This window comes from Hyperolius riggenbachi, chromosome 3 (genome assembly GCF_040937935.1).
Source record: "Hyperolius riggenbachi isolate aHypRig1 chromosome 3, aHypRig1.pri, whole genome shotgun sequence".
NCBI lineage: Eukaryota > Metazoa > Chordata > Amphibia > Anura > Hyperoliidae > Hyperolius > Hyperolius riggenbachi.
The window spans coordinates 262,863,317-263,001,764 of NC_090648.1; the positions used below are offsets into that span (position 1 = coordinate 262,863,317).

Here is a 138,448-nt window from a genome sequence, read left to right on the forward strand (position 1 = left end):
ACAATGGGGCCCCGAGCAAAAATAACATGTTGACTGTGATGCTTTGAGTTGGATTAAACTGAACTGCCATTCAGTACGTGCTTTTGAAAATCAAGAAAACCATGAGACTCCCCATGAGTAGTCCAAAACCGGTCAGATGTGTCAGATTTTTACTATCTACTGTAAGTGACAGTGACAAAGAAGAAAAGTAATTTATAGTGCTATGGGACAAATGTACATCTTATATGTATGCATTCACATGTATTTAAAAAGCCTGACGCATCATAGATTTAACTATACCGGCTCCTTATGCGTTCGTGTGTGCCTGTCGCTGATAAACTCAATTGTCTAATGAGCCAATCACAGTAATCAAAGAGGAAACATCTTAGCAAATGCCCTTAAAGGGCCACTATTTTGAAAAATGTTAATCCTTTAAAATACATCTACAGTATACACATACATATACTGTAACAGCTCAGACACCCTATAAGCGCTTTTCAGCCATCAGAGCTTTCTGAGAGCTTTTTTAAAAAACGATCCATTGACTTACATTAAAATCATGGTAAAATTACAAAATTTTACCGCAATTGCGATTTTACAGCGATTTTAATGTAAGTCAATGGGTGTGCTTTTTTTAAAAAGCTCTAAGAAAGCTCTGATAGCTAAAAAGCGCTTATAGTGTGTTGTTTTGCTCCAAAATATAGGGCTTTTAAACCCTGCTACAAAGCGCACACTACTTATAGTAGGTTAAAAAGAAATATAGGCAAAACTGAATCATTCAAACAATAATAGTATTTACAGTGGGATGCGAAAGTTTGGGCAACCTTGTTAATTGTCATGATTTTCCTGTATAAATCATTGTTTGTTACGATAAAAAATGTCAGTTAAATATATCATATAGGAGACACACACAGTGATATTTGAGAAGTGAAATTAAGTTCATTGGATTAACAGAAAGTGTGCAATAATTCTTTAAACATAATTAGGCAGGTGCATAAATTTGAGCACCACAAAAAAAGAAATTAAATCAACATTTAATAGATCCTCCTTTTGCAGAAATTACAGCCTCTAAACGCTTCCTGTACGTTCCAACGAAAGTCTGGATTCTGGTTGAAGATATTTTGGACCATTCCTCTTTACAAAACATCTCTAGTTCATTCAAGTTTGATGGCTTCCAAGCATGGATAGCTCTCTTTAACTCACACCACAGATTTTCAATTATATTCAGTTCTGGGGACTGAGATGGCTATTCCAGAACGTTGTACTTGTTCCTCTGCATGAATGCCTTAGTAAATTTTAAGCAGTGTTTAGGGTCGTTGTCTTGTTGAAAGGTCCAGCCCAGGCGCAGCTTCAGCTTTGTCACCGATTCCTGGACATTGGTCTCCAGAATCTGCTGATACTGAGTGAAATCCATGCGTCCCTCAACTTTGTCAAGATTCACAGTCCCTGCACTTGCCACACAGCCCCACAGCATGATGGAACCACCACCATATTTTACTGTAGGTGGCAGGTGTTTTTTTTTGGAATGCTATGTTCTTTTTCCTCCATGCATAACGCCCCTTGTTATGCCCAAATAACTCAATTTTAGTTTCACCACTCCACAGCTCCTTATTCCTGTTTGCGCTGTGGGTGGAGAAAATGCTTCCTCTGCATCACTCTCGCATACTCCTTGTGTAAAATGGTTGAACGATGCACAGTGACTCCATCTGCAGCAAGATGAAGATGATGTTGTAGGTCTTTGGTGCTGGTCTGTGGGTTGACTCTGACTGTTCTCACCATTCGTCACTTCTGTTCATCCAAGATTTTTCTTGGTCTGCCACTTCGAGCCTTAACTTGAACTGAGCCTGTGGTCTTCCATTTCCTCAATATGTTCCTAACTGTGGAAACAAACAGCTGAAATCTCTCAGACAGCTTCCTGTATCCTTCCCCTAAACCATGATGGTGAACAATCTTTGTCTTCAGGTCACTTGAGAGTTGTTTTGAGACCCCCATGTTGCTACTCTTCAGAGAAAATTAAAAGAGGAGGGAAACTTAAATACTTTTTCTCATAATTGGATTCACCTGTGTATGTAGGTCAGGGGTCACTGAGCTTACCAAGCCAATTTGAGTTCCAATAATTAGTTATAAAGGTTTTAGAATCAATAAAATGACAACAGTGCCCACATTTTTGCACATGCCTAATTTTGTTTAAACAATTATTGTACACTTTCTGTAAATCCAATAAACTTCATTTCACTTCTCAAATATCACTGTGTGTGTCTCCTATATGACATATTTAACTGACATTTTTTATTGTAACAACAAACTATTTATACAGGAAAATCATGATGATTAACAAGGTTGCCCAGAGTTTCGCATCCCACTGTATAGTGCATTTTACTCTACGACAAATTTCCTTTAACCTTATACTCACCTTCCTGCTGCATAGCCTTACACCCACCTTACGTATGCATTGCCTTAGAGTCACTCTTATGGTACATAACCTTACACTCACCTTCCTGATGTACAAGCTTAAAGTGTACCTAAACCGATGGATGAAAAAGAGATTCATTTATCTGGGGCTTCTCCCAGCCCTATACAGCCATCCTGTCCCCCGCTGGTCCTCTACGATCCTCCGTTCTTCCGCTGCTGCTTAGTATCTTTTTACACTGACTGGGGGTTGGTGGGCCACTGCGACTGCGCGACCCTTGCCATGCTTACGAGTGTAGTGAGGGCCCTGCAGGCGCAGTGGCCCACCAATTCCCAGTCAGTGTAAAACTAAACTAAGCCGCAGCGGGAGAACGGAGGATCGTAGAGAATCGCTGAGGGACAGGACGGCTGCAGGGGGCTGGGAGAAGCCTCAGGTAAATGAATCTCTTTTTCATCCATCGATTTAGGTACACTTTAACACACACGCCCAATACATAGGTAGATACCCACCCCAAATGTTTTTATTGTTTTATAAATTAGACATTAAACCTATCATGAACCTTTGAAGAACATGTAGAAACAAGGGCATTCTTGATTGGTATTTCCTTAAAATATCAATAATGCAGTAGAAGAATGTGTGTGTGTGTGTGTGTGTGGGGGGGGGGGGGGATGGGTATTGATTGCAAGCATAACAATGACAGCCGCACAATAGACATTAACAACTTACGGACCGTGCTGATTGAAATCTATGTCGTTTGGCAACTGGTATCTCTGCAAGGGCATAGATTTCAATCCTCCCTGCCGCACGCTCCCGCCGATCGCACTGCTCTCTCACCACTGCAGCCCCCTCGCTCTGCCGTTGGTATGAAGACAGAGCTCCCTGAGTCAGTCAGGAGCTGATTTCATTAGCTCCTGAACCCATGATCAATGTGAGCTATTGTTTTCACTGAGACACTATGGCACCATGCAACAATACCTAATCTTCCATCTTGCCTTCTAGCCCTGCATGCCTATAACATTAGTCATTTGTAGTGCCCTAAAGGCTGTTCCTTTATATTGTGCAAATAGCAGTGCTGTGCAATAGGATGTTGTCTAGATTTCCCATCTTGCATTTTCTGGACACTAAGGGGTTTAGGAATTGCAAATTTTTAAGGTATGAGATTACAAGTGTGATATAGTAACTGTCTGCACATTAACATACAAAGCTCCCAATCCTGGTGGTGAAAGGGTGTGAAAATGTTTTCTTTGAAGTAGCAAGTAACTAATTTATGCAGCCTTTACACTGAATAATGACAAATTAGCATGAATGTGTCAGCTCAGTGAAGATAACACTTCTTGCTCCTTTTGTCTGTTTGTCTTTTATGGGTAAACAGGATTATGATTAACCAAACATTTCATCCACAAACACATCTCCACTGAAAGGCTTAATGTAATGCAAAATAATTAGCATATAAAACAAACCTCTTTATGTTGCAAGCTCAATGACATTACCATAAAAAAGCCAATCATACTGCTGAAACTATTTAGCATTGCACAATCACTAGCTAGATACCTATACATAGATACTGTCAAATTGGGCCTAATTTTCAGCACTGATATAGCAACTGATGAAAATAACTCCAGAGGACAAAGTCTAGTGATTATGCATCAATCAGAAAGCAAACCCTGGAAACTGATTGGATTCATCACTACATCTTATGCTCTCTGACTGCATCAGGTTAAAGGGGCAATACGGTGAAAAACTGCAAAATGTAAAATTCATGTAAACATAAACTTGCATTTATCCCAGTGTAAATGTACCATAAATTACTTCAAGAGACTATACAGTAAAAAATTGGCATTCCCTTGATCTTCTTTTCAGATAAAGTTATAATCACCTCCAAGATCTGTTTCCCATTACTCACTCCGAGAGTCCCTCTATGCATCGGCTTCCAGCGTTTAGCCCCGCCCCCTTTTAGAGAAATGTGGTGCTCCTGTGGAACTCTCTGTCTCGGATAGAGAGTGCCATGGCACTCTTCTCAGAGGGGGCAGGGCTAAACACCGGAGGCTGAAGCATACAGGAACTTGGGGAGAATGTAAGAAGGAACAGACCCTGGAGGTGATTATAACTTTATCTGAAAAGAGATTGGGATAATGTCTACTTTTCACTGTAGTTCTATGTAACTGTCACTGACAGTAGGCATTATAGTCGGACAGCTCTGAACCTCTCACAGACAAGTCTAGTCTACCTCCACATGGGGTATTCTCAGGCTTCCTTTATCTTTCCCACAAGCACCTCCCTAGCAAGGAGGTGGTCAACCTACTTATGTATGTGTCCATATTCTGGCAGTTGGGTTGTGCACATGATCCTTAACAGGGTGGTGCTAAAAAGGGGGAGGGGTTGGGGAGAACCAGTTAAGTTGTGATATATTGTGTGTAATTCCCCCTCCCCAGATAGCAGTATTAAGAGCAATAAGTAACCTGTGTCCCCAGATAGTGGTATTAGGCAGGCAGCCTTCATGTCCCTTCACCCCCCTCAACAGCAGTGATAGGGGGCCTAAGCAGTGATAGGTGGCCTTCCACTCACCCCTAAGGCAGTAGTAATAGATGGCAGATTTCCCCAAGACAGTAATAAGAGGTCTGCACTTCAGTTGCCCAGCGTAAGCTCTGCAGTTTTCAGTCATCACATTAGTTCATCCAACTGCATCACATTTCTAGCTACTGCATGTATCCCGTGCAAATGCTGGGATGCAGTGGTGGCAGTCTGTCCATGTAATCTATACACGTATGTTCAAATGAATGAGGCCTTACAGCTGGAATGGAATCATATAAAGGGTTATCTGTCATGACTCTTATTTCAGATTGTAAGCTCGCTAGGGCAGGGCTCTCTCACCCTTTTGTGTCTTGGATCTTGTTGTTTATTTCGTAGCTTGCACTCTGTTATACATTTTATTCATCATGAGACATCTGTCATTGTAACCAACAGTTCTGTATTTTAGACGAATGTTCATATTTGATGTATAACATTGTGTGTACCATTATGTACCTCATGTTTGTTTTCCTACTTTGTACAACGCCATGGAATATGTTGGCGCTTTATAAATCAATAATAATTATAATAACACATTTCATTTATAGTGTGCTTTAAAGCAGTAGGATCAGCCATACTATGCCAGGTAAAAAAACATATACTGTATATTCCTGCGTATACTTTTTAACCCTTGAAAATCTTCTGAAAAGTTGGGGGTCGTCTTATACGCCGGGTGTCATTGATACGCCCTATCCTGTTACCGCCTCTCGGATCTCCCTGCTGAGGGAGCGCAAACTATTCTTTCATACCACTCTGATAAACAGGTAGACAAGGAGAGCTGACCAGTCTACTTAAGGAGAGTTGACCAATGCAACACGTCAATTGACTATATACTGTTATATACTGGGTAACACATACAGTACAGCACCAGTATCTGTTCATACACAGCACCAGTACATGATTTTTTTTTTTTTATTTTAATTTGGTGTGCGTTGGAAGAGGGGTAGTCTTATACGGCGAGTATATCCCAAACTCTATATTTTAACTGGAAAAGTTGGGGGGTCGTCTTATACGCCGGAATATACGGTATATAAGTAGATAAATACTTGATCCACTTACATAACACATGTATTATACTGTCCACGTTTTGATTTCAGTGAATGTTATATAGTAAATGACGAGAATTCTGTTCCTGGTGGGGGCCATGTCTTTTGCCCACAGTTAAGGCTAACTCGTGATGTAATTTCTGCCCTTTACTTTTTTTCTTGTCTCCTCCAATCACTGAGTCGCCTCAGCCTTGCTTGTAAACACAAGTGATTAGGGGATCAGGTTTCAGATAAGGAGCTGACAGGGAAATAAAGGGAAGAGGAGGAATAGATTATAGATAAAAAGAACCCCCAGCATGCAATTCTTTGGCACGACTACTAAAGGGCCAGTACTCCTTAAGTATGTGATAACTCCAAATCATAACAGCAGAAAAAGTTTTGAAAGTTTTGAATGCAGGCTTAGCATCTTTAACACTTAATACACTCAGATCAGTTGCTGTTGAAATTTGATTTTTATGGTGACGATACCGCTTTAAAGCCCATCTAAAGTATATATACAGTATCTCTTAAAAGTAAGTATACCTCTCACATTTTTGTAAATGTTTTATTATCTATTCCCATGGGACAACACTGAAGATATAACACATCCAATGTAAAGTGCTTACTGCATTAAGCCCTGCCATTCACACCCTCTAGGGCAGCGACACACTCCCGTCTGTAATGATCTGCTCAGCTGGCTGCACAGGCAGACAGCTGTTTGACCATTCCTCTAGTCTGTGGGCTGCAGGTCTCTGGAAGAGAGACCTGTCTTTCCTTTGCAAGTTTCTGACCTGCTCTGCTGCTGAGGAATTTGCATACATTTGTTATGCAAATCGCCTAGCTGCCTCCTTTGAAGGCTGGCAGTATAAAAGCCATGTTTTCCCAGAATCCTTTGCTGGTCATCCTTCATGGTTTGTTTCTGATGAACTCTCCTAGAGTATCAGCCCTGTTGGTTTGTTAAAGTTATCTTAGAGTAATTCTTGGTACTGCACTAGGCAGCTCCTCTAGTGCAGTTAGGTTGCTTATCTGTTTTGTTTGTATTGCCTCTCTGCTGCAATTGTCCTGTCACCAGCGGTGGTCGTCAGGAAATAATTCTGTCTGTCTGGGGGTGCTAACCAGAGCAGCGGTTGCTACTGGTAGCCCCTTCTGTTCATCTGTTTGGATCGGAATATGAGAGATAAGATCCACCGCTCTTCCGCCAGAGCGAGTGCGATCCGGGTTCAGGGATAGGACAGGAAAGATCCACTGCTCTTTCCACCAGAGCGAGTGCGATCCGGGTTCAGGGACAGGACAGGAAAGATCCACTGCTCTTTCCGCCAGAGCGAGTGCGATCCGAGTTCAGGAACAGGATAGGAAAGATCCACTGCTCTTTCCACCAGAGCGAGTGCGATCCGGGTACAAGCAGGAACACAGATCAGAAGGATCCACAGCCACTACCACTAGGGGCTAGTGCAGGGATGGGCGGACCTCCTCAATCTGGCCCCCCGAAGCCCGCCAAAGCCTGCAGCACGTTTTTTTTTTAACTCAATCTGCCCCCGGAGTCTGCAGCGTGTTGCACGCACTCCACCGGCGGGTCTGCCTATCCAGTCAGACAGGGGGACTGAGGCGGCCGGCCTTGGCGTGCCCTGGTGCGTGGCTCCGTCGCGCTGCTTGACTCCGCCCCCGCCTGAAGCCATTGCCACAAGCCCGCTCTGCTCTGCCCGCCTGTTGGAGCGAGCGAGCCGAGCTTCAGCGTTCTGTGTGCTGGAGCCTGGGGGACCTGCCTGGGGCTGTGGCTGCGGCTGCCTGGGCTGCCTCTAGGAGACATCAGGTCGCCACCTGCCTGGCTGCTGCTGTGGAGGAGGAGTAAGAGACAGGTCCTGAGAGGAGGTCGGGTCCACCGGTCCAGGTCACCAGCGGAGATTACAGAAGAAGGTATTACTTTGCCTGCCTGCCATTTGGCAATGTGCTGCCATTAAGATTGCATTTGTGGGGAAATGTGCTGCCATTAAGATTGCATTTCTGGGGAAATGTGCTGCCATTATGATTGCATTTGTGGGGAAATGTGCTGCCATTAAGATTGCATTTGTGGGGAAATGTGCTGCCATTAAGATTGCATTTGTGGGGAAATGTGCTGCCATTAAGATTGCATTTGTGGGGAAATGTGCTGCCATTAAGATTGCATTTGTGGGGAAATGCGCTGCCATTAAGATTGCATTTGTGGGGAAATGTGCTGCCATTTAGATTGCATTCGTGGGGAAATGTGCTGCCAATAAGATTGCATTCGTGGGTAAATGTGCTGCCAATAAGATTGCATTTGTGGGGAAATGTGCTGCCAATAAGATTGCATTTGTGGGGAAATGTGCTGCCAATAAGATTGCATTTGTGGGGAAATGTGCTGCCAATAAGATTGCATTTGTGGGGAAATGTGCTGCCAATAAGATTGCATTTGTAGGGAAATGTGCTGCCAATAAGATTGCATTTGTGGGGAAATGTGCTGCCATTAAGATTGCATTTGTGGGGAAATGTGCTGCCATTAGGATTGCATTTGTGGGGGAATGTGCTGCCATTAAGATTGCATTTGTGGGGAAGTGTGCTGCCAATCTCATTGCATTTGTGGGTAGATCTGCTGCCAATCTCATTGCATTTGTGGGAAAATGTGCTGCCAATAAGATTGCATTTGTGGGGAAGTGTGCTGCCAATCTCATTGCCTGGCCACACCCTTTCCTGCTATGCCACCGCCCACATCCGGGCATGGCCATGTCCATTTTTTTTTTACTGCTTCACGCCCCGCACTTCGGCCCCCGGCCCATTTTCAAATCTCAATGTGGCCCTTGACTTAAAAAGTTTGCCCACCCCTGGGCTAGTGCGATCCAAACAGATGAACAGAAGGGGCTACCAGTAGCAACCGCTGCTCTGGTTAGCACCCCCAGACAGACAGAATGATTTCCTGACGACCACCGCTGGTGACAGGACAATCGCAGCAGAGAGGCAATACAGACAAAACAGATAAGCAACCTAACTGCACTAGAGGAGCTGCCTAGTGCAGTCCCAAGAATTACTCTAAGATAACTTTAACAAACCAACAGGGCTGATACTCTAGGAGAGTTCATCAGAAACAAACCATGAAGGATGACCAGCAAAGGATTCTGGGAAAACATGGCTTTTATACTGCCAGCCTTCAAAGGAGGCAGCTAGGCGATTTGCATAACAAATGTATGCAAATTCCTCAGCAGCAGAGCAGGTCAGAAACTTGCAAAGGAAAGACAGGTCTCTCTTCCAGAGACCTGCAGCCCACAGACTAGAGGAATGGTCAAACAGCTGTCTGCCTGTGCAGCCATCTGAGCGGATCATTACACCGTCCCTGGCGTTCACCCATCTAGTGTAATACCACTTTCGCCATCGTAAATATTTGACCACAGGCTGAAGCGTCTTCACCTCCAACACTGTGCCACAGTACCACCACTCCACCACCGTTTTCCACAGCCTACGATGTAGTCGGTATACAGCTGGCATAACAGTGTATATTTTCTGTCCTATCAAAATAACTCAACACACAGCCATTAATCTCTAAACCACTGGCAAAACATAAGTACAACCCTAAGTAAAGAATGTAAAACTTCTGCCCAATTGGACATTTTTCCTCCCTGAAGTCATAATTCTCATTAGTGTTCCAAAGTGTGTATGGGGAGCAGGTGTGTTAAATTTAGTCTGATCACTCTCATACTAGGCACTGGAAGTTCAACATGACACCTAATGGCGGTGAACTCACTGAGGATCTTAAAAAAAGAATTGTTGCTCTACATAAAGATGGCCTAGGCTATTTGAAGAATTGCCAACACCGTGAAACTGAGCTGCAGCACAGTTGCCAAGGCCATACAGTGGTTTAACAGGGCAGGTTCCACACAAAACAGGCCTAGCCATGGTCAACCAAAGGAGTTGATTGCATGTGCTGAGCATCACATTCAGAGGTTGAATGGGTGGTGGGGAAGGGGGGGGGAGCCTGCCAATGCTGAAATCATAAAGCCAAGTCCCTCAAAGTCTATCTGAATAATAAACCGTGGTTCTTCAACAAACTACAGCAATTGAGAAAAAGCAAGGTAGATGCGCACAAGTACAGCAACCAGACTACGAGTTGGCAAGAAGCAACCTGAGGTGAGAACTGGAGTATGCAGACTAGAGAGGTTGAGTTGCAACCTTTGATCAAATGACCCACGAGTTTTGTGGTAAGGGCTCAAATTTGCCACAAACTATAAGCCCCACCCCCCTTACCTAGCACCAAGCTAGCCGAGGACCTCTGCAGGTTCGATAACCAGTCGGCACCGGTGGAACTAGTGATGACATCCGCCCACCCCCCATCCGCCACTGAGGGGATCCAGCTCTGGTCTGTCTGAAAATCCCCCTGTCGGCACTGTGCAAAAGCGCACTACCAGCTGCAAGGGGCTGGCTGAAGCTACAGGTAAGTGAAACTCGTTGCTTTTTTTGTATTATTACAGTTCCGCTTTAAAGTAGCCCTGCCCCTGAAGTTAAAAAAAACCCTTGCACTGTCGCATCCGTGGGACCCCCCCTCCCCCCCACTGCTGCCACATCTATGGGGATTCCCACCGCATCCAACTTCTACCCTGCAGCATCCCGCCTCCCCCCGCAGAATTACAGATCACAGCGAAGAGGAATAAAGGCAGCGCACACAGACTTACCTACTCACGGTTCCAGGCGCTGGAGTTCCCGTATATACTCTCTGCACTACTGTCGACCTGTACGGCGGTAGTGCAGAGTATAGAAGGGAACTCCAGCACCTGGAACCATGAGTAGGCGAGTCTGTGTGTGCTGCCTTTATTCCTCCCCACTGCGATCTGTAATGCTGCAGGGAGTAAGGGAGGAAATTACATCAGGATTAGCTTCAGCCTGAGGGTCTCAAGATGGCCCCTGCCAGGAATAGAATTCTCATTATTAAGTATTTAACATTCACTGAAATCAAAATGTGGACAGTGCATTACATGTCATGCAAGTAAAACAAGTATTTACTTACATATGTGTTTTTTTTTTCCTGGCATAGTATGGCTAATAGCTCCTCTTTAACCTCCTTAGCGGTAACCCCGTGTGTGGCACGGGGTAAGCCGCCGGATGGTGCCGCTCAGGCCCTGCTGGGCCGATTTACATAATTTTTTCTTTCAAACACGCAGCTAGCACTTTGCTAGCTGCGTGTTTGGTCTGATCGCCGCTGCCGATGCGCCGCTACCCGCCACGGATACAGCCCCCCCCCCCCCCCCCGCATACCCCTTGCGCAGCCTGGCCAATCGCCGCCAGGCTGCGCTATGGGGTGGATCGGGACTCCCTGTGACGTCACGACGTCCATGACGTCGATGAAGTCACTCCGTTCATCGCCATGGCGACGGGGGAAGCCCTCAAGGATATCCCGTTCAGAATGGGATTTCCTTATGGGCAAGCAGCGCCGGCGGCGATCGGAACATACGGGGGATGCCGCAGGGAGGGGGGAAGCATGTAGCTAGCGAGAGGCAGGGCTACATGCTAAAAAAAAAAAGTGAAAAAAACCCTCCCGCGGCCGCGCAGCCGCGGGAATGAAACCACCAGGGGAGTTAAAGAGGAGCTTTCAGACATACTATCTCAGAACCCCCCCCCCCTTCCCCCCCACATATATAAGTAGATAAATACTTGCTCTACTTGCATAACATATGTATTGCTCTGTCCACATTTTGATTTTAGTGATTTTTCTACAGTAAAAAAAGAGAAAATCCTTCATAGCATTTACCATTTTAAGTGTGGCTATTTTGAAGCCAATCCTGATGTCATCTCCTGCCCTAATCTCTCTTCTGCCTGATTTGCCCGCCCTTAACTATAGAAAGTACATTGTCTCAGCATGAGAAATATTGGCCAATCAGAGAGGAACAGAGGTGTGGGAGGGGAAAACAGGAGGGAAAGAGGCTTCAGCCATTCAGGTGGCATTTGTTAAAGGGGTTCTGTGGAGTGCTGAAATAAAAACGGACACTTAGGGCTACTATCAGCCCCCTGTAGCTGTCATGTCCCGCGCCGTTCTCCGATCACTCATTCCCCGCCGCCGGCATTGGTCAATTATTCGTCTAACAAGACGCATAGTGTCTCCGGGGCAGTACGAGGTTTTCTTGTACTGTGCCTGCGCAGTAAGCTCCCGGAGATGCGAGCGGGAGAAGACACATTAGACGTGTAATTAGACCGGGACCGGCAGCAGGGAACGAGTGATCGGAGAAGGATGGCGCGTAGGTGTCAGTTTTTGTTTATTTCAGCACTCCACAGAACCCCTTTAAAGAGACACTGAAGTGAGAATAAATCTCGCTTCAGTGCTTACATTCAGCAGGGGCATGTGTGCCCCTGCTAAAACGCCGCTATCCCGCGGCTAAACGGGGGTCCCTTACCTCCCAAATCCCCTCTGTGCAGCGGGGGATCACTTCCGCATTTAGGCATGGCTAATGGTCGCAGCCCTGCCTCACGCGCGTCTGTCAGCGCGTATCTCCGCCTCTCCCCCGCCCCTCTCAGTCTTCCTTCGCTGAGAGGGGCGGGGGAGAGGCGGGCAGGCGGCGATGCACCGCTGATAGACGGCGCTGAGGGGCAGGGCTGCAGCCGTTAGCCCTGCCTCAACAGCAGCAAAATCTACGACCAAGTTGGTCGTAGATTTTGCAGGGGTGGGTTTGGGGGGTAAGGGACCCCCGTTTAGCCACGGGATAGCGGCGTTTTAGCAGGGGCACACATGCCCCTGCTGAATATAAGCACTGAAGCGAGATTTATTCTCGCTTCAGTGTCTCTTTAAGTTTGAAAGGAAATAGAGAAGCAAAAAAAGGACAACTCAGCATACTCTGCAACTTCCTTTTTGTGTATCAAATTTTGTGTGTACCTAATAAGAGTCTTGTAAACTGGGGAATGATCATTTTTCAACAAGAAAAGTAATAGTAATTTTAATGTAACGATCGGTGTAACACAGAGAGAATCTGATTATTGGTGATCTGCAGTATCACCAAAAATACAGATATATACCCGATTATTGATGATCTGCAGTATCACCGATAATCAGATATATTACTAACCTCTGGACACCTGAGAGATATGAGTGTTTGGTGTAACAGTAATACTTTGAGAACAATACCAGGAGGACAGGTACAAGGCAGTAAGGAATACTGCTAGAGTAAGTACCTTCCCGCAGCCTGAGACTCTCCCGCAGGGAGGAGTCAGACTGGGAGAGGGAAGGACCAGAGCGTGAGTGACACTAATGGGAGAATGTCACTGACTGATCTGTGAACTATCTCTTAACTGAGGAGATAGCTCTCAAGGTCGAACAAGCCAGGTTGGCAACACACGGACATACAAAGTACAAAGACAGGAGGCTGATTTGGTAATCCTAAATCAAGCAGGGTTTCGCAACAGAGTATCAGATATAGCGAAGTACCAAATCAGTGAACAGAAGAGTGGTCAGGAAAGCAGAAAGTCATAACAGATAATAAACAATGCCTAGTCTTGGGTGTGAGCTCTGTGGTCATCAACGCCCTGGAACTAGTCTGAAGTATAACAGAATGGTATTACAGATTCCTAATCTGGGGTGTGAGGTCCTTGATCATCAACACCCTGGAACTAGTCTGAAGTATAACAGAATGATAACATAGATTCCTAATCCTGGGTGTGAGGACCTTGATCATCAACACCCTGGAACTAGTCTGAAGTATAACAGAATGATAACACAGATTCCTAATCTTGGGTGTGAGGTCCTTGATCATCAACACCCTGGGACTAGTCTGAAGTATAACAGAATAATAACACAGATTCTGACAATAAGGAGTGCTTCCACGTAGTGATCGCAACGGCAGACAACTAGCGAATGACCAGCACCCAGTATATATAGCCCAGCGCTCCCCAGGGCCTCCCCTAAGTGCTGGACCAATGGGAACTAGTACAATCGTCAGCTGACCGGCTTGGTCAGCTGACTCCCTTCTGGCTGTCATAAAAGTTCTGCCTCTCAGAGCGCGCGTCCTTCTGAACTTGTGTGGACTATCCGTCCCAGCCACACCAGACATGTCTTGCGTACCACCCGCCGCGCTGGCCGCGGAACCAGCCACAACGCTATCAAGGCATGCGGCGGTTTCTCGGCGTTCAGCCATACTGGCAGATGTAGGCCTACGCATGCAAACCGCCACGTTGGACGCGGAATCTGCCGCCTTGCTCTGAGCGCACGCGGCGGCTTTTCTGCGTTTTCTCACAGTCACCCCCCCCTGAGGAGTGGACTCCGGACAGCTCCTACCCGGTTTCTCGGGATATAAGGCGTGGAACTCCCTCTTCGATTCATCCGCATGCATGCGGCACTCAGGTACCCATGTTCTTTCCTCAATGCCATAACCCTTCCAGTGAACTAAATACTGTATCGAGTTCTGTACCATACGTGAGTCTAAAATCTTTTCCACTTCATACTCAGGTTGGTCGTCCACCATCACAGGGGGAGGAGGAGTAGAATCTACCTGCACTGCTGGTTTAAGCAGGGATACATGGAATGATCTTACCCCCTGCATACTGGCAGGAAGATCAATGGCATAAGTAACATTGTTGATTTTCCTGGTTACAGGGAAAGGACCCACGAATCTGGGTCCTAGCTTGGGTGAAGGCTGTCTTAGGGCCAAATGACGAGTGGACACCCAGACCAAGTCTCCTGGCCGAAACTTCCATTCTATGGAACGTTTCTTGTCAGCTTGTCCTTTCTGACTCTGAAAAGCCTTCTCTAGATTCTTTTTTACCATTCCCCAAATGTTTTTAGACTTTTGCCAAGCCTCCAGAGCTGGAAACGGAGTAGAGGCCACTGGCAATGGGGAGAACCTAGGCAACCTTCCTGTTACCACCTGAAATGGAGAGAATCCAGAAGAAGAGCTTTTCAAATTATTGTGTGCAAATTCTGCAAACGGCAAGAACTTGACCCAATCAGTCTGTGCGTCCGCCACATAACACCTTAAAAACTGTTCCAGAGATTGATTAATTCTCTCGATCTGACCATTGGTCTGTGGGTGGTAGACCGACGAAAATGAAAGTTCCATGCCCAACTGGTGACAGAATGCCCTCCAAAATTTGGAAACAAATTGGACTACCCGATCAGACACTATATTCTCCGGAATACCGTGTAGCCGGAAGATATGCAGGATGAAAAGATCGGCCAACTCCTGGGCCGAGGGGAGCCCTTTCAGGGGCACTAAATGGGCCATTTTACTAAATCTGTCGACTACCACCCAAATGACCGACATGCCCTCAGATTTTGGGAGTGGAGTTCACCCACAAAATCCATGGACAAATGGGTCCAGGGTTCACTCGGGGTGGGTAAAGGCTGCAATGTTCCCACAGGCGCCTGACGGGAGGGTTTACTTCTTGCACATACCGCACATTCTCTCACATACTCCTTGCAGTCAGTTGCCAATGAAGGCCACCATGCACACCTAGCAACAAGATCTTGTGTTCTGGTGGCACCAGGATGTCCAGCATTTTTGTGGGAGTGGAACATCTGCAAAATCTGGAGGCGGAATGGCAACGGTACAAACATGACCCCTTCAGGCTTTCCCTCAGGGACATCCTGTTGGAAAGGACTTAAAGTTTCAATCCAGTTCCTCCCGGTCTCAGTGGCTGCCAACACCACTTTCTGTGGGAGAAAAGTCTCTGGGTCTGAGGGTTGTGCTGTCTCTGGCTCGAAACATCTGGATAAAGCGTCCGCTTTAACGTTTTTACTACCCGGGGTATACGTGATTATAAATCTGAATCTCGAGAAAAATAGTGACCACCAAGCCTGTCGGGGACTCAATCTCTTAGCCCCCTCGATGTATTCCAAATTTTTGTGATCAGTGTAAACTGTAATCGTATGTTCTGCTCCCTCTAGCCAATGACGCCATTCTTCAAAGGCCAATTTAATGGCTAGGAGCTCCCTGTTAACTATATCGTAGTTTTTTTCTGCGGGTGAAAATCTATGAGAGAAATAGGCACATGGGTGTAACCTTCCCTGCAACCCAGAACGCTGAGACAGCACAGCCCCTACCCCAACCTCTGAGGCATCTACCTCCACAATAAAGGGATAGGAGATGTCGACGTGTCTTAAAATGGGTGCAGTACAAAACAATTCCTTCAGGGTAGAGAAAGCAGCAAGAGCTTCGGAGGACCAATGGTTAGTATCTGGCCCTTTCTTTGTGAGACTGGTAAGGGGTGCGATGACTGTGGAGTACCCCTTTATGAACCTTCTATAGTAGTTAGCGAACCCTAAGAATCTCTGGAGAGCCTTTAGACCCACGGGCTGAGGCCACTCCAGAACAGCAGAGACCTTGGCAGGGTCCATAGAAAGGCCCAAGGTAGAAATAATGTACCCCAGATGTAACGATTGTGGAACTTTCTCCGTGATCAGCGCACAACGCGTGCGCTGACACGGCGGAAATCCTCCACAAGCGTGTAATTGCAGGCACCCAGCAAAAGGTGCTACGCACCCGTAGAGGGAAATTCCTGTCGGCAGATGGCGCTGGGGAGTGCAGAGGAACCAATCCTCTGTACCTCCACAAATGCCAGACAGGAATTGTACGAAGCGCAGAACGCAATCGCAAGAGAGGCGATTGCGAATAAGAATGAGCAAAGGGACAGATTGTATGTGTGTGCGCCAATCTAGTCGCCACCCCGCGACCGCGCACACACAACAGCAGATATGAAATAGGAACGCGATCGCGAGAGGTGCGATCGCCAGACGTGACACAAGGCAGATCAGAATAGAATACGAGGGTAGCAAAGGCACAGCAAATAACACAACGAGAAGATGCGGAAAATAACAAACGCTAGCTAACCGCGAACACCGCACTCATTCGCAACAGTGCACGCGGTTATGCGCGGTCTCCACGTGATAAGCACAATAGAGACAAGCACGCCTAACTAACCATCGACAGACAAACATGAAACAGAGGACGCGAACGCTTGCTTAACGGTTACCTCACCGAGCCTCCAGCAAGCGGTCGCAGCAGACAAGACAGACACACGAAAACAGGGACAAGCGAGAGATAGGATCCACAGCACTAGCAAAAAGTGGCTAGCGCGATCCAGGTACAGAGTAGCAGAACAGAAAGATCCACAGCGCTAGCGAAAAGTGGCTAGCGCGATCCCAGGAGACAGAACAGAAGGATCCACAGCGCTAGCGAAAAGTGGCTAGCGCGATCCAGAGAGACAGAACAAAGAGATAGCTGGTAGCAACCGCTGCACCAGCTATGCTCCAAGAACAGAGATCAGAATGACTTCCTATCGACCACCGCTGGGACAGGACAATCGCAACAGACAAACAAAACAGATAAACAATCCTAACTGCACTTAGGGAAATCTGCCTAGCACAGTTTACAGGAATTACTCTAAGCTGATCTTCAAACAGAGAGTAAGGCTGACACCCCACCAGGAGTGTTACATAGGACGAAATCCTTATGAACAGCGAAGCATTGTGGGAAAGACATAGTACTTATAGTACACGCCTCCAATGAATGTGGCCAGGCAATTTGCATGACAACATATGCAAATTCCTCTGCAAGCACAAGCTGCAAAACTGACAGAAGCTCTTCTTTCCAGAGTCCTGCAGCATGCAAACCTACACAATGGTCAAAAGGCTGCCTGCCTGCACAGGCAGCTGAGCAAATCATCACAGTACCCCCCCCCCCCTCCAGGGTCGAATTCCAGACGACCCTCAAAACTGCTATTAGCAACAGACTCAAACTGAAGACTCATGAAGGTCGGGGCAGCCCGACAAGGTCCAATTCCAGAGTCAGTCCACCCGAAACCGACCTCATCGGAAACAGAAGCCACCGAAACATGCCCATCAGTACTACCAGTCTCAGTATAACACCCATCAGGACTGTGAACGCCAGAGAAGAAGCCATCGACACCCTCCAGACAATACCCACCACCTTCCAAGGAGCGTCCGAAAATACCAAACCTGCCACAATACCTGTTCGAAGTGTCCCTTACAACACAAAAGCCACCGTTGATCTTATCCAGGGTAACAAGCAAAATTTCTCCCGGAATCTCCCAGAACCTTTTGAAGCTCCACAGAGATCCCAAGAGGACAGAACAATCACCAGGCTCACATGGAAAATTACCAAGAACCCCCATGGAACCAATGACAATTCCGGATTCAGAATTACGAGGACACCCATCAAGATCAAGACTTTCAGGGACCACTTCTGGGCATGCAAGCAGGCAGGCCATATCAGAGCATGTCTCCACCGAGGAAGCATCTGAGTACGCTGGTAACCGAGGCACACTTGGGCTTTCTGGGTCACAGAGCACACTGGGGTACACCAGCACAGGAGAAACCTCAGGACATGTCGGGGAACTGCCAACCTCAGAGTCCGGCACGACAAGACCAAAACCAGTACCGGACAGAGAATCATCATGAGTGGAGGTACAGGCACTGGACTTTCAAAAGAAGACTCGGATACAAATTCAGAAATTTCTGTGACAATAATATCATCATTGACTACATATGAGTGAAGCTCCATCAGAGCTGAAAAGGTAGCCAGCAAGGCAGCAATGCCTACGGAAGAGGGTAACACCTCAGAAGGACTTGGGGGGCAGGAGACATCTCCTACAAGTTCTGCACCCTTTGGGAGGAACTCAGAGACCTCCAGAACATCAAACAAGACCTCAGGAACATCATTTTTCAAGTTTTCTAGGAAGGATTCTGAACTATCCATGTTACAGGGCAAAACTGGAACTTTATTTTGTGGACAGGGCAGATGTCCCAGGAATGGTTCCACCATAACCTGAGACTGGATCTCATCATCATGAGGGGAATGTACAGGTATATTTACTGGAACACACACTGACTCCCTAACTTCATTCTCACTGTACCCAGAATTCTGTGTGGCAGTCAAACTAGCTTGTAACTCCAAAACTGCAGAAAAACAGGTAAAAATAGCAGCAATACCTAGACGAGCCTCTAGGGGCAGGGCAGGAGATATTGTACAAGGCAATATTGACTCATCCAGAGTACAGGGTGGAGAGTCAGAACTTCCCTCAGAGCAAGAAAGGGGCTCACAAACGTCAGTGTGAAAGGAAAACATGTTTTTATGCATGGTACAGGGCAGGTTCAGAGAAAGCGTCTCTGAATAAGGCAAAGAGGGTTCAGCATTAGATTCGCAAAACCGAAGCGCTGTCTCACTCTTAGATTCGGCTAACAATGTCGAATCCGAGGAATCAGAACGCAAAACCTGCAAATCAAAATTCACTTTAGGTTGTGAAACTGACGCTTCTATAGCGCAAACCTCCGCAATCTGCGGAGCAGACTGCAAGGCATCTAGGACCGAAACGCTGGAGCAACTGTCCCCAGGCAACGGGCCCTTACAGGTGTGAACAGGGTGAGACAGAGACTCATTTGCAGAAGAAATGGCGACATCAACAGGATAAACTTTATTAGGCATAAAAATTTTACTTTTGACGCTGCATAGTCGAGAAATTTTCCCCATAGCAGGGTCACAGACGGAAGATCTCAAAGATCTGTTTCTAAATGACAAAGGATCCCACACATCCTTGAGGAAACCGGCAGACTCATGCCGATCACAATCTGCAGGAACATCCGAGAAACAGGCATCAGATCGCACAGATTCAAACAGCACACTGTCAGGAGCGAATCCTTCAGGATTCGCACAGGAATCAACCACAGCGGCACACTCATTCATTTCAGATTGCACAAAGTCAAGACTCACATGCTTTACCCCAGAAAGGCAGGAACAATCATCCGACAACGATGTCTCTTTATTGGAATCAATTGGTTGGTGTGTGTGCAACTCATCCAAAATCGTTTGCCATACATAGATCACCAGATCCACATCATCCTTGTCACATTCATCGGAATCAATCAGAAGGTACATAGAATCAAGACAAGCATTCAGGACATCCGCGCTTTTTGCGATATAAAAATCGCAAAAGGTTTTCCAATCAAAATCAAATTCTTCCACCAAGGCCCCGATTTCCCATGAGGCGAATGGTGGTTCAAACAACCCGGTATCTAGATAATCTCCATATGGGTGGGGATCAGGAACGAGAACAGATTTTTTAACTGCTTTAATATAGTGTGCGATCCTACCTATAATAGGATCCACATACGCTTTTGTTTCAGGCAATGACATCTGAAGCAAATCAAAGGTTCCCTCTGCCCTGGGAATTTTGGTTGGGCTGGTCATTCTGTAACGATTGTGGAATCGTATTCGCGGTCAGCGCACCAGACGTGCGCTGACACGGCGGATTTCCTGCACAAGCGTATATTTGAGGACACCCAGGCTAGGTGCTATGCACCCGCAGAGGGCAATTCCCTCCGGCAGATGGCGCTGTGGAGTGCAGGCGAACACAGTCGCTGCACAGCCACAGATGCCAGATGGGAATTGTACAGATCCAGGACAAGGTACGATCAGGCAGGGCTGGATAGCCCACAAGAAACAGAGCAAAGGGACAGAACCAATGTGTGTCCACCAAACTAGTCGCCACCCAGCGACGGTGAACACACAACGGCGGAAACAAAGTGTGAATGCAATCGCAAGAATGGCGATTGCCGACAGAGACACAAGACTGAGCAAAACAGGGCACGCGGTTATGCGCGGTCTCCACGTGATAAGCACAATAGAGACAAGCACGCCTAACTAACCATCGACAGACAAACATGAAACAGAGGACGCGAACGCTTGCTTAACGGTTACCTCACCGAGCCTCCAGCAAGCGGTCGTAGCAGACAAGACAGACACACGAAAACAGGGACAAGTGAGAGATAGGATCCACAGCACTAGCGAAAAGTGGCTAGCGCGATCCAGGTACAGAGTAGCAGAACAGAAGGATCCACAGCGCTAGCGAAAAGTGGCTAGCGCGATCGAAGGAGACAGAACAGAAGGATCCACAGCGCTAGCGAAAAGTGGCTAGCGCGATCCAGAGAGACAGAACAAAAGAGATAGCTGGTAGCAACCGCTGCACCAGCTATGCTCCAAGAACAGAGATCAGAACGACTTCCTATCGACCACCGCTGGGACAGGACAATCGCAACAGACAAACAAAACAGATAAACAATCCTAACTGCACTTAGGGAAATCTGCCTAGCACAGTTTACAGGAATTACTCTAAGCTGATCTTCAAACAGAGAGTAAGGCTGACACCCCACCAGGAGTGTTACATAGGACGAGATCCTTATGAACAGCAAAGCATTGTGGGAAAGACATAGTACTTATAGTACACGCCTCCAATGAATGTGGCCAGGCAATTTGCATGACAACGTATGCAAATTCCTCTGCAAGCACAAGCTGCAAAACTGACAGAAGCTCTTCTTTCCAGAGTCCTGCAGCATGCAAACCTACACAATGGTCAAAAGGCTGCCTGTCTGCACAGGCAGCTGAGCAAATCATCACACCAGAAAGGTGACAGATGTCACCTCAAAAATGCATTTCTCCAATTTGGCATATAACATGTTTTGTCTTAGCTTGTGCAACACAAACCTGACATGATCCCTATGCTCCGAGAGGTTGGCTGAGAAGATTTGTATATCATCCAAATATACCAGGACAAATTTGCCTAAAACCTCTCTGAACACCTCATTAATGAGTTCCTGAAAGACGGCCGGGGCGTTACACAACCCGAAGGGCATCACCAGGTACTCGTAGTGCCCATCGGGTGTGTTAAAGGCCGTCTTCCATTCATCGCCCTCTCTGATCCGTACCAGGTTGTATGCACCCCGCAAATCCAATTTTGAGAAAATCTTAGCATTGGTGACCTGAGTAAATAAATCGTCTATCAAAGGCAATGGATAGCGATTTTTTACTGTGATTTTATTCAGGCCCCGATAATCAATGCACGGCCGAAGGCCTCCGTCTTTTTTCTTTACAAAAAAGAAACCTGCGCCAGCAGGCGACCGGGAAGGGCGAATGAACCCTTTAGCTAAATTTTCACGGATGTATTCCTGCATGGCCAACTTTTCGGGCCCAGATAAATTGTAGAGATGACCTCTAGGGGGCATTCAACCAGACCGGAGATCAATAGGACAATCGAAAGGGCGGTGTGGAGAAAGTTTATCAGCCGATTTAGGACAAAACACGTCTGCAAACTCAGAATACTGATCTAGGAATCCTTCCACATGAATCTTGGTCTCACCTAAGGTTACCTTCGCTAAACAATGATGAAAACACTGGGGAGACCAGCTCGTTAGCTGACCAGTGGCCCAGTTAATCTGAGGTGAGTGAAGTTGTAACCAAGGCATGCCAAGAATGATCGTGGAGGTTGTCATACGTAACACACAAAAAACAAATCTTCCCTATGCAACACCCTGATAGCGACCCCCACTTCTGGAGTCTGTGACAGAGGACTGTTACCCTGCAGAGGGGAATCATCTACTGCAGTAACCTGTATCTGTGGTTCTACCGGGGTGACTGGGATACCCAATTTTTTTGCAAATTCAAAATCCATAAAATTAGCCGCTGAGCCTGAGTCAATGAAGGCTTCAGTGACTTCAGACCTATCTTCCCATGAAATAGTACAGGGAAGAAGCAAACGTTTATCATCTAGGGGTAAAAATTGCTTGCCTAGGGTATTACCCCTGACTACACCTAGGCAGTAGCGTTTCCCGACTTCTTAGGGCAATTCTGTACTCCATGACCCCCCTCTGCACAATAAAGACAGAGACGCTCTGAGATTCTGTGTTTCCGCTACACTTGAGACAACTTAGACCGACCAATATGCATTGGCTCTGGTGGAGGTGAAGCGGGTGGAAGTGGAGTCACTGGGGGAGCAGCGTGGGACACCATTCTTACATGGTTTTTACCCCGGGTCTGTCTCTGATATCGCAGCCGGCGATCTATCCTGATGGCCGATGAAATGGCTTCATCGATGGACTTAGGTTCCGGCTGACTTAACATAAGATCGGAGACCTCGTCTGACAACCCTGATAAAAAACAATATAAAAGGGCAAATGTGTCCCACCTGGCCGATACTGACCATCTCCTAAATTCAGCAGCATAATCTTCAACCGGACTCTTGCCTTGACGTAAAAGTTTGAGCTTCCGCTCAGAAGTCAAGGCAATGTCTGGATCGTCATAAATTATAGCCATAGCTTTAAAAAATTCCTCTACAGAGGTTAGGGCCTGGTGACTGGTGGGAAGGCTATACGCAGGGACGGATCTAGACCCGCTTGCCCCCCTCCCTAGATCCGTCCCTGGCTATACGCCCAGGTCTGAGAATCGCCAGATAACAAGGTTTTAATAAAGGTAACCCTTTGGGCCACAGTTCCTGAAGAATTAGGTCTTAACTCAAAGTATGATAACACTTTACTTCTAAAATTTTGGAAGTCAGATCTGTGACCAGAAAAATTTTCAGGTACAGGCATACGTATGTCTGTGCTAAGAGGGGATCGCACATCCTTCACTGCCATCTGGAGGGTTTGTAAAGATCCAGACAAAGCGTCCATTACCGTCTGGTGACTGCCCAGCACTATATTGATGTTTTCCACAGAAGTGGTAAGTGTGCCCAGACGGCTGGTGAGTGCGTCCATTTGCATTTTTTGGTCTGCCGTTCTGTAACGATCGGTGTAACACAGAGAGGATCTGATTATTGGTGATCTGCAGTATCACCAAAAATACAGATATATACCCGATTATTGATGATCTGCAGTATCACCGATAATCAGATATATTACTAACCTCTGGACACCTGAGAGATATGAGTGTTTGGTGTAACAGTAATACTTTGAGAACAATACCAGGAGGACAGGTACAAGGCAGTAAGGAATACTGCTAGAGTAAGTACCTTCCCGCAGCCTAAGACTCTCCCGCATGGAGGAGTCAGACTGGGAGAGGGAAGGACCAGAGCGTGAGTGACACTAATGGGAGAATGTCACTGACTGATCTGTGAACTATCTCTTAACTGGGGAGATAGCTCTCAAGGTCGGACAAGCCAGGTCGGCAACACACGGACATACAAAGTACAAAGACAGGAGCCTGATTTGGTAATCCTAAGGCAAGCAGGGTTTGGCAACAGAGTATCAGATATAGCGAAGTACCAAATCAGTGAACAGAAGAGTGGTCAGGAAAGCAGAAAGTCATAACAGATAATAAACAATGCCTAGTCTTGGGTGTGAGCTCCGTGGTCATCAACACCCTGGAACTAGTCTGAAGTATAACAGAATGGTAATACAGATTCCTAATCTGGGGTGTGAGGTCCTTGATCATCAACACCCTGGAACTAGTCTGAGGTATAACAGAATGATAACACAGATTCCTATCTTGGGTGTGAGGTCCTTGATCATCAACACCCTGGAACTAGTCTGAAGTATAACAGAATGATAACACAGATTCCTAATCCTGGATGTGAGGACCTTGATCATCAACACCCTGGAACTAGTCTGAAGTATAACAGAATGATAACACAGATTCCTAATCTTGGGTGTGAGGTCCTTGATCATCAACACCCTGGGACTAGTCTGAAGTATAACAGAATAGTAACACAGATTCTGACAATAAGGTCTGAGTGCTTCCACGTAGTGATCGCAACGGCAGACAACTAGCGAATGACCAGCACCCAGTATATATAGCCCAGCGCTCCCCAGCGCCTCCCCTAAGTGCTGGACAAATGGGAACTAGTACAATCGTCAGCTGACCGGCTTGGTCAGCTGACTCCCTTCTGGCTGTCATAAAAGTTCTGCCTCTCAGCGTGCGCGCGCGTCCTTCTGAACCTGTGTGGACTATCCGTCCCAGCCACACCAGACATGTCTTGCATACCACCCGCCGCGCTGGCCGCGGAACCAGCCGCAACGCTATCAAGGCATGCGGCGGTTTCTCGGCGTTCAGCCATACTGGCAGATGTAGGCCTACGCGTGCAAACCGCCGCGTTGGACGCGGAATCTGCCGCCTTGCTCTGAGCGCACGCGGCGGCTTTTCCGCGTTTTCTCACATTTAACTTTTGGATTGCCTGGTTAGCATCTTTATTACTTGTTTACCAGATAAAAATAAAGAATTGATTTTGATGTTATGCCCGACAGTTACACTTTTATGCAACTTTTAATTAGACAAAATAATCAGAAAGTGAATTACATTGACTCAAATTCAAATTCCATGCAAGTTATAATTATCTACATCTCATCACCAATATCTAGTCAACATACTTCCAGGGTTACGTGTGGAGACAGGGGAGTGTGCAAAGTGTCAGAGTCTGCTGCTTTGATGTGGGTAGTGCCTGGTCAGAGAAGCACCCTTGATTATGGCCTGAAACACACCAGAGGAGTTTTTCTGAGCGTTTTGAGTTTTTAAATCTGCTGCTAAGGTTATCCTATGTGTCTGTGCACACTGGAGCGATGAGGTTTTGTAAAAAACCCCATAGCATTACATTGGGAAGAGGTTTTGAAACCTCTAAAAGCTCTTCCCAATGTAACGCTATGGGGTTTTTTACAAAACCTCATTGCTCCAGTGTGCACAGACACATAGGATAACATTAGCAGCAGATTTAAAAACTCAAAACGCTCAGAAAAACTCCTCTGGTGTGTTTCAGGCCTCAATCAACTCAGCCTAGACAGGAGGGAGAAGCAGATACTATCAATGAGTAGGGATGATCATAGAGATGGAGATAATGCTGAGCTTATGCAGGATTATTTACATTTTATATGAAAGTTGCTGCTCAGTTTAAAAACAGTAGCGTGGATCGGGGGGTTGGCCTTAGAGCTGCGCAGCCACACTCGCGGCTATGCGGACTGCGCAGCCGCGGCCAGCTCCGCCGGCCATCTTGGTACAGGCTGGGGAGCCCGACCCGGGCCGCGCGGTCGGGGACCGTTCGGGGGGCTGTGCAGCGGCGGGGACCAGGCGGAACGGCACGGAGGGCGCGGACGGCGTCCTCCGTGCCTTACAAACTGAGCAAGGTAGCTAACTTTTTTTTATTTTTTTTGATGGACTTGGCCTCGTAAGTCCTTTAAGGACCAGAGCCTTTTTTACCATTCAGACCACTGCAGCTTTCACGGTTTATTGCTCGCTCATACAACCTACTACCTAAATGAATTTTACCTCCTTTCCTTGTCACTAATACAGCTTTCTTTTGGTGCCATTTGAATGCTGCTGCGAGTTTTACTTTTTATTATATTCATCAAAAAAGACATGAATTTTGTAAAAAAAAAAGACTTTTTTAACTTTCTGTGCTGACATTTTTAAAAAAAAGTTAAATTTCCTATACATTTGAGCGTGAAAGTTATTCTGCTACATGTCTTTGATTAAAAAAAAAACATTCAGTGTATATTTATTGGATTGGGTAAAAGTTATAGCGTTTCCAATCTATGGTGCCAAAAAGGAATTTTCCCATTTGGAAGCATCTCTGCCTTTTCTAACCACCTGTCATGTTTCATGAGGTGCTAAAATTCCAGGATAGTATAAATACCCCCCGAATGACCCCATTTTGGAAAGAAGACATCCCAAAGTATTCAGTGAGAGGCATGGTGAGTTCATAGAAGATTTTATTTTTTGTCACAAGTTAGCGAAAAATGACACTTTGTGACAAAAGAAAAAAAAAAAGTTTCCATTTCTTCTAACTTGCGACAAAAAAAAATGAAATCTGCCACGGACTCACTATGCTCCTCTTTCCACTTTCCAAAATGGGGTCATTTGTGGGGTGTGTTCACTGTCCTGGCATTTTGGGGGGTGCCTAATTGTAAGCACCCCTGTAAAGCCTAAAGATGCTCATTGGACTTTGGGCCCCTTAGCGCAGTTAGGCTGCAAAAAAGTGCCACACATGTGGTATTGCCGTACTCAGGAGAAGTAGTATAATGTGTTTTGGGGTGTATTTTTACACATACCCATGCTGGGTGGGAGAAATATCTCCGTAAATGACATTTTTTTAATTTTTTTTACACACAATTGTCTATTTACAGAGATATTTCTCCCACTCAGCATGGGTATGTGTAAAAATACACCCCAAAACACATTATAATACTTCTCCTGAGTACGGCAATACCACATGTGTGGCACTTTTTTGCACCCTAACTGCGCTAAGGGGCCCAAAGTCCAATGAGTACCTTTAGGATTTCACAGGTCATTTTGCGACATTTGGTTTCAAGACTACTCCTCACGGTTTAGGGCCCCTAAAATGCCAGGGCAGTATAGGAACCCCACAAATGACCCATTTTAGAAAGAAGACACCCCAGGGTATTCCGTTAGGAGTATGGTGAGTTCATAGAAGATTTTTTTTTTGTCACAAGTTAGCGGAAATTGATTTTAATTGTGTTTTTTCACAAAGTGTCACTCATCATACACCTAACAAGTGTCTTCTTTCTAAAATGGGGTCACTTGTGGGGTTCCTATACTGCCCTGGCATTTTAGGGGCCCTAAATCGTGAGGAGTAGTCTGGAAACCAAATGCTGCAAAATGACCCTTGAAATCCTAAAGGTACTCATTGGACTTTGGGCCCCTTAACGCAGTTAGGATGCAAAAAAGTGTCACACATGTGGTATCGCCGTACTCAGGAGAAGTAGTATAATGTGTTTTGTGGTGTATTTTTACATATAACCATGCTGGGTGGGAGAAATATCTCTGTAAATGACACATTTTTGATTTTTTTTTAAACACAATTGTCCATTTACAGAGAGATTTCTCCCACCCAGCATGGGTATGTGTAAAAATACACCCCAAAACACATTGTACTACTTCTCCCGAGTACGGTGATACCACATGTGTGACACTTTTTTGCAGCCTAGGTGCGCTAAGGGGCCCAACGTCCTATTCACAGGTCATTTTGAGGCATTTGTTTTCTAGACTACTCCTCACGGTTTAGGGCCCCTAAAATGCCAGGGCAGTATAGGAACCCCACAAGTGACCCCATTTTAGAAAGAAGACACCCCAAGGTATTCCGTTAGGTGTATGGTGAGTTCATAGAAGATTTTATTTTTTTGTCACAAGTTAGTGAAAAATGACACTTTGTGAAAAAAACAATAAAAATCAATTTCCGCTAACTGTTGACAAAAAATAAAATCTTCTATGAACTCATCATACACCTAACAGAATACCTTGGGGTGTCTTTTTTCTAAAATGGGGTCACTTGTGGGGTTCCTATACTGCCCTGCCCTGGCATTTTACGGGCCCAAAACCGTGAGTAGTCTGGAAACCAAATGTCTCAAAATGACTGTTCAGGGGTATAAGCATCTGCAAATTTTGATGACAGGTGATCTATGAGGGGGCAAATTTTGTGGAACCGGTCATAAGCAGGGTGGCCTCTTAGATGACAGGTTGTATTGGGCCTGATCTGATGGATAGGAGTGCTAGGGGGGGTGACAGGAGGTGATTGATGGGTGTCTCAGGGGGTGGTTAGAGTGGAAAATAGATGCAATCAATGCACTGGGGAGGTGATCGGAAGGGGGTCTGAGGGGGGTCTGAGGGTTTGGCCGAGTGATCAAGAGCCCACACGGGGCAAATTAGGGCCTGATCTGATGGGTAGGTGTGCTAGGGGGTGACAGGTGGTGACAGGAGGTGATTGATGGGTGTCTCAAGGTGTGATTAGAGGGGGGAAATAGATGCAAGCAATGCCCTGGCGAGGTGATCAGGGCTGGGGTCTGAGGGCGTTCTGAGGGTGTGGGTGGGTGATTGGGTGCCCTAGGGGCAGATAGGGGTCTAATCTGATGGGTAGCAGTGACAGGGGCTGATTGATAGGTGATCAGTGGGTGATTAGATGGCAGAACAGATGTAAACAATGCACTTTGGAGGTGATCTGAGGGTAGGTCTGGGGCAATCTGATGGTGTGGGTGATCAGATTGCCCGCAAGGGGCAGGTTAGGGGCTGATTGATGGGTGGCAGTGACAGGGGGTGATTGATGGGTGGCAGTGACAGGGGGTGATTGATGGGTGATTGATAGGTGATTGACAAGTGATTGACAGGTGATCAGTGGGTTATTACAGGGAAGAACAGATGTAAATAATGCACTGGCGAATTGGTAAGGGGGGGGGGTCTGAGGGCAATCTGAGCGTGTGGGTGGGTGATTGGGTGCCCGCAAGGGGAAGATTAGGGTCTAATCTGATGGGTAACAGTGACAGGTGGTGATAGGGGGTGATTGATGGGTAATTAGTGGGTGTTTAGGGTAGAGAGCAGATGTAAACACTGCACTTGGAAGGTGATCTGACGTCGGATCTGCGGGCGATCTATTGGTGTGGGTGGGTGATCAGATTGCCCGCAAGGGGCAGGTTAGGGGCTGATTGATGGGTGGCAGTGACAGGGGGTGATTGATGGGTGGCAGTGACAGGGGGTGATTGACAGGTGATCAGTTGGTTATTACAGGGAAGAACAGTTGTAAATAATGCACTGGCAAATTGATAAGGGGGGGTCTGAGGGCAATCTGAGCGTGTGGGCGGGTGATTGGGTGCCCACAAGGGGCAGATTAGGGTCTAATCTGATGGGTAACAGTGACAGGTGGTGATAGGGGGTGATTGATGGGTAATTAGTGGGTGTTTAGAGTAGAGAACAGATGTAAACACTGCACTTGGGAGGTGATCTGATGTCGGATCTGCGGGCAATCTATTGGTGTGGGTGGGTAATCAGATTGCCCGCAAGGGGCAGGTTAGGGGCTGATTGATGGGTGGCAGTGACAGGGGGTGATTGATGGGTGATTGACAGGTGATTGGCAGGTGATCAGGAGGGATAGATGCATACAGTACACGGGGGGGGGGGGGGTCTGGGGAGAATCTGAGGGGTGGGGGTGATCAGGAGGGAGCAGGGGCAGTTTAGGGTTAAAATAAAATAGCAGTGACAGGGAGTGATTGATGGGTGATTAGGGGGGTGATTGGGTGCTAACAGTGGTCTGGGGGGTGGGCAGGGGGGGGGGGGGTCTGAGGGGTGCTGTGGGCGATCAGGGGGCAGGGGGGGGGAAATCAGTGTGCTTGGTGCTATGGTGGCTGCAGCCGGCCCTGGTGGTCCCTCGGACACTGGGACCACCAGGGCAGGAGGCAGCCAGTATAATAGGCTTTGTATACATTACAAAGCCTATTATACTTCTTCCATGCGGCGATCCGGGTGCTAATAAACCGCCGGCGCTTCCGAACGGCCGGTGGGTTACAGCGCGAGGGGGGCGGAGCCAGACGCCGGTGGCTGATCGCGTCACGAATGACGCGATCGCCGCATAACCACGCCTGCTGCCGCCTCCACCGATGGGCGTATTGCGGTCATTTAGGCCCAGTCTTTGCCGCCGCCCATCGGCTGGGGGCGGTCGGCAAGTGGTTAACATGAGAGGCTGTATAGATTAAACCCTCCTCCCATAATCCAACTGCAGACTGCAAAGGATGAAGGCAAGATTGAACTGGGGGTAGAATGGAACAAGTAATAGAGGGCCAGATTTATCAAAGAATTACCAACAGTTTTTTTTGTCTTAAACAGTTCTAACCAGCAGAGGAACTGTTCTGTATGATACAATTCTTAAATCCTACTTAATAGTGACAGTTTAATGTGAATTTCTAGAACTGCACTACAGGTGAAGGACTACTGTAGGGGGGTAGAGGGAAAAAAAAGAATTGAACTAACCCGTGGCCGCTAATGGTCCCCCGCCTCCGGTTCACTTCTGGAATCTCCAACTTTTAGGTCGGAAAACCACTGCGCCTCCGTGGCCGTGTCCTCGGCTCCTCGCCCCCCTCTGATGTCACCAAGATTGTACTGTGCAGGTGCAGACTTTACTGGGCCTGCGCAATACTCTCCTGGTGACGTCAGTGGGAGCAAAGACACGGCCACACAGGCGCAGTGGTTTTCCAACTTTAAAGTTGGAAATTACAGAAGTGAACTGGAAACGGGGACCAGAGCATCAGTGACTGGCTGCGCGGGCACAGGATGTCTGCGGGGGACCGTTAGAAGCCCAAGGTAAGTTCAACTCTTTTTTTCCCCCTACAGGAGGAGCTTAAAGGGAACCTAAAAGGGAACAGCAGCTTAAAGGGAACCTAAACTAAGAGGGATATGGATTTTTCCTTTTAAACAATACCAGTTGCCTGGCAGCCCTGCTGATCTCTTTAGGTGCAGTAGTGGCTGTATCACACACCTGAAACAAGCATGCAGCTAATCCAGTCTGACTTCAGTCTGAGCACCTGATCTGCATGCTTGTTGAAGGGCTGTGGCTGAAAGTATTAGAGACACAGGATCAGCAGGAGGGTCAGGCAACTGGTATTATTTTAAAAGGAAAAATCCACATCCTTCTCAGTTTAGGTTCCCTTTAAAGAAAACCTGTAATGAGAAAAAGTTCCCCCGGGGGGTACTCACCTCGGTAGGGGGAAACCTCCAGATCCGATCGAGGCTTCCCCCGTCCTCCTGTGTCCCACGGTGGCGAAAAAGCTCCCGCAACGGCGGGGATGTAAATATTTACCTTCCCGGCTCCAGCGCAGTATCGTCTCTCCGCTCGGAGATAGGCAGAAATAGTCGATCGCTGTCGAGCCGCTCTACTGCGTAGGCGCAAGTCTCCTGTGTCTGTGTAGTAGAGCTGACCCGACAGAAATCGGCTATTTCCGCCCATCTCCGTGCTGAGTGCCTCATCAGCACCCCCGCTGGAGCCAGGGAAGGTAAATATAGCAAGCCGTGTCAGGCTTGATTTTCATTGGGACCCTTAGGCTTCCCCCTACTGAAGTGAATACCCCCCATGGGACATTTTTTTTGTTACAGGTTCTCTTTAAGAAGTGCTTAATAGCAGTTCTACAGATAGTGCAGCAGTGCAGTCTAGGCATGATTTGTGAAATGCTCCTCCTCCTGCTGCCAGGTGTCCTGTGAAGCTGTTCTGTGCTTAACCCTTCCAGTTCTGGGCATTGATGCAATATAGCAGATGTATTGGTTACCTCAGCAATGGCAATTCCCCTCACACTCTGCATTGTCTAAGAGACCTTTCTAACTCCTCCTATTTTACAACAGTTTTAGAAGGAAACTGCACTTAGTTATTTAAGATGTTTGAGACAGTTCTGCATGGCTTTCTAAAAGCCTACCAATATTTTGTTTCAGACACTCTTAACCAGCCTGGCGGTATGGACGAGCTCAGCTCGTCCATCACCGCCGGAGGCTGCCGCTCAGGCCCTGCTGGGCCGATTTTCATCAAATAAAGAGCAGCACACGCAGCCGGCACTTTGCCAGCTACGTGTGCTGCCTTATCGCCGCCGCTCTGCGGCGATCCGCCGCGAGCGGCGGCGAAAGAGGGTCCCCCCAGCCGCCTGAGCCCAGCGTAGCCGGAACAAAAAGTTCCGGCCAGCGCTAAGGGCTGGATCGGAGGCGGCTGACGTCAGGACGTCGGCTGACGTCCATGACGTCACTCCGCTCGTCGCTATGGCGACGATCTAAGCAAAACAAGGAAGGCCGCTCATTGCGGCCTTCCTTGTTTATTCTGGGCGCCGGAGGCGATCGGAAGAACGCCTCAGGAGCGCCCTCTAGTGGGCTTTCATTCAGCCAACTTTCAGTTGGCTGCATGAAATAGTTTTTTTTAATTTAAAAAAAACCCTCCCGCAGCTGCCCTGGCGATCTTAATAGAACGCCAGGGTGGTTAATAAATGTCCCCTAGAGACTCTTCCCACATAGGAAATTCATGGCAGCTGATGAAAAGCTAGAATGGATCATGTAAACACTTTTTAGCTTAACACTCACATAGTCAGGCAATTAAAGCTTGGCAAGCTCTACTTAACCGGAGCTTCCTCCAGCCCCTTGCAGCCGATATGTCCCTTGCTGCATCTGTGCTCCCAGCCCGGGGCCGACTTCGCGAGCTCGTCCTATACTGCACCGCAGTCACATGGCTTGTAGTGTTCTGCTCAGGCACAGTAGTTCTGCGCCTGCACAGAACACTCCAGCCCGTGTGCGAGTGACTGAAAGCAGCACACACGCAGATGCAGTAGAGGACGACCTCGCAAGGTCAGGGACCCTGGGCCAGCGTCTGGGAGCAGAGCTACGGTGAGGAACATATTGGCAGCAAGAGGCTGGAGGAAACCCTGGGTAAGTAGAGCTTGCCTAGCGTAAATTGCCTGACATTTTCTTTAAAGGAGTACTGTAACACCCGAAAAGAAAAAAAAAAGGGGGGGGGGGGTAAAATCACTAGCCCCCGATGGATAGCTATTGAAGGTAGGTGTATGTGTGGGGGGAACATTATACTACCAGGTAAGACAGTACAAGAGGAGCCTCTAGACTAACAGGCAAAGCTGCACAAGGTGACCACTATTAATGTTTATTTACAAAGTGCTAATCAGAATCAGAATCGCATTTATTTCGCCAAGCACGACTGGGTCGTGCCCGGAATTGGGCTTGGCACAAGAATACAGGGCATGTACACAGAAACATGAGACAACAGAGCATAAAACATCTTAAAGAACAATACAAACAATACTTTACACCACATCTGGATCTGGTTCCAAACATATACGTAATACCTTTCCAAACACATCAGCCATGTGGTGGTTTATATGCAGAAAGTCATGGGGGGGGGGGGGGGGTGCAGCCTACGGGGGGAGAGAAAGGGCACAGCTTATAGAGTTCAGCGAAATTACAGCTGAGGGGAAGAAGCTGTTTTTGTGTCTCGTGGTCTTTGTGGAGATGGACCGGTACCTCAGATACCTCCGCCCCACGGGGAGCTGATTGAAAAACTGGTGGCCAGGGTGGGAGGGATCCTTGGCAATCTTCAGTGCTCTGGAGAGTAGTCTGGCATTGTAGAGGACGTCCAGGGCAGGGAGTGTGTTCCCGATGATTCTTTCCGCTGACCTGATGACCCCCTGTAGTTTGCGTCTGTCGCCTTCGGAGGAGCCAGCATACCATACAAGAATGGAAGAACAGAGGACAGATTCGATGGTTGCGGTATAGAAGTTCGTCAGGAGTTTTTGTGACATGCCGAACTTCTTCAGTTGGCGGAGGAACATGCAGGGGTGCCAACACTTTTTCGGGTCGCGAGCTACTTTAAAAACTACTGAGCCCAAGAGATCTACCCCCCCCCCCCCCTTCACACACACAGAGTGTCTCGACTCCCACTCCCCCCCCCCCCCCCCCCCCACCTCCCAGATTCAGGCTATATACAGCAGGAAGTTAACCTCCAGTAGACACACACAGAACTGCTGCTACCATAATACCAGCATCTGAGCAGCACCCAAGAACTCTTTATAAATATAAAACAATGCATTTGCACTTCAGAGCAGAGTCCCTGTGCTATTTACAGGATAATTGTTTACAACAAAGCTCAGCTCTTGTTTCAGCCGAAAATCACACTCTCCTTCCCTGCTTCACACCTAATTACTCATCAACTCCCATGCCTTGCCTGGAGAAGGGCTTCCCCCTTCTCCCATCCTGTGACCCCATGCTGTTTTCCTGGAAGGGTGACATCCTGGAGGGGTGACCAGCTTATCACAAAGGCATCCTCAGCTGTGCTGCTGTTGCATGCTGCTCCCTCATTGCTGATCAGTCGACAGTGGCTGGTATATGCACGCTGTGCATTTAGCTGACAGCTGCAAGCAGCAGAGGCAGGACTCAGAGGAAGATGGCACTACGAGCAGCACTACTAACCTAAGGGTTCGTATAGACGTACGATAAAGATCGCTTGTTACGAACGATTTGTGACGTTTACACGATATTCAAATTAAACCGAAAAGATCGTTCGTAATGAACGATTGTGTACACACGTGAACGATATAATTATAAAGGTAATGATAAAAATCCCGCTGCACCAGATGGTAGGGTGAAGTGAAAAAATCTTTATTCTGTTACTCCATGTCAGTGTTACAGATAAAAGCTCACGCGTATCGGAGCAAAAGATGGCTCCTTAATCATAGCTAACATACACATGCATTACATCAGTTATATAGCAAAGAGAGGGCCCCACCCACAGGGGTGTCCATTTTGGCCTTAAAGTTACAGACATCACAAATTTAAAATGGTATAAACCAATACGTTATGCTGAAAGTACATATAAAAACACACATGTAAAAACACATCATGTTGTCGCAAATCTTTTCTTATTAAATATTTATTGATTAATTAATCACAATTTCTATTTATATGTATGAAAACCAATTGCTACATCCCTATTAGTTGGCTGTTGGTGTAATGGTTAAGGGCTCTGCCTCTGACACAGGAGACCAGGGTTCGAATCTCGGCTCTGCCTGTTCAGTAAGCCAGCACTAATTCAGTAGGAGACCTTTGGCAAGTCTCCCTTACACTGCTACTGCCAATAGAGCGCGCCCTAGTGGCTGCTGCTCTGGCGCTTTGAGTCCGCAAGGAGAAAAGCGCAATATAAATGTTATTTGTCTTGTCTTGTCTATTAGAGAGGGAAGAAAGACCTGGGGGGGAGGAGAAGAGAGGAGGGGGGAAGGGGAAGGAAGGAGACAAAAAGTGAATAAGAAGAGCCAGCCGGAAAGCCAGAAAATAGAAGCCAAAGGGCTCAGGGTGTTGGCGCCTGGTGCAAGGGGAGGGAAACAGGGAAGAATCCCTATTCGAGATGATCTATCGTAGAATGTATTGAGGTCCATTCTGGAGTTGAGTCCCATAGGGGAACGTGTTCCCAATTTCCAAATCCAGAACGCCTCTCGTTTCAAAAGTCTGTTGTGTAAACCCCTTTTCTGATTCATTATTTTGGTACGCCAGATACATAGATGATCTGCTGCTGGTGTGGAAGGGTCCTGAATTAGAACTATCTAGATTTATGACATTCTGTAATGATAATGATCTCAACTTATCCTTTACGATGTCCCATAGTGCCACTGAAATTAGTTATTTGGACCTTACATTGACTGGCCAGGTTGCATCTCGGAAGATACAGACCAGAACTTTTAGAACTTTTAGAAAAGAATGTGCAGGCAACTCGCTGCTCCTTGCAACGAGCTGCCATCCCAGACATACACTTAAATCCATTCCATATGGGGAAATGATAAGAGCAGCTAGAAATTGTTCCGACCCCACTAAAATACACCAGGAGTTAGACTTGGTACAATCTAGACTTCTTGATAGGGGGTATCGAGAAAATCATATCAGGACAGTGAGAGATCGGGTATTGCAAAAAATAAGGGCCGACCTACTTGCTATAGGATCGAATCGTAAGTTTAGACAACATAACAGAGGTGTTAACTTTGTAACTTCATACAGTTTAGAATACAATCAGATCATAAATATTATTAAAAAATACTTACCTGTCCTACATTCCGATCCTAAACTTTATGCTGTTTTATCAGATGGTTGTGGTTTTTCCTCACGTTGTGCACCTACTTTGGGCACTAGTCTGTCCCCTAGCCTATTCCAGAGTGTGGACAGGCCTCAGCCCACATGGTTGGCACACAAAGGGTCTTATAAATGTGGATATAATACCTGCAGGTATTGTAGGGTACATAACCAAACACGTCAGGTAATTTCACTTTCCAGACATAATAATTATGACATGAGACAGTATATTAATTGTCAAACCTGCAACGTTGTCTATTTGGTTACGTGTACGAGGTGTGAAAAACAATATGTGGGATGTACCACCCGCCCCCTTCGCCAAAGAATTTCAGAGCACTATAACGGTGCGGGCAGATGCTTGAGGAATGTTGCCTATGTCACCAGTGCTTCTAGTGTTTCTAAACATTTTTATTTGGTTCATATGGGTGATATGTCTGGTTTTCAATTCCAAGGCATAGAAAGGGTGGCGCATTCTGCAAGGGGGGGAAATTTATACAACAGACTTTTGAAACGAGAGGCGTTCTGGATTTGGAAATTGGGAACACGTTCCCCTATGGGACTCAACTCCAGAATGGACCTCAATACATTCTACGATAGATAATCTCGAATAGGGATTCTTCCCTGTTTCCCTCCCCTTGCACCAGGCGCCAACACCCTGAGCCCTTTGGCTTCTATTTTCTGGCTTTCTGGCTGGCTCTTCTTATTCACTTTTTGTCTCCTTCCTTCCCCTTCCCCCTCCTCTCTTCTCCTCCCCCCCAGGTCTTTCTTCCCTCTCTAATAGGGATGTAGCAATTGGTTTTCATACATATAAATAGAAATTGTGATTAATTAATCAATAAATATTTAATAAGAAAAGATTTGCGACAACATGATGTCTTTTTACATGTGTGTTTTTATATGTACTTTCAGCATAACGTATTGGTTTATACCATTTTAAATTTGTGATGTCTGTAACTTTAAGGCCAAAATGGACACCCCTGTGGGTGGGGCCCTCTCTTTGCTATATAACTGATGTAATGCATGTGTATGTTAGCTATGATTAAGGAGCCATCTTTTGCTCCGATACGCGTGAGCTTTTATCTGTAACACTGACATGGAGTAACAGAATAAAGATTTTTTCACTTCACCCTACCATCTGGTGCAGCGGGATTTTTATCATTACCTTTGGATCATTTGGCCTTGAACTTCCCTGCTCCCATTTGGGACTTCACGTGAGTGTAGCAGTCTCTCTTTTCTATGTACTGTTGACGATATAATTATAAAGTACTGAACGACGAACGATAAAAAAAAATGCGTGCGCAAACGGGAGTGACGTTATGACAGGCAATAAGAACATGCGTACTACTCCACAGATAATCATTATCGGACGATCTTTGTACACACTGCAACGATTATTTTTTCGAAAAAATCCGCCGGGTTAGATCGGTCGGATTGAACGATAACGGTCGTTATCGTCCAAAAAAAACAATCGTTGGAAAATTTGGAATGATTATCGGTCCGATTGTCATTATCGTTCATTTTCAAACGATCGTTGTTGTACGTGTGTACTCAGCTTCAGAAGAACTTTCTCCGCTCTCTGCTAACCGGGAACTTGATTGGCAATCCTGGAAGACTCTGTGCAAGTGAGTCACATGCGGCCTGGAGGGGAGGAGACACTGTATCCTCATTTGCTCATTTTTCCTTCAGCCACGGCAGCAAAATCTGACAGCTGCAGAATTTGACAATATGCGGCCAACCGGCCGCGATCTACTCTGCAGGCAGTCACGATCTACCGATAGATCGCGATCGACCTATTGGGCAGCCCTGTGCTAATGTATTAAAGGAGTACTGTAAGGGGGTGGGTGAAGAAAAAAAAAAGTTTAACTTACCTGAGGCTTCGAACACCCCACCGCACGCGTCCTTTGCCCTCACCAGGACAAAACAATCCTCCGGTTCCCTACTCCGGCTCACTTCTGTATTTTGTGGCTTTAATGTTGCAAACCACTGCGCCAGTTGCAGTGGTTTGCAACATCAAAGTCTCAAAATCTGTAAGGATCACTTTGTCCTGGCAAGGGCAAATGGACATCTGCTGGGGGGGGGGGGGCGCATTAGAAGCCCCAGGTAAGGTAAACTTTTGTTTCAGGGGCTACATACAGTACTCCTTTTAAGGAGTACATATCATTTCGACGCTGCTCAGTTCAGCACGGGCAGAACCAAATGATGGCTCTCCATACTGCCACTAAATTCACAGGCGCCATTAAATACTATTCCCCCTCCGAGTTGTCGCAACTCAGAGGGAGATGTAATTCGGGGTCTGGACGCCGCAATAGCCCCTAATTACTGCTACGCGGGCTGCGCATCATAGCATTGCTGCTATGACAGCACCCAGCTTCGGCTCTGAGCCGTGCGCCGAGATGAACCGATTTACTTTTAGGTGTACCTGAACTATTGCACAGGACAGAAGGAAACCAGAGAAATGCACCCTGTAGTTAGAGTTTAACCACTTCCGGATTCTCGGTACGTATATACACGCCCCTGAATCCAGAAGTGTATACCATGGAAACGGCCGCTCGTATGAGCGGCCGTTCCATGTCAGCTCACGGAGGGTGTCTCCGTGAACACCCTGCGAGCCGATCGGCGGCTCGCAGGGTAAATGTAAACACACGGGGAAGATCTTCCCCGGTGTTTACATGTATACGGCGCTGCTGCGCAGCAGCGCCGTAGAGGAGATCGGCGATCCCCGGCCTCTGATTGGCCGGGGATCACCGGCATCTGATAGGTTAAAGCCTATCCCATCAGGCGCAGGACGGATTTCCGTCCTGCGCCGCTCACAGGGGGAGGGAGAGGGAGGGAAGGGGGCCAGGAAGCGCTGCGGAGGGGGGCTTTGAAGAGCCCCCCCCCGCAAGCGCAAGCAGCCGGCGGCGATCAGACCCCCCCAGCAGGACATCCCCCTAGTGGGGAAAAAAGGGGGGGGAAGTCTGATCGCCCTGGCTGCTAGCTGATCTGTGCTGTGGGCTGGAGAGCCCACGCTGCACAGATCAGCATAAAATGTCATGGTGTGGAAGTGGTTAATCTAATTCCCCCTTATCTGTGAATAATCACAAATTGTAATTTGATCTCACCCTTGTCAGCTGACTGCCACAGCATATAATAGCCTGTGCTTTCACATTGGCTTAACAAGATGTCTGCTTCCATGAAAATAGGTAGTAGAAACACTGGAGATTTAGTGTAGGATTCATATCAGCTGTGACAAAGATGTTTTTTTAAAAAAAAAAAAGATTATGCTGTTGTGTATATTTTAGAGCAGAGTAAATTCTGACAACTGAACTGAGAAGAATATGGAGGCTGCCATATTTATTTCCTGCAAACACACTTGTCACTTGGACATGCCCTATAGGTACTAGGTCAAGTCAAATGCACTTGATATATATTAGGATTGAAATTTCAATAAAAGAGGAACACCATAAGCGTCCTGGTGTTTCATACAGTAACACTAGCTATATATCTATAGTAGCATTGTATTGTGGGGGTCCTGGCTGATCCCCCTCCACTGCAACAATGTATCAGTGGGGTGTAGCTATCCCACATCAATACTACTTAGTGTCCTGTAAGGGTGGTCTGGACCTAAGTGTGATCGCAGGTGTGGTACTATAAACCACTTTAGCAAACACCTCACGGTCTAAGTCCTATACACACCCCATTAGGGGGGGCTAAAATACAATAGTGTTTAGAAAACGTGCATAGTGCTGTACATATGAACCTAATGAGATCACATTTCACCTAAAAACGGCTTCTTCAGAGGTGCTATACCACCCTTACAGGACACTAAGTAGTATTGATGTGGGATAGCTACACCCCACTGATACATTGTTGCAGTGGAGGGGGATCAGCCAGGACCCCCACAATACAATGCTACTATAGATATATAGCTAGTGTTACTGTATGAAACACCAGGACGCTTATGGTGTTCCTCTTTTATTGAAATTTCAATCCTAATATATATCAAGTGCATTTGACTTGACCTAGTACCTATAGGGCATGTCCAAGTGACAAGTGTGTTTGTTGTATTATTTCCCTGGTACTTACCTTCGGTTAGTGTATGTACTATATTTATTTCCTGTTAAACAATACCAGTTACCATGCAGCCCTGCTGATCTATTGTTCTGAACAGGATTTCTATTAGGGCTTCCCCCATCACCATGGCAACGGGCGCAATGACATCACCGACATCGTGACGTTAGAGGGAGCCCCGATCCACCCCTCAGCGCTGCCTGGCACTGATTGGCCAGGCAGCGCATGGGGGCTCGGGGGAGGGGCACCCTCTAATGCGGCGGGTAGTGGCAAATCGGCGATCAAAGGTAACATGCAGCTAGCAAAGTGCTAGCTGCGTGTATAAAAAAAAAAATTATGCAAATCAGCCCAGCAGGGCCTGAGCAATCCAACGCAGCGGCTTACCCAGTATCCAGCACAGGGTTACCGCTAAGGTTAAAATGAGTCATCAGGCGAAAATTGATAATATAAGTGGTACTTACCGGGGACTTCCTCCAGCCCCAAGCTCCCAGCACGTCGCAGCTCCGCCCCAGTCCCCGGTTATGACGTCAGAGCGACCTTTAGGACGGCCTGAACTGCGCCTGCGTGAGCAGCACTGTCAATCACCGTGGGCCGGAGCAGACTGCGCAGGCACAGAACTACTGCGCCGTCCGTTCCAGCCCACGTGGCTGTGATTGACAGTGCCGCTCGCGCAGTTCAGGCCAACCTGGAGGTCGCTCTAACGTCATAGCCGGGGACCGGGACGGAGCTGCGGCGAGGGATATGCTAGGAGCTGGAGGAAGCCCCTGGTAAGTACCATTTATTTTATCCATTTTCACCTGATGACTCCTTTAATGGAAATATGTCAGCCTCCATATTACTCTTGTTACAGTGGTCCTTTAAGGTCAGCTTTCAGTAATATGAAAGCGGCTATACAGATTTTATTTTAACACAATACCAGTTACCTGGCTTCATAGATTAACAGTCAGACTGAACCTAATTAATTCTAAAAAGGCAGTGTATACAGGGACACCAGTGGTTTTGTAAATGAAGATGGCAGCCTTGACAACTAATCATTATACATTTACTTTTAAACAATAGCAATTGCCTGGTGTATTTTTGACCTTTCATGCATCAGTAGTGTCTGAATCACACACCTGGAACAAGCATGCAGCTAATCTCAGACGTCAGAGATCTGATCCATATGCTTGTACTGGGTCTATGGCTATAAGTATTACAATCAGATGATCCGCAGGACAGCCAAGTAATCTGCATAGATTAAAAGAGGAAATCTGTCAGCCTCCATATCCCTATCACTTCATGTTCTGCTTAAACATGCCAGTACCCATTCCCCCCACAAAAAATAAAATGGAAGAAAACACACAATACCAGGAAAAATTTTATTAATTCAATAAGTTACTTGGCAGAATGAAGGGGGAAAAAAATGACATGATGCAATTAAAGGCAAAGGAAAAAAAAAAAAAGGCGCTACAATATGAAAAAAAAAGTACATATTTGGCAGTGATGTTAGATCGACAAAAGTACCCAAATATAAACTAGACTGATGTGCATTACAGCATATTGGCGTGAACAAAATAATGACAAAGCAACAGGCCTCTTGGTTCATTTGAAAAAGGCATAGACAGGTAAAGTTTGGCAGCATTTAACAGCAAACATGGAAGAAAAATGGGTACTATTTCGTTAGCCGTGCGCAACCACTAGGTGGCGTTAATTACTATTCCTCTCCAGGCTGCCATGGAGAGTAGTGAAAGATTTAACTCTGCTGTCAGCAATCGCTGGAGTTTTATCACCACCTAGTGGTTGCGCCTGGCTAACAAAAGAACCAAAAAAAAAAAATGTATACTGCAGATCAAGTTCTAGAACGGACTTCCAGGCAGTGAATTCATTAAATAGCACCAATATCTAAGTCAAACATTTGAGCCAAAAACAGTTTAAAGCTGACACATGGGTTTGCAAAAAAAAAAAAGGTCACATGCATCAGTTATAGGTGGAATATATGTGGTGATATCACAGGATCCTAAAGAGCACCAGTCACATAAAGGACAGTTTGAATATCCTCCCTAAGAAGATTTTATACAAAAATGTAACAATTATATATTGATTCAATGCCACTATTGTTACACTTTCCACATAGAACTATAAACGGTTTCATGCCATTCCATTGAAAACATGTATTTTTCCTCTGAAAGTTTGTATAAGATCTAGGGGGGAAAAAAAACCCTAAACTAAATTTGTTCATTAGGCTTGGCACATACAAGCAGTCACACATGAAACAAAATCAAGCCTTAGAAAACTATTCTTGAAATTCCCTTGACACAATAAAAATATATATTTTGCATACACTGGCATCTAGCCTGTCACAGTTCTTTAACCTTCAAGACACTTTCCATATCTTGGAAGATGGCACAAAAGAAGATGTAATCTAGAAAAAGTAAAGTGATGAGATTAACAGTACAAACAAGTCTTTGGATAGGGGTTTGGAGTGGAGCTTCTAGTTATTTGAGGTAGTTGTTTGAAAGGAGACACAGGTCAGTAAGGTTTTGAACAGTCTTTGCATACAAGTAAACCTGTTGCTAACCTAGGCTGCCCTGGCAATGCAAGGGGCGCTCACCTCCTGGCTTACAGGTTGTGTTATAAAGACTTTAGCATCCATGTAAAAATGTTCCCATGGCTGGGATGTGCTTCAGAAGCCAAGTATAGGTGAAGAGTCATCCCCACGCATGCATCAGCCAGCACCCCTCATGGACACCTCCACGGAAGGATGCAAGTTTAGTCCCAATATTGCAACTACTCCAAAGAACGAGCCCTGGGTGCCTGGAGATGGGTGCAGACCCGAGGCTGAGGAGGTGAAGAATCTCCACCCTGGAAGATGCCTTCTCTTCTAGTAGTAGGTCTGTACAGTAATAAAGTGCAGTATCCATGTAAACAGACTGACTGATCCCCGGAGGAGCAGGGAAGGTCCAGCAGTGAAAGTGCTGGAGGAGCAGGGAAGGTCCAGCAGTGAAAGTGCACAGGGCTCCCTCAGGACGAGCAGATAAGGGGGAAGCGGCGGATCCTCACCACGGGCTGCAGATTGACCTGTAGGATCCGCTGAGCCCTCTGCCGGGCGGCCGCCACTTTGGCCTCGCAGGACACATCCCGGACCCGTATGGTGGGGAAGATGCAGAGCTTAGGGGTAGCTGCTCGCCAGATGTCCTCCAGCGACTGGCTCAGGCTGCTGGGCGCCTCGGATGGGGTCGGGCTGCTGCATGTGCTGCTGCTGCCGCTCTCCTCGCTGGCTGCCAGCTTGCCGCGTCGCCGCTTCTTACTGCTCAGCCTCATGCCTTTTCTTTTCCTCTTCCCCGGCGGCGGCGGCTTCTTGGGCTGCGGCTGCTCGGTGGCTCTCCGGCTGCGGGAGAGCTGGCTGGGCTCCGGCACCACGGAGCGGCTGGACGAGTAGCCGTACACGTCCTTGCTGCGCAGGATCACCGGAGAGAAGTCCTGCTTCAGGCTGCACAGGAAGTTCCACAGCTCCGTGTCCGAGTTCATGAAGCGCTTGGATTCTGGAACGAAGATCTCCAGCGCGTCCTCCAGCGGCTTGATGCCCGCGAACAGCAGCTGCGAGCGGGAGTACACAACTTTGTCGTCTTCCATCTCTCCCGGCGCCTTGGTCTCTCCCCGGCTGGGGCAGGCAAAGAGTTAAACCGGTTGGGAAAGGATGAAAAAAGAATTTTAAAAAAAAAGTCCAGCACTGCCGCTGAAGCGAATGTGAAGCGCCCCCCTTCTGGCCGACTAGTTTAACGCAGGGCGCTCTCACACAATGTACAAACAAAATGGCCTCTTCTAACGGCCCCCGCTGTTGGCTATATAGCCGATTCTTTGAAATACGACATACCCTGGCTCCGCCCACCCCTGGCACTCGCCGTTACTATTGGCTCAATTACGCACACCATCTCCGTATTGGATATCGGCAAGATAAAGGGCTGGGCTTGCACGGGCGTGGAGGGGGTGTTGGGGGAGGAGCGATGCATGACGGACCCTAGTAGACTCGCTAATGTCGGCCATATTACTTGAGTTGCTGAAGAAGGAGTTACTTTGTAGTAACTACTTTGTGCCAAATGGTCGATTTTACCAAAACGTGTCTTTCAATTAGATAACAGAGAACATGCTGAAAAAAGTAGTTGCTTGAGAAATGTTGTACTTTGCAGCTTGTACAACATTATCCTTGCAAGATGGAGCTAGCACAGCCACACATAAGCCTAGATATGTCAATATTGTTTTTCTACATTTTGGTAAAAAATGAGCAAATACATACTTTAGCAAGACTTTATTGACAGTCTTACCCAAACACTCCAATGTGCAAAATGAAGTCGCATATACATTGTTGTACAGTAGTTGTAACAGACTTGGGGCTTGATTCAAAGTCATTAAAGTCTTTAGACGTGCTAACCAGGGTGCTAAGTAGGTTAGCACCAGATTTTTCAATCAGATCGCGCATAAAGTTTTACGAGCGAAAAGCTCGTTTAGACGTGCTAAGGGGGTTTTCACAGGCGTGCTAACAGTTAGCACCGCTTTGTGAATCAAGCCCTTGGTGTACAATCACATGGGCACTAAGTATAAGGAGCTGGGATTTCTTCTTGTACTGCAGGGGTCAAGTGGGGCGTGGAAGCGCGTGGACGGCGTCTACTTACTATTTCCCGAGGGTGGACGCCGTCCACGCTGGCGTGTGTGGAGGGAGCAGCGCAGTGGAAGGAGAGCTGTGAGCAGCGGTGGAGAAGGGGGCCATCTCCCCCACTTCTCTCACCTCGGGGCTCTCCTTCCCTCGCTCTCCCCTCCACAAGTAATGTGCGGGCAGCGGGCGGGACTTACCTCTCCTCCTTCCGGCGCCGGATCTGCATGCCGCTGCTCTGGTCTGAACCAGACCAGACTTGCTGCATGCAGATCGGGTGTTCCGACGACGAGGAGAGGTAAGTCCCGCCGGCTGCCCGCACATTACTTGTGGAGGGGAGAGCGAGGGAAGGAGAGCCCCGAGGTGAGAGAAGGGGGAGAGATGGCCCCCCCTTCTCCACCGCTGCTCACAGCTCTCCGTCTTCTCTGCACTGCTCCCCTCCTGCTGGGGGGACACCTGGCTACCTATTCTGGCACATATACCCCCTGACTACATATACTGGGGACATATACCCCCTGACTACATATACTGGGCACATATACCCCCTGGCTAAATATACTGGGGACAAATATCCCCTGACTACATATACTGGGCACATATACCCCCTGGCTACATATACTGGGCACATATATCCCCCTGACTACATATACTGGGGACATATACCCCCTGGCTACATATACTGGACACATATACCCCCTGACTACATATACTGGGGACATATACCCCCTGGCTACATATACTGGGCACATAAACCCCCTGACTACATATACTGGGCACATATACCCCCTGACTACATATACTGGGCACATATACCCCCTGACTACATATACTGGGGACATATACCCCCTGGCTACATATACTGGACACATATACCCCCTGACTACATATACTGGGCACATATACCCCTGACTACATATACTGGGGACATATACCCCCTGCCTACATATACTGGGCACATATACCCCTGGCTACATATACTGGGAACATATACCCCTGCCTACATATACTGGGCACATATACCCCTGGCTACATATACTGGGGACACATACCCCCTGGCTACATATACTGGGGACAAATACCCCTGGCTACATATACTGGGCACATATACCCCTGGCTACATATACTGGGACATATACCCCTGACTACATATACTGGGCACGTATACCCCTGGCTACATATACTGGGCACGTATACCCCTGGTTACATATACTGGAGACATATACCCCTGGCTACATATACTGGGCACATATACCCCTGGCTACATATACTGGGACATATACCCCTGACTACATATACTGGGCACGTATACCCCTGGCTACATATACTGGGCACGTATACCCCTGGCTACATATACTGGGGACATATACCCCTGGCTACATATACTAGGCACATATACCTCTGGCTACATATACTGGGGACTACTATACTCATGGCTACTTATACTGGGGACACCTATAGACCTGGCTACCTATGCTGGGGGTACATATTTTGGGGAACTGCTGCCAGATTATCTGCATTTTTGTGGAACCGCTGTTATGTATTTTGGGGAACTGGCTGCCAGATTATGTGTATGTTAGGGGAACGGCTGCTGCCAGATTACGTGTATTTTAGGGAACAGCTGCCAGATTATGTGTATGTTACGGGAACGGCTGCTGCCGTATTTTGGGGAAATGCTGCCAGATTGTGTATGTTTGGGGGACCACTGCTGCCAGATTATATGTATTTTGGGTGTTCCGCTGCCAGGTTTCGCATATTTTGGGGAACTGCTTCCAAATTGTGTATGTTGGGGGAACTGCTGCTGCAACATTATCTATTTTGGGGGAACCACTGCCATATTATCTGTATTTTGGAGGAACTTCTACCAGATTATGTGTCTTTTTGGTGAAATGCTGTCAGATTACATCAATCTTGGGTGGATACACTACGGCAGAGCTCAAACTTCCCCGGCAGACCTTTTCCTTTTACATCGCTGCTAAGGTCATGTATATTTGGCCTCACCCATGACCACGCCCACAGTATGCTTGACCACGCCCATTTTTTTGCGCATGGGTTTTCTAGGTGAGTCCACTCACTTCTTTTCCCAGGACTAGACCCCTGTTGTACTGGACCAGGTTTTGGGGATCCATACCCCAACCTCCTTACTTAGCCTAAAGGTGCCCACTAACAGTACAATTTTCAGCGAAGAATCAACCAAGCAATCAAATAAGTGCAATTGACTTGACAGAAAATAAACCTCATTGATTTGTTACAACACCACAAAATATGTTGGCACTATAAAGCAATAATAATAATAATTCATGAACCAAATCGACTGTGAACAATTCGAAAGGTGCCCACTGATGATACAATCTTTTTTGTATAATCTTACCATTTCTATGTAGCATGGCGAGTTACATAAAATATACATTCAAACAGGGCTGCCATCAGAAATTTTGCGGCCCCTCACACATCATCAGGCCTGGGACCCCCCCTCCCTGGGCCCACCCACTGGTTGCTGTGCCCGCCCACTAACCACCCTATCCCACCCCCGTGTCCATGCGCGAAGTGCGCTGCGGCGAAAAAATGTGCATCGCTCCGACACTGAAGAAAGCGGCATGCACAGCGTGATGTGGCCAAAAGTGGGCGTGACCATGACATGTTGTGGGTGGAGTCAAATACTAGCAAAATACAGGTAGTCCCTGGTTAACAAATGAGATAGAGACTTGTAGGTCCGTTCTTATCCTTTATCCGTTCTCTTTTGTCCCCCTCTTTTCTTCCTGTGCCTCCTTTGTCCCCCTCTGCCTCACCTCAGTTTGTGCCTCTTTTGTGTCTCTCTGTGTGACCTCATGTTCCCATCTTATCTCTTTTCTCCCTGTGCCTCTTTTGTCCACCTCTGTTCCCCCTGTGCCTCTTTTATACCCCTGTGTTACCTCTTGTCCCCTTCTGTCTCAGCTTGCCCCCCTGCTCTAGCCAGGTATAGGTGCCTCCAGTATAGGTATCCAGGTATAGTTTGTGCCCCAGTATAGGTAGCTAGGCATAGGTAGTTCCAGCCCCCGTATAGGTAGCCAGGAATAGGTGGTGGCCCAGTATAGGTATACTGTAGCCAGATACAGGTGGTGTCCCAGTAAAGAAAGTCCGCTGTAGCGGGCTCACTCATCTGCTCCCCACGTTCAAGCGCTGATATCACTCTTTTCTCAGTGCTTGAACGCGGTGTGCTGGTTAGTGAGTCACCGGCCCGCAGCCAGCATATGCGGCCCTTCCAGCGCTTTGCGGGGGGGGGGGGGGATTGGGGCAGGGCCCCCAGAAGCCATGGACCCCTCACTGCAGTGTCAGTTGTCCCCCCCTGATGGCTGCCCTGCATTCAAAGTATATTCACTCAGCTTACCCTTGTACTCAATAGATTTGGTGAGATTGGATAAAAAAGATTGTATCATTAGTAGGCGTCATTAAGGTGTTGACCAATAAGTTGCCCCTCTGTTATTGTCCTGTATGCAAACGTCAAGCACAGGTTTAAAAGAGTCATCAACGCTGCAGAGAAGATGATTAGGTCACCCCTGCCACCACTGGTTCTCCTCCACACCTCTAGACTGAGAGCCCGAAGTGAAGGAGGGGGGTGGGACCGTCCCCCCTCCCCGCCGAGTGAGGCCATAGCTTTCTCCTCATGCTGCGACCCCTCCAGCCCCCCAAAACGGCCCCGAGTGGGCGCATGGGCTGCAGCCCCCATTGTTACGCCCATGCTTGGGAAAGAAGGTGTTCCTGTGCCTGAAGGTTCTGGTGGGAATGTCTCTGTAGCGCGACCTGATAGGGGAAGGTTGAAGATACAGTTGCCATGGTGAAAGGGGTCGCTATATATTTTGTTAGCCCTGGTCCTCAGCCTAGAGGTGTGGAGGAGAACCAGTGGTGGCAGGGGTGACCTAATCATCCTTTCTGCAGCGTTGATGACTCTTTTGAGCCTGCGCTTGACGTCTGCGTACAGGACAATAACAGAGGGGCACCTTATTGGTCAACACCTTAATGAAGCCTACTAATGATACAATCTTTTTTATCCAATCTTACCAAATCTATTGAGTACAAGGGTAAGCTGAGTGAATATACTTTGAATGTATATTTTATGCAACTCCCCATGCTACATAGAAATGGTAAGATTATACAAAAAAGATTGTATCATCAGTGAGCACCTTTTGAATTGTTCACAGTCAATTTGGCTCATGAATTATTATTATTATTGCTTTATAGTGCCAACATATTTTGTTGTGTTGTAACAAATCAATAAGGGTTTATTTTCTGTCAAGTCAATTGCACTTATTTGATTGCTTGGTTGATTCTTCGCTGAAAATTGTACTGTTAGTGGGCACCTTTAGGCTAGGTAAGGAGGTTGGGGTGTGGATCCCCAAAACCTGGTACAGTACAAGAAGAAATCCCAGCTCCTTGTACTTAGTGCCCATGCCATTGTTCACCAAGTCTGTTACAACTACTGTACAACAATGTATATGCGACTTCATTTTGCACATTGGAGTGTTTTGGTAAGACTGTCAATAAAGTCTTGCTAAAGTATGTATTTGCTCATTTTTACCAAAATGTAGAAAAACAATATTGACATATCTAGGCTTATGTGTGGCTGTGCTAGCTCCATCTTGCAAGGTTAATGTTGTACAAGCTGCAAAGTACAACATTTCTCAGGCAACTACTTTTTTCAGCATGTTCCCCCCTCCCCGCCGAGTGTGGCCATAGCTTTCCCCTCATGCTGCGACCCCTCCAGCCTCCCAAAACGGCCCTGAGCGGGGGCCCGCTCAAAATTTCTGCAGGGGAGCCCGGTGGGTCTTAGTTACGTTCCTGTTCCCAAGCTGTCCTTCTGAACACTTGCCCCCTGCCCAGCAAACTCCACTAGCTTCCCTCACTAAACCTTTGCCTCTTGTTATTTCAGAATCAGAATTGTTTATTTCGCCAAACATGACTGGGTCCTGCCTGGAATTGGTTTGGGCAGAATACATAGCTCAAGTAGACAAAAGAGATCGATAGATAGGCACACAAAATGTGGTTAACTAGACAAGAAACAGCAATATCCATCATACAGAACAGTTCCAAAATGTGACTCGACAGTCCGAACAGTTTAGTCCTGTGCATAGGTTGGCTGGTTGACTGAAGACACAGTCTGGGCCGCAGCTAGGGGGGCAGGAGCACTGATATAGGGGAAGGGGGGAGTATGTAGAGGGAGTTCAAGAGGCTGACAGCCGAGGGCGAGAAAGAGTTCCTGTGTCTGGCAGTCCTGGTAAAGATGGCCTAGAGACTGGAGCCTCCCGCCTAATGGAAACAGACTGAAGAAGCAGTGACCTGGGGGAGAGGGATCATTGGCAATCCTCAGCACTGTAGAGCTCAGTCTGGTGTTCTATAGAAGTTTAAGTGGCGGGAGGGGACTCCCTATGATTCTCTTTTTCGACCTCTGTAGTTTGAGCCTGTCGCTGGCAGAGGTACAAGCATACCAAACCAGATGGAGAAGCAGAGGATCGATTCATTGGTGGCGGAATAAAAGCTTGTCGGAATCTTTTGGGCCATGCCGAACTTTCTCAGTTGTCGGCAGGAGAAAAGTCTATGCTGGGCTTTTCGCTGGGTGAAGGCGATGTTGGGCTTCCAGCTGAGTCGCTGGAGATGGTAGCGCCCATGGGGGTGGGCGCAAGGAACTCTGGCCACCTCAATGCCATTCATCTATATAAGGGATGGGGTAAGAGCTGACTTCCTGAAATCGTTGATCAGTTTAACGGTTTTGGCAGTGTTGAGCATATGCTCTCCACCTGCTGAAAATACGCCTGAATGTTATCCTTGGTGACGAGGCCAACAATGGTGGTGTTGTCAGCAAACTTAAAAACCTTGACAGAGTCTGCCATGGATCTGCAGTTATGTGTATACAGGGAGAACAGCAGGGGGGACAGGATGCAGCCTTAAAGGACTTACGAGGCGAAATGTAAAAAAAAGTTAAATACCTGTAGCAAATTTGAATGCATGGAGGACGCTCTCCATGCAGTTCCGCCGGGTCCCAGCAGCTCAATCTCCCCCCGGCCGGTGGGGAGATTGAGCTGCGGGGAACCGGTGGAACTGCAAGGAGGGTGCGGATGGCGTCCTCTGTGCATTCAAATTTGCTACAGGTATTGAACTTTTTTTACATTTCGCCTCGTAAGTCCTTTAAGGTGCATCTGTGTTGGTAATCATTTCTTGTGTGTAGATATCCCCCAGCTTGACAATTTGGGACCAGTTGGTGAGTAAGTCCGTGATCCATAGGCGTAGGGTGGGATGGACCCCAAGTACAACCAGATCTTCTTGGAGAATGGATAGAACTACTCTTTCCAGGGTCTTCATGATAGTGGATGTCAGGGCCATGGGCCTAAAGTTGTTCAGTTTGGAGACTCCCTGTTTCTAAGGGACAGGTATGATGGTGGACCTTTTGAAACATGCAGGTATTTTGCTTTCCTCCAGTGACGAGGTGAAGACGGCAGAGAGGATGGGAGCAAGTTGCCATGAGCAGGTTTTCAGGCAGGCTGGAGACACATCATCGGGCCGAAGGTTTTCCTGGCATTTAGACAAGAGGCGCAGAACATTGTCCCTGCACGCGCCCGGAGGGGGTGAGCTTAGGCTTAGGATGTTGACCTCAGGGACTGAGGAGGGAATGGGTGGTGACAGGTGCTCCCTGGCTCTCAATCCTGCAGTAGAATTTGCTAAGTTCTCTGGCTAGCTCATTGCTGGGTGTTGCATCTGGTGGGGATGGGGGGGGGGGGGGGGGGGGCTGGAGGGTGTTGTAGTTGGTGGCAGCCCTAAGCCCATTCCATACAGCTTGTGAGTAGTTAGAGCACAGGTTTTGTTTCATCCTCTCAGCAAACTCCCTTTTGGCAGTTTTCAGTTCCCCATTAACCATCTTAGCGGTATGGACGAGCTCAGCTCGTCCATCACCGCCGATGGCTGCCGCTCAGGCCCTGCTGGGCCGATTTTGCTCAAATAAAGTGCAGCACACGCAGCCGGCACTTTGCCAGCCGCGTGTGCTGCCCGATCGCCGCCGCTCTGCGGCGATCCGCCGCGAGCAGAGGCGAAAGAGGGTCCCCCCAGCCGCCTGAGCCCTGCGCAGCCGGAACAAATAGTTCCGGCCAGCGCTAAGGGCTGGATCGGAGGCGGCTGACGTCCATGACGTCACTCCGCTCGTCGCCATGGCGACAGGAGAAGCCAAACACGGAAGGCTGCTCATTGCGGCCTTCCGTGTTACCTCTGGCTGCCGGAGGCGATCGGAAGAACGCCTCCGGAGCGCCATCTAGTGGGCTTTCATGCAGCCAACGTTCAGTTGGCTGCATGAAATAGTTTTTTTTTTATTTAAAAAAAACCCTCCCGCAGCCGTCCTGGCGATCTTAATAGAACGCCAGGGTGGTTAAGGTTGTTCCTCACCCTCCAGTAGTCCTCCTGGTTGCCAGACGTGCCGTTTTTCAGAGCGGTTTGCGTTTTTCCTATACTTAACATTGAGGCAGAAACGCATCCGCAATCCAAAATCTGCAGCAGCCCGGGAGTATGCGTTTCTGCAAAACACCTCCCACTCTGGTGTGCACCGGCCCATTGAAATACATTACCCTAGCGTATCCGCACCCACAAGCGGATCGCAAACCGCAGCAGAACCGCTCTGGTGTGCACTAGGCCATAGAGAAAGTCTGGAAGGAGGCCAATACTTTATCACACCACTGTATATATATATATATATATACATAGTGTGCTGTACTCACCAGGATCCAATCCCATCCTCTTTCCTGACATTGCCGTTGTTTGGTTGAAAAAAAGATATCTGTTCATCAAGTCCAACAAGAATAATAAAAAAAATATAAAGTAAACATTAGTTACTGTTCACTCTTGCACCCTCATATATGATGTTCAGGGAAAGGCAAAACAAATCCCTTACAAGGCTTGGGCCAATTAACTTTGAGGCCTGGAACCCACTGCAAAACACAATCGCTAATCGCAATCGCTAGCGTTTCGTATGAGCAGTTTTTAAGCGATTCCTTGAGCGTTTTAGGGAGCAATTTTAAAAAGTGCATCAATTTGCCAGCGGTTGTGTAGCGATAAGCGATTAGCGTTTTAAAGTCTGATTGGTCCTTTCTATTAATTTTGTTACAGTGTGCAGTAACTTCAAAACGCTAGCAAAATCGCTCCGTGCAAGTTTTGATGAGCGATTACGCCAGCGATTATATACTTTGCATTGAAGCGCAAACGCTAACAAAATGCTGCATGTCCTGCGTTTGCGATTTTGCTAATCGCAATCGCTTCTGTGGAATTTGAACCATCCATTTACATTGGCAGAGCGTTTAGGGAAATCGCTAGCGATTGCTCACGCTCCCTAAACGCTCAAAAAATTGCTCTAGTGGGTTCCAGCCCTGAAGGAGGAAAAAAAATCCTCAACTGCAGGAAGCAGTCAGATAAAATCCCTGGATCATCTTTACTGGGAATTACCTTGTAATTATACAGTAGCTGCAGATGTCCTTCAAAACAAAGAAAGCATCCAAACTTAGTTTAAATACAGACCGATAATTTGTCAAAACTACTTCCTGTAGTAAAATATTTCATATTTTAACAACTCTTACTGTAAAGGACCCCTTCCTAAATAGATGGCAAAACCTTTTTTCCTCCTTACGCCTTGTTCTTTGTATAAGCCTAGGGACAAAAAGATCATCTGCCAAGCTTTTGTATTGCCCTCTGATGTATTTATACATGTTAATGAGGTCACCCCTTAAAGGGAGGGTCCACGGAATTGGTTAAAAAAATAAAAATACTAATCCACTTATCTGGGGCTTCCTCCAGCCCTGGCAGGCAGGACGTGCCCTTGACGCCGCTCCGGAGGCTCCCGGTCTTCTCCGGTGGCTTACCCGACCTGGCCAAGCCGGCTTCCTGGTCGGGCTTCTCCTTGCGCTCCAACGTGCATCTCACGCGGTCATGCTGACGTCATCGGACGTCCTACGGACTGTACTGCGCAGGGGCAGAACTACTGCGCCTGCGCAGTACAGCCTCGAGGACGTCCGATGACGTCAGCACAACTGCTTGAGACGCACATTGGAGCGGACAACAGCCCGACCTGGAAGCCGGCCTGGCCAGGTCGGGTGAGCCACCGGAGAAGACCGGGAGCCTCCGGAGCGGCGTCAAGGGCACGTCCTGCCTGCCACGGGCTGGAGGAAGCCCCAGGTAAGTGGATTAGTATTTTTATTTTTTTAACTTACTCCGTGAACCCTCCCTTTAAGCTAGCCATAAACTACTTGGCTTTTCCTGTCTATATATGGCAGATTCAATCACTGTGATTGAATCTGCCAGAAATAGGTAACGCAAATGTTGCCCAATCGATTTCACTCTGAAATAGAACGACAGGAAAGAAAATTTTGCTCGATTGGCGGCAGGTCAAGAGCACCGTGCTAGGGGTGTTCAATTCAGTGTACTCACACCTGTCCCACTGGTGTGTCCTCCCAATTGTGGTGGTCCCCTCGTCCCTGTGTCCTCTTCTCTTCCCTGATATGTGACACAAGCCGAAGTTCAAACACTAGAGGTCCAGCAGCATACAAGCTGGAGCTCTAATGTTTGAAATTTAGCTTGTGTCACATGACACACAAGAAAAGAGGAACACAGGGAGGAAGAGAACCGTTGTATGGAGTTAAACCCCCAAACCTGGAAGGACACATGACGGTGCGACATGTGAGAGCACTGTGTGCAGTGTGTGGGCAGCCAGTTTATCCCTCTCCAATCAGATTTAGTCACAGAGGGATCTATCTGATGGTCGGTCTGGTGGCCATCTATGGGTTTATGACCAACTTTAGCCATCTGTTTTACAAGCTAAATAAACCCAATTTGTCCAACCTTTCTTGGTAAGTGAGACCATCCCAACATTAATTTAGTTGTGTTTGTACCTGTTTGATTATATTAATGCCCTTCCTATAGTGTGGTTCCCAAAACTGTATCTCCTACTCCAGATGTGGCCTCACAAGTGATTTATACAGAGGGAGTAGTATACTAGCATCTCGTAAGTTTATTTCCAATTTTATGCATCCCAGTTTTTTTTTTGCTTTAGCTGCTGCTGCTTTGGCATTGAGTATGTTTGTTTAACTTGTTATAAACCAAGCAGGGGACCCAGGTGAGAGGGGGGGGGGGGGTTTCTGGCCAAACTCCCCACCACTGTCCCAGCCTCCCCTCCTTCTAGCACTGCTTCCCCTCCTGCTATGAGACTCTGGGGGGTTAGGGGCAGGGGGGCTTTCTGAGGGGCTTACATTATGTCAACTGGGTCTTGAACCTGAGTAAGCCCCAGTGCGGAGCCACCACTGAATGCAAGACCACTAAATACTCCTAGTTAGAATGGGCTCTTAGATATCAAAATAGAAAGGCGTCACTAGGGTTGGGTGTCACTCGGAGCGGCAACTCATGGCGTCAACCCACTTTCCCAAGAACCACCACACTTTTAGCTTCAGGTAGCCTTTGGGTTTTTTACACCCCCCCCCCCCCCCACCCCCAGATGACAGCAAAAGATAAACTTTGCTTTGTGCTTCTCCCCCCCAAATAAAGACTCTTGCTACTGTCCAAGTATTTTCCCCGGTTCCCCCTCCTCCCCCCATATTAAGTAGCTTCCCAGTGTAGGTAGCCAGAGAGGGCATGACCAGTATTAGGTAGACAGCGCATCTCCCCAGTGAAAGCAGCCAGATGTCTCCCCAGTATAGGTAGCCAGATGACCCCCCCCCCCAATATAAGTATGAAGATGCCACCCCTCCCCCCTTCAGTATAGGTAGCCTGAAAACAACAATGGGTTTTGACTTCTAGAGGAGGACATGGAAGTGCTGAGCATGCCTGATCCTGGATGAAATAACACAATGGTATTGAGCGCAGCATTTGCCCAAAACTGCGGTACCATATTATGTGTTTAGCAGCTACATGCAGTTTCAAAGCAAGAAATTTTGTTTCAAGGGAGTAATTCAGTATAGCAAATGACTGCCAAAAAGAAATATATAACAAAATAGGAGGGTCTAATTTAACAGGCAATTTTGTACATGATATTGTAGAATAAAATGTATTGCTATTTTTATTACAGATTACCCAGCAAGCTCTTGGTGAACCAGAACTCCTAGGAGTGTGTAAGGGGCTACAAAGGCCTCTTAGTAAAATGTCACGCAAAACAAGTTTGCCTTCTTAAAGGACAACTGAAGAGAGAGGTATATGGAGGCTGCCATGTTTATTTCCTTTTAAGCAATACCAGTTGCCTGGCAGCCCTGCTGATCATCTGCTTCTAATACTATTAGCCATAGCCCCTGAACAAGCATGCAGCAGATCAGGTGTTTCTGACATTAATGTCAGATCTGACAAGACTAGCTGCATGCTTGTTTCTGGTGTTAATCATATACTACTGCAGAGAAATAGACCAGCAGGGCTGCCAGGCAACTGGTATTGATTAAAAGGAAATACATTTTTTTAGCTTTCTTGGCTCCTGTTGCATGCAACAGGAGTCCCGGAGTAAGCAAGGCCTTTATGCCCATGCACGGAAAAAGTGGGAGTGCGTAAACACCCCCACAAAACGTGCATGAGCAGCCACGGGACCCACAATACAGCAGGGCCCTTCCGGTGAAATAACACAATGGTATTGAGCGCAGCATTTGCCTTCGGCGCAGGGGGCTACTGGGTCCTCCAACACCCGAAGGATAAGAGGACCCCAAACGCTCAGGGGGCTACTGGGTCCTCCAACACCCGAAGGATAAGAGGACCCCAAACTGCCCAGTGGTTGCCCAAAGGGCCTGGGCCATGTGGCCATCCACATGGTCCGGCTGGCTCCCCCGAGAGGGAGCCAGGGTGGGAACCGAGGTCCCCAGGGGACAAGTCCCCGGTGCCAGCAAGCTGGCCCCGACCTTGCGGCCGGAGTTATAGAAATTCCGCACTCTCCCTAGCCAAAAGACCGGGGAGCTGTGTTAATCGGCTATGCATATAGGCAGTACAGACCAAAGCACCCTACTTCCGCCTGGGATCTGCCACATCCCAGGTTTTTTCAAGTACACCTGGAGCGCCACTTCCAGGGGCAGTACACCTATGCAAAGCCCTCAGCCCTTCAGCTTCGATCATGGTAGATCCATTCCATCAGCCTCTGGGAAATTACGACCAGAAGGGACACCCTGCCACAGTGCCATCCCTCCAGGTCCCCAAAAAGACTGATAAGAACAGATACTACACTTGATCTTAGCCAAAAGGCCGAGAAGCGATTAAAAGGAAATAAATATGGCAGCCTCCGTATACCTCTTACTTCAGTTCCCCTTTAAAACAGAAAGTTGTTTGCGTTTATTCAGATTGGAGTGAGCATATGATTTCTCCCATGATGCTTCACTGCGGAATATGCAGATCATCCTTTGTTTTCCCTGTAAGCTACCCACACCTCCAGAACCACTGGAATGCAATGATGTGTCAGCTTGGTAATTGTTCAGAGACACAATAATCCAACATGCATACAGACTGTTTAGGATTGGTTGATCCTCATTGGTGCATGGCATGGATTAATGTGGCTCTATGGGGTAATGTGAAACACCCAGTTACAGATTACCCAGCAAACTCATGGTGAACCAGAACTCCTAGGAATGGGTAAGAGCCCCCATACACACAGGTTATGAGGGTAGGTACCTAAGGTGTGTCACCAGTTTTCCACATGGTGCTGTCACTGTTGGCATGCTAGCATGCAGGATGGTGGTTCCTCCCACCTACCCGTTTCGAGCCAATGCTGATGCTTCATCAGGGCATACTGAAAGTTTTGATAGAAGACACCTGTATTTAATAGCCTGGGTGGGGTTGATTATCTAATCACGTTGTATTGGAGTGATTGGATAGCACCATAAACCTCTGTCACTCATTGCATGGCAGCCCTCCAGGTCAGCGGGCATCTGAAGAGCTACCATGTAACCAGCAGGGGGCACAGTACTTTGGTGTGATGAGGTGTTTACACTTCCCTTCTTCATTTGAAAGACACCCTTCACTGCAGGCAGGTATAGTATTGCTGATATCTAGAAGTTGCCTCAGGTGAAGCTCATATGCCTCAGGTTAAACGGTAAACTTTATTTACATTCTGTTTATATGATGGGATAATAACCCCATCACACAGACAAAAATAGTGATGCAAAGTGAGGCCCAGTACAAAAGCTACAGAGCTTCTTTAACACAAAAGACTGGGACATATTCTATGAATTAACCAGTGACCTGAAGGAATACACAGACACTCTGACATCATAAGCTTCTTTTATTTGAAGATATCTGCATCCCCCCATAACACACAGCAGGTACAACAGTGGTGTACATCAAAACTTGGGAAACTATATCTTGCAGGAGAGAGACAAGGCCTGATATGGAACTAATAGATTCAGACTACAGAAAGACATTAAAGATGAAAAAAGTTTGGTAGAAAGGCAGGCTGTAAGGAAACGAAAGTATATCAATGGATACCTCTGCTGCAGAGTTAAGGACCCAAATTATAGGAAGGAGATTGCACACAGATTGCACACAGGATGGACAATCTGCCATTTGCAAATGAGTTTATCACATTCCACTGCAGGTTTGATATGCCTAACAAAAGACATCCTCCCTCAAAGCATTTGCAAGATCTCCATAACCTGTCTTTTCCTGCAACTTCCCCTCCCATTCTTTAATCTCACCTTCTATTCATCAGCCAGCTTCTGTCTCCAAACAATGCATCCACCCCTGCTCTCCCTCAATGCCCCAGGCCACAGTCTACCCCCACTCTCCCATCCACTAATAATATGTAAACCTTCTTCTTGATGCCTAACCCTCACCTCCAGAGCTGGGACAAGGTCCTCCAGCACCCAAGGCTGAGACACCAAAGTGCCCCCTCCATCCCTGTCACCCCAGCCGTCACACACTGATTGTTATTAGACTAAGAGGCGCCACAGGGCCCACAACCTCCCCAACACCTTAATATCTAGTTATCTGGCTTGCAGTCACTGCCATGTATCACCTTTTCTTATTTCTTTCTGCTTCATACACAATTAGGAATGACAGCTGAATAAATTCTGCGCCCCCTCCTACACTGCGCCCTGAGGCTGGAGCCTCTCCAGCCTATGTCTCGGCCCGGCCCTGCTCACCTCTCCCTTATGAATAGAAAATAAAGTAATAACTGAAAACAAATATAACTGCCAAAAAGCTTAATTTGTGGGGAAAAAACAAGATATAGATCACTTAGGTGTGTTAACAGTGATAAAGTTATTGCTGAATGGATAAGAGTAGTGCTGACAGGTGAAAACTGTTGATGGCGGGAGGGGTAAAACAGCCTGTGGAGTGAAGTGGTTAAAGGACCCTAAATGGTAGAGTAGTAATAGGGACATCTGGAATCACTAGTCAAAAATTTGCTATAGGGTTCCATGATTTGTACTTAAAGAGAACCTGAACTGAAAATAAAAAAAGTTAAAATAACCATACACAGGTCATATTTACCTCCTGTGTAGTCTACTTCTCAAGCTCTTTCTCCTCTCCTGAGTGTCCATGTGATCAATGGATCACCTACTTGAGCCATAGGGAAACATGAGCATTACCTTGCACATTCCGTTGTAACTGACAGCTGCTGATATATAACTGACAGCACCTGGTATATTCCAGTTCTGACAAAATATTGTCAGAACTGGAAGGGATCACTGCAAGAAGATAATGGTGAGTTTCTGAGAGGAACTGACAGTGAGGTTAGTATGTAATATTCATTTGCAGCTGCGTCATGTGTTTATTTTAAATAATTTTCCTCGCTTCAAGTTCCCTTTAAGTGTTGAAAAGCAGCCTAGGCTTCGTTCACACTAAGGGGTTGATTCACTAAAGAAAATAGCGCAAGTAACCTCCTGTTACTCGTGCTATTTCCACAGCGTGCTTTAAATGTAATGGGCTGCAGGCTACGCACGCTATTTGCCGCATAATCCCAGGAGCGCACGCTATGCTGCGGTTAGTGCAGCATAGCGAGCGCTAGTAACTTAAGATTCCTTCCTGCACATAAGGAGCGCTCCTCTCCTCCCGCTCTGAGCCCATTAGGGTCCAATCACTTTAAAGGACGAGATCCCCACACTGATTGGCCCAATAGGCTACCTGTCACTTAAATACCTGATATTCGCCGAATAGTGCTCGCCGGCGAAGCGCTTGGGCCATCTCTATTTGGTATACTGCCCAGGTATAGGAAGCTGTACTCGCATGGGTTCAGTCCAGCCATGCTTATACATGGCAGGGAGCGTGTCCATGAAAACATAACTGACAAGCTCTTGTCATATAAATTCAGAGGGTCCTTACATGGCAACAGTGGGGTGAGGGGAAGCCTCTGGATACCTACCTGTAGGTAAATAACTTTTTATTGGGGAGAGGGCCACCTCAGGTTCACATTCAAAACAAGTGCAATTAAAAACAGAAGTTTGCCTTCTTAAAACTGAAGGTATTTGCAATTATTCAAGTTGCAATAAGCTCTGAGGTGTCCCGCAATGTATCACTGCGGAATATGCATATAGCTCCTAACTGTCCCTCTTTTGGAGGGACAGTCCCTCTTTCAGGACTGATGTACAGATATGTGTAGCTATATGTATATTTTTTTAAACATGTGTTTAATTTTTATTACAATATTTTCACTGGATTTCCTCTTTAAGTAGAAAAACATATATTTACATATAGATACAGTACATTAGTCCTGAAAATGGGACAAAGGGGGAAGAAAGAGGAACAGAGGAATTGGATTCCCAAAAGAGGCACAGTTGGGAGCCATGGCTAAACACACATCCAGAACCCCTGGAATGCACTCCAACCTGAATAATTGCAAATTCCTTCTGTTAAAGAAGGCAAACTCTGTTTTGCATAGCATCTTAGTAAGGAGGCTTCTTTCAGCCCCTTAACTGCTTGCCGACCACGTCACGCCGATGGGCAGGGCCGCGGCAGCAGCCCCAGGACCGCCTAATGCCGATCGGCATAAGGTCCTTGGGGTTCGCTTTGCAGGAAATCCTGCGCGCCGCTGCACGCACATCTCCGCTAGGTAGGCGGAGCGCCGCTCGGAGACTGTTAGACGTCTAATTACCTTGTACATCGCTGCGATCTACAGCAGCGCTGTACTGGGGACAGCCATGTGACATGGTTGTCTCCTCCAGGGGATCAGAGGTGACCGGCTGTCATAGCTGAACGGCAGGGTTTGGGGGGGACGGGGGGAGTAAGGACATTTATTACAAAATAAATACAATAAATATTTATAAAAAAACAAACAATCAGGCCCCACCAACAGAGAGCTCTGTTGGTGGGGAGAAGGGGGGGGAGAAGGGGGGGGGGGGATCACTTGTGTGCTGTGTTGTGCGAGGCCTCAAAGCTGCAGTGGCCAATTTTAAGCAAAATGGCCTGGTCTTTATTGGGATTTAAGACTGCGGTCCTCAAAAGGTTAAATACTCCTAGCAGTTCTGGTTCACCATGAGCTTGCTGAGTGCAATTCATTCATCTTACGTTGGTTACAGCGTTTTATGACTTATTATTTAATATGACCACTAGATGGAGCAATTTTCCTTAAAATAGCATTGGAAACACCTTTCAAGAACGGAAGAACTCAGCAGCATAACAAGAAGAGAAATGGCAACTACCGGTGGAAATATGGTAAGTAGGTTGCAAGGCGTTTGTATCTGTATCTCTCTTGCCCTGTCTTCTTTTGATTTTTTTTGAAGAACGAATAAACAGTTATAGCACTTGGTTGTGAGCTGACATTAGACAGAAAATGTTTTTGTTTTTTTTACTATGGTAGATAGGCGAGCTTACAATAGGAAGCTGAGGAACTAGCCTCTTGCTGTAATTTGTCATCTACGGACGGACAGAGCTGCTGACGGTATACACCTTTCTGCTGAACATGATGAAGCAGCACGTCCACGTGCAGCCATAGCACACACGAGCTGTCATCTTGTAATGTGCAGTCTGGGATATTTGCCGGTGATGGGGAGACAGTGTCAGGGTGGGGAAGTATGGAGCTCATGTCAATCAGGATAATCTCAGCACCTTTTGATCAGTGTCTAGGTTACTTCCTGTTCACAGGTGTAATCAAATAAATTAGAGTGTTGGGACTTCTGCACATGTTCAAACTGGATCTCTTTTGGATGGACTGTTTTTGAACTGAGTTGCTTGTTGCACATCGGTTATCCCGGACCCCTGTTTCAAGTCTTATCTATAGGTGTGTACTGTTCAGTTTATACTTTCCTTTCACAGCTATAAAGTTTTGCTTTGCTTATTCTGAATTGCAGTGTGTTTTTCTGGTTCCTTTTGTGACTACTGAAGACTATGTGGAGCAATGGGGACAAGCTAGGCGTACATGCAAAAAGGGCGCCTGGAAAAAAGGGCGTGGGATATAGACGAAATTATACGTTTTTATATTAAACAATATTTTTCATTTATAGCTTATAACGAAAATCAAGTGCTAAATATGTTGAATTAACAGAAATGAAACGGCAAAATACTGTCTATAACAAAATACGATATTTACACTTGTATTAACCATAGTAATACAATTGTACATATTACAGGTATTTTACTGCAACTATATCTAACTACTCTCACAGAGAGCTCTCCCTATACCTATCCCTAACCCCTAGACCCCCGCCCCTTCCCCCCCCCCCTTGGTGCAAATATGCATGGCCGGCCTTTGACCTGAGCGACCAGAGCTGTCGCTCAGGGCGCCGGCTTCCAGGGGGTGCTCCTGCCATTCTGGTCGCATATCTACCTGGCTGCAGCTCCGGCCTGCGGCTAATCCGTCTTCCGTGGTAGCTCCGCCATGGTGCCGCTGGGGGCGAAGACCAGGAAAGGAAACTGCTGCTGCGGCGCTGCCTCTTGCAGAGTGTGAGAGCCAGTAACTCTGCCCCTCGTGAATGGGATTGCCAATTGGATCATGGCTCAGCCTGCTTCAGTGACAGTGGGAGATGCAGGCTGCCCCAGAGAAGCGTGCAGCATGTATGGAGAATGAGAGAGTTGTCACTCCTGTCCGAGTCCTGACTCCTGGCCATCTTCATCTCATCTCCTGTTCCCAGCGACCAGGGCTGTGGAGTCGGTACAAAATTCCACCGACTCCGACTCCTCAGTTTAGGATTCCACCGACTCTGACTCCTCGACTCCGACTCCTCTAATTTGCATATTACAATTTTGTTGATTAAAAGTATGTAACATGAAATTCGTCTCTTAACTGCCAACGCTTAGTAATTTTACAAGACAACTCTAATCTTGGTGGAGGGCTGCTTCACTTCACTGCTGGGAATTGTGAGCACTAATTATATTACATTGCTGTTTGTATATTGTTTTTTGCTGCTGCAATATCTGGTGGATTGTCTGTTGTGGTTCATCTGATATTAAGCAGCAAGTGTCAGTTTTTAAAAGTACAATTTTTTTTTCTTTTCCCTCTAGTTTGTTTTGCAGCAGGCAATTGGCTAGGGGGAGGGACTAGCTGCAACAGGAGGTATTTGGTCAGCTTCAGGACTCAGTACTGAGCTTGCTCACTAAGTGGCTGCGACACAAGTGGCATAGGCGTTAAAAACAGGCGTCACAACACAGGCACAAAGAGAGTGGTGAGAGGAAGTAGGTAAGGACAAAAAAAAACAAACCTTCAATCAATATTGTGTTTTTTTGCATTGGTTAGAATGTGCTAGGCACGTTGTGGTGTAGTCTTTAAATTTTGAGGACTCCGCCCCAACTTCACTCACTCCACCTCCACTCCTCCACCCCTCCCGCCCCTCCTCCTCCCCTCCTCCCCCCTCCCGCCCCCTCCCCCCCCTTCTCCTCCCCTCACTCCCCACACTCCCCAACTTTACTTACTCTCCCTTTCCTCCTCCCCAGCTACACTCAATCTCCCGTTTCATCTTTTACCGCCACAGTTTACTTTAAATAATTTTTCCCCACACAAAAGTCATCATGTTGGACTATGCTGTACAGTGTACATCCTGCAACATGTATGCATGCCTTGATCAGCGGATTGAGGGTGTTTACTGTTGCCCTGGGTGTGTGCGTGTTGCTCAGTTAGAGGCGGAAGTCGCAGAGCTAAATAAGCATCTCGCAACACTGAGAAGCATACACAACATGGAGAAGAGCTTGGATCTCACGATCCAGACACTGGATGGAACCGTTGAAGATGAGGAGGGTGGAGTACAGCCGGACCAAGAAGCAGAGGCAGCCGCTAGTTGAGTCACAGTTAGAAGGGGTAGGGGGAAAAGTGGCAGGGAGGCTAGTCCCGAGTTGTCCCTCACTAATAAGTATGCTTGTTTGCGTAATATTGGGGAGGATGATTCAGGAGTAGCAATGCTGCAGCAGGATGTTCTCCTTAGCAACCAAGGGGCAGACTGCTGTAACGAGAAAGGGAATAGCCTGCCTAGCGTTCTGGACGAGCTGAGGTCGTCCAAAGAAAACTTGCTAGAAATGTTCTGGACGAGCTCAGCTCGTCCTGCACTTTCCCCTCACGCTGTAATCTGCAGCACTGCAGCAGCCTCTGCAGGCTGCTGCATGCTTCTCCCTAGGGAATCCCCAGGGAGAGAATGTGCTAGGGCGGGCAGGTGGGGGTATCCCCCTTCTGTGCGGCTGTATTTTGGGCTGGGGGATCCCCCTCTGCGGGTGGGGGGATCCCCCTTCTGTGCGGCTGTATCTCGGGCTGGGGGATCCCCCTCTGCCAGCGGGGGGATCCCCCTTCTGTGCGGAGGTATCTCGGGCAGGGGGATCCCCCTCTGCCAGCGGGGGTATCCCCCTTCTGTGCGGAGGTATTTCGGGCTGGGGGATCCCCCTCTGCTAGTGGGGGGATCCCCCTTTTGTGCGGAGGTATCTCGGGCTGGGGGATCCCCCTCTGCCAGCGGGGGGATCCCCCTTCTGTGCGGAGGTATTTCTGGCAGGGGGATCCCCCTCTGTTAGGGGGGATAACCCTTCTGTGCGGCGTGCGGGTGGCCTCTACCCCTCCCCCCATCCTCGCTTCCCCCCATCCCCCCCTTCCCTGTCTAAGCCCTTGAGCAAATCGAACTACTCACCCAGGGGCCCTCTCCAGCGCAGCACTTCTTTCTCCATCGCAAAGTCCCGTCTCTTTACAGTTACATTACGAGACTTGGTGACGTCACCAAGTCTCGTAATGTAACTGTAAACAGACGGGACTTCCGCGATGGAGGAAGAAGTGCTGCGCTGGAGAGGGCCCCTGGGTGAGTAGTTCGATTTGCTCAAGGGCTTAGACAGGGAAGGGGGGGATGGGGGGAAGCGAGGATGGGGGGAGGGGTAGAGGCCACCCGCACGCCGCACAGAAGGGGATCCCCCCGCTAACAGAGGGGGATCCCCCCGCCAGAAATACCTCCGCACAGAAGGGGGATCCCCCCCGCTGGCAGAGGGGGATCCCCCAGCCCAAAATACCTCCGCACAGAAGGGGGATCCCCCCCGCTGGCAGAGGGGGATCCCCCAGCCCGAAATACCTCCACACAGAAGGGGGATACCCCCACCCGCAGAGGGGGATCCCCCAGCTCAAAAGTGAGGGGGGGGATCGGGAGGGAGGGGACACCTGGCACCCTATACTCCTGGCTACACCTGGCACCCTATATACCTGGCTACACACTTGGCTACCCATAACTGGCTACACTCCTGGCTACCCTGACATCTGGCTACCCTGACATCTGGCTACCCTGACATCTGGCTACACTCCTGTCTAACCTGACATCTGGCTACACTCCTGGCTACCCTGACATCTGGCTACACTCCTGGCTACCCTGACATCTGGCTACATTCCTGTCTACCCTGACATCTGGCTACACTCCTGGCTACCCTGACATCTGGCTACACTCCTGGCTACCCTGACATCTGGCTACACTCCTGGCTACCCTGACATCTGGCTACACTCCTGGCTACCCTGACATCTGGCTACACTCCTGGCTACTCTGACATCTGGCTACACTCCTGGCTACCCTGACATCTGGCTACACTCCTGGCTACTCTGACATCTGGCTACACTCCTGGCTACTCTGACATCTGGCTACACTCCTGGCTACTCTGACATCTGGCAACACTCCTGGCTACCCTGACATCTGGCTACACTCCTGGCTACCCTGACATCTGGCTAGACTCCTGGCTACCCTGACATCTGGCTACATGTGGCTCCCTATACACCTGGCTTCACATCTGGGTCTTATACTTACCATTGGCGTGCTGATCCCTCGTCGCGTACCTCTGATTGCTTCCCCAGTGTCGTCTTCCATGTCCATGTACGGATTTTGCTTCTCCCTCAGCGATGACATGTCCCCCGCCGATCGACGTTGATGACACCAGGGTCACACAGTGTCATCAACATCTCACTGCAAACATTTTTTTTTTTCAGTTGAATTCAGTACAATAACCTGTATTGAATTCAATATTTAAAAAAAAATTATTGCAAAAAAAAAAAAAAAAAGGTTGCAAATTATTGGAAATTAATTAAACCACTTTTTGCACGGAAATCCTGGGGAATCAGAACGCCAGGGAGGATAGGAGTGCAGCTAAGGCTAGACAGGTACTGGTGGTAGCGGATTCAATTATTAGGCGCACAGATAGGGTAATCTGTCGAAGAAACCGCGAATGCCGTACAGTCTGTTGCCTCCCGGGTGCTCGGGTTCGGCATGTAGCGGAAAGAATTGACAGATTACTGGGTGGGGCTGGGGAAGACCCGGCTGTCATGGTACACATTGGCACCAATGACAAAGTTAGTGGGAGATGGAAGGTCCTCAAAAATGATTTTCAGGTACTTGGAGATAAACTTAAAGCAAGGACCTCCAAGGTGGTGTTTTCTGAAATACTGCCAGTGCCACGTGCTACATCTGAGAGACAGAGGGAGCTTAGGGAGTTAAATAAGTGGCTGAGAAATTGGTGTAGGAAGGAAGGGTTTGGGTTCCTGGAGAACTGGGCAAACTTTGCAGTCGGCTACAGGTTCTACAGCAGGGATGGGCTGCACCTTAATGGGGAGGGTGCAGCTGCATTGGGGGAGAAGATGGCTAAACGGTTGGAGGAGATTTTAAACTAGGATCTGGGGGGAGGCGGGAGGATAAAGTCTCAATACGTAGACAAGATGAGGTAAAAAGACAGTGGGAACCTATCATTATGGAGGGTGGAGAGGGGGGTGGGGACAGTGTAAAGATTAAGGAGGTTGGTAAAAATTCAAGTAGCCAATTTCATGTAAACAAAATTGGTAAATGTGGTGGTAAAAATATAAAGTGCATGGTAACCAATGCTCGGAGCCTTGCAAATAAAATAGACGAACTAGAGTTCATTCTGAATGACAAAGGCTATGACATTGTGGGAATAACCGAGACATGGATGGATGAAAGCCATGACTGGATAGCTAATTTAAAAGGATACAATGTGTTTAGGAGGGATAGAACAGGGAAAAAAGGTGGAGGGGTTTGTCTCTTGTTAAGAATTCTCTTACAGCTGTCCTCAACGATGAGATGGAGGAAGATTGCGAAGATGTGGAGTCCGTTTGGGTAAATATTCATGGTGGAAATAAAAGTTGCCAATTGCTTATTGGGGTATGCTACAGGCCACCTCTTATTAATGAAGCTGCAGAACTGCGATTACTACAGCAGATTGAAAAAGCTGCAGGTAAAAATGAGGTCATAATTATGGGCGACTTCAACTTTCCAGACATTGACTGGAGTATTGAGGCTACCCATTCTGGTAAAAGCAGCAGATTTCTGGCAGCACTACAGGACAATTACTTGACTCAAATGGTAACTGAACCAACTAGGGGGAATGCGTTACTGGATCTGATCATTTCTAATAGACCAGATAATGTATCAAATGTGCAGGTTCAAGAACATTTGGGAAATAGTGATCACAACATGATAACGTTTGATCTGGTGACTGATAGGCCACGGGGCAGCGGGACCACTAAAACTATGAATTTTAGAAAAGCAAAGTTCACTCAAATTAGGCAGGCACTAAGTTTGGTGAACTGGGATAATGTATTACAAGGGGAAGACACTGAAGGGAAATGGCAAGCTTTTAAACTTATACTCAATCAATACTGTAGTATGTATATCCCATATGGAAACAAAATGTCTAGGAATAAAAAAAGGCCTCTATGGATGAATAGAAAGGTTAAAGATAAAATGAAGAGGAAAAAGAATGCCTATAAGGTCTTAAAACAGGAGGGGACCGAGGCTGCACTAAGCAATTATAAGGAGTGCAATAAAAATTGTAAAAAAGAAATTAGGCAGGCAAAGATTGAAGCTGAAAAACAAATCGCTAAGGATATCAAATCTAACCCAAAAAAGTTTTACAAGTACATTAACTCTAAAAAAAGAAAGGTTGACTGTATAGGACTCCTAAAGGATGAGGATGGGAACTCAATGGTGGATGACCAAGGTAAGGCAGAGTTATTAAATGCTTTCTTTGCTTCTGTCTTCACAAAAGAAACAGCACTGTTGCAAACTACAGAGGCGGAAGAGTCTCAATCTTCTAACTGTAATATTAAATACTTAACGCAGGAAGAAGTGAAGGCAAGACTAAATAAATTAAAAATAGACAAGGCACCTGGCCCGGATGGCATGCATCCTCGGGTCCTAAGGGAATTAAGTTCAGTTATAGATAAACCCCTTTATTTTATCTTTTGTGACTCTCTTGCAACTGGCAGAGTCCCAGTGGATTGGCGTACAGCCCACGTTTTCCCATTATTTAAGAAGGGCAAAAAATCTGATCCAGGAAATTATAGACCTGTAAGTTTAACATCAGTTGTATGCAAACTATTTGAGGGGTTACTAAGAGATACTATACATGACTTCATAGTAGAAAATAATCTTATTTCTCAGCATCAACATGGGTTTACTAAAGACAGGTCCTGTTTGACTAACATGCTCAGCTTTTATGAGGTAGTGAATGCTAATATGGATATTGGGAATGCTGTAGATGTGATATACTTGGACTTTGCAAAGGCCTTCGACACTGTTCCCCACAAAAGTCTGGTGCAAAAGTTGAGGATGCAAGGACTGGGGAAGAGTCTGTGTTCATGGATAGGGAACTGGCTAATGGACAGAAAACAAAGAGTTGTGGTCAATGGATCGTACTCAAAATGGGAGACTGTTAGCAGTGGGGTCCCACAGGGGTCTGTTCTGGGTCCAGTGCTCTTCAATTTATTTATTAATGACCTAGTAGATGCAGTAGTGAGCAATGTTGCTATTTTTGCAGATGATACAAAATTGTGCAGAATCATCAACTCTCAGGAAGATAGTGTCATATTGCAACAGGATCTGGATAGGATGGCTATATGGGCACATACATGGCAGATGAAATTCAATGTTGACAAATGTAAGGTCATGCATTTTGGACGTACTAATGGTCTAGCACCATACAAAATAAATGGGATACAGTTGGGGACATCAAACTTGGAGAAGGACTTAGGAGTACTCATTGACAACAAGTTAAATAATCGTACTCAATGCCAAGCCACTGTAGCTAAAGCTAACAAAATTTTGGGATGCATTAAAAGGGAAATAAAAACTCGAGATGCTAGCATAATATTGCCCCTGTTTAACTCTCTAGTAAGGCCACATCTGGAATATGGAATTCAGTTCTGGGCACCACATTACAAAAAAGATATTGCAGTTTTAGAGCAGGTGCAGAGACGAGCAACAAAATTGATGCGTGGGATGGAAGGTCTCACTTATCGAGAAAGGTTAGATAAACTGGGTTTATTTAGTCTAGAGAAAAGACGCCTTAGAGGGGATCTAATTAACATGTATAAATACATTAGAGGGCAATATAATACCTTGGCGGATGAGCTTTTTGTCCCTAGGCCTTCTCAAAGGACTAGAGGACATGATCTGCGCATGGAGGAAAAACGTTTTAGCCATTTATTTAGGAAAGGGTTCTTTACAGTTAGAGTGATTAAGATGTGGAATGCATTGCCACAGGAAGTCGTTATGGCAAACTCTATACCTGCATTTAAAGGGGGCTTAGATGCTTTCCTTGCGTTGAAAGACATCCATGGCTACAATTACTAGATAATGCCTAATGATGTTGATCCAGGGATTTTATCTGATTGCCATCTGGAGTCGGGAAGGAATTTTTCCCTTTAGGGGCTAATTGGACCATGCCTTGTAAGGGTTTTTTCGCCTTCCTCTGGATCAACAGGGATATGTGAGGGAGCAGGCTGGTGTTGTACTTTATACTGGTTGAACTCGATGGACGTATGTCTTTTTTCAACCAAAATAACTATGTAACTATGTAACTATGTAACTGAAGTGAGAAGGATATGTAGACTACTATATTTATTCCCTTTAGACTAAAACTAGTCCTTGGTAAGAGTACTTGTAAAAGGTACAAACCGGAACAGAGAACATCTATCAGGCCCTAGGCAATGTAAGTGTGGGTGCATGTAAGAATGATGTGCAGGTACTCTGCAGGGGAATGAGGAGATTGTAAACAGACAACACCTCTGTGTTCAATGTGCACAGCATTCTCAGTGGATTCCCTGCAGCTCTGTGGGGAGTGCATATGTAGAGTATAGTACTACTGTGTAACAAAGTAAACCTGAGACAGATGAAATTAAAGTTTTATACATACCTGGGGCTTCCTCCAGCCGCCTTCAGGATAATCAGTGCCTCGTTGTCCTCCTCCACCACCTGGATCTTCTGCTACGAGTCCAGGTACTTGAGCCAGTCGGGCGTAGTGCGCATGCACACACTCCGCCGCCAGGAGCATACTACACCTGTGCAGCACTATTGCGCAGGTGCAGAATGTTCCTGGCTGTGGGAGCGGTATGCGGCCGGACAGCGCTGACTGGCTGAATTACCAGGACTCATAGCAGAAGATCCGGGTGGTGGAGGACAGCGAGGGACTGATTAGCCTGAAGGGGGCTGGAGGAAGCCCCAGGTATGTATAAAACTTTACTTTTTCATCCGTCTCAGTTACCCTTTAATTTGTAGTCACCAAACCAAATTTTAACAACATATCAAATTATTTGATTTCATCAGCAAAGGAAGTGCATACATTTGCATAAATCAGCATCAATGCAGAATTATTTCCATCTCATTGACCATCTCTATTAGTGACACAGCTACACATCAGGCTTTATTCTTACAGCATAGATTTATTTAGTGTGTATATAATATATATATATATGAGATTCCTGTGTACACATCATATATACAGTCACAATCAGATATGTATATCTGACCTTAAAAATATGGGGACTGCTTTATTGAAGCAGCACAAGTAACTAATTTTGATTGGTTTATTTCATTTTTGTGGACTAAGCACAGCTATTACTGTATATATACATTATTTTTAATGACTATTATCTGAGAAATAGAACATTTTATCATATTTTCTATTTTAATTACAGTTACAAATTCATTAGGAGTCGGAGTCGGTGCCTTTTTTCCCGACTCCGACTCCAGGCACCCAAAATTGCCCGACTCCACGACTCCGACTCCACGACTCCGACTCCACAGCCCTGCCAGCGACACTGGCACTGTGACTGCAAGTCTGCACAGACAGTATACTGTATGACAGAGAAGACCAGAAAAAAAGTAAGGTTCCCCAACTGCCTCCCTAAGCTAAAGGTGGGATATGCGGCTGCCTAGATACACTGGGGGGAGGGGGCTGGGGGATCTGCCTATATACACTCAAAGGGGATCTGCAAAACTAGCCTATATATACACTAAAGGAGGGAATCTGCCTATATGCATTAAACGGAGGATCTGCCTACATGTGTGTGAGCGCACACGTAAAGAGGATGAATGGGGGGGGGGCACCAAAATCCGGTTTCGCTCAGGGCGCTGTGAAACCTAAGGCCGGCCCTGCAAATATGTATAATTTAATAAATTGTATATATTACTTTAACTATACCTAACCCTTCTCTCACACAAAACCCTCCCTGTACTTATCCCTAACCCCTAGACCCCCCTGGTGGTGCCTAACCCTAAAACTCCCCTGGTGGTGACCAACCCTAAGGCCTCTTTCACACCCAGACGTTGCATTTTAGGGGACGTTAAGGTCGCATAACGTGCCCCTAACGCAACGCATGGTGGTGTTGAAGTTGGACGTCAGATTGAGCAGCGTTATGCAGCTCTCGGTGGGCTGTTTTCCTTCTATCTATACTGATAGAACAGCCGCTCCAGGATAGTGATGGGAAGTCCGGATCTTTTCAAGGATTCGGATGATTCGAATCGGATTATTGAAAAGATCCGGATCTTTGAAACCGAATCATTTGAATCATTTTACTAGGGAAGCAGATTGGGGGTGAAATGACTAGTAGGACACAACTTTCCCTGCACTGTACATTCTGTATGTTCCTGTTTCTTCCAGACAGACATCCAATGTGAACCGAATCGTTCGTTGTGGTGATCCGGATGATTCGACTCACAAAAAAGATTCGGATCAAATGAATGATTCATTCATGATCCGGACAACACTACAGTCCAGGTTACGTCACCACAGTGCAGTGAATATTAATTAGCCATGTGGCTAGTCACTGAGCATGTGCAAGCTGTGTAACGCAGCTAAAGCCCAGTATAACGAACATCATGCTGCACTTTCATTAAACATGCAGCGTTATACTCCAAGGCAACGTGTGCACTGTGAACAGCACATTGATTTTTCATTGCTGTGAGTTGGGCTGCGTTAGAGGCTGCTCCAACGTGGGACTTTAACGTCCCACCGTGAAAGCAGCCTAAAACCCCCTGGTGGTGCCTAACCCTAACCACCCCCGAGTGGTGCCTAACCCTAACCACCCACCTGGTGGTGCCTAAACCTAACCATCCCCCTGGTGGTGCCTAAGCCTAACATTCCCCACTGCAGAAACACCCTTGTACACATATAAACAATAATATATTTGATACCGAAAAATACTTCACTACAAATAACTTGAATTTAACCACCCTGGCGTTCTATTGAGATCGCCAGGGCGGCTGCGGGAGGGTTTTTTTTAAATTAAAAAAAAAAACTATTTCATGCAGCCACTAGAGGGCGCTCCGAATCCGTTCTTCTGATCGCCTCCGGCAATCAGAAGTAACAAGGAAGGCTGCAATGAGCAGCCTTCCTTGTTTGGCTTTCCTCGTCGCCATGGCGACGAGCGGAGTGACGTCATGGACGTCAGCCGACGTCCTGACGTCGGCTGCCTCCGATCCAGCCCTTAGCGCTGGCCGGAACTATTTGTTCCGGCTGCGCAGGGCTCGGGCAGCTGGGGGGACCCTCTTTCGCCGCTGCTCGCGGCGGTTCGCCGCAGAGCGGCGGCGATCAGGCAGCACACGCGGCTGGCAAAGTGCCGGCTGCGTGTGCTGCTTTTTTATTTTATCAAAATCGGCCCAGCAGGGCCTGAGCGGCACCCTCTGGCGGTAATGGACGAGCTGAGCTCGTCCATACCGCTAAGGTGGTTAATAAATGATATATTTTTAATAGAATAAATAGCCTTTAAATCACGTACGCATTCAAAATCTTAAAATAACGGTAATATTATAAGCAATATATTAGTAAGATAATTGTGCTGGATGGTGTAATGGTTAAGGGCTCTGCCTCTGACACAGGAGACCTGGGTTCGAATCTCGGCTCTGCCTGTTCAGTAAGCCAGCACCTATTCAGTAGGAGACCTTGGGCAAGACTCCCTAACACTGCTACTGCCTATAGAGCGCATCCTAGTGGCTGCAGCTCTGGCGCTTTGAGTCCGCAAGGAGAAAAGCGCGATACAAATGTTCTGTGTTTGTTTGTTTGTTTGTAAATCTGAAAACTATAATGGATGCATTATAATTCTGAAAACAAGGTTAATACCAAAAGCGATGTATTTCTAATACAATAAACTTGAAAACTATATTTAAGCATTATACGTATGAAAATGAATTTTAAAACGATAAAATAAGTGTAAATGAAAATTTACTTGTTTCATTCCTGAAAAGCGAAATGTAAAAACGATAAAATAGGTAAAACCAAAAGTCAAAACAAATTTGTAAACAATATTTGTAATAAACCTTATTATGTAAATGAGAACTTTTGTTAACACGATCCCTGCAACCGCTATTTCTCGGGCGCCCTAATTTCCTCTCTGGAAGATGTCCAGCTGCTCCCCTGGACAGCAGCCACCCAAGGCCTGGGCTTTTGTGGCCTTTCCAGAAATCTAGCCCTAAGTTGAAGGTTTGCGTTCAAGTACAACACTTTACAACAGAAGAAAACTGCATGATTTACCTTTGGGTTTCTACATTTTTAAATATCTATAGGTACCTTTGTAAAAAAAAAAAAAAACCCAACAACAAAAAAGTGCATTCTTTATGGTTTGTTTAAACTGTTAGGTCTGGTACACACTACGCTGGAACGGCAATGTATCTGTACTGCATAGATACGCTGTGCACTTTGGTGTTCTGTGGCAATGACTTTCATATTTGATGCAGTCAGTGGCTATGTGTCATTCTATGCCAACATATCCACTGTCCAAAAAATCCATGCAGCTCAGGTTTGTGTGTCCTGCAAATGCAGTGGTTAAACCCGGATGCAGTGCAGGCAGACAAGTGTGAATGGTCCATGTTTTTCCATAGCTAAGCATGGCATCTGTTCAGCATCTCTGTTGGTCTGTTTCCTCCTGCTCTTGGAAACAGTCCAGCAACAGTCCTGGTGTGAGCCAGCCCTTAGTGTACTTACAGCTGTACTTCAATTGTAAAAAAATTTACAAAAAAATGTACTAACTTTCACTATTAATTGTAGTCTTAAAGTGAATCTGAAGCCTTATTTTAAAAAAACTAAAAACAAACCAGATACTTACCTAAGGAGATGGAAGGCTCTAAGTCCTAATGAGCCTTCCCATTCCTCTCCTCATCCCCTCATTCCCCTGCAGGCTACTCCATTTAAATCTCCTGCCTCGAGAGGCTTCACAGGAAGTCTTCAAGAGCATGAGTGCTTCTGAAGACAGGCAGCTCTGTACTGTGCATGCACATGTGCACAAGAGAGGGAACTTGCGCGTGTCCAGTATGGAGCGGCCCATCTTTGGGAGCCCAAGTGCTCCCAAAGACTTCTGAAGCCCACTCAAAGCCGAAGAGAGCAGTCTCCAACTGATTGGTCGGAGATTGCTAATGGGTGAGCCAGCCAGCCGGGATGAGGAGAGGAACAAGAAGGCGCTGTAGAACCCAGAGCCTTCACTCTCCTTAGGTAAGTATCTGGGTTTTTTAAAACTTTCGCTTTAGACTCCCTTTAACTTCATATGGAATTTCTCCTAGAGCAGATATTAGTTACATGTTAATATGTTACATGATAATAGTTACATTACTCACTAAAAAAACTTCTTTAAACATTTTACAGCACAAAAAAATGAAATCACTTAATGGAATTAACTATAATCCATATTAGACTTAAAGGGTATCTGAGAAAAAAAATATCCAAGTTAGATACTTCCCTCAGGAGGGGGAAGTCTCTGGACAATCGAGAGGCTTCCCCAACCTCCTTGACCCCACCGATCCAGCGCTGGGACCCTCTGAACATATTCCATAAGAGCTTGTCGAACATGTTCTTGAGGGTTCGCACCCACCCATGTACACCACCACAGATCCATCCATTGCAGATTATACAGACTTACTTGGCCAAATAAATTGATTCGGATTCTGATGTACAGTGGCGGTGAGAAGCTGTAGGAATAATAGATTTTATTTCAGGTGATCAGCTGATTTACACTTTTATAAGTAGGCCCTTTAGTGTTAGGGGATAGGATGGGGGAATTAGAGTTATATGGTAAAGTTTAGGAGCCTGGAAGGATTTACCATTTACCAAAAGTGAGCCCACTCCAACTTGAATTATCGCAAATACCTTCTGTGTTAAGAAGGCAAGCTTCTGTTTTGCATTGCATTTTAGTAGGGAGGCCTTTTGGTCTCTTTCAGCCCTTTACACACTCTTAGGAGTTCTGGTTCACCATGAGCTTGCAGGGCAATCTAAATTCTGGGTGTTTCAAGTCCTACCCCATTGAGCCATATTAATCCATGCCATGCACTGATGAGGATCAGAAAATCGGAAACATTCTGTATACATGTTGGATTGGTTTAGCCCTGTAAAATTAACAAGCTGTCACACATCTTTGCATTCCAGTGGTTTTGGAGGTGTGTTTAGCTATCAGGGACAACAAAGCGATGATTTGCATATTCAGCAGTGATGCACTGGGAGACATCTCAGAACTCACTCAAACCTGAATTATTGCAAATACGTTTTGTTTTAAGAAGGCAAACTTCTGTTTTCCACAACTGAAAGAACCACTGTAAAGCAACGCGGAAAAGCCGCCGCTTCTGTTCAGGGCAAGGCGGCTGTTTCCGCAGATGGCATGGCGGAATGCGGAAAAACCGCGCGGCGGTTAGCACGCATGAATCTGGCACTGACAGTTTGTCCCAGCGCGGGGAGCCGCTTGTGCTGGTAGCGGTGCGGCCAACCCTGCGCACGGCTCTGCAGAGACATTGCGAGACTTGGCAGGTGTGGCTGGAGCCAGTAGTCCACCTAAATTCAGAATGACACACGTGCGCGCGGAGAGGCAGAGCCTATATGGCAGCCAGAAAAGGGTCAGCTGACCAAGGTGGTCAACTGACAATTCCACCACTCCTGATTGGTCCAGCACTTAGGGGAGGCGCTGGAGAGCGCTGATGTATATATACTGGATGCTGGTCATTCTTCCAGCGTCTGGCGTTGCGAACACAACGTGGTAGCACTCAGACCTTGTTTGTATCTATGTTCTAGCATAGTTTCCAAAGGTGTTGACGATCAAGGACCTCACACCTTAGCGTTAGGAATTATTGATCTGTATTATTTGTTATGACCTTTTGCCTGCCTGACTATTCCTCTGAACTCTGATTCTGTACCTTGCTATTTCTGATATCCTGTTGCCAAACTCTGCTCGTTCCTGAAATCTGTATCTGTCTCCTGACTCTGTACCTCGTTACTCTGATACCCCGTTGCCGAACCCTGCCCGTCTTTTGGATTACGTTTCTGTCTCCTGCATCTGTACCTTATCTGTCTGTGTGTGTGTTAACGACCTGGCTTGCCCGACCTCGAGAACTGGCCTTACTGTTAGAGGCAGTTCCCAGACCTGATAGTGACACCCCCTCTTTGGTGTCACTTTAGCTCTGTCCTTCCTTCACTCAGCCTGGCTCCTCCCCCGGGAGAGTTTAGGCCATTGGAAGGAACCTACTTCTGTGCAGTACTCTTTACTGCCCCTGCACCTTCTCCTGAGGTGCAGTACCCTAGGTATTATTGTTGCACCTAACACTCACTTGTCATCTCAGGTGTCCAGAGGTTAGTAGATATATCTGATTATCGGTGATACTGCAGATCACCAATAATCGGGTATATTCTGTATTCTCGGTGATACTGCAGTTCACCGGTAATCAGACCCTCTCTGTGTTACACCGATCGTTACAGAACGCCAGACCAAAACAATCTGGACGCACGCACTGACCGTCTGGGCGCACTTGCCACTTCGGTGGATAACATCAACCAAGTGCTGGGTAATCACCCAGCATTAATTGATGCCCTATCAGGGTCTGTTCAAGCCCTCCAGACATCAGTGGATGAGGTGCGATCCCCTCCTAGCGTTGACATACGTATGCCCGTACCCGAAAGATTTTCTGGCCACAGATCTGACTTTCGTAATTTTAGGTGTAGAGTGTTATCCTATTTCGAGTTGAGACCCCGATCTTCAGGAACGGAGGCCCAAAAGGTCACATTTATTAAAACCTTGTTATCTGGCGACTCCCAGACATGGGCATACAGTTTACCCACCGGAGATTTAGCCCTTACCTCTGTGGAGGAATTCTTTAAAGCCATGGCTGTAATTTACGACGATCCGGACCTTGCCTCGACTTCTGAGCGGAAGCTCAAGCTCTCGCCTCAAGGCAAGGGTCCGGTCGAAGATTATGCAGCAGAATTTAGGTGGTGGTCAGTTACAGCTAGGTGGGACACTTATGCCCTATTAGTGTCATACTCACGCTCGTAGCTCCCGGCAGCGGCGTCCTTCCTGTTTCGCGCGCGCGTCTCTGGCGGCAGTTTGAATACTGTGGCTGGGGGCGTGCGTGCGCGTGACCGAACGCGGCTTTACGTACGCATGCGCGGAGCCTTGTGTTCGCGTCTGCGCACGCGTGGCGTGCGTACGTTGGCGCCAATCTGCTGTGGCCACAGTATAAAAGGCCAGTCTTCCCCTGTAACAGGTGCTGTTCGTTCTGACAGCTAGTGTGGTTCCTGCTGACGCTCTGCCTGCTGACCAGCCCTGCTTCTATTACTGATACTCCTGATCTCGACCCGGCCTGCCTGACTACTCCTGTTCTGCTCCCCTTGATACTTACCTCTTGCCTGATACCGGACTCTGCTATTGCCTGCCGCCTGCCCTGACCTGGATTGTGTACTGGACTCTGCTATTGCCTGCCGCCTGCCCTGACTCTGATTGCATACTGGACTCTGCTATTGCCTGCCGCCTGCCCTGACCTGGATTGTATACTGAACTCTGTTATTGCCTGCTGCCTGCCCTGACCTGGATTGTATACTGGACTCTGCTATTGCCTGCCGCCTGCCCTGACTCGGATTGTATACTGGACTCTGCTATCGCCTGCCCTGACTCGGATTGGATACTGGACTCTGCTACTGCCTGCCGCCTGTCCCGACTCGGTGAGTCCCGGATTCTGTCTCCTGAGAACTCCACAGTGAGGTGTCACCGTTCTCTCAACCACCAGCTGAGATTATCCCAGCAGTGACCTGGTGAACACTAAGCAGCGCAGTCTAGCATTCCCTTCGGGGGGTGTTAGTGAAGACCCGTGGGCGCTTAGACTCCACTGCTGGGCAACATCTCCTCCTTCGGTGGAACGGTCAACGGTGTCTGAAGACGTAACAGACGTAACAATTAGATTGTTTCTTGTCAGGGCTGTCTGATGAGGTCTCTGATCTGATGCTAGCTCAGCCTGAGCCCAGAAGAGTCGATGAGGCCATCTCAGCGGCCATTCGAATCGACCGCAGGCTGCGCTATCAAAAACAGACCAGGGGTAGTCACCGTGTTAGAGTGGTCTCTTATGCAGTGACCCCACCTCCTGCTGCCTCGTCTCCTCCCGTCTTGCCTCCACCCGAGCCAATGCAGATTGGTCGGTCTAAGCTGTCCCAGGTGGAGCGAAGACGGAGGATGACTGAACAGCTGTGTCTGTACTGCGCTGAAGGGGGGCATAGAGTACGGAATTGTCCTAATAAGCCGGGAAACACTGCCATCTAGGAGTTGTAGGGGGTAACACCCTAGGCGTATGTCTCTTACCCCAACAGGATAGACGATTACTTCTCCCTTGTACAGTTACATGGGAGGATAAAACCGAGATCACTGAAGCCTTTATTGATTCAGGCTCTGAGGCTAATTTTATGGATTTTGAATATGCTAAGAAATTGGGTATTCCGATCGCCCCGGTAAAACCACCCATTCAGGTTACGGCAGTAGATGATTCCCCTTTGCAGAAAGACCATCCGCTGTCTCGGACACCGGAGGTGGGAGTCACTATAGGAGTACTGCATACAGAGAGACTGCAGGTTTTTGTGTTGCACATGACATCCTCCACTGTCATCTTAGGGATGCCCTGGTTGCACCTTCACTCCCCACAGATTAATTGGGCCACCGGTCAGCTAACGAGTTGGTCAGATCACTGTGTTCAACAGTGCTTAGGGAAGGTGACTTTGGGCCAAACCAAGTTGCATATAGAAGGGGTACCCGAGCAGTATTCGGACTATTCAGATGTGTTTTGTCCCAAGGCTGCTGATAAGTTACCTCCTCATCGCCCTTTCGATTGCCCCATCGATCTCCGGTCTGGTTGTATGCCTCCTCGAGGCCATCTGTACAATTTGTCTGGGCCTGAAAAATTGGCCATGCAGGAGTATATCCGTGAAAATTTGGCCAAGGGTTTTATCCGCCCATCCCGATCGCCGGCCGGGGCAGGCTTCTTTTTTGTAAAGAAAAAGGATGGGGGCTGCGGCCGTGCATTGATTACCGGGGCCTGAATAAAATCACAGTGAAGAATCGCTATCCGTTACCCTTAATAGACGATTTATTCACGCAGGTCACCGACGCTAAGATTTTTTCGAAGTTAGATTTACGAGGGGCATACAACCTGATACGAATAAGAGAGGGCGATGAGTGGAAGACGGCCTTTAACACAACCGACGGGCATTACGAGTACCTAGTGATGCCCTTCGGGTTGTGTAATGCCCCAGCCTTTTTCCAAGAACTCATCAATGAGGTTTTCAGAGAGGTGTTGGGGAGATTCGTTTTAGTTTATCTTGACGATATCCTTATTTTTTCCAACAACCTCTCTGAGCATAGGACCCATGTTAGATTTGTGTTGGACAAACTGAGACAGAACTTGCTTTACGCTAAATTGGAAAAGTGTATATTCGAGGTAACATCTGTCGCTTTTCTAGGGTACATAATTTCCACCACGGGCTTGTCTATGGACCCTGCCAAAGTCTCCGCTGTTCTAGAATGGCCTCAGCCGGTTGGGTTGAAGTCTCTTCAGCGGTTCTTAGGCTTTGCAAATTACTATAGAAGGTTCATAAAGGGGTACTCCACAGTCATTTCACCCCTCACCAGTCTCACAAAAAAGGGGGCGGATACCACTCACTGGTCTCCTAAGGCTTTTCAGACATTTTCTACCTTGAAGGAATTGTTCTGCTCAGCACCCATTCTAAGACACGTGGATACTTCTTTTCCTTTTGTTGTTGAGGTAGACGCCTCAGAGGTCGGAGTGGGGGCTGTGCTGTCTCAGCGGTCAGGCTTGCAGGGTAGATTGCATCCGTGCGCCTATTTTTCTCGTAGGTTCTCCCCAGCAGAGAGAAACTATGATATAGGCAACAGGGAGCTCTTGGCCATTAAATTGGCCTTTGAAGAGTGGCGTCATTGGTTGGAAGGAGCAGAACATACGATCACGGTTTACACTGATCACAAAAATCTGGAATACATCGAGGGGGCTAAAAGGTTAAGCCCTCGTCAGGCTCGATGGTCCCTGTTTTTCTCAAGATTCAGATTTATTATTACGTACACTCCGGGTAGCAAGAATATTAAGGCAGATGCCCTCTCCAGGTGCTTTGAACCAGAGACAGCACAGCCCTCCGTCCCTGAGACCATTATCCCACAAAAATTGGTGCTAGCTACAACTGAAACTTGGGAAGACTGGAAGGAGACTTTAAGTCCCTTGAAGCAGGACATTCCGGAACGGGAAGCCGGATGGGGTTATGTTTATTCCGCTACCATTTCGTCTCCAGGTCTTGGAGATGTTCCATTCGCACAAGAATGCGGGACACCCTGGGGCATCTAGAACGCAAGATCTCATGGCCAGGTGTGCCTGGTGGCCTTCACTGGCAGCGGACTGCAAAGAGTTTGTTAGAGTGTGCGGTTTGTGCAAAAAGTAAGCCCTCCCGGCTGGCACCTGTAGGTACGTTACAGCCTTTGCCCACCCCGAGTGAGCCGTGGACCCACTTGTCCATGGATTTTGTGGGTGAGCTTCCCAGGTCTGAGGGCATGTCGGTCATTTGGGTGGTAGTCGACCGCTTCAGTAAAATGGCCCATTTTGTGCCCTTGAAAGGACTCCCCTCGGCCCAGGAGTTGGCCAACTTGTTCATCATCCACGTTTTTCGGCTGCACGGCATTCCAGAAAACATAGTGTCAGACCGGGGAGTCCAATTCACTTCTAGATTCTGGAGGGCATTTTGTGACCAAATGGGCATGAAGCTGTCATTTTCGTCAGGCTACCACCCACAGACCAATGGTCAGACTGAGAGAATTAATCAGGCATTGGAGCAGTATCTAAGGTGTTACGTTGCTGAGGCGCAGAATGAGTGGGTCAAATTTCTGCCCTTCGCAGAGTTTGCACAAAATAATTTGAAGAGTTCTTCCTCTGGTTTTTCTCCGTTTCAGGTAGTGAATGGGAGATTGCTCAAATTTTCCCCATTGCCAGTTGCCTCCACTCCGTTTCCCACTCTGGAGGCCTGGCAAAAGTCTTTTAACCACCCTGGCGTTCTGATTAAATCGCCAGGGTGGCTGCGGGAGGGTTTTTTTTAAATAAAAAAAAAACTATTTCATGCAGCCAACTGAAAGTTGGCTGCATGAAAGCCCACTAGAGGGCGCTCCGGAGGCGATCTTCCGATCGCCTCCGGCGCCCAGAATAAACAAGGAAGGCCGCAATGAGCGGCCTTCCTTGTTTTGCTTATATCGTCGCCATAGCGACGAGCGGAGTGACGTCATCGACGTCAGCCGACGTCCTGACGTCAGCCGCCTCCGATCCAGCCCTTAGCGCTGGCCGGAACTTTTTGTTCCGGCTACGCTGGGCTCAGGCGGCTGGGGGGACCCTCTTTCGCCGCTGCTCGCGGCGGATCGCCGCAGAGCGGCGGCGATCAGGCAGCACACGCGGCTGGCAAAGTGCCGGCTGCGTGTGCTGCTTTTTATTTGATGAAAATCGGCCCAGCAGGGCCTGAGCGGCGACCTCCGGCGGTGTTGGACGAGCTGAGCTCGTCCAGACCGCTCAGGTGGTTAAAGACATTTGGTGGACCGTGAGAAACAATTTGGAAAAAGCGTTTCAGAGTCAAAAGGGTCAAGCTGACAAGAAACGTTCCTTTGAGTGGAGGTTCCAACCAGGAGACTTGGTTTGGGTGTCCACACGTCACTTGACCCTGAAGCAGCCTTCAGACAAGTTGACATGCAGAATTATTCTGCAATGCAAGTGCTATGGAGTTGGAGTCGAGGCGTTTGACCAGTTTTGGGTACCTGGAGATGGAGTCTGTGGTTTCAATAAACTGAGGAGTCAGTTGGATGATTTTTGTACCAACTCCACAGCCCTGGTAAGTATTAGATTAAGCCGTCGGAAACGAGGGGTTGGATGATTATTTTTTTTAACCATCTCCACAGCCCAGTCCAGTGCAACTGAACACTGTGAACTAGGCCTCCTACAGAATCACTTAGGGGTTTATCAGTTCACTTTGGATCTCTGAATCTGTGCATTTACACTGAAGGATCTGCTCATACTCTTGATGACAGATGCTGTTTTCTAGTGTAGCTCACAATCCTTAAATCTGGGATTATCTCACACTCTAAAATGCATAAGGACCAGCACTAATATGTTAGTACAGCGTCCTGCATCTTTAAACCCACTGTGTGATATGTGAAGCATTGCACAATAACTGTATTGTTCTTCTGAATATCCTCTTTTAGTATCTGTAGAGCTGATCCCATGATCTGATTTCACTGTCAGCTTGTGTGAACAACACAGTCATTACCCAGTTAGTGTGTTTTCATACTCCATAATTTATCTGCACACAAGTAATATTTTAGATCTTGTAGATAAAAAGTAGGGCAATCATATCTTAGTACATTATATTAGCACACTACACCTCGTAATGGTGTTTTGTGAAGAGTTCAGACCACATATTTGTGAAGCTTTCTAGTAAAGTGTGAACACCTAGGATGTGTACAGGTTCCAGCAGCCTGTTTAGTTGAATAACAATGGAAACACTGTTGTTGCTTTAGTTTGGTTGCTAAAGAGGAACAGATAGTAAACAAGTGAACTATGAGATTACAGTGTACTGATATATTATTATTGAAAGATGGATTATGGCTGATTAATCACACCTTGCTCCTTATAATGTACCTTACTGCCTCAACAGCAGCAAAATCTACGACCAAGTTGGTTGTAGATTTTTCAGGGGTGGGTTTGTGGGTTAAGGGACCCCCGTTTAGCCGCAGGATAGCGGCGTTTTAGCAGGGGCACACATGCCCCTGCTGAATATAAGCACTGAAGCGAGATTTATTCTCGCTTCAGTGTCTCTTAAAGGCGCGTACACACGCCGGGCTTTGACAAACTACGGGTCCTCAGAGCTGCCTGCGTGGCGGTCGTTCTGATGACAGTAGCGAGTGAGTACAGGCTTGGCGGATCAGTCTTATCAGTCTGACGACAGCCTGTACTCATGTACAACTGTCGTCAGAACAACCGCCCCGCGGGCAGGTCTGATGACCGGCAGTTTGTAAAAGTCCGGCATGTGTACGCACCTTTACAGGTAGTCCCTGGTTCATGAACGAGATAGGAACTGTAGGTTTGTTCTAAACCTGAATCTGTCCATTAGTTGAAACACTGTCATCTCTGCACCTATGCCTCTTTTATGCCCCTGTGCATCCAGTGTCCCCCTCTATATTACCTCTGTCCCCCTGTGCCTCCAGTGTCCCCCTCTGTGCCATTGCTGCCCCTCCACTGTCTCACCTCTGTCCCCCTGTGCCCACAGTGAACCGCAGCAAAATGTCATTTTACCAGTTAAAAAAACCCCATTATTTTCCTTTGAATTTTTTTTAAAATCGATTTTATCAAAAACTACAAAGTGTTTCTGAAAAACATTTTTTTTTTAACTTTACTTGTTTACGCAGAATCAAATTTCACATTTTTTGGGCCGTTTGTATCAGCCAGTTTTCACAAGTCAGTGACTACTTGTTTTTAAGGCGTACATTTAAAAGAGCCACCAGAAAAAACGGGCATGAGATATTGCTGATAGTAGAAGATCAGTCAATTTAAATGTGTACAAACTTTTAAGTTTATTTTAAAACAAGCTTGGCAACAGCCCTATTGCTATGCTAATGGGATGTGATATGATCAGCTGACATTAAGCAGAAAAAAAAATTCAGTTGGTTAGGCATTGTCAGAATTCAGAACGAAAATGGAAGTTTTTTTATCTACAAATATTGGGGCAGGAGCTACTGATGTTGAGATTTCAAACAATAATTTGCATTTGTGTGTGTGTGTATTGTATATAAATGTTGTGTACACATAGGGCTGGTGCACACCAGAGCGGTTCTGAAACTTTTTTTTAAAACGCTTGCAGGGGGAAAACCACTTGGCTAATGATAGTGAATGGGATGGTGCACACCAGAGCGGTTCTTTTTTTCCTCAAATGCAAACTCGGGGGTTGCAGCAGCATTTTCTAGATTTCTGAGGCGTTTCTGTCTGAATGTTAAAGTATAGGAAAGTGGAAAATGCTAGATCAGAACTGTTTTCCAGGCGTTTTTGTTACAGAAGCTGTTCAGTAACAGCTTTACTGTAACAATATTTGTAATCTGCTACACAAAAATGCTCCAAAAAACGCTAGGTATGTTTAGAAAACATGCCTAGAACCGCTCTGAAATCTGCTTCAAAAACCTCTAGCGTTTTGCAGATCTGCTAGAGGTTTTTGGTGTGCACTGGGCCTTACATCACTGTAACTTGAAACTTCTAGCTTTGAGTTTGATGGTACATCTGATCATCTGATATGCTTCATTCTGTGTCTAAGGGAAGTACACAGTGGTTTTTCTAAATGTGTTGTCAAATGCATAATCAATGTGGTTGAAGCTTCCTTCCTGTTGCCAGAAGCACTTCCTCAGTAACTAGATGTGAAGATGAGAAATAAAACTGAGCAGCTTCAGTGGTTGTGACACTCCTGACAGGCAGCAGTACAGGCAACTTGGAAGCTTTGCAATTCTACACAAATGCATCTTCAGAGGCAGCACAACCTTCAGATTACCTGGTAATTCTCTCTTTATTCTGTCATTCTCTGGGGTTTGCGTACAGTATAATCTCATTATAGTAAACTCTGATAAAGTAATACTTCAGGTATAGTAAACTATATGGCCAGGTCCCAGCCAAGTGCCATGATAAGTATATGGGAGTAACACCTGATATAGTAAACCCAGATATAATAGAACTTCTGTTATAGTAAACCTGTTTTTGGCCCCTGAGGTATTCTGTATCTGGCTATAATAGAAAGTGGGCAGACACATGCATCATACTTCAGTCGGAGACTTGTGAGCCGCAGTCGGTGGGTGGGCTGGCAACCACTTGTAGCCTTCTGGCTATCTGCACCCTACTCTGGGACAAACGTAGATTACCCCAATACCAGCCTGTGAAACCTATGCTTCCTGATTACTGAAGGAATTGTCTATCATCTGTGACTTGCTTGTGCATGGCTGCAATGCAACAGTATCATCCAGCTTGCACAGACATAAGGACAGAGGAGGTCATGATCAGTACTATACATGCATTAACTGGTGAGACCTATGCTTTCTGTGCAAGCTGTTGTGTGATTATTGCATGCAAAGCCCTGCATATTGAGCACTGTGCATGTTGATCTAGCTTAGACATTGTCTGTGCTCACTTATGGACCGAATTAAGATACGGTACTATAGTATACTTTATGTGCTTAAGTATGACAATTTCTGATATAGTCAACTTCTGTTAGAGTAGACTACTTTACCCAGTTCCTTAGCGTTTACTATAAAGGGATTCTACTGTATCAGCTTTTGCACAGTGCAGGGTTTCAGACATCAGGTTATATCCATGCACAGTATAGATTACGGTAAATATTACATGGAACTAGCACATTCCTGTAGTAACGCATTATCACAATGTCTGATAATAGTTTGTTTGCCGTCATAGTTTTCTCTTTTTTTTGTTTGTATGATCACCTCAGTTGTTTTCTTGTCATCTCATTTATCAGTGTGCAGCTCAGTGTCTGTCATATGATTTTATACACTCCTGTTGAGTATGGTAGAAAGTTGATATAGTAAAGAGATTAGAGAGATTGATGTATTAAAAGACAGGTGATTGTTATTGTTGTTATTAGACTGGTTATTGGTGTTATTAGACTGGTTTTTGTTGTTACTAAAGTATTCGTTATTGCATGACTATGCTGTCACCACCCAGCACAATAAACGGAGCTTTTATTGTGAATATTGGTGTGAAAGCAAATATGACCATTAAATATGGCTTAGCTGTTTACACTCCAAGCAAAGCTACATTTTTCTGCTGTGAGTGGAGTTAATAAAATAAAATCTTACCTTACTCGGAATTCTTATTGAGGTTAATCATTATGGCACGGACTGAAAATTTCTGCTTTGAAGGTGAAATGTTCTGTTGGGTGGTTTTCATCCCAGAGAGAATGATTGGTACGTTCTTTTTGTAAATTGGATATTTAGTATTTTACAATCTGTGTAAACATTTCCTCTATTGCTCTGAGCTACCAGAAACAGGACATTTTCATTTGCCTTGCTCACTGAAACTATCTCTTCCGATCAGTATGCAGAAGTAGCTAAGAGCCCCAGTCCAGACACGGATGTTTTCCTGAATATGTCTATTCAGGTACACTGAGTGGCAGAGCTTATGCCTTTGTAGAAGCTCCGTGATTACCTGGTGTTATTTGATTGCTTGTAAAATACCTGTTAAAGAGCCCAGACTCTTCCTGCTCCACACACTGCCTGTGCTGTAGCCTGCAGTCTTCTCAGACAGACTCAGACTGGGCCAGCCTCCCTGAAATGATGGACATGATACAGCTCAGACACCACGAGCAGCAACACCCACAGATCATTAAAGGTTGTTTGAACTGACTTCCCATATTAAGATAAATGTGGGTTTGAGCAGTTCTAATCCCTCTTAAAGCTAGACTGTGTTCTGTTTTCCTTTTTGTCTTAATTTCAGAGTTATGAATTCAGAACTCTAAATGCCTGTGTCTCTATATTCACACTGAGGCTAAAGCATTGTTCCCAAGCTAGAATAAACACAGCAGAGGTGGCTGGTCAGAGCCTCCTCTGCCCAGAATGTAGTGAGTTAAAAGCCACCACACTGTGTTGCTGAAAGATCCAGATCCTTACCCTGCCTGACCCTACCATGTATGAGGGTGGTCATACTGCACTAACCCGAGTATGGATGTGGCTGCACAGTACGAAGCAGGTGTCCTTTAAATTTATTGAGACCCAGTGTAAGTCATATTGTTTCTGTGGGTTATATTCCCTAAACCTTGTTAAACTGAACATCAGTACACATTAGGCTTGATTCACTGAGACAAATAGCATGCCTTATCAGAGTTGACACACTTTATCAGAGATAACACACCTTATCAAAGTTAATGCACTTTATCAGAGTAGCATAGCGAGCACAATGAACCCGCAGGGGCTCAGGGCAGGACATGTGGAGCTCTCGTCATTGCCAATTAGCAGGCATAATTTTGTAGTGCTCTCTATGCTACTCTGATAAGGCATGTTATCTCTGATAAGGCGTGTTATCTCTCATAAGATCTGTTAACTCGGATAAGACGTGCTATTTGTCTTAGTGAATCAAGCCTATTAAGTTTTTCAGGCTCTATGCAAATTACGTAACGTTACGTAGCTTGCCTAACATGCAATATATATGCAACACCTTGCTTCTGTAACAGGCCACTTAGTTGTTGCATATATAGCAGGATTTATGCAAATTATGCAGCGTGTTACATAATATGTGTAAAGCCTGGTAAACATAACATGCACTAACTGCACGTGTTAAATTTAGCAGAGTTTAGTTAATATGTCTTAGATGTCCCCATAAATCAGCTTAGTATTGTCTATTTATTTTCAGACTTTGAAATGAAGTTCATTCAGTCTTATTATTGCTTATGATCAGTTTTTATTACCTGAACATCACAATTGTAGTGTTACCCTCACAGCTATTTGTGCATCTCATGCGTCTTTTCTTTTTACAGCTTGCAGCTGGTATGGCCCTTGACAATTATGACCAACCTGTTGTTCTGAGAGATGAAAATAAACGGAGAAGGGTAAAGATGAGGCCGCACTCAGCAGCAACATCCAGCATGTTCTCTATGGAACTTATACCAATAGAATTTATTCTACCAACCAGCCTTAAAAATAGCAAAGCTCAAGACACGATTCTCCTGGAAGTGGCAGGAAATTGCACAGTTGAGCAGATGAAAGCTCAGGTGTGGATGAATGCAATAGAGAAAAGTCACAACAGTGATTTCTACCACAGACTTGGTCCTGACCAGTTTCTCTTGCAGTATCAAAAAAAGGGTCAGTGGTATGAAATATATGACAAACATCAAGTTATTCAAACATTAGACTGCATAATGTATTGGAAGGTCTTACAGAAAACTGTAGGAAAGATTTATATAATTCAAAAAGAAAAGACCTCAGAAGAAACAATAGACTACCAGAAAAAATTAAATTATCTCATTGGATATGATGTCACCGATGTCAGCAATGTGCATGATGATGAACTAGAATTTACCCGTCGAAGACTGGTCACTCCACGCATGATTGAGCTTGTTAAAAGAGATGCCAGGCTGTATTCCATGGACCCGTGGGTCACATCTAAACCACTTCCAGAGTATCTATCTAAAAAACTTACTTCCAACAATATTTTTATAATTATACACAAGGGCATGACAAGTCATACGATCAGAGTCTCCATTGAGGATACCCCAGATGAAGTACTGCAAAACTTCTTTACAAAAATGGCCAAGAAGAAATCCTTACTCAACATTTCAGAAGAACATAGTGAGCAAGACTTTGTTCTAAGGGTTTGTGGGAGAGATGAATACATGATTGGGAACTCACCTCTGAAAGACTTTCATTACATAAGACAATGTATTAAGAATGGGGATGAGATACATTTTGTTCTTGACATCCCTCCTGATCCTTCAGAAGATACGGTCCAAAAAGAAGAGTGGCCTTTGGTTGATGACTGCACTGGAGTAACAGGTTTTCATGAGCAGCTTACCATTGAGGGAAAAGACCACGAGAAGATATTTACAATTTCACTTTGGGATTGCAATAGAAAATTCAGAGTAAAGATTATTGGCATTGATATTCCAGTTCTGCCTCGAAATACTGAACTTATTGTCTTTGTGGAAGCTAATATTCTGCATGGACAGCAGGTGCTTTCACAGAGGAGAACGACATGCAAGCCATTTACAGAAGAGGTCCTGTGGAACACATGGCTGGAGTTTGATATAAAAATAAAGGACTTGCCTAAAGGCGCGCTTCTGAATTTACAAATATTTTGCTGTAAGGCTCAAACAGCTTCATGCAAAGGAACTTCCCATACATCTGATGCTGCAGGCTCAGATTCAAAATGTAAGAACCAGCTTCTTTACTATGTAAACCTGTTATTAATTGATCACAGATTCTTGCTAAGGCAAGGAGAATTTGTCCTTCACATGTGGAGAATACCTGGTAAAGGGGAAGAACAAGGGAGCATTAATGCAGATAAACTTACATCTGCAACTAACCCGGATAAAGATACGTCAATGGCCATTTCTTTAAGTCTGGATAAGTACTGCCATCCAGTAGCACTGCCTAAGCACAAGTCTGTGTCTGATCCTGAGCTTGACAGGGCAAGGACTGAAATGCCCAATCAGCTACGGAAGCAGCTTGAAGAAATCATATCCACCGATCCTTTGCATCCTCTAACTCCAGAGGACCAAGAACTCTTGTGGCATTTTCGATATGAAGTTATGAAGCACCCAGAGGCTTATCCTAAGCTTCTTAATTCGGTAAAGTGGGGTGACCAAGATATGGTTAACAAGACATATCAGCTACTCAATAAAAGAGAAGCATGGGATGACTGCTGTTTAGATGTTGGCTTAACAATTCAACTGCTTGACTGCAACTTTTCTGATGAAAACGTACGAGCATTGGCCGTACAGAAACTGGAAAGTCTGCAGGATGATGATGTTCTTCATTACCTTTTGCAGTTGGTACAGGTAATACACACTTTACATAGCAACACACCTAGTTCCTCTATTCCAAATGTTATTTGCATAAGTACAATGAGTCAAAAGTAATTTATCTAAGTATTTGTTTTCTCATATTACAAGTTTCTTTATTAGTACTGCCTTTGTTTGCTACTTTGCATGTATCCCTTGTTTTGAAGGAGATCTATTAATGAAGAACTCTAATGACCAACGTTTGCCAAGGTGAGCAGAGGTGATTGCAGGTATTTATTTCATAAATACCTGTCTAGTGGTAGTCACAAAAACAACAAGAGAAGAGACAGCCCCCTGGACATTACATGGATACATGCCACCTCCATGTTGTGGTTTCAGGCAGGTCCATTTGATCAGAAATGGACTTCTGTGGGAGTATTGAGATATTTGAGTAAACACCGCTACATGTAAAGTGTAATTTGCCCATGTGAAACTATTGGGAGGGGGAGGAGCAATTTCTTCAAAGGAATGACTCCTGCGACTGCTGTTGGACAGATACCGCATATGTGTATCACATACTTGAACTCCGTTTCACTCTAGCTGTTGAATAGCAGTGGTTGTTAGCACTCTTTTATGTAGACACCCCAGCTTGTTTATTCTGCCATTTCCAGCAGAATGATCAAGTCAATGAACAGATTTTAAGCCCATTATCACTTATTCAGAAAATAGGCTGATATACAAATATTATACTGTTTTATTAATTTTCATATTTTCTTTCATTTGTAGGCTGTTAAGTTTGAGCCATACCATGACAGCGCTTTATCAAGGTTCTTGTTGAAACGTGCATTGAGGGTAAGTGATGGATATTAATGTTATCATTTTTATTATATTTGCACAAACAGGCTTTAATGCATCAAAACGTCCCACTAGCAGCACTTTCATTGTGTTTTCTGATCGCCAGCACTAGGACAGTGGAACCCTATAGGGGTGATTCCACTACAGCGTGGTTTGTAATAAAGAAGAACTTTAACCGTGAATGGAACTTCATTCCAATCAGTAGCCGATACCCCTTTACCACAAGAAATCTTAACCTTTTCTCGAATAGATCATCAGGGGCGTCTGTATGGCTGATATTGTGGTGATAACCTTCCCATAATTTCCTGTCTGTGAACCGTGTTGCATTATGGTAAAGAACGGCTTTTTCCAACTGCCAAGGAAGCAGTATCTCACTCTGAGCATATATTAAAAAACAATTTTTGTTATCCTATCACATTGTTGGCTCTGCCTGTTCAGTAAGCCAGCACTAATTCAGTAGGAGACCTTTGGCAAGTCTCCCTTATACTGCTACTGCCAATAGAGCGCGCCCTAGTGGCTGCTGCTCTGCTCTGGCGCTTTGAGTCCGCAAGGAGAAAAGCGCAATATAAATGTTATTTGTCTTGTCTTGTCTTGTTAGTGGGTGTGTTTATAGATAATGGCGTGGACCCAGCCCAGCCCCAGGACCACCTAACGCTGATATAAGGTCATGGGGGCGGTGATTGCAGGAGATCGCGCTGGCCGATGCGTGCGCATCTCTGCTCCGTCTTCAGTCTCCCAGCGGCGATGGGAGACCGTTAGACGCGAAGCCGCCGTCTTTTATCACTATACAGCTCTGCAATCTAAGGCAGCACTCTACTGGAGAGCAATCAGCTCCCATTGGCTGAAGCCTATGACAGCCGATCGCTGGCTAGGGGAGGGAGGAAGAGGGAATTATAAAAACAAAACCAGTATATTTATTACAAAAATATTCAAATATTTATAAAAAAAAATAAACAAACACTCCTGTGAGCCATCACAGCCCACCAACAGAAAGCTCTGTTGGTGGGCAGAAAAAAAAAGTGGTTAAATGTTATTTTAGTGGGCAATGACACAGGGTGAAAAACTGCTCACTGAATTGGGAGCCAGGCTCCGTAAATTGATAACTTTGTAGAAGAAATGTTTTTTGTATATCCAGGCAATAGAGAGAGGTGTGTAATGTTTATATATGGTCTGGCACCTCCTTTCTGTGAATGTATTTATGCTGACCTCTACGGTACATCTCATATTTCTCTTCTGAACTACCTCTATATCACCCCTCACATATATTCTATTTCATCTTAAAACTGTGTAAATATATTTCAGTATTTGACCTAAGCCTCTGGATTAGTGTTGTTTCTTTAAAGGACAACTGTAACAAGAGGGATATGGAGGCTGCCATATTATTTCCTTTAAGCAATACTAGTTGCCTGGCTATCCTGCGGATCCTCTGCCTCTAATACTTTCAGCCATAGACTCTGAACAAGCAGGCAGCAGATCAGGTGTTTCTGACATTATTGTGAGCTTTGCCTGGATTAGCTGCTGTCAGAGTCCGCTCTGCTGGCCTTGATTCCCTGGACAGTTTTGTTTTCTATGCAGGTTACATAGTGCAGTCCAGGGAAAAGAGGCCTTTCTGTCAGTTTGCAAGGCTGACTGATTTGCATCTACTTATCTTGCAAGCTGCTTGTCTGCTTCCTTTGAAGGTCTCCAGTATAAATGTCACTTCCTCCCAGAATTCCTTGCTCAACATGGTTTCTGTTTGGTGAGATTACCTTGGAGCCTCAGCCTCTTTTGTATCTTGTTGCGAATATTCTAGTGTAGTTAATTCTGGGGGAGTGCAGTTTGCACTCCTTTTAGTGCAGTTAGGTTCTGTATTATTTGTACAGTTTATTCCTGTTTTTGTCTTGTCCTGTCCTTGCGATTGTACTGTCACCTGCGGTGGCTGACAGTGAATCGTTCGGTCTTGCTCCTAGATCGCATTCACCCTAGTGTTAGAGGCGGTGGGTCTCCCTTGTCTGACTCTTGGAGTATAACCTTAGCTGCGGTTGCTACTGGTTACTCCTTCTGTCTGTCTTGTCTGTAACGAACGCTTGCTGTTGTCTGGTGTGAGGCAACCGATTAGCAAGCATTCGCGTTATTTGTTTGTTTTCATTCTCCGTGTTCATTCGTTAGTCAGGGTTGGTACGTTTTGCCACTGTTGTGCTTAACGTGCGGTGGCCGTGCCGTTAACGCGCTTGTCTCTGTTGCGCATATCGTGCAGGGACCGCGTTTAGCTAGTTCATTTGTTATTTTCCTTGGTGTTCAGATTGTGGTTTTTTGCTGTGTCTTCCTTACTCAGTTCACGCTCTGTCTTTGCTCAGTCTTGTGTTGCTGATAGCAATCGCCTCTCTTGCGATTAGCTTTCTTACTCTGGTCTGTTCTGATGTGTTATGTCTACCGTCGCTGGGTGGCGACTAGATTGGTAGACATTCACATAGTCTGTCTCTGTTCTTGCTTTCTTCTGAGTTGCTACTTTGTTGCCCAGTCTTGCTCAATCGTACAATTTAAATCTGGCATCTGTGGCTGTACAGAGGACTTATCCCTCTGTACTCCACAGCTCCATCTGCTGGTTGGAATTCTCCTCTACAAATCTATACTGGGTACTTTGCTTCTGTGACTGTGGCGATTTCCTTCTGCTTCAGAGCACGTAGTGCGCGCTGACTGGAAATCACCCGCAGATCATTACAGCTGCATGCTTGTTTCAGGTGTTATTCTGCAGCCAAATATATCAGCAGGGCAGCCAGGCAATTGGTATTATTTAAAAGGAAATAAATATGGCAGCCTCCATATACTTCTCAATTAAGTTGTCCTTTAAACGTTGTACATAACGTGATGTACATTCCTGACACAATGAAACAGAAGTATAGTTATAAAACAATGTGTAATGTCACAGGAGCTCATAGGAACAAAAAAGACGAGTAAACCTAATGCTACATACATTGCTAAACATCTTTCATGTGAGAGAATCCATGTTTCAGTATAGTGAAGACAGTAGGTAAGAAGTGCTTCTTACCAATAAATGTTTTTCATCTTACCTACCGAGTGAAGTGTTTTGTCATAAGGTAGGCGATTTATGTTCTCTACCATACACTTGTTTTGATACAGTACTACAGAACAAACAACAAGGGCGCCTCCTACTGTCTTCACAATTGATGCATAGCATCCCACATAGTGGGAGTGTTATTTTCTGCCACAATTTTGTGGCAAAAAAGTTTTTTTCCAAAGGAGCTGCGACCATCCATAGAAAACACCGAGTGGGGACGGGACTTCCCCACATGCCTATTTGAGTGGTTGTCTACCAGCAACCCACACTTGTAAGTAGTATTTTTATTTACACCTAGACCGTCTTACAAGGATAATACACTATAGGGGCTCCCGGTGTCTCTGTGTTTTTTTTTCGTTTTTATCTACCACAGTTCTCATGTTTCAGTATATGTATCCATTACATGGATTTCCATTATAGGTACACACTAGTAAAGTATAACATTTAATAGAAAAGATGCATAAGAGATACACAGCCCTTCGTTTGCCACTTCCTTGTGTTCCTGCTTCCCTTTCCTTTATTACACACTGCTCTGCAACACCTGAGCAACATATCTGTACAGTGCTTGCTCCCCACAGTGTCTTCGTAAAAATGAGTCAGTGATCGTTAAGGGTGACCCTGATCTAGCATGTGTACAAGCGTTTAGTGAAAACACATAACAGTGCCTCACCCTTCTGACTGACAAGTGTTTGCAGCCTCCCTCAAAGGCTGTGATATAGCACTGTTACTGTAAATGTCGCAAGTCAGGTGTACTTTCGCATATGATTGATTTATTTTACTCTTTAACCAAACATCTGTACTACATTCAACACAGCTATCCTTAAAGTGTACCCAAGGTGACGTGTGACATAATGAGATAAAAGTGTATGTACAGTGCAAAACATATAAATAACCAGTCTGTTTTACTTGTTGTATTTTGCTGCCTGAAAGAGTTAATTTTTAGACATGGAAGTGACAGCTTCTGTCTTTTTGGGTACCTTGTTGGGAATATAGTAAACCTCATTGATAAACCGATTACAGCCATAAACGTTTACCTGGCAGAATACAACTTCTGAGAGCAGAAGGAAATAAAATAAAAAGTCAATAGTTAATGTAATTTTACTCTTAGACACGTAATAGACTGCCAGTGATCAGGGGCAACAAAACATTCAATCTACTTTGTAAATGTTTAAATATAAAATTAAACCATGGGATATCTGAACAAGGTCATGTTTTTGTTTTTTTTTGGGGGGGGGGTAGGAGGATTAAATAATTGCCATCTAAATTGATTGTGACTATGGTTTCGGGTAACAGTTGTAAAAGTGATTGCTGTACATACACACCACTCAGCTACAGCCACTGAGCCAACAAGCAGCTTGTATTCTTGAATTGACGAGTTCGGGATGAATGATAAGAGGACAACCAGAAGAAACCAAATAATTGTGGGCGTTTATTTTGTACGATTGGTGATCTGGCATGGCAGATCACCAAACAACATTATGCACACCTATATATTTACAAGCCAGACAGGGCCGGATTTACCATAAGGCACTGTAGGCACGTGCCTACAGGCGCCTAAAAGGTCAGAGGCGGCTCCCCTAATGTCCCCCAATATGCACAGGGAATGTGGGGAGCGCGGTGTGACTCTTCCTGCCCCAGCCCGTTCGCTGTTCTCCCGCCCGCTCGCTCTCCCGCCCGCTCCGTGTGATCTGTCAGCGGCCGCATGGGAGCACAATGTAAATCATGCCTGCCCTGGTCCGCTCTCTCTCTCTCCTGCCCGCTTTCAGTGCGATTGGGTCTCAAATAGCAGCAAAATTCACGAATGTCCGCGGCGGCCGCTGATTTGCACTTGGACTCAGTGCACTGCACAGTGTGCGTGTGCATGGGGCGGGCGGGGGGAGCACACGCTGGCCGCTAGTCGCTAGTGTAAAAAAAACTTGCGTGATGCCGGCAATCGCAGGCATGGGAAGGGGGAAGCACGCGCTCGCCGATAGTTTAATAACTTTTCTTCTGCCGGTGTTCCGACGTGTGGGGAAGCAGCTGCCTTCTCCTGGACTCGGAAGGCTTGTAACATCCGTCCTAGTGCTGCAGCCCCAGCTGGAAAGAGGGCTTGTCGTGACAGAGTGACACCTGCGATACAAGTTTGTAGTGATGCATTTATTTGTATTGTTTTTTTCATTGTTTTCTCCTTACTATCTGCTTGAATGTGTGTGTGTGCTGTCAGTACATGTGTCTGTACATGTGTGTCTGTGTGTGTACATGTGTGTGCATGTGTGTCTGTGTGTGTGCATGAGTGTCTGTACATGTGTGTCTGTGTGTGTACATGTGTGTGCATGTGTGTCTGTGTGTGTGCATGAGTGTCTGTACATGTGTCTGTACATGTGTGTGCATGTGTGTCTGTGTGTGTGCACGGAGCCACCAATAAATCTTTTAAAACAATATTTATAGTTTTAGGAGTACGTAGTAATTTTAAAATGATATTTATCGTTCGTCGGACCCCTGCCCCCCATGTTCTGCTGTGTCCCCTGGTTACCGTCTTCTGCCTCCTCCCCCCTTCCCTCGCATGTCTAATTTTAATATAATCCTACACAAGCAGATCTTATGAGCAGCTGGTGGATGTATCTGCACGCTGGAGACTTCCTGATCCACCAATCACGGGGGGGCTGCGTGGAGTGTTGTTCCAGAACCGCCAATCACTGCTACTGATTTTTCTGCTCCATCTGCTAATTGGTCCCAATGCCCCCGCCTCCGAGACCATCACGTCCAATTAGCAGACGGAGCAGAGAAATGAGTAGCGTTGATTGGCGGTTGGGGTAGCGCCCGCGTGATTGGTGGATCAGGAAGTCTCCAGCGTGCAAATACATCCACCAGCTGCTCGTAAGATCTGCTCGTGTAGGATTGTTGTAGGATTACACTTCAGGCCGGGGCAGGGGATATACACTGGGGGACATTGGGGGCAGGGGTTGTCAGAGGACGATCACCGGGGACACAGCTGGACATTGGGGTCAGAGGAACGATAAATAACTTTTTAAAGTTGCTACATATACCTAAAACATAAATATCGTTTGACCTGCGCCATAATTTACTGGATCTGCATGTGCGCCATAATGTAACGCTTAAAAACAGTAAACATCGTTTACTATTGATTTGAATGGCGGTGCCATAATGGTCCAGTGGAGCTGTGCGCCATTTTTTCCTGCCCCGGTCTGTGCATGTATGTCTGTGTGTGTGTGGGGGGGGCGGGGAGGTATAGCCTAGGCCTGGGGCTAACTTAGTGCCCTAAGAGAGAAAGGGTGTTCGAAGGAGGTAGGCTTTATGGGGGGGTTCTTGTCTAGGGTATTGGGTTTATACAGGGTGGCACTGGCATGCAAAAGATCCTGCTACCTGCCACGAGAATGGTAGTATCTTGCTTCATTCCTGCTGTGTCTCTGGTTATATTAAAGCCTGTGTCACTACAGAGGGCACTCACAGCAGGGATAAAGCAAGAGGTACACAAGGACAGGCTGGCTGGCGTTTGCATGTATACTTGTGCTCATGACAGGCAGCTGGGCCTGTACTTTAACAGGCAGGGGAGAGGGATACTGCCTAGGCCACAGTAAAGCTTTATAAGGCGCAGGTATCATCTAGGCCCCAGGCAGACAATGGTGTAACCATTACCTCCACTAGTCCTGTGACTGCAGTGAGGCCTGAAGACTAAGATGGCCCACCTCTCTCCCCCCATCCAAATTCAGAACAGCGGAGAATAAATACCAACTTCAGCTCTGGGTCCTCTTGTCTTCTTCACTGCTGCCATTCATGCTGCTGCATTCCTCCATTGGGGTTTGAAATGCATGTCATGTGACATCGGGAGCCTATGTAGAAACATTGCTGCATGCTGAATGGCTGCAGTGAATAGGAGACCAGAGTAAGCAGACTTTGAGTAGGTATTTGTGCTCCGCCACTCTGCTGTTTGGATGGGATGGAAGAGGTGACACCCCCTCCCTTTTTCCACCGTAGTGCCTGGGGATTACATCTTATACTGACCATGCAGGGCAAACTGGGCAGCAACCACCTACTACTACTAATTGTGTGTCACCTAACTGTTATTACCTGCTTAGTACTAAATATCTACCATTCACTGTCTGCCTTGGTATTAACTGGTTGTTGTTGGAAATGTTGGCCTATACAGTATTTTGTCAATTGTGTGTGTCATTAGTAATATCTGCATATTGTTGGTATTCTTGTCTTTGGCAATATCTGCATTACCTTGTGTGGTTTTATTTCATAAGGGATGGGGGGACGACTGGGTGAGGGTGTGGCCTGTGCTAAGGGGCGGAGTTTAGGGCGCCAGAACTTCTGTGCCTATAGGCTCATGAGCTTTAAATCCGGCCCTGAAGCCAGATGATCAGGCCTGACCCCCTCAAGGAACAAAAATCTAGCCTCTGCATAGTGTATGTAGCTTTGGTCTCTTTTTATGTGAGACCATCACTGTGTAATTTCCTGTTACAATATCCTTCTTTTAGAAATGTTTTGTCAAATTTCAACATTGTTTTGCTTTGCAGAGCAAAAGAATTGGGCACTTCCTGTTCTGGTTTCTGAGAAGTGAAATTGCGCAGTCAATGCATTATCAGCAACGATTTGCAGTAATCCTGGAGGCTTATCTGAGAGGCTGCGGCACTGCCATGTTACAGGACTTCACAAAGCAGGTTCAGGTCACTGAGGTTCTGCACAAAGTCACCATGGAAATCAAAAGTGTGTCAGCAGAGAAGTACGATGTAACCTCACAAGGTATGATGCAGTGTCTGGTCTCTTAGCAGACAGAGCTGTACAAAGTTAGAACTCCATAAAACTTCTGCTATTCAAAGTGCAGAATGAATAGCCTGCTGCCTACTAGTTAAACTATGTCTCTCATCAATCGCAGAAATAGGAGAGAATTGTATTTCATTCAGTTTGTGTGGCTTTTCATGTTTCTTGGTGGCATCTGTGTTAAAGAGAAACCGTAAGCAAGAATTGAACTTAATCCCAATCAGTAGCTGATACCCCCCTTTCCCATGAGAAATCTTTTCCTTTTCACAAATGGATCATCAGGGGGCTTTTTATGGCTGATATTGTGGTGAAACCCCTCCTACAGTGTGATTTCAGGACCATGGTTCTGACCTCACACTGTGGCAGCCTTGTTGCATTATGGGAAATAACAGCTGTTTACAACGGCCAAAAAAGCAAGCAGCATCTCCTTCCACTGACATCACCTGCGAGCAGTAAAAATGTCACCATGTGATAAATGTCAGAATGTAAATTAGGGAGAGGAAAGATTTTACAATGGGAAGACAATGACTTAATCAGTTATACATAATTATTGTTAAAATGAAGCACTATTTATTACATTATATTCACTGCAGTTCCTCTTTAAAATGAATTGCATGATACATTTTTAAACAACATAAAAAGAGGATGAAAAACAACCCTTGTAAATTTCTGGCATAATCATGTACACCATCATTTTACAAGCTTTGTCAGACCTTACCTGCCAGCGCTGAACAAACAGGTTTTCATCAACTTCCTTGAAATAAAACAAGGCTATTACAGATGAAAATACTGGAAGGAAATGCTGCCAAATTTTCAGAAAAAGAGTATTGTATTATTTTCATAATTAGTACTATGTGCAGACAGAAGTACTTTACAGAGCCTGCTGAACAACTCATATCACTTGCAATCATGAAAGGGAAAAGAGTGCCTAGAATATGCACTTACCTCATTAGAGTGAAGCCTCTGGATGATTCCCCCATCACCGTCGCCTCCATTGATCCAGAGCTGAAAGCACCCAAACCTTTTTTTCATCCGTCTTTTTCCACCGAGTCTGAGTAGCTCCGTGCTACTGGGCAGGCGTGAGGTTTCTTGTGCAGTGCGGCCTTGTTTGTTCACGAATGGGAATGTAGCTATGCGCAGTCTTGGACACTTTGCGCCTGCGTAGTAGCACGGAGCTACTTAGACGCAGTAAAAAACTGAGCCCGAGCGGCTCCGCGTTATTGCACAGGCGCGAGGCATCCTGCACAATACAGCTGCACTCATTCATGGATAGGAGGGCAGCCCTGAACTACCAGGGGGTCCTGGCATCCAGAGGTGGTCTGGAGGATACAGAAGCTTCCCTCTACTGTGGTAATTATCTGACTTCTCCTTTTTTTAACTTACAGTTTACTTTAAAGGGACTTACAGTCTAATGTCTCAAAATTGGAGATTGGCAATTAAGCTATCAGTGTGTAAGTTATGAGATTAGACCCGCATAAATAAAGTATAAACATATAAACCGACAAGACTGATCCCAGTATCCTAGAGCTGCAACGCGAGAGCATATAATGCCTTATTTCCTCTGTCTGCTGTCGGACTGCTTCACAGAGTGAACAGATGTGGACCAGTGGGCTTGCAGTATGGGCCAACACTTTCCTATGGCCTCCTTCACTGTGTGTCGGCTTGTGTGCTGCATTTCCACAAAGCACAAACCCAAGCTGCACAATTTCTTGGGAAAGTTGATGCATTGCAGTTCTTCCCATATAATGGAATGCATCATGCATCAGTGTTGGCCCAGCGATCTCGCCCAAGGGAGCAGGTCCCAATCCCTGAAGGATGACATCAGTCAGCAGTGTGTAGGGGCCTTAAAGAAAACCTGAAGTGAAAATTAAAAATCAAAATAAACATACACAAGTCATACTTACCTCCCATGTAGTCTACTCCTCAATCTCTTTTTCCTCTCCTGCGTCCTGTTTGTCCACTGTGATCAATGAAATTCTCTGTCCTCCATTTTGAAAATGGCTATTACTCCATAACAACTTTCTGGTCAGCACTGTTAAACTGTAACATCGCCCACTTGAGCCATAGGGAAACATGGACATATCAGTTCTCCTCTCAGCTATAACTGACAGCAACTGATATATTTCAGTTCTGACAAAATGTTGTCAGGACTGGAAGGGATCATTGTCAGAAGAAAATGGTGAGTTTCTGAGAGGAACTGATGGCAAGGTAACTATGTTATGTTCATTTGATGTTACCTCGTGTGTTTATTATAAATAACTAGCTGATTGCCCGGCGTTGCTCGGGTATGTATCTGGCTGGTGTCGGCTCCACCCACTTTTTCTAACCCTAACACACAATTACTCAATGACCAAGTTTGTGAGCTTTGCCGTCTTTGGTATCAATCATTTGCATTGAAATGAAAAAATCTGATTGGTTGTTTGTGGCTCCACCCCCTTTTCCGAATTTGAACCCCAGTCACCCAATAACCAACTGTACCAGGTTTGAGGCCTGTGCCATTAACAGTGCAAGAATGGTAGCAATTAAATATTCCCCTGGTAAAGCAATAGGTGAAGTTTGATTCACTTTTGTAGGCTCCACCCACTTTTCTGAATATTAATCCCAGTCACTCAGTGACCAACTGTGCAAAGTTTAAAAACCCTGCCATTAACACTGTAGGAATTGCTGGTGTTGCCTCCGCCCACTTTCTAACCCTAACGCACAAACACTCAATGACCAAGTTTGTGAGCTGTGGGGTCCTTGGCAACAATAATTTGTATATTCCCATAGAAATTAAACAAATCAGATTGGCTGTTTGTGGCTTTACCCCCTCTCCAGCATTTGAACCCCAGTCACCCAATGACCAACTGTAGCAGGTTTGAGGCATCTGCTATTAACAGTGTAAAAAAAGCAGCAATTTAAATATTCCACTTGAAAATCAACAGGTGAATTGTGATTGGCTATTATAGGCTCCACCCACTTCCCTGAATATTAATCTTAGTCACTCAGTGACCATCTCGGCAAAGTTTGGGAACCCTGCCATAAACAGTGTAAGAAGGGCTGCAGTTTACACTTTCCCAGTGAAATTTGTTTTTGGCTCCGCCCACTTTTTGTAACCTGGACACACAGTCACTACTCAATGACCAAGTTTGTGAGCTTTGGGGTCCTTGGCATCAATAATTTGTATTTTCCCATGAAATGAAACAAATCTGATTCACTGTTTGTGGCTCTGTCCCCTTTTCTCTATTTGAACCCCAGTGACCCAATGACCAACTGTACCAGGTTTGAGGCTTGTGCCATTAACAAGGCAAGAATGGCAGCAATTTTAATATTCTCCTTGAAAAGCTACATGTGATTTTTGATTGGCATTTTAGGCTCCACCCACTTTTGTGAATATTAATCCCAGTCACCCAGTAACCAGCTATGCTAAGTTTGAGAACCCTGTCATTAAAAGTGATAAAGGGCTGCAGTTTACAATTTCCCAGAAAAATCTGTTTTTAACTCCACCCAGTTTTTGTAACCTGGACACACAGTCACTACTCAATGACCAAGTTTGTGAGCTTTTGGGTTCCTGGCATCAAAATTGTGCTAATGGCAGCAGTTTATCCAGCAAAGAAATCTGGCTGTTTTTAGCTCAGCCCCTTTACTGAATTTGAACCCCAGACACTTAACGACCGACTGTAGCAGGTTTGAGCCTCTGCCGTTAACAGTGTAAGAATGGCTGCAGTTTCAATATTCCCCTTGAAAATCAATAGGTGAATTTTGATTGGCTCTTGTAGGCTCCACCCACTTTTCTGAATATTAATCCTAGTCACCCAGTGACCAAACCAAGTTTGAGAACCCTGCCATTAACAGTGTAAGAAAAGTTTGAGGTTTGGGGTCCTTGGCATCAATAAGTTGCATTTTACCATTGAAATTAAACAAATCTAATTGGCTGTTTTTGACCCGCTCCCTTCAGAATTTAAACCCCAGTCTCCCAGTGACTGACTGTAGCAGATTTTAGACCTCTGCCATTAAGAGTGTAAGAATGGCAGCAATGTAAATATTCCCCTTGAAAATCAAAAGGTGAATTTTGATTGGCTGCTGTAGGCTCCACCCACTTTCCTGAATATTAGTCCCAGTCACCCAGTGGCCAACTGTGTCATGTTTGAGAACCCTGCCAATAACAGAATGGCTGAAATCAATCTAACAAATCTGATTGGCTGTTTGTGGCTCTACCCCTTTAGTGAATTTGTACCCCAGTCACCCAATGACTGACTGTATCAGGTTTGAGGCCTCTGCCATTAACAGTGTAAGAATGGTAGCAATATGAATATACCCCTTGAAAATCAATAGGTACATTTTGATTGGCTGTTGTAGGCTCCACCCACATTTCTGAATATTCATCCCAGTCACCCAGTGGCCAATTGTATAAAGTTTGGGAACCCTGCCATGTAAAAAATGTAGTTGTTGGCACCGCCCACCTTTGACATGCAGTCACTCAATTATCAAGTTTATCAGCTTTGGGGTCCTTGGTATCAATACTTTGTATATTCCCATTGAAAAATAAACAAATGGCTGTTGTGGCTCCGCCCCCTTCCTGAATTTGGACCCTAGTCACCCAGTGACCAACTGTACCAGGTTTGAGGCATCTGCTTTTAACAGTATAAGAGAATGGTAGCAGTTTAAATATTCCCTTTGAAAATCAAAAGGTGATTTTTTTATTGGCTGTTGTAGGCTCCACCCACCTTCCAAAATCTTAATCTCAGTCACCCAATGACCAACTGTGCAAAGTTTGAGAACTCTGCCATTAACGGTGTAAGAATGGCTGCAGTTTATATTTTCCCAGTAAAAGTGGTTTTTGGCTCCGCCCACTTTTTGTAACCTTGACACACAGTCACTCAATAACCAAGTTTGTGAGCTTTCAGGTTCCTGGCATCAAAAATGTGTGAATGGAAGCAGTTTATCCACCAAGGAAATCTGATTGGCTGTATGTGGCCCCGCCCCTTTAGTGAATTTGGACCCCAGTCACCCAATAACTGACTGTAGCAAGTTTGAAGCCTCTGCCATTAAAAGTGTAAGAATAGCAGTAGTTTCAATATTCCCCCTTGAAAATCAATAGGTGAATTTTGATTGGATGTTGTAGGCTCCACCCATTTTCTTGAATCATAATCACATTCACCCAGTGACCAACTGTGGCAAGTTTGAGACCCCTGCGATTAACAGTCTAAGAATGGCTGCAGTTTACATTTTCCCATTTAAAATGAACGGCTGAAATTTGATTAGCTGTTTTATGCTCCGCCCACTTTTCCTGGATTTGTAACCTCGGTCACCAAGTGACCAACTGTGCCATGTGTGGGGACTCTGGCTTGATTACTGTTAGAATGGCAGCCTTTTACATTTTTCCCATTGACTTGAATGGGTGAAATCTGATTTGCTGTTTGTAGCTCCGCCCAGGTGTGCAGGGGGGCCGCGAGACCCCCAGAACATATCATCCCAGGTAGTAAGGGACCTGCATACCAAGTTTTGTTCAAATCGGTCAAGCCGTTTTCACGTGATCGCGACACGCACGCACGCACGCACGCATGCACGCACACACACACACACACACACACACACACACACACACACACACACACACACACTGTACATCCGATTTTATATATATATATATAGATTTTACTCAGTACAGGTTCCCTTTAAGACTGAGCAGTATATTTCCAAACATTGCAAAAAAAATAACTTTGGCTCCTCTTCATGATTTTCCAGTTTATTGAAATAAAGAGTATATTAGAAAATGCTTTTTTTAAATTGTTTGTATGTTATCCTATAGTTCATTTCACACTTCAATTGTATTGTGTAGACTTAGAACCTTTCTACCTGTTTCTTTTTTTTAGTTATCACACAGCTGCGTCAAAAACTTGAGAAACTACAGGGATCTGCATTGCCAGAGAGCTTTAGAGTACCCTATGACCCAGGGCTTAGAGCTGGCACACTGGTTGTAAGTTAAATAGCTTATTTCCCTTGACCGACAACATGAATATTTAGTTGACTATTTTCAGAAATACACCTATATAATGTTGTACATCTTGCATATGTTGCTTTTAGGACCACTAGCGCAAAAAAAAAAAAACTTTTTTTTTTAAAATGCACATCACAAGAAGTACTTTCACCCAGATTAAAATGCACTATAAATTACTTTACTCCCATGTTCCTGTCACTTACAGTGAGCAGTAAGAATCTGACAAATGTGACAGATTTTGGACTAATCCATCTCCTTATAGGTGATTGTCAGGGTTCTCTTAAGGCTCGGTTCACATTTGTTTAAAAAACGTATCAGTGGCTCCATTTTGTGGCCCGGACCAAAACCGGAGCCACAGATACAAATGTAAAAAATGGGGAAAGTCTTCAGCCACTTCAAAAGCAGATCCGCGGGCGATCCGGGGATCCACTTTTGAAAACTGAACGGAGGGTCCGGATTTGCAGGATTTTCACGGACCTTGGATACACGCAGGGGTAGTGAAACCCAATGCCAAAGTTGATCTCCCTCTGCACAGACAGCTTTGGACACAGAAACATATCTGTTTCCAGTGTCCCAGCCCTGCCTGTGGTTGGAGAGGGAACCGCCATGCTGGAGGGGGTAGCAGGAAGGAAGGGGGGCAGCGGGCACAGTGGCGGGGAGGGGGATCAGACCCCCCCCCCCCACACCCTTACCTGGGCCCCCTTCCCTGTTCCCCCTCCAGCTAGTTTCTTTTAAAATCAATTTGGCAGTGAGCGGGGAACTTATTTACGTCCTTGCCTTCCACCGCTCGCTGCGTCACTTCCTGCAATGCCGCCCTCTGTACTTCATTTCGCGGCATTGCAGGAACTGAAGCGGCGAGTGATGGAACAAGAAAGTGAGTGAGTGAGGAAGTGAGATTTTAAAAGAAACTAGCAAGAGGGGGAGCGGGGAAGGGGGGTCCCAGGTGACCCCCGTTCCCGCTGCCCCCCTTCCTGCCTGTTACCCCCTCCAGCATGGCGGCCCCCTCCCCAAACTGGATCCGGACTGGAAACGTATGCTGCAACTTGGGAGCATTTTGAAAAACGGATCCGTTTGCATTCAGTGTTTTCAAACCTGCAGCCCAGACCGCGGACCTCGTTCTGCAAACGTGCCTAATGTGGACCAAGCCTAATTTTCAAAAACGCGTATTAAAAAGGCAGTTGCTCAGTGCAACTGCCAAAGTAGTGTGCAAATAAGTAGGGATGCTGGCTAACATCTTTGTATGGATCCTTTCCAGGGATTGCTTTTGTATAGATTGTATAGAATAAAGGACATACTGCAAATCCAGGAGATACTCACTAGTCCAAAACCTGTCAGACATTTACTGCCTACTGTAATCAACTGCAGCATAGGAGACAAGTCATTTAAATAGCATTTTAGGAGAAAGGTATTTCTTACAAGTATCTACACACAAGTATGCTTATGTTAACTTTGTCATTTTCATTACATCCTCCTGTGTGGGGAATGACATGTAAACCAATGCAAAAGATATGTTGTAATTTTCTTGTTATATTAATGGCAATATATTATTAACTTAATATATTATTGACTTAATAAACTTGTTGAAGCAAAAAAAAGGTATTTTAAAGGTTACGATTTTTGGCCATAGTTGTCCTTTAATTTGTGTTGTATTTCTATTCAAACTTTAGATAGATAGCTAGATAGATAGATCTGTCTGTCTGCCAACAGACTACACACGCTCTACTGTCCGTAGAACGCCCGCCCAGCGGGAAGGTCTGACGGACCCGTCGTTTATACAGTAGTGTGTGTGTATGCACCTTTAAGTGCCATTGATAATGCAATAATAAGCAATGATTGCCTATGCTGCGAGGTGTAGGCAGACTTTCTAAGGGCTCACACTCCTCACATACAACTGTTGTTTGGGTTCCTTTTCTTGCTCTTGAGAAGCCTGGTGTGCTGACCTTTGGACTTGTATGCTTTACACAGGGTGTTGCTTTGGACCCAAGGTTATGCACCCAACTAGTACGGCAAGGTGTGCCACTCCAAACTTACCCACTTTACTGATTATCAGATAGATCCCTCTCTGATCGAATGTGATCAGAGAGGGATCTATTGGCTGCCCACACACTGTGCACTGATTTTTCAATTGATTTCATGCTGAAATCCCTTGAAAACCCGTGGAGCCTCTGCCCCCTGCTTTGCCACCCTTGTCTACACCCTTCTGGGCACTCCAGCAGCAGAGCTCTCACTTGTCCCGCCGGCGTGCGTACTCTGATGTCCAGTGGCTTTTCTCCATGTCATGGGGCTTCTTCTCTCCCTGTCACATGACACAAGCTGAAGTTCAAATACTGCTGGACCTCTAGCATTTGAACTTTAGCTTGTATCACATGACAGGGAGAGAGGAGTCCTGTGGCATAAAGTAGCAACAACGTACAAGGGAGGACCCCCGCCAGTGGGACAGGTTAGAGTACTGCCAGCACTCTGCGTTAACCATCTCCATATCTAATGCCGCACGCTTTGTGCTCCTGCCCTGCTGCCAGTCAAGCAAAATTTTCCATCCTGCGCAGTTGACTGATTTGGGCAATGTTTGCGTTAGCGAGTTCTAGTAGATTCAATTACAGTGATCAAATCTGCCATATATTGATGGGTAAAATCGTCTAGTGAATGTGCATACTCGTGTCCAATTTTTATTGGCCAATCACAGACCAATTTTACCAACTCCATGTAGTATGAGGGTATGATTTTGAATACTATGAACATATTGTGCAGGTATGGAAGTGGTAAAATTGGCCAATCAAAATTGGATGTGTATACCAGCATTATGTTGTATTTTAGGAACTAAACAAGACTGATGTTAACAAAATGGTCACATCAGCACTTTCATTTGCCAAGAATAACGTTTGTTTAAAGCTAAGCATTGCCCCTTATTTACCATTGTTCATGATGCTGTTTTTACCTTTCACCTTGCAGACAGTTATGCTGTTATTACCTATCTAAACAAAAAAAGAAAATTTTTACCCCTTAATAGAGAACATTCATAAGTCAGGTCTTTATCACTGTGCTACTCTGACGTGAGCAATATTCACTGAATTGTTAACCAAAAGTAAAGACTTCTTTCTCATTTTACTTTATTTTTGTCTTTCCAGGTTGAAAAGTGCAAAGTAATGGCCTCAAAAAAGAAGCCATTGTGGCTGGAGTTTAAGTGTGCTGACCCGACTGCATTGTCAACTGAAACAATCGGAATCATATTTAAACACGGAGATGACCTTCGCCAAGACATGCTTATTTTACAGGTGGAGACTCAGTGAACTTTATCTAGTAGTCTAAAATAAGACGTGGTGCTGGTAGTCATTCAGGTCTCCCTATTGTTTTCCCAGTGCAGTAAGAGATAGCAGACAGTTCCTGTTTGAAATTCTTATATAGTGCTGTGCCAGGTGGTTGGCTCTAAGTACTACAGGTATAAATGTTATGCTGCACTGATAGTTGTGCTTTATTTTTGCCTCAGCATTGCACTTCCTCAAAACCCTGTATGAAAGTGAAGCACTGATCAACTGTAGCTGCTGGCATAGTGTGCTGGCTATATCAATTCCACAATGAAGCATGCAGAGTCATAAACTTGCCACAAGCACTATAAACACACTGAATAACTGAATATGACTGAAAATGAGTATCTGTATAGATTGGGTTTAGCAAAAAGAGTTGGGTACCAAATAGGTGGGTAGGGTAGATAGATGTTAGAAAGTTAGGGTTAGGCAGCAAGAACAAGGAATCAAGAATCAGGGGTAAGATCATTTTAGGGTTTTGAAAGGGGTTGTGGTGGAAGGGGAGCTTGTCGTTGGGCATTGCAAATGATGCACTAAGAGAATCAGCTAGGTTTCCCTAAGGACCCTTTCACACTTGATTAAATTTACTGCACCCCACTGCAGCCTAATACTAATCTATGGGGGAGTTCACACTCCCCACGTTGCTGTACGCTGCGCCGTAAGTGCCCTATTTAATGCGCTTCAATACCATGGTGATCTCCAAAGGCATGTTTTTTTGGGGGGCGGTTTGGTGCACCGCACTGCCAATCTACAGTGTGAAGCCGGCCTCAAAGACTAGGGACTACCACCAAAAATCAGATAAAACAGCACTGCAATCTTAAAGAAAACCTAAACTGAAAATTAAAAGTCATAATAACCATACACAAGTCATACTTAACTTCCATGTAGTCTACTCCTCAGTGTCTTTCTCCTGTCCCACGTCCTGTTTGTTCACTGTGATAAAGGGAATTTTCCGTCCTCCATTTTGAAAATGGCCGTTACCCCATAACAGCTTTCTGGTCAGCACACAGTTAAACTGTAACATCGCCCACTTGAGCCATAGGGAAACATGGACATCACCTGGTACATCAGTTTTCCTCTCAGCTATAACTGACAGCAACTGATATTTTACTGACAGCAACTGATATATTTCAGATCTGACAAAATATTGTCAGAACTGGAAGGGATTATTGTCAGAAGAAAATGGTGAGCTTCTGAGAGGAACTGATGGCAAGGTAACTGTGTAATGTTCATTTGAAGTTACCTCATGTGTTTATTTTAAATATTTTTACTCAGTACAGGTTCTCTTTAAACAGTTAACTATCGGTTTCCCCAAGTACTTCTTTGACTTTTAAAGATTTATTATGTATTTATATAGCACAAACATCTTCTGTAGCACTTTACAGAGTCCATATTCTTGTTGCTAAGTGTCCATCAGAGGAGCCCACAATTTGATCCTTAATATTGTCATAGTCTAATGTCCCTGCTATATGCTAAAGGCCACACATGATACAATAAAATGAGCAGATTTTATGCCATTTCGATAAAAACAATCGGATTTCCAGAAAAATCCAACTTTTTTTTTTCATTCAAACAAGAAATCCGATGACATTTCCCTTTTTTTTATATAGGTCAATTGAGAGTGGTGGATTTTTTTAGATTAATTTTTATAAAAATTGAATGGTGTAAGGTAGATTGTCATTTTCTTAATATATACACCAGGCATTTTTTTCAGAGTTTTCAATCTTTTTTTTTTCATAATTGGGAAAAAATTGAACATTTGTGCGTGGTACATTCGTCAGATTTTTCAAATGTTACAGTAAATCAGAAAAACTGATTGTGATCTTTGAATTGAAAAGAAATGTAAAAAATAGTATGGTGTGTGGCCTCCTTAAGGCCAACTTTAGGATAACCAATTAACTTATTAGTATGGTTTTGGGATAGTTGGAGCAAGACCCATACATATACTTTGTCACTGTGCCGCTCATATGATTGCATCAGTAATGATATACAACCCTGTGATCCATCAGTAATGATATCCAACCAGAGCAGGGACAAGGTCCTCCAGCATCCAAGGCTGACACATCAAAGTCAGTACAGTCACTGCCACATATCCCCTTTTTTTATTTCTCTCTGCTTCAAACACAATAGGGGAATTATAGCTGAGTGAGCTGTGCGCCCCCTCCTACACTGTGCCCTGAGCCTGGAGCCCCTCTTGCCTCTGCCTTGGCCCAGCCCTGTATCCATCCCTGTTATTGCATCAGTAATGATATCCGACCTTGTGACCCATGTAGTCAGCTTTATTGCTGAGTGTTGGCTACAGTGAACAGGCTGCTGCTAGCCCCCTCTCATCCCCCTTCACAGTTATTGCAGATTGCTGTTGCCAGTTCATATCCTACAATATCCATAGTTTATGTCTTTACTGGGGTCAAATTTGAACCTACAAATATATTTTCTCTTCCATTTAGATCCTCCGTATTATGGCATCAATTTGGGAAGCAGAATCTTTAGACCTGTGCTTGCTGCCCTATGGCTGCATTTCTACAGGAAACAAGATTGGTAGGTATTTTTATTGATGGATGGTGTATGAGTTGTTTATTGCATCGTGCATATGGTTATTTGCTGTTCCTTGAACTGCATTTATACCGTGTTTGATTTCCCATACTACATGTGTTCTGCTCTGGGAGATGCATATCCAACATTTGGCTGAAACAATTCTAAATGGAATGATTTCTTGGCCAGCAGCCAGTAAGTCCTGTTGTATACAGAGAGAATTCCTCTCCATTCTCTACAAGGAAGAGACAGTGTTCCTGATTTCCACAACACCCTCAACTGGAAGAAAATCAGGAGCTGTGAAAACTATATGCACTCTTTAGATATTTTTTGACCCCAATGATTTTTTGTGAATGCTTCCGATGAAATGTTAAATTGTAGTAGGATAAGTGCCTATTCTGACATTTTCACATGAATTTTGTAAGGTGTGTTTTTATGTAAGGTTGGAAAAACTGCAATAAGCTTGTTTAAACAGCTTTCAGTGGTGATAGGACATTGCCATAAAACTGACTTTTTCTGTAGCTTTTTTGCCAGGACAGTTTTATATGATAAAAAAATATTCACACAGTCTCTATTGTTATCACTTTTAAGGCATGATTGAAATTGTGAAGGATGCTACCACCATTGCCCAAATACAGCAAAGCACTGTGGGAAACACAGGTGCATTTAAAGATGAAGTTCTTAGTCAGTGGTTGAAAGAGAAATGTCCACTTGAAGAAAAGGTACGTATGTTATAATATCTGTTGTATGAAACTTTGGATTTGGTCACAGATATAGGACAATGGACAGAACACTACAGTAATATTACTGATACTAATACCTGCAGAATGACACATGGTACACGGGTAACACAAGCTTTACTATGGTATTGTACGTTAAAGAAATCCTGAGTCAGCAGGAAAAAAGGTACTTAAAGAGGAACTGTCGCAAAAATCTTAAAATTTAAAACGCAATCAAATAAGAAGTACATTTCTCCCAGAGTAAAATGAGCCATAAATTACTTTTTTCCTATGTTGCTGTCACTTGCAGTGGGTAGTAGAAATCTGACATTCCTAACAGATTTTGAACTAGCACATCTTCTCATATGGGGGTTCTCAGGGCTTTCTTTATTTTTAAAAGCACTTAATGAATGAAAGTTGCTCTGTCCAACTACCAAAATAGCATGCAGCAAGCAGGGAGGCTGGCCAGCATCTTTGTATGAATCATTTTCAGGAAGTGTCTTTCTAAAGAATAAAGGTCCTGTTGAGATTCCCCTATGGAGAGATGGGCTAGTCCAAAACCTGTCAGTAATGTCAGATTTCTACTACCTACTGACAGCAACATAGGAGAGAAGTAATGTATGGCTCATTTTACTCTGGAAGAAACATGCTTCTTATTTGCATATGTTTACATATATTTAACATTTTAAGATTTTCGCGACAGAGGTCCTTTAAGAAGAGTGAAGCCTCTGGATCATCCAGAGGCTTTCTGTGTGCTCCTCAACCCCACTGCCATTGGCTGGAACTCACCTTTTGATTCGGCCACACTCTCCTTTGTGCATGAGCACGGCCAAGCTTGGGCTTACTGCGCAGGCACAGCCAAACTCAAGCAGGCGCACTACAACATTCACATTCATACACGGGGAGGAGTACAGCCATGAGAACATATCCGAATATGTTCAGAGGGACTGTGTGTGGTAATGGTAGAGGAGGAGGACACAGGAAGCCTCTGGACTACCCAGAGGCTTCCCTCTACTTAGATAAGTATCAGTTTTCTTCTGCTTTCTTGTGTTTACTTTAAGCAAGTAACGTAACAAACATTACCACAGCAATGCTTACGTTACCCATATTCCGTGGTCATGCTAATTGCGCAACGTGAGGTACTCTGCTGGTGTTAGTACTGGTAATCTTGTCTTCTTGCACTTATGTTTTCTAAAACAGAACTTCTGCTCTGAAGGCAGAAGTGTAAGAAGATTGTAATGATCCGCTCAGCTGTCTGCACAGGCAGGCAGCTGTTTGACCATTCCTTAAGTCTGAGGGCTGCAGGTCTCTGGAAAAGAGACCTATCTTCACTTTGCAAGTTTCAGACTTGCTCTGCTACTGAGGAATTTGCATACACTTGTCATGCAAATTGCCTAGCTGCCTCCTTTGATGGCTTGCAGTATAAATACCTTGTGCTCCCAGAATTCCTTGCTGGTCATGATGGTTTGTTCCTGCCAACACCTACAGTGTCAGCCTTTGCTATTGTTTGCTGGGAGTATCTTAGAGTAATTCCTTGGGACTACACTAGGCATCCCTTCTAGTGCCGTCAGGTTGTATTATCTGTTTTGTCTGTGCGATTGCACGGTCGCCAGCGGTTGGCGATAGTGAATCGTTCTGTCTTGCGATTGTCTTGTCCCCAGCGGCGGTCAACAGGAAATCGTTCTGTCTGTTTGGATCGCACTCGCCCTAACGGTAGTGGCGGTGGTTCCTTCTGTATTCTGCCTTAGGGGTGCTAACCAGAGCAGCGGTTGCTACTGGTAGCCCCATCTATTTGTCTGTCTGGATGGCATCCGCTCTAGCGGTAGTAGCGGTGGTTCCTTCTGTACTCTGTCTGAGAGTGTAGGCCAGAGCTGCGGTTGCTACTGGCTACTCCTTCTGTCTGTCTTGTCTGATATGAACGCTTGCTGTAGGCTCGGTGAGGTAACCGTTTAGCAAGCGTTCGCCTTCTCTATTTCGTATTTGTGTTACATTGGTTAGTTAGGGTGGCATGCTTATCACTGGGCGCCTAACGCGCGGTGATCGTGTCTTAAACGCGTTCGCTGTTGCGAATGAGTGCGGTGTTCGCGTTTAGCTAGCGTTTGTTATTTTCCTTGGTGTTCTGATCATTGTTTATTGCTGTGTCTTTCTTGCTACACTTCTACTCTGTCTTATTCGGTCTTGTGTCACTATTGGCAATCGCCACTCTTGCGATTGCGCTCCCACTTCGTTTCCGTGATAGTGTGTTCATCTTCGCTGGGTGGCGACTAGATTGGTGGACACACATACATTCTATCTCTGTGCTTATTCAGTCTTGTGTCACTGTTAGCAATCGTCATCTCTTGCAATTGCGTTCTCACTTGGTTTCCGCTGTTGTGTGTTCACCGTCGCTGGGTGGCGACCAGATTGGTGGACATACATACATTCCATCTCTGTGCTTATTCTGTCTTGTGTCGCTGTTAGCAATCGCCATTTCTTGCGATTGCTTTCTCACTTGGTTTCCGCTGTTGTGTGTTCACCGTTGCTGGGTGGCGACCAGATTGGTGGACATACATACATTTCATCTCTGTGCTTATTCTGTCTTGTGTCGCTGTTAGCAATCGCCATCTCTTGTGATTGCTTTCTCACTTGGTCTTCACTGTTGTGTATTCACTGTCACTGGGTGGCGACTAGATTGGTGGACACACATACATTCTGTCTCTGTGCTCTCTCTCTTTAAGGGCTATCTTGTTCTGCATTGCTTTCCCTCGTACAATTCCTATATGGCATCTGTGGCAGTACAGAGGGGCTGTTCCTCTGTTCTCCACAGCTCCATCTGCCGGCAGGAATTCCCCTCTACAGGTGCATTGCATCGCAGCTGGGTTCTCTCTAATTATACGCTTGTGGAGGATTTCCGTAGTGTCAGCGCGCATCCTGTACGCTGACCACGGAAATAATTCCACAATCGTTACAAAAATGAAATGCTGTATTGAGCACATCAGATGGGAAGGGGTAGCTTAGGTGAGTTATATTACTTTCTCAGCCAATCTTGGCACCTAAATTAGTTCCTGGCTGAGAACAAAAGCTGACAGCGGAGTGAAGTGGTAACTGATCAGATGTGAAGGAGGCATTCCAAAGGCGTCAATAGACTTGCGTTTATTTTTCAGATTGCAAAACACAACGTGATTCAGGGTTTCCCCATTCTTCGGGTGTAAATGCAAAGTTTATTGACGCCTTTGGAGCTACTTCTTCTCATTTGTATTGTATACCTTTATGTGGATTGGAGACGCACAGAGGGATTGTACACCAGCGGGCCGGGTGTGTGAAGTTTGGTAGCAGCTACTGCAGCACACTAAAGAGAAACTCCAACCAAGAATTGAACTTTATCCCAATCAGTAGCTGATACCCCCTTTTACATGAGAAACTTTTCCTTTTCACAAACAGACCATCAGGGGGCGCTGTATGACTGATATTGTGGTGAAACCCCTCCCACAAGAAACTCTTGAGTACGTACTCCTGGCAGTTTCCTGTCTGGGAACCTTGCTGCATTGTGGGAAATAGCTCTTTACAGCTGTTTGCAACTGCCAAAAAAACATGCAGCAGCTACATCACCTGCCAACAGTAAAAATGTCACCATGTAATAAATATGACAATGTAAATCAGGGATTTAAAATATTTTACAATGGGTAAACTCTGACTAAATCATTTATACATAGTTATTGTAAAAATGAAGCACTTTTTTATTACATTATTTTCACTGGAGTTCCACTTTAGCAACTGCTAACTGATCCCCAGACATTGCTACAGCCTTTTATACCCTAATATGGTTGCAGTGATCATGAGCAGACCACTAGTGATGATTTTAAACATAAATATTTTCAAGGAAAAAAAATGTTAATCACTGCATCCCCATTCACCTGGCACTCACGCGTCATAATAGCCATTAGTCTCAATGAGATTATGCACGCTAACCGCGGTGTGGCGTGGTGCGGTGGAAGTAGCGAAATCATTGCTAGGCCACAATGCCTACCGCGATTCTGTTCTGATGTTCAGATTTGAGTGATGTAAATAAGTGTACATCAATACAAGGACCCGTATGCAATTAACTTTTTCTCCTTAGTTTTCTCCTAGGTGATATTTTCAAAATTGTCAATAAGATGCCTTTTAAACAACTAGCAAGCAAGAAAATACTCAAAATAATTTTGACAGTACTTTCTCACCTACTTTTGGTAGTTTTTCAGTTGCAAAGTGTTAAAAACATTCTTTTAGAAAGAAGATGAAAAATTATCTCCTAGGAGAAAACTCAGGAGAAAAAGTGAATTGCATATGGACCAAGGACTCTGAATGTTTTATTGTTGCAGATGACTTGCTAGGAGACATGCAGTGAAGTGGGGCTGTGCTCATGTCACACATCCAGGCATGTATCTGTGTGTGTGTGTGTGGGGGGGGGGGGGAAGAAGAGGGATTTCTCTGCACATAATGTGTTTGAACTCAGGCTCACATCACTGCACATATCCTTAAATAAGTAATGAAATAAATCACCCACTTACACTGGGACAGTACAGCCAGCCTCACACTGTTCTCTATCTTCTCTATCCCGCAGCTGAATGCAGCAGTGGAGAGGTTTGTTTATTCCTGTGCCGGTTATTGCGTAGCAACATATGTACTTGGAATTGGGGACAGACATAATGACAATATAATGGTAACTGAAACAGGTATGATGCTAGCTTTTTACCCTCGTTATTGCAGCATTTTTCCATTGACGTGTTTTACTGTGTACTGTACAGTAGTTTCTGATTTAGCCCAGCCTGTCGTCAGATTAGTATTAGAAATGAAACAACAAATATGGATTGTATTTAAATGAGAATGTTTAGTGAACGTGTCTTATTTTTTTTCCTTTCTGATGCAGAATGCTTTAAATATTTAAACTCTGCTAAAATATTTAACAACTCAATAATGGCACAGTGACAGGGGAAATGAAAACAGTTTAAGGCTAAAATGTTGTCTTACTTACAAATATCAGTGTGCAATGTATATACAAGGCCACACGTAAAGCAAACCTCAAATGTTGTTCTGCTTCGGCCCAACATAGCTTTATTATTACACAGTGACACATTGGGCTTGATTTACTAAAGGGTGGTAAGTGTTAGCACGCCAGTGAAAAGCCCCTTATCACGTGTAAAGGCACTTTGCACGCGCTAATGCGCATACAAAAGTTTGCACGCGCAAAGCTTAGGGCTGCGTGAAACATAGCACCAGTGCGCAGGAAACGTTGCACCATCCAAGCAAATGGTGCAACGTTTCGCGCGCATCGGTGTGACGTTGCGCGCGCGCCGCTCAGCCCTTAACTTTGTGCGCAATCAGTAACAGCTTTAGACGTGCAAACTAATTAGCACCCTAGTTTGCACATCCAAAGCTTTTAGGCGTGCTAACTAGGTTAGCACCCTTTTGTGAATCGCGGCCCTTACCTTGCTGGCTCATTAGCAGGGAAAGCTGCTGCACTCACACTATCACAGTGTGCGGGAGAGACAGCTTTGGTTTTCAGTTATTCATTTTTATAGTTTTAGAAATAAAATCTATTTATATCATTTTTTTTTCATTAAAAAACAAACAAACAACTACCCGTATATTCCGGCGTATAAGATGACTGGGCGTATAAGACGACCCCCCAACTTTTCCAGTTAAAATATAGAGTTTGGGATATACTCTTCGTATAAAACTACCCCTCTTCCAATGCACACCAAATAAAAATAGAAAAAAAACATCATATACTGGTGCTATGTATGAACAGATACTGGTGTTGTACTGTATGTGGTACCCAGTATATAACAGTATATAGGAAATTGACTTGTTTGATTGGTCAGCTCTTCTTCTCCCTAAGTGGACTGGTCAGCTCTTGTCTCCCTGTTTATCAGAGCGGTATGGAAGAATAGATTGCGCTGTGCCCATAAAACACACCTCTTTTGCCCCTCTGGCCCTCCCTTGTATCCTATTTACTTCCTTCTCTGCCTCTCAGATCTCGCACATGTGTGCATGCGCCACTTCACTACAGTCCTCAGCAGCGAGATCTGAGAGGTGGTAACAGGATAGGGCGTATCGCCCGGCATCAATGACACCCGGCGTATAAGACGACCCCTGACTCTTCAGAAAATTTTCAAGGGTTAAAAAGTAGTCTTATACGCCAAAATATACAGTATCTGGCTCTACACTGCAGCTCCCGTAGCGTTTAGGTGATCTTAGCAGCGCAAGATATTGCTGTGTGAAATGTTTCTCCTTAGTAAATCACCCTTATCCCTGTTTTCTCCCTGCACGTGATCATTCTGATTGACTGCTGTTCTCACAGCGATATACAGTACAATTCATTTTGGTAAAGATGGATTTACCCCTTGTGTCCTATACACTGAGTAACAGCAAGCTGATTGCTGTTATTCATGTTTGTCTAAGGGTTCTTTCACACTGAATACATTGCGACAGAATAACTTCGCATCCCAATTTAATCCAAGGATATTTCTATGGTATGTTCACATAAAGTGCTTGATTCACTAAACCGTGATAACTCATATCACGGCCGTTTGCGAATTTTGCACATGAAATTGCACATGAAAATTCGTGATTTCGCGTGCAGATTCACGATCATACGCAACCGCGAAAACTCGTGCGAAAACAGCCGTGATATGAGTTATCACAGTTTAGTAAATCAAGCCCAAAGTGCGGTGTGACGAGTCCCATCGGAATAACACACAGCATGCGGTGCACTTGCTGGACAACATGCATGCTTATGGTGGCAGAGAAGCATCCTTCATTGTACTTTATGGTCAAACTGCATGTCTACTGCAACAGCTGAGCGGTTGGTTCATCTCATTACCCTTCCCACTAGAAACCACTTCATGCACTATACGGTCGTCCCTCCCTATTGCAGCAGTACATGTCGCTCAGTTAAAATGCTGCTTATATTAGTAAAGTATTTCATTTGTGTCTCCTAGGCAACCTTTTTCACATTGACTTTGGGCATATTCTTGGCAACTACAAAAGCTTCTTAGGAATCAACAAGGAACGAGTGCCATTTGTGTTGACTCCAGATTTTCTCCATGTGATGGGAACCTCTGGGAAAAAGACAAGTCGGTACTTTCATAAATTTCAGGTAAAGAACAATACACAATATGAATAGTACATCACACTGCCATGATAACAAAGACAAAAAAAAACCCTATTCTCTGGAATACTAGTACTGTATATACTCGAGTATAAGTCTAGATATTTAGGTCTGATTCACTTCATAAAAGTAAAGGGGTCGACTTATACACGAGCCACAGGCAACACTGAGCGCACCGAGGTATGTGTGTACTAATAGTGACATTCCCATTTGCAGAAATTTACCCTGTGGTAAGCAACATTTTCTTGATAAAAGAAATGCCAAGAAAACACAGGTCTGAAAGGCCTGGCCACAACAATTAACAAGGAAAGTGGCAGGGAGCTGCATAAAATTGAGTGAATAATTGCAGCACTTGGGGGCCTGGAGGAGTTATTGGCTGCACTTTAAGGGACAGGAGGGGTTAATGGCTGCAATACTGTATGCAGTGCAGTCCCCAGGTGCAGCCATTAACTTTGCTGGGTAGACTTAAACTTGAGTCAATAAAAAATTCCAGCTTAAGAGGGTTGAATATTGGAGTCGACTTATACACGAGGTCAACTTGTAATTGAGTATATACGGTATTAGTAAATTACATTTTGTAAAGATCTCTTCTCTGTCAATCTTTGTTCTTAAAGAAAAAAAATCTGCATTTAAGTTTGGTAGAAGTTCTTCCTTTGTATTGTATTGTATTTGTATCTTAGGGATGCTGGAATGGTTGTCGCTTTTGGTTTAGCACCTCTGTATTTGGTGACATTCTGCATGTGTATGTTGTCTTTATTGGATCGCCAGTCCATACAACTATGTAATTTGTTGGAGCCAGAGATGGATAGCCTAGATCTGTAGGAGCTATGTGAGTGTATTATAGCAAAATACTAGAACAAATTTCCTTCACTACAGTTGAGCAAGTGTGGAGTTGTAGCGTGCTAAGGGTTGCCAAGACAACTGCTCAGGCTGTAGCACTTCTGCATTGGTTGTGTGACCAGAGTAAACAAAACCCCTGGGAAAGTATGTGACTAAAATGGCACATATGCCAAAATCTAATCCTACTGTACAATAAAGTATTTACAACTCAGACAACATAAATATAAGGAAGCAAATTCAGTGTGCCATTCAAGGTGCAAAGAAGTTGCAAGTGGACTCAATAATAAATACATAAGTAACTGGAAGAAAAATCAATAAAATCCCTCCTTCTGAAAGACACAAGATTAGAGAGAAAATGGGAAAAAAGGAAAATGCATCCCAGATGTTTTGGATGTGCTGCCTGCCGGGGCGTAACTAGAAATCACTGGGCCCCCCTGCAAAACTTTGGATGGGGCGCCCTCCCTTTCCCCCATACTGGAACTCCCTCCCCCATGTGAGTTTCATTCGGATTTCATATGGTTTTCATCCATTGCTCATCACTGATAGGGATGGTCTACAAACCTTTTTCTACAAAACTCTGTATGATTTGTTATCAGTGGCTGAGCAGATGCAGTCATTAGAAAAATTGAGCAGAGAGTAGAATTTTTTTTTTCTCTTCCTGCCCTTAGTTGTCAGTCTCTCAGGACAGGGAAAAGAAACTTCTTCCCCCTAGGGGCTCCCTGCAGCTGATTCCATCTCCTCAGAGAAGCAAGCAAATGAGTTATTTTGATTTAGACCTTTTTGTTGTAATGTTTCCAATCTGAAGATGTTTGGAGTAGCAGTTTACCTCTGCCCTCACCTCAGTGAGGTTTTTCATTTGGTCTGGTTTCCTATACAAAAGTGAGTGGCTACTGGTTTACTTGTGTCAGTTCACCATTTATTTCTGCTGCAAGTGCCAGGTACATCTGACATTTGTACCTTTTGGTAGTCGATCATGCAGACATTTTGGGGGAATCGATTTCCTGCAGATCAATGCAGTGCAGTGGCTTTAGGTTTTGGGACAGATGGCTGGCCAAGTATAATGATATCTGCTGATGAGGTTCAGAATTGAACCATATGTATGGTAACTTTTAGTTCAGAGTGGATGGCTTTAATATTACTTGCTGGCAATTAACCCTGTACATTTAGCCATTAAAGGTATTGCCCAAATCAACGTTTATTGGTTTGATGTCTGCATTTCCACATAAACTATTTGATAATACGGTAACATTTACATCTTCCATGCTCAGCTGATGAGATCTTATAAACGTGTCATCATTCTTTCCAGGAAGTATGTGTGAAAGCATACTTGGCACTGCGACATCACTCCAATCTCATGATCATCCTGTTCTCTATGATGCTGATGACAGGCATGCCTCAACTAACCAGTAAAGAGGACATTGAGTACATCCGGGACTCATTGACGGTTGGCAAGAGTGAAGACAACGCTAAAAAGCATTTTCTGGACCAAATTGAGGTCTGCAGGGATAAAGGCTGGACTGTGCAGTTCAACTGGTTCCTGCACCTTGTACTAGGCATTAAACAAGGTGTAGAGAAGCATTCTGCCTAAATCTACTTAGACATTGTTTGTCTGATCCAAATATAAAAGCACTGGAAGAGCCACCCTGGATGGAGTGTTATGGAGCACTGAGCTATGTACATGAATTCCAGGAACAGCATTGCATAATCTTGACTTTAATGGATGTGGCATTAACCTGCTAATGTTTCAAGTGAGAGTGTGATGAATTTAGAAACGCATGACTTACTAAACTTGCACTTTCAGGTATCCCCTTTTATTGTGCAATGTGGATATAGAGGGGATGGGAAGGGGGGGGAAATCAGACATAATCGAACTCTTTATTCCTAATTTGCACTACAAAAGCATATCATTAAACCAAGCTTTCTAATTTTTCAAAGCCTGGCTCGTCTCCTTAGAATATGCTTTTAATTTGTGTTCTTAAATATTACATAATCAATCTACTTTGGTAGGAAAGAGCATGCTAAATATATAATGTGCATTGTAAACCTTTAAGCACAAACTGTCATTACTTAGATTCTTGTTTACATAGAAACACATAGAGGAGAACATGTGTGTCACTGGATTAAAAAAAAAAAATCCAAAATGTCTATTGCTGGGTCAAAAGTTTGCAATTCCCACCAGGATCATTTTGAATCTTGTGTATTACACATTTTATTGATTTCCTGTGTGTTTTATTTAAAAAAATCCCCTATGATTATATCCTCACCGACTGTGTGACATCACACCCCGCATAGCAACAGAATGTGTTGTCAGCTGTACAACTGGCTTCCAGCCTGTACAGTCCAGCAATGTCTCCCAAGGGGACAAGGATCTGATCCCCAAGAGGCAACATTAGCCATAGGTGTGTACACACCTTTAGCCCTGTGGTGTCTTGTATATTTGGTATATACAGTAGATATAGATTTTCCATTGACAACACTGTCGTTACACATTGGATTTGGTTGATGCTCTTTTATTTCACTGTTTAAACATTTGTATTAAAGTGTACCTGAAGCGAAAAAAATACAATAAAAAAAGATAGATACCCTCTGTACAGGGAAGCTGCTTGATATAATCCAGAGGCTTCCCCTGTCCTCATCAAGCTGGCTGTTCCCTGAATGTAATAGTGAGAGTAAAGAAAAAGAACAGGGTTTCTGCAAGCTGCGGTGGGCTTCACAAGGATGGGAGAAGCCTGTAGATCAGGGGTCTCAAACTCGCGGGCCATTTGCGGCCCTCGATACAATATTTTGTGGCCCTCGCCGGCAAAAGCTTCCTTATAGTTCGCTTCAGTACTCCCAAGTAATCCGCCGCATCCCCGCCGCTAAACGAGGGCTGCAGAGCCCCCAAATCGCCCGGGGGACAATCCGCCGGCATTTCCTGGAAGGGGCAGAGCTTTCAGCTTCAGCTCTGCCCCTCCTGACCTCAATCGCCGCACGGATCGCCGCCTCTCCCCGCCCCTCTCTGTGAAGGAAGAGTGAGAGGGGCGGGCAGAGGCGGCGATGCGCCGTGATTGGGAAATTCCTTATGCGGCTCAGCCTCATCCTGACTTTGCCTCCTGCGGCCCCCAGGTAAATTGTGTTTGAGACCCCTGCTGTAGATTGTCTGAGGCTTCCCTTTACAGAGTTAAGGTTCTAACTTTTGTGGGTCAGGGGATTCCCACGTTTGCTATTAGAAAGCTTCTGACATTCTGTATATATTGGAGTAGTTATTTACATGCAAACATTTCTACAATTTTTGACTTATAGTCTCCGTAAGACCATATTTCCCCTTTTTGCTTGCTTTAAGTCTGGAATCCCCTAAAATGAATTATAAGAAGTGTTCCCCGGTAGGTACATGCATGTGACTGCTACCACATGTTGGTTAATTTTCCTACCTGCCCTGTGTTTTGCTGTGATGCAGATGAGTATTGCAAACTTCTGTCACAGAATATCACTGTTCTCCCCTGTCCTGTAGCATAGCACATCAGCCCACCTATCATGGTTATTGATTGTAATAGTTTTATAATTTTATTAACCTTGTTATTCACCGTAAGTGAAACAATGACTAAATTGCTAAAATAATGTTCTACAAGATAGCTACCACTAAGCTGCAGTAATTTTGAGTCACCAATATGATGTGGAGAAAATAAATAAGACGTGGGATATTTAATGTATGTGTGTGTGTGTATATGATGTGTATAATATATATATATATATATATATATATATATATATATATATATATATATATATATATATATATATATATATATATATATATATATATATATATATATATATACACACATATACACACACATATACACACACACACACACACACACACACACATATACAGGATCTTCTCAAAAAATTAGCATATTGTGATAAAGTTCATTATTTTCTGTAATGTACTGATAAACATTACACTTTCATATAGTTTAGATTCAAATACACACAACTGAAGTAGTTCAAGCCTTTTATTGTTTTAATATTGATGATTTTGGCATACAGCTCATGAAAACCCAAATTTCCTATCTAAAAAAATTAGCATATTTCATCGGACCAATAAAAGAAAAGTGTTTTTAAAACAAAAAAAGTCAACCTTCAAATAATTATGTTCAGTTATGCACTCAATACTTGGTCGGGAATCCTTTTGCAGAAATGACTGCTTCAATGCGGCGTGGCATGGAGGCAATCAGCCTGTGGCACTGCTCAGGTGTTATGGAGGCCCAGGATGCTTCGATAGCGGCCTTAAGCTCATCCAGAGTGTTGGGTCTTGCGTCTCTCAACTTTCTCTTCACAATATCTCACAGATTCTCTATGGGTTCAGGTCAGGAGAGTTGGCAGGCCAATTGAGCACAGTAATACCATGGTCAGTAAACCATTTACCAGTGGTTTTGGCACTGTGAGCAGGTGCCGGGTCGTGCTGAAAAATGAAATCTTCATCTCCACAAAGCTTTTCAGCAGATGGAAGCATGAAGTGCTCCAAAATCTCCTGATATCTAGCTGCATTGACCCTGCCCTTGATAAAATACAGTGGACTCACACCAGCAGCTGACATGGCACCCCAGACCATCACTGACTGAGGGTACTTGACACTGGACTTCAGGCATTTTGGCATTTCCCTCTCCCCAGTCTTCCTCCAGACTCTGGCACCTTGATTTCAGAATGACATGTAAAAGTTGCTTTCATCCGAAAAAAGTACTTTGGACCACTGAGCAACACTCCAGTGCTGCTTCTCTGTAGCCCAGGTCAGGCGCTTCTGCCGCTGTTTCTGGTTCAAAAGTGGGTTCATGCTTCCATCTGCTGAAAAGCTTTATGGAGATGAAGATTTCATTTTTCAGCACAACCTGGCACCTGCTCACAGTGCCAAAACCACTGGTAAATGGTTTACTGACCATGGTATTACTGTGCTCAGTTGGCCTGCCAACTCTCCTGACCTGAACCCCATAGAGAATCTGTGGGATATTGTGAAGAGAAAGTTGAGAGACGCAAGACCCAACACTCTGGATGAGCTTAAGGCCGCTATCGAAGCATCCTGGGCCTCCATAACACCTGAGCAGTGCCACAGGCTGATTGCCTCCATGCCGCGCCACATTGAAGCAGTCATTTCTGCAAAAGGATTCCCGACCAAGTATTGAGTGCATAACTGAACATAATTATTTGAAGGTTGACTTTTTTTGTTTTAAAAACACTTTTCTTTTATTGGTCGGATGAAATATGCTAATTTTTTGAGATAGGAAATTTAGGTTTTCATGAGCTGTATGCCAAAATCATCAATATTAAAACAATAAAAGGCTTGAACTACTTCAGTTGTGTGTATTTGAATCTAAAATATATGAAAGTCTAATGTTTATCAGTATATTACAGAAAATAATGAACTTTATCACAATATGCTAATTTTTTGAGAAGATCCTGTATACATAAACACACACACACACACACACATCATCCAGAAAGTATATACACACACACACAATCACATCATCCAGAAGAAAGTATGGACCGTTTTCATTTAATCTGTTAAGGAAACATTTTATTTTATTTAATTTTAGACAAACCTGGCCCAATCCAACTCAATTTTTCTCAATTTTTTTCTCCATGGAGATCATTTTTCATCTTCTGTTTAAAATAATTTTTAAGCACTCTGCAACTAAAAAGTACCAAAAAGTAGATGAAAAATTACAGTCATAATTATTCTGAGTATTTTCTTGGTTGCTGTTGGCTTAAAAGGCATTTTTGATAAGATGTGAACATATCACCTAGGAGAAAAAGTGAATTGGATTGGGGGAGCTGTATCTTCTGATTAATTCTCTACGTACTCACCTTGTTTATTTAAAGGGAACCTAAGATGGGCGTAGAAAAATAATATATACATACCTTCCTCCAGCCCCCTTCAGGCCGATCGCTCCCTCGCCGTCTACCCGGCCCGCTTCGATCCCCCGCTGGACAGCCAGTACATCTCAGAAGTCGCACTTAGCCAAGCATACATGGCCACACACACTCCTGTCAGGCTCCTATGGCTGGGAGTGTTCTGTGTCTGCGCAGTACTACTGCCCAGGAAAGGCGAGCTCTCGGCCACGGCATTGCGATGGGGAGCACGCATGGACGAAATGCACATGCATTGACTGAAGCTGGTTTACTGAGCTGCCTAGCGTAGGATTGAGGTGGCCTGGGAGGACGACAAGAGAGCAATCGGCCTGAAGGAGGCTGGAGGAAGATATGTATAAATGTTTTTTCTTCCACATCTCAGGTACACTTTAAGCATTTTTAACATCTCTTTACAAGGATCTCAGTTCCCTTTATTGAAGTAGCATCACACTCCTCACCTATGTGTTACAAGGATTGGGGATAGGCAGCTTCATGTTAAAGAGGAACTCCAGCCTAAACAAACATACTGTCATTAAGTTACATTAGTTATGTTAATTAAAATAGAAAGGTAATATAATCTCTTACCTACCCTGTTTTAAAAGAACAGGCAAATGTTTGATTTCATGAGGGCAGCCATCTTTTTGGTTGAAAGGAGGTGACAGGGAGCATGAGACACAGTTCCAAAGGTGCTGTGTGTTGATCACCCCTCCCAGTTGCTAGGATGCGTAAGTAACAACATATGAAATCCCATCATGCTTTGCACAGCATCAGGGAAAAAAACCCGGGCAGTTTTCTTTGATGGGTGGAACTTAGCTAAAAATGCAGCTAAAAATTATGCTTTGGTAAGAAAAACAAAGTGCTGATGCTGTGAAACTTAAAGAAACACCAAGCCTTTTCAGTCTACGGTGTGTATATATATATATATATATATATATATATATATATATATATATATATATATATATATATATTCTACGGTGTGTGTATATATGTGTATATATATATATATATCTCTTTGTTACAAGGGCAATTACTTTTAGTTGTATTGTTAAAGCTCCTTGCAACATTGTGGTGAAACAGAGCATGTGTTTCAGCAACACATTTATCAATGGGGGTGGACACTGAACATGAAAAGAGGTTCTAATTTTCTTCTTTCTTTCTTCCTTCTATTCAAAGACCAATGGGCTGCGTAATTAGCTGCAGGATGGATGTAAAAAGCCCCACAGACTCTACTCAAATGGTAGCTTTGCATCAAAGCCAGACTAGATATCGCCTACTCTAGTTCTAGTGTGGAATGCTGCATGAAACATGAAATGAAACTGATTGCTCTGATTTTCAAGAACACAGAATTAGCATCTGTGAACATATTAAAACTGTTAATGCAGATTAATGTAATACTAGAAATCACCACAGTGAGGCCTGATAAAAGGCACATAGATACTTTTGATTCCTCATTAATTTACAGTAGTCTTGACAAGTTAATAAATTCAACTTCTCCAAACCTTTTATATCATTTTGATTGTTTTTTCTTGAATGCTTGCTACACTAGTAGGTTGTAAAACATGCATTTGTGAGCTATTTGTGATATTTACCTAAAAGCTAATGTTCTATTCTTCTTCCACACTAAATGTCTCCTAAGTGCCACTGTCTGCTCCTGACATGATCATCTGAGTTTGCTAAGTATTAGCTAAGCAGGCCTTGTGTCACAGTTGCTGCTGCTGCGTAATGGATTGCTGTAAAAGCTTCACAGCACCAGTACTGAGCAAGACAAAAGTAAGCTGGTCACATTAGAGCAGAGTCAAGCACCATTTAACTGCATGAACATTTTTCCACAGTTAAATGCATAAATATACAAGCTCGGAGCCTTAATTGTGTAAACCTATGGCTATATAGGCAGATGAGGTAAAGTATTGTCTTCAGCACAGTTGATTAAATCTCTAGCCTAGTTGAATGCTGTTTCTCCTAAAATATCCCCCTAAAAATGTAATGAATGTCTCCCAATGCAGCTGTGTCTGCCCTGCAGGGCAGTAGTTTTATGATTGTGAGTTCTGCATAGGTTACTACCAACAAAGCTTTATTGTGGGAGAATGGTTGTATAACTTTCCTAGTCATTTTTATTCTGATTAGTAAATATAATGCGGGTCTTCATTCCCCATTCCCCTTTCCTTATTTGAACTGCTTAGTCAGTGTAACTTAGTGTAACCTTTTCAATCTCTCCATGTCCCTACATTTGTAAAGTGGCAGTAAAATACTACTTTCTCGTTGACTCTGCATCACTGCATATTGATAAAAAATAAATTAGGCAATTCTTAAGGGCCTGTTTCCACTGGTACGGTGCGATTCCGTTGCGTAAAACGCGCAAGCGAATGCGCAAGCGAAAACGCATTAAAATTTGCATCTGTTTGTAAGTATGTGAATTTAACCATGTCAGTGCCTGTGTGCTTTTACATTGATTTTAAGCGAAAACGTATGCGAATTTGTATGATGAAAATGCATGCGTTTTCCTATTAATTACATTACAGGCGGATTGCACACTAGCCTTGCAGTGTGCGAATTCTGATGGCTCTGCTATGCTGATTTTTTTCTGCACAGTCCACCACACAGAATTTCTGACAAGTGGAAACAGGCCCATTGATTTATATTGGTTAAATTGGCAGAAAACGCATGCAGATTTACTCTAGTGGAAACAGGCCCTAAAAGGCATTTTTTTTTTACAAAGAAATACTAGCCCCCTCAGTTGGCTGAATTGATAAAAGGGCGTGAAAATGTCCCAGCCTTTTGTATTGGCCTAAGACTGATCAAATCTCTCCACTTTCAGTGGGAGGGGCTTGCCCTAACCTTATGCAAAAACAATGTAATATAACACTAGCAATGAGCCTTATTGCTTCTTTATAAAGAAAAAGGCAGCATATCAGTTTTTGCATTAAATATGATCCTTAACCAAGGGGCTGACTAGAGAGCCAACCACATCCAGGCTAATAGGAAATAACAAATGGTTAATTACGAAAACAGCCACACTGTGGAGAAGGAGTATTGAGTAATACAATGTTGTCATGGAGAGTAGAGCAATGTGTCTCACATACAGTAATGCGTGAGTTATTCTGTGCCTGTAAATATGGCGGATGCAGAGGGGCAGGGCATGGTCAGGCACATGATGAAGGAGGCATGGCAAACAAATATAGGTGGAGTCAATTTGATATGCTGTTAACATATCTGCTGCTTCTGTCAGTGCCATGTTTTGTTTTGTTTTTTTGTTGCTTCTTCCTATTGTCCTATGTTTTCCATACACACCTCCATTATTATATCATATATGTATGCATAAATCCTCTGTATCTGCCATACATACATATAGAGCCATGACACAGCTCCTGCACTGCTACGGCTTGCTTTGTACATTGTGTGTGACTTATTACTCTCTTCCCCCCACCCCATCCCAGCACTTACTAATGTAACAAAGTGACTGATAAAATATAGTCATTGTTAGGCTTGGTGGTGTATTCTCCACAGTCAGCATGCAACGCATGAGCTGGCGTGGAGGAGGTACACACACTAGCACCAGGAAACAGGCTATCCCTAGTATAGTGGAGGGGAGGACTGACTCCAATAGGAGATTGTGGCGCACAGAGCCGGTGCAGATCTGACAGCCACAAACAATGCTTTCGTTATAACGTCTCAGCGCAAAGTAGCGCTGAGCGCACAAACCAGAACTGAGGAGATCAGGACAGGTAGACAGAATGAACGCTTGCTAGCTAGCGGCTACTTAGCGACAGCAAGCGTCCAAAACCAGACAGACTGGAATGAGGCAGCCAATGCGATGCGGCGATGGCGTGCCTCACAAAGACAGGACAGGATAGTCAGAAAATAGCAGGATTAAGATAGATGAACGTAACACAGATAAATATACAATAAGTATGTTTTCCTAGCGTATTACAATTACAGCTATCAATGAAACTATTTGTAACTTCTGACTAACATATGTATATATCGGCTATGAACCGATATATGACATAAGCAGGAACGCTGACTAGGACTGGAGTAATACAGGGAACAGGACTCAGAAGGATTCGCTATCTCTTCGCAGAAATGAACGCAATCCACAAACAGTAACAGAACAGGATTCAGAAGGATTCGTTATCTCTTCGCAGAGATGAACGCAATCCACAAACAGGAACAGAACAGGATTCAGAAGGATTCGTTATCTCTTCGCAGAGATGAACGCAATCCACAAACAGGACCAGGAACAGGATAACTAGCTCAGCACGGGTGTTCACGGTACGCGCAAACTACCAAAACGTGCTGGAAAACTGACTAACTGAACACAGGAAATAAACAGTTCGTGTACGTATATATCAGCAACACTGATATATTAACGTAACACAAATACAAGGAAAATAATAAACGTACTGGTATGCATATATATTGGCAATGAACCAATATATGATGCAAAGACCAGCAAAGTATCTTTAACAAGAAACACGATCGGGGGCTAAAGCGACAGCAAGACAGGCTTAAGCTGAAGCTATGAAAACCCAAGGAAACCCTGCAGGAAGCAGATCTTTATACTGAGGTCATCCAATGGGAGCAGACATGCAGATTCCCACACAGGTGAATGATAATCAGTCACAAGCTGACAGCAGGGAAAGACAGACAAGGCTATGCAGCTTGCATGGAAAGACATCAGAACTGCCTGAGCTGCAGCACTACTTCCAGCAATAGCTGCTGCAGCAGCGATCATTACAGTACCCCCGCCTTTAAAAGTGGATTCCAGACGCTTTTCAAAACTGAAATTTCCAACAAAACAGTCTGACTGATAATTCATGATGACCGGGACAGCCCGGCAAGACCGAATTCCAGAATCAGTCCCCACAAGACTGGACCCATCAGAACCAGAACCTACAGAACCATGCCCATCAGTACTACAAGCCCCAGTGTGACACCCATCAGAACCATGATTTCCAGAAGAAAGCCCTCCGAAACTCCCTGAGCGATACCCACCGCCTTCCAGGAACAGTTCAGAAACGCCAAAGCCTTTGCAATGCCCACCGGTACTGTCTTTACCAAGACAAAACCCACTGTTGAACCAGTCCAAGGCACCAGGACAAGTTTTCTCAGAGACCTCCCAGAACACCTTGAAGCTCCAAAGAGATCCCCATAGGTCAGAATGCCCCTTAGGCTCACATGGAGAACTATCAAGAACCCCTATGGAACCTAGGGCAATTCCCGAGTCAGGGCCACAAGGACAAACATCAATATCAGGGCTTTCAGGGACCAGAACCATCTCTGGGCATGCAGGCAGACTGGCAACATCAGAACATGTTCCCACTAAGGAAGCATCAGAGCACGCTAACACCTTAAACACACTTGGGCATTCTGGCACACAAAGAACATCTGGGCACACTGGCACAAGAGAAACCTCTGGGCATGTCAAGGAACTGTGAGCCTCAGGGTCAGCCAAGACAGGACCAAAACCAGGACTGGCCAAAAAAAAATCATCATGACTAGACTTCACAACTACTGGATTTTTACACGAGAATGCAGGATCAGACTTAGATGTCGCTGATTCCAGCAAAGTCAGTAACAAATCAGATTCAGGGGCACTAACAAGACAGGACAAATCTTCTGATGTATGCACTGAACCAGATAGGGACTCCACAACTACCTCTGGACTGGACAGAGACTCATCTAATACACTGGATTGGAGCTCATGAGGCGCTGCAGAACAAGTCAGCATTGCAGCAGCCCCCACTGGACTAGGCAAAACTGAGGAATTCCCTGGACAGGAAGGGGACTCTGGAACCTCTGCCACAGCGGCCAGAGAACCAGAATCTTTCAGGATACAGGGCTGGGTTTCAGGAACACACATCAGACCGGACTGAAATTCTGAGATTTCTATTATTTTGACCAGAGAATCAGAATTATCCATGTTACAGGGCAAGACTTCTGAAACATTCAGAGGACAGGGCTGGAGTTCCTCGGCTGTTACAACACTGGAGAGGGACTCAACATTGGTTAAATCAGACTGTGTACAGGGCAAGGTATCTAACACAATTGCTGACGAGGACAATATTTCAATGGCTTCTGCTTTGCTGGGCAGAAATTCACCAAGTTTTATTAGAGCAGACTGTAATTCCAAAACAGCTGCTAGACAAGTGAATATTACTGCAACACCAACTGAGGTAAGCAGTGCCTCAGACCCTTCTGCTAGAGGGTTCGAAATATCCAAAGTACTGGGTGAAGCATAAGACTCTGCGACCACAGCTTCACTGGACAGGATCACTGAACAGTCCATATTGCAGGGCAAAACCATGGAAGCACCTGCTGGACAGCATAATGATTCTGTGACCTGAGTTTCATTGGAGAGATCTACTGCACAATTCATGGTACAGGGCAAATTTACTGGAAGATTTTCTGAACAAGGTAATAATTCTGCGATTTCAGGTTCACATAGCAGATGCTCTGAGCTATTCATGAAACTAGAGCGAGGTGTAGAAACAGGAAGATCAAGACACAATGTTTGCGCATCTGAATCACCATTCATTTGTAAAATTGGAAAATTCAGATGCCGGGGTTCTGATGTTTCTAGACGGAATTGCTGGGACTCGGAAACTGATGTAGTGCATCTATTGGCATCTGCTGGATCAGACAGGAGTTGAACTTTATTAACACAGGTAATTTCTGCAGAAGTGTTTGCAGAGACAGGCAAGATTTTTCTGGTGTCTGTTTCACTAAACAAAGAGTCATGAGTACTGGCTAGGCTGGACTCGGAAGTCAGCAGGACCTCTGGATTCTCTGCTGAGAAATTTGCGCAGGGCAAGGTTAAGAATGTATCAGTGGCTTCTGTTTTACTGGGAAGTAACACTGAGTTATCCATGGTACAGGGTGGAATTGCAGGAACTTCAATTTCACACAAAAAGAGCTCCGAATCACCTGCTGAATCAGCCAAAGGTGCTGATGCAGGCGGGTCAGAACGCCAAATTTGCGAATTCGGAGTCACATAAAAATCATCCAAAATCAGTTCCCACACATCAATCAAGGGAGCCACACAGTCATACCTACACACACCAGCCTCTATTAGGTTATAGGCTGACTTAATGCATGCGTTCAATACCATTTCACTTTTTGCACTGTAAAATTGACAAAATGAACTTGAATCATTCTTCCATTCACAGACCAGGGCTTCCATCTCTCCCCTCTCGAAAGGAGGATCCCATGCATACTTAACAGCGAAACATTTAGGCTGATCACAGTCTGCAGATATGATTGTGGCAGGCACATGTATAGGGTTAATTAGCAGGTGATTGGCAGATTCCTTATTCTTAAGAATCTCCAATACCTGTAGCAAGTGTTGAACTGTAGTGTATGCAAATTTCCCTTGCTGCACGAATAAATTGATCTGTTCAATACTCTGTAATATATCCTCATAATCATACTCAGATAATTCTTTTAAACAAAAATCTTTATTTTCCCTAGCCAGGGAGGAAAGTTCATTAGTAGTTTCATAAGTCCATTTAACTCCCCTGAAAGACAATTGCATTTCATTATCTGTTAATGGCAGAATCTCATTATAGGTCTCAGTCGCTAAGGATAACGATTCTGCAGATTGGACACGTTTCTTAGAACGTTTGCGTTTTGCCTTTGACCTTGCGGTTTTTGGTGATTTATTCAAAGCTGCAGGAAAATTATCAGTAACACTTTCTGCTTGCTGCTCATTCTTGCAAGCAATTGAAGGAGCAGCTGATTGGCCTGCTGCCAGGAGTTCATTAAGAGGAAAAGGCAATGGATCTATGCGCAACCAGTTATGGATCACAAACGCTAGAAATTCCAGCGGTCTATCTTTCAAATCGGAATGATTGAGAACATCAAATGCCCACTGGAATAATTCCCCTTTAAACAAAATATAACTTAGTTGGAGTGCCCAGGTTGAAACAGGAGTCGCTTGGAGATCAGGATTGGTCAGGAACCTGGCACATTCAGAGAAAAACTCATTTTCTGTTTCAGAGCTAAGTTCTTCAAATTTCTTAAAGGAACAGGAACCATAATTAACAGTGTCATACTTTCTGGGAATCCCCCCCACAATGGGGATTGGTAATGGGGTTTTCATAATGTTAGGCTTGGTGGTGTATTCTCCACAGTCAGCATGCAACGCATGAGCTGGCGTGGAGGAGGTACACACACTAGCACCAGGAAACAGGCTATCCCTAGTATAGTGGAGGGGAGGACTGACTCCAATAGGAGATTGTGGCGCACAGAGCCGGTGCAGATCTGACAGCCACAAACAATGCTTTCGTTATAACGTCTCAGCGCAAAGTAGCGCTGAGCGCACAAACCAGAACTGAGGAGATCAGGACAGGTAGACAGAATGAACGCTTGCTAGCTAGCGGCTACTTAGCGACAGCAAGCGTCCAAAACCAGACAGACTGGAATGAGGCAGCCAATGCGATGCGGCGATGGCGTGCCTCACAAAGACAGGACAGGATAGTCAGAAAATAGCAGGATTAAGATAGATGAACGTAACACAGATAAATATACAATAAGTATGTTTTCCTAGCGTATTACAATTACAGCTATCAATGAAACTATTTGTAACTTCTGACTAACATATGTATATATCGGCAATGAACCGATATATGACATAAGCAGGAACGCTGACTAGGACTGGAGTAATACAGGGAACAGGACTCAGAAGGATTCGCTATCTCTTCGCAGAAATGAACGCAATCCACAAACAGTAACAGAACAGGATTCAGAAGGATTCGTTATCTCTTCGCAGAGATGAACGCAATCCACAAACAGGAACAGAACAGGATTCAGAAGGATTCGTTATCTCTTCGCAGAGATGAACGCAATCCACAAACAGGACCAGGAACAGGATAGCTAGCTCAGCACGGGTGTTCACGGTACGCGCAAACTACCAAAACGTGCTGGAAAACTGACTAACTGAACACAGGAAATAAACAGTTCGTGTACGTATATATCAGCAACACTGATATATCAACGTAACACAAATACAAGGAAAATAATAAACGTACTGGTATGCATATATATTGGCAATGAACCAATATATGATGCAAAGACCAGCAAAGTATCTTTAACAAGAAACACGATCGGGGGCTAAAGCGACAGCAAGACAGGCTTAAGCTGAAGCTATGAAAACCCAAGGAAACCCTGCAGGAAGCAGATCTTTATACTGAGGTCATCCAATGGGAGCAGACATGCAGATTCCCACACAGGTGAATGATAATCAGTCACAAGCTGACAGCAGGGAAAGACAGACAAGGCTATGCAGCTTGCATGGAAAGACATCAGAACTGCCTGAGCTGCAGCACTACTTCCAGCAATAGCTGCTGCAGCAGCGATCATTACAGTCATACTTTGTAATTCTGTCTTTGCCATTCCTGTCTGAGCCATGTTTTGTATTCCTGTGTCTCTCCGCTGTAGGATAATGTTTTTGTTTGCCATTCCTCCCTCATTACTTGTTGTACCTCTTTGCCTCAACTCTCTATGGCCATTACAATTCAAGGTGCTGCATAATGTGAGATTTTGCTTTGCCCTCTACCATAATCCTAATACTGAAGCCTCTTATCTTCCCACAAGATACCATCATTACATGTTGCCTCTATGCTCTGGCCCTCATTGCTGTCTTAACCTCTTACCAACCGCCTTACGCACATTGGCGGCAGCAGAGAGGCTCTGTTGTTCCTCAGCGCTGCCATATGGCATTATCTCACAAGGAGCGAGATTTAACAGGAGCTCACATGAGCACGAGCTACCGTCACTGTAAACAGAGAGCCCCAGCGATCAGCCTGCCAGCGGCTGATGAGCGCTGGCAGGCTGGTGTTTTCTGCAAAATAAATTTAAATGTTTATATAGCGATGCCATCTTACACAGTGCTGTACAGGATATAGGTTTATCGCTTAACTGTCCCTCGGAGGGGCTCACAATCTATTCCCTACCATAGGCATATGTCTATGTATGCATAGTATAGTGTATGTACTATAGTGTAGGGCAGGCATGGGCAAACTCGGCCCTTCAGCTGTTACGGAACTACTAAGTCCCACAATGCATTTGCCTTTATGAGTCATGACTGTGGCTGTCAGACTCCTGCAATGCATTGTGGGACTTTTAGTTCCGTAACAGCTAGAGGGCCGAGTTTGCCCATGCCTGGTGTAGGGCCAATTTAGGGGCGAAGGAGGGAATTCTTTTTTTTTTACAAAAATACAGGTCTTTTTTGATTAATTAAGAAAAAAAAACAATTAAAAATAGCAGCATCAATCAAAGACGACCAAAAGAAAGCTCTATTAGTGGGAAGAATAAGAGGTAAAATTAATTTAGGTGTTAAGTTGTATGACTGAACAATAAACCGTTAAATTTGTGAAGTGCCAAATTGCAAAAAATGGCCTGGCCACTAGGGTGGTATAAACCTCTGGTCCCCAAGTGGTTAAAGGGACCCAAGCAGCTTTCTTTTTCTGTAGTTTGGCCTAGATTCTAATAGCTCTAGAAGCTGCCATTTTCCCCCTCCTGGTCCCTCTGCTCTAATTTATCCAGGGGAAGGTGTGAAGGTAATCAAGTGTAACTCTCTAAACCTTTTGAAGTACATTGTCCTTTTGTTTGCTTATTGCCACTGCTAATTAATGCAGTCCTGCTCTTTCCTTTTGCTGAAAACTGCAGCCCAGTGGAAGCAGGGCAATAATAAACAATTTAATGTAAAATTAAGAGGTAGAATATCATTATTATTTTTTTTTAGTAAAAAAATCACATTGTTAATGTGCATTTTTAATGTGCTACTGAGATCCCTGGGTGCTAAAAATGGTGCTGAGTTCACTTTAAGCCTCGTCCACATGTATGAGGCATGTCGCCTGGCGGGATGACATTGCAGGGCCGAGGCTGTACAGGTTCATGGCAGAGGTGGTTGTTATCAGCTACCTCGGCCGAGTTTCATCTAACATGTGTATAAAGCTTAAAGTTTACCTGAGACAGCCCTCTCCAGTCCTTGGGCTCCCTTGGTGTCCATTTGGTCCTGTCTGTCCCATCACAGTCAGCCCCGGTAATGTCCCCAACAATGCATGCGCGGCCCTGGCCTCCTTGGTCATGCTGCCGTACTCGGGAGCGTTCTGCACCTGCACAGCTGCAAGACTTAACTAGCTGGGCAGGTGCAGAATGTTCTTGGCCACAGGAACATGGCCAAGGAGGCGTGCAGCCAGGGTCGCGCATGCACAGTGGTCAGTGAATACAGGGGGCTGGAGGATCCCCAGGTAAGTATAAATTATTTTATTGTATTTGGTTTATTTGAAGAGTTCCCAAAATAATAGTAGCATGCTGCCATTTTCACTGCAAACTCCCCACACCCTCCCCAAACATCACTCACATTTTCACTACCCTCTTCCTCACTCATTGGCTATAAGGGACCTGTTTAATGCCGAACAAGCACATATTTGCTGATCTGTAAATAATGGCAACATATAACTTGGAGGTCACATAAGGATATGTTTGTGGCTTTTTCATTTATCTAAATGCTGGGAAACGGTCAGAGAGTAGCATAATACAAAGTACATAAAATGTGGTAAATGTAAGCATGTGTAATCCAATCAGATGTGCATTTCTTCTCTCCAGTGTTATATCCTATTATTGTAAACTGCAGTGCTGCAAAAACATAAAATACTAAGAGATTATTGCAATTAGCAAAGCTTCTCTGCAAAAAACAGTTTTGTTGTCAACATATCCTTTCAAGAGCTTCTGTTGTATCTTCCCTGTGTGAGCTGCAGTGCTGAGCAGCATTTCAGTATGATACAGATGGCAGTGTTTGATTTTAATGTATGCACAGCTATATTTGTTGGATTTTTCTCACAACAACATGGAGGTCAAAATTAAATAGATGACACTTCGATCAAGATTCAACTTGAAGGATCACTGTGAAGCCCTGTTTGAACTAGCAGGGTAAACCTGCATTGCGTTACCCTATTTTGCTGTAAGGGACCGCAAACGTTCACAGTGTAGCATAATACAGAGTACTTAAAATTTGGTAAATTCAAGTTTATGGACGACGCACGTAGTGGAAATGAGTGTGGTGTATCACGGTGTGCATGCGTAAACCGATGGGAATCCCAGTGACTTACTGCATGCCCAGCAGGGAGTATATCACTGAGCAGGGGCGGCGCTATGCATATGACCCTGGCGGTGCACTCTGCCACAGGGTCATATGTTTATCATTTTTTGCGATGTGATGCGGGAGAAGCATCGCATCCCCACCACAACGCAAAACATTGGTGTACAAGCAACCTGAATGTTGGTAGGTAGTTTATCAGTGCTTAAAATGCTTTGCAAAGATCAAGCGTTAGGTGTAGGTAGGAACCAGCATTGTTTGGCCAGTATACCCTTCTGTATACTGTGTAATGACTGACATTGGGGTAAAAGCAGACTGCAAGAGCACAGCCAAATTGTCACATAAACCACCAAATGGTAGGTATATAACAAAACCTCCATTTTTCATGGCACAGTGCTATGGTATTGATACATTGGTTTGTATCAAATCCAATGAGTGAGCCATCCTGCAACTGCACAGTTCAGCCATACACATTCTCATACGGGAGCGTGGCCCAGCACTGGAACAGCAAGGCGGAGGGAGACGGGGGAAGCCTCTGTAGAACCCAGCGGCTTCCCTCTACCGAGACAAGTATCTCAATTTCCCTCTTTTTTATCTCACGATTTTGTTAATTTTGGTGGTATTGAGCATCAGGGAGAATTTCAATTAAATTGGTAGTTTTGATTATTATCTGCTATCTTGCTGTATTAATATGAGGAATTATTTACTGAGCATTTAAATAAAAAGCAACAGTATTCATTTTTGTTCATATAAACAAAATTGCAAGTTCTCTGCTCAGAGAAGGATCTAGTACTGCCACACACTGCAAATACATTTCTGCTAGATTTCACCTTAAAAATCTATGGAATTGCTGCCACATGTGCAGGACCAAATGGCAGACCCCCAAGGCCCTCCCCCCATCTAGTGCTCACCTGGGGTCCCTGCAGAGTGTTGGCAGCTGGTGCTGCACCCCCCCCCCCCTCCCCAACCCGCATGCATGCACCTGTCCAGTCCTTGGAAAAATTGCCTGATGCTGAAGCGCTACCTGGGCCCGAAAAGATTGGGGACTGCTGCTTTAACCACCTTCC

The 138,448-nt window shown here is 45.3% G+C and overlaps 2 protein-coding genes and 1 pseudogene across 4 annotated transcripts; 1 reads left to right on the plus strand and 2 right to left on the minus strand.

Moving 5' to 3' along the window:
• Window positions 1-41,526: 41,526 nt before the first annotated feature.
• CCDC71L (coiled-coil domain containing 71 like) lies at window positions 41,527-44,006 on the minus strand. The gene is made up of 2 exons (XM_068272681.1): window positions 43,132-44,006; window positions 41,527-43,097 (listed from the first exon to the last, which is right to left on the minus strand). The coding sequence occupies exon 1, from the start codon at window positions 43,770-43,772 to the stop codon at window positions 43,161-43,163; it is 612 nt and encodes a 203-aa protein (XP_068128782.1). The 5' UTR covers window positions 43,773-44,006; the 3' UTR covers window positions 41,527-43,097; window positions 43,132-43,160.
• A 12,844-nt stretch (window positions 44,007-56,850) lies between these two features.
• LOC137564555 (U2 spliceosomal RNA) lies at window positions 56,851-57,003 on the minus strand (annotated as a pseudogene).
• Window positions 57,004-61,315: 4,312 nt separating this feature from the next.
• PIK3CG (phosphatidylinositol-4,5-bisphosphate 3-kinase catalytic subunit gamma) lies at window positions 61,316-121,326 on the plus strand. Of its 3 annotated transcripts, none has more exons than XM_068276275.1 (11): window positions 61,316-61,392; window positions 88,252-90,270; window positions 91,000-91,065; window positions 98,647-98,872; window positions 104,746-104,849; window positions 107,996-108,142; window positions 110,620-110,710; window positions 111,296-111,426; window positions 116,003-116,114; window positions 118,383-118,540; window positions 120,699-121,326. In XM_068276275.1, the coding sequence occupies exons 1-11, from the start codon at window positions 61,369-61,371 to the stop codon at window positions 120,978-120,980; spliced, it is 3,360 nt and encodes a 1,119-aa protein (XP_068132376.1). In that variant the 5' UTR covers window positions 61,316-61,368; the 3' UTR covers window positions 120,981-121,326. The 3 variants fall into 3 exon arrangements, with proteins under 3 accessions (XP_068132376.1, XP_068132378.1, XP_068132377.1); XM_068276277.1 differs by lacking the exon at window positions 61,316-61,392 and adding an exon at window positions 63,321-63,352; XM_068276276.1 differs by lacking the exon at window positions 61,316-61,392 and adding an exon at window positions 85,193-85,269.
• Window positions 121,327-138,448: the final 17,122 nt, after the last annotated feature.

Bases quoted from the DNA above. Each gene is read 5' to 3' on its own strand.
- CCDC71L (XM_068272681.1), bottom strand. From the start codon at position 43,772: ATGGAAGACGACAAAGTTGTGTACTCCCGCTCGCAGCTGCTGTTCGCG.
- PIK3CG (XM_068276275.1), top strand. From the start codon at position 61,369: ATGGCAACTACCGGTGGAAATATG. The intron at 104,850-107,995 runs GTAAGTTAAATA...TTGTCTTTCCAG, and splicing joins TTAGAGCTGGCACACTGGTT to GTTGAAAAGTGCAAAGTAAT. The intron at 111,427-116,002 runs GTACGTATGTTA...TCTATCCCGCAG, and splicing joins AATGTCCACTTGAAGAAAAG to CTGAATGCAGCAGTGGAGAG.